The 131,421-nt window shown below is 44.6% G+C and overlaps 4 protein-coding genes across 4 annotated transcripts in view; 2 read left to right on the forward strand and 2 right to left on the reverse strand.

The window, feature by feature from the left end:
- The first annotated feature begins 9,446 nt into the window (after nt 1-9,446).
- AGPAT1 (1-acylglycerol-3-phosphate O-acyltransferase 1) lies at nt 9,447-54,899 on the forward strand. Its single transcript, XM_032211170.1, is given in 8 exon segments — nt 9,447-9,791; nt 39,974-40,163; nt 43,400-43,533; nt 45,538-45,713; nt 50,199-50,295; nt 51,946-52,017; nt 53,913-53,959; nt 53,961-54,899. Coding segments are annotated over 7 exon segments (840 nt in total). The 5' UTR covers nt 9,447-9,791; nt 39,974-39,978; the 3' UTR covers nt 54,090-54,899.
- Nucleotides 54,900-60,291: 5,392 nt separating this feature from the next.
- EGFL8 (EGF like domain multiple 8) lies at nt 60,292-77,463 on the reverse strand. The gene is made up of 9 exons (XM_032208311.1): nt 77,460-77,463; nt 76,240-76,379; nt 74,417-74,532; nt 72,490-72,602; nt 71,342-71,437; nt 69,723-69,887; nt 66,278-66,354; nt 62,789-62,928; nt 60,292-60,820 (listed from the first exon to the last, which is right to left on the reverse strand). The coding sequence occupies exons 1-9, from the start codon at nt 77,461-77,463 to the stop codon at nt 60,772-60,774; spliced, it is 900 nt and encodes a 299-aa protein (XP_032064202.1). The 3' UTR covers nt 60,292-60,771.
- Nucleotides 77,464-119,505: 42,042 nt separating this feature from the next.
- Nucleotides 119,506-125,899, forward strand: LOC116504256 (vesicle-trafficking protein SEC22b-B-like). Its single transcript, XM_032211181.1, has 5 exons — nt 119,506-119,715; nt 120,808-120,917; nt 121,436-121,596; nt 124,527-124,673; nt 125,428-125,899. The coding sequence occupies exons 1-5, from the start codon at nt 119,641-119,643 to the stop codon at nt 125,583-125,585; spliced, it is 651 nt and encodes a 216-aa protein (XP_032067072.1). The 5' UTR covers nt 119,506-119,640; the 3' UTR covers nt 125,586-125,899.
- A 2,086-nt stretch (nt 125,900-127,985) lies between these two features.
- Nucleotides 127,986-131,421, reverse strand: part of NOTCH4 (notch receptor 4) — a 72,351-nt gene continuing 68,915 nt past the window's right edge. The window contains exons 25-26 of the mRNA XM_032211125.1: nt 131,385-131,421; nt 127,986-129,093 (exon numbers count right to left, since the gene is read on the reverse strand). The exon at nt 131,385-131,421 is cut by the window's right edge and continues 61 nt beyond it. Of these exons, the coding sequence (XP_032067016.1) occupies nt 128,746-129,093; nt 131,385-131,421 (385 nt within the window). The 3' untranslated portion in view covers nt 127,986-128,745. The remainder of the gene's footprint in view (nt 129,094-131,384) is intronic.

Here is a 131,421-nt window from a genome sequence, read left to right on the forward strand (position 1 = left end):
TCTGGATTGAGTGCCAACATGTTTGCTCCCATCCAGACCCTAACAGCCTCCAGGCACTGGCACATCACTTCTACTGCTTCGCTGAGTTGGCACGGGGCAGACAGATACAACTGCGTATCGTCTGCTCATTGATGGTACTTAATCCCGTGCCGGCGTATGATCTCACCCAGCAGCTTCATGTAGATGTTAAATAGGAGGGGGACTGAACCCTGCAGCACCCCGTAATTGAGGGGCCTTGGAGTCGATCTCTGCCCTCCGACCAACACAGACTGCGACCTGTCCGAGAGGTAGGAGGAGAACCACCAAAGAACGGTGCCTCCCACTCCCACCTCTCACAACCATCACAGAAGGATACCATGGTCGATGGTATCGAAGGCCACTGAGAGGTCAAGGAACACAAGGATAGAGGGGTGGCCCCTATTCCTGGCCCGCCAGAGATCATCGATCAGCGCGACCAAAGCAGTTTCTGTGCTGTAGCCAGGCCTGAAGCCCGACTGAAAGGAGTCTAGATAATCGGCTTCATCCAAGGACCGTCAGAGTTGAGAGGCCACCACTTTCTCAACAACCTTCCCTACAAAGGGAAGGTTGTAGACTGGGTGATAGTTGCTCAAAATGGCTGGGTCCAGAGACGGTTTCTTCAGGAGGGGTCTCACCACCGCATCCTTTAGGAGGGGCGGGAAGATTCCTTCCTGGAGAGAAGTGTTAACAATTGTCTGGATCCAGCCGCGTGTCACTTTCCTGCTGGTCGAGACCAGCTAGGAGGGACACAGGTCCAGTATACAAGTGGAGGCACTCGCCACTCCCATGGCCTTGTCCACTTCCTCAGGAGAAGCACGTTGAAACTCAATCCATAAAGTATGCTCAAGACCTTCCCCCGGTACCTCGGCTGGTATCGTGCAATTGGAGTCCAGCTCTGTCCGAATCCGAGCGACTTTATCCGTTAAATACTGAACAAATTCCTCAGCTCTTCCTTGTAAAAGGTCATCCGCATCCCTCCCTTTCAAGAGGGAGCGGGTTATTCTAAACAAGGCGGCTGGGCGCGATTCAGCGGATGCAATAAGGACGACAAATGCGAACATTTCGCCACCCGTATTGCCATGAGATAGGCTCTAATAAAGGCTCTCATCAGTGCTCGGTCTGACTCAGATTTACTGGCCCTCCAGTGGCGCTCTAGGCGTCTCTTTTGGCGCTTCATCTCCCGGAGTTCCTCGGTAAACCAAGGGGCCCTCCTGGATCCGCTGCCTCGGAGAGGTCGCAAAGGCGCAATCCGGTTTAGAGCCCCCGCTGCCGCTGTATTCCAAGCAGCGACTAAGGACTCCACCGGATTGTGGACGATAGTGTCAGGTATTTCTCCAAGCGCCATCTGAAATCCCATAGGGTCCATCAGGCACCTGGGGCGGAACCACCTAATCGGTTCCCCTTCCCTACAGTGGGGGATTGGCTTCCGAAAGTCAAGCCTCAGTAGGAAGTGATCAGACCATGAAAAGGGCAAGGTTTTAATGCCCTTCAACTCTAGATCACATCTCCACTGCTCCGAAAGAAATACGAGGTCAAGTGTGTGGCCAGCTGAATGAGTTGAACCCTGTATTACTTGGGTCAAGTCCATGGCTGTCATGGAAGCCATGAACTCCTGCGCCCCATCAGAGCGTTCACCAAGTGTAGGCAGGTTGAAATTCCCCTGAACCATAAGCCTGGGGAACTCTACCGCCAACTCGGCTACTGACTCGAGGAGCGAGGGGAGGGCTGTTGCAACGCTGTTGGGAGGTAGGTACGTTAGCAACAAACCCACTTGACCACCAAGGTCCAACTTCATCAACAGGGACTCACACCCAACAAGCTCCTGAGCAGGGATCCTACGAGGAACTAAAGACCTTCGGACGATGGCAGCCACTCCCCCACCCCTTTTCTGGGGTCGTGGCTGATGAAGCACCTGAAATCCCTCTGGGCACATTTCGGTGAGGGGAACTCCTCCCTCTGGGCCCAGCCAGGTTTCAGTAATACATGCCAGGTCTGCCCCCTCGTCTAAAATTAGGTCCCGGACAAGGGGAGCTTTGTGAACCACAGACTTGGCATTTAGCAACAACAGCCTGAGACCAGGGCCCTGACAGTTCTCACCACCAGGCCCTGGAGTGGAACTAACAGGGCCAGAAGGAGGGATCTCTGTGATGTAGCGAACCCTCCTTCCCCGGTAATGGCTAGCCCTGAAGTTCCCATCGTACCTGCCCCTCCCCATAGTGACCGTAATGCTCCGGCCCACCCCTGCTACCATAGACCCCATAACCCTTCCCACAGCCTCCGCACCATCCAGCAGGCAATTCTTATCACTCATTCTAGGACGGGAGATAGGTCCCTTCCAACTCTGTTACTCGCTTACTCTTCCAATTGTCAAGGTTGGGAAATATTGTTCTAATATCAAAATGGACATAACTTTCCAAAGCTGCTAGAAACAATACTGTGGGTAACCAGCATTGATTGATGGATTACGATTGATAATTATGTCCTGTCAAATTGGTGTCCTCTCTTAGCAATCACATTAAAATATTTTTTTCCCAGGAGGGTCTATCTCCGTCCTGGGCTTCCAAGTTTTTCAATGGGCACTGTCTATAGAGATTCTCAGTCAACAAGGTCATGGTTAAAATTTTGCTTATTATTATTTTAGGTATTATCATTTTATTTTACTTTATTGGGATACTGGATCATTAGCATGGAGAATCCCAAAGGGATTATCCCAGTTTTAACCATTTATATCAGCAGGTATTCAGCAGGTTCTGACCAGTTTTGGAGAACCAGTAGGGGAAATTTTGAGTAGTTCGGAGAACCAGTAAATATCACCTCTGACTGGTCCCACTCCCATCTATTCTCTGCCTCCCGAGTCCCAGATGATCGGAAGGAAATGGGGATTTTGCAGTATCTTTCCCCTGCCATGCCCATTGAGCCACACCCACCGAGCCACACCCACCAAGCCACGCCATGCCTACCAAGCCATGCCCACAGAACCCATAGTAAAAATGTTTGAATCCCACCATTGATTTATATACATGGAAATTAGGACATTAGGTCACATCAGGTCATGCTTCCTATAGTGTGTGCCTCAAGGGAATAATTTGGTGGGTGGCTGAAGAATTCTGGAACTTGAAGTCGACACATCTTCAAGTAGCTAAGGTTGAGAAATCTTGGATAAAATCATGCGATAACTTCTTGGCATCAAGGATTTAATGTGTGCGGCGGCAGCCTAAAAAGCCAATGCAATCCTACATTGCATGAACAGAGGGATACAATCAGGACCATGTGAAGTAATAGTAATGCTTTATAAATCCCAAGTAAGACCACACCTTTTGAACCTAAACCGTCCTGAAGAGATGGCGACAGGGAAGAATACATCTTGCTGATCTCAGGGACACCGCAAAGTCCCTGATTGATCCAAGAGAATCTCTTCTTGCCAGTGACAGAAGTGCAGCCAAAAGCTGCTGAAGGTGGGACAGCTCCAGAATGGGAGGAAAGCAGAAAGAGAAAGTTTCTATCTAGTGAGGAAATCTTATTGTTATAAAAGAGACTGCCCCCCAAAAAATTAAAGCTAAATTAAAATTGAAAACAAAAGAAAATAAGCGAAGAAATTAAGTTACATTGAACAGTGTGTTATCTTTTTTAAAATTTTCTTTTATGGGTGGAATTTTTGCAAATATTTCCTATTTTTTAAAATGAATGGATTAGTTTTCCTCTTCTACTTCTTTTTTTTACCTATTGATAAAAATATTTTTCTTTATTTTTATAATACTGGTTTGGATGGCTTTTTTTTTTTAATTTTGTTTCACTTAAGAATTTTGTTTCTTTTAAGCCTGGAATATAAAGAAGATATAAAAGGAATACAAAGAGGGTTATAATATCAGAGGGAAAGGATGTAACACTACCACTTGGAGGCTAGAAGCTTGAGTCCTGGAAACATTGCCCTTTCTTTTTTCTCTTTGATCATTTTGACTTTGCACTTCAAGGTTCTTCAGCTTGTTTATAGAGAGTGATAAGGAGAAGAGTATGGTGTTCTTTGGGAGCTTCATTGGCAGCTGGAGGGAAGTGAAACCAACGCCTTGTTTTGAAAGATTATAAATGAACTTGCGTCAAATCTAATAAAAAGTTTTGAATGCTAGAGTGGCAGTGTTTACCAGTTGGAAGAATGGCACAACATCAAAAAGAAATCTTAATATTGCAAAAGATTATGTTTGAAATTCAAAAATTATTAGAAGTAACAGAGAAAATAGAGAAGAGATTGGAAAACATAGATTATAAAACAATAAAATTTGATGGAAATTTGAAGGTGTTCATAAAATGGAAAAAGTGGAGGTTAGAGTCCTAAAAACTGAAGGGAAAAATGAACAAAGAGACAAGATAATTGTTGATACTACAGTGAACTGAGCGTGGTTGGAAATGGAAAGAGTGGAATATGGAAAGGGGAGATAGATGGACAGGAGCTCTACCCAGATTTCAAGGTATAGAAGAAGAAGAAGAAGAAGAAGAAGAAGAAGAAGAAGAAGAAGAAGAAGAAGAAGAAGAAGAAGAAGAAGAAGAAGAAGAAGAAGAAGAAGAAAGAGAAGAATTGATGGATCTAAGAAAGAAATTTTGACAAAAGCACTAGTGATAACTAGTGAAATTTTGACAAAAGCACTAGTGATAACCAAAAATAAGCTGATTAAAGAAGCAGATGGAGGGTTTCGAGATTATATAAGGTATGCATAAGGTGACCAGACGTCCCGATTTCAGCAGGACAGTCACGATTTCTAACAATTTGTCCCGTGTCTCGTGGCGTTTTTAAAAAGTCCCGATTTTCTGGTTTCATGTTGAAAGCCCAGTGGATTTGCTTAAGAAATCCTAACCGGGGCAAGACAAAAGACACTCTGTCTAACCCTCTCTTTGTCTCAGTACTTTCATTGAAGATATTAAAACGTTAAAGCAAGAAAACGGACCCCCCCCGCCCCTTTTACTTACTTTTATAAGAAAAGATGACCCAGTACCATAGAGCTCCAGGAAATACTTTGGCTAGAGAAGTAAGGACTGTTTCTTCCTGGATTTCCTGGAGGGGAGGGGCACAGAGGTTGGAGGTTGGCTCGTGTGGAAAAAATGGTGGCAAAGTTTCTTTGAAAAATATTTCCCTGGGACTAATAATTTCACCATTTTAATTTGCTCATTCTTTGTATTAACATCTACATCATTCTGGATTGACTTGGAATGCCTGCCTGCTGGTAAGTGAGCCGGGGTTTTTTCTTTTTTAAATGTATTTTAAAATAATATTTTATTTATTGTGCATAGGATTTTTTAAAATAGTTTTATTCTGTGTGGATTCTTTTTTTAAATTGTCTTAGACTATTAAAAAAAAGATTATATCCAAAATAAATTGAAGTGAAACCATTTTTAAAAAATTTATGCACAATACTTTGAAATATATTGTGCATAGAATTTTTAAAAATAGTTTTACTTAAATTTATTCTGTGTGGAATAGTTTAAATGTTTTACTTCAATTTATTCTGTGTGGATTCTTTTTTTAAATTGTCTTAGACTATTTAAAAAAAGATTCTATCCAAAATACAAAATACCAGCTGCAGTTATTCACTTAGGAACTATGGCAAGAAAGGTGGTATAATGCATTTAGTGACCAAAGTTTCAATGGCATTGAAAAAAGTGACTGATGACCATTTTTCACACTTAGCGGCCATTTTCACACTTAGCGACCGTTGCAGCATCCTCATGGTCACGTGATCAAAATTTTGATGTTTGGCAACAGATTCGTATTTATGATGGTTTCAGTGTCCTGGGGTCATTTTAATTGCCTTTTGTGACCTTTTGACAAAGTCAAATGGGGAAACCAGATTCACTTATGTTACTAACTTATCAGCTGCAGTTATTCACTTAAGTTTTTGATGTTTGGCAACAGTTACAATTTATATTTGTAAATTGTAGTTATGTTGAAATAAAAAAATATTACAATACTATTTTTGCATTGTATGAAAATTTTTGTTGCTCTGTATAAAATTTTTAATCAAACCCCCCCCCCCCCCGCCCGGTCAAAGGTGTCCCTCTTTACCAATCTGAAAATCTGGTCACCTTAGACTAAAACATATGAAGAACAGTTACAGGAAGTGGGCATGGCAAGTCTAGTAAAGAGAAGGACCAGGAAGGACCATGATAGTTATGATTCAATATTTGAGAGGCTGCCATTGAGAGGAAGGGGTCAAGTTACTTCCCAAGGCACCCGAAGGCCAGACAAGGAATAATGGATGGAAACTGAACCTAGAAATAAGGAGAAATTTTCTGACAGCAAGAATGATCAACATGGAACAGAAGTTGCCTTCAGAAGTTGTGGGAGCTTCATCACTGGAAGCTTTCAAGAGACTGGACTGCCATCTGTCAAAAAGGATGTAGGGTCTCCTGTTTGGGTGGGGGATTGGACCAGATGACCTACAAGGTCCCTTCCAACTCTGTTAATCCTTTAAATCTGTTATGGTTATAAATCAAGGATCCCCTGTATACTCTCTCCTCCTTTATACACTACAACCTTTCCCCCAAATATATATCGAAGGAAACTAGATTGGAACCAGATTGGCGTGGCACGGAGGAAACACCAATAAGCTGCATTATGCCGATAACATAACTCCAATAGCTGAACATGCAAACCATTTGTGAACTCAGGTAACAAGAGTTTAGGAACCAAGAGAAACTAAGATTAAATATAAAGAAGGCCAAACTAGTGACAAAGGCATAGCAACCACTTTTAGAATTGACAATGAAGACTCTGAAGAGATGGAGAAATTCTATCTTTGGGATTGATGGCTGGGTGGGGAATTCTGGGAGCTGAAGTTCATACCTCTTAAAGTGGCCAAGGTTGAGAAACACTTAGGCATATAGTTTTTCTCTACATCACAGTGATGTTTATTTATTCTAGTGCTTTTCAAGTTTTTATTTCCAATTTGTGAATACAGAGGGCTTACTTTAATAAATTCTACTGATTTTTTCACATATTTTGGTAAGGAGCTTTTTATAGTTTCTTAAACTGTCTCCCTCTATCTCTTTGCAAACCTGCTTTGCAAATAATGAGAAGATAAGGTTTATATCTTGAAAAATTCAGATTCATTAGTTGCTTTTTCTGGTCAAAGAATAATTTTCAAGGAGAGAAAGGTATGGGGAGATTCAGTAACTGGTGTTGGTATATAGTAGGTTTACATTTGTTTTCACAGTGTTTTTCACATCTCAATATTCTATTTGCCTTCTCATTTCATGTATCTCATTTCATTATCCCCATTTATGGATGGGCATGTACTGGTAAATAATCTCAAAACAAGGGATAGAATAGTAAAACCACAAGTTTTCTAAAAAGTAAGCACAAAGGAAGAAAAAGATGGAAAGGGAAGGAAAAGAATACAAAGCGGTATATTTCCATCCATGAATTTAGAGCTGAATTATAATGTTATTCGTTCATTCAATTTGTAGCCCCCCTCCAAACAAGTAACTCAACAAGAATTTAATTATTTATGGTGTTTGGTATAAAATGATTTCTTTTCCCTTGAATGATGAGTGTCTATAGTTTCTTGCGACCTAATGTTGGAATGATTTATAATACAGATAGTCCTCAACTTACAACGGTCCTCTTAGTGACCGCTTGAAGTTATAGCACTAAAAAAACGACCTATGACCGTTTTTCACACTTACAACTGTTGTAGCATCCCCATGGTCACATGATCAAAATTCTTGGGAACTGACTCATATTTATGACCGTTGCAGTATCCTGGGGTCACGGGGTCACCCTTTTGCGACCTTCTGACAAGCAAAGTCCATGGGGAAATCAGAGTCCCTGCCTCAACAACCTTGTTACTAATTTAACAACTGCTGTGATTCGCTTAACAATTCACTTAACCACAGTGGTGCAGTGGTTAGAATGCAGTACTGCAAGCTACTTCTGCTGACTGCCATCTGCCTGCAATTTGGCAGTTTGAATCTCACCAGGCTCAAGGTTGACTCAGCCCTCCATCCTTCCGAGGTGGGTAAAATGAGGACCCAGATTGTTCGGGAATATGCTGACTCTATAAACCGCTTAGAGAGGGCTGTAAAAGCACTGTGAAGCGGTATATAAGTCTAAATGCTATTGCTATTAAAAATCGAGTTAGGCTGGATTGTAAATCCAGCAATTCCCTCAACAGCAGCAATTAACAACTGTGGCAAGAAAAGGGGCCAAATTCATTTAACCAATGTTTCACTTCGTAAGAAAAATGCTGGGCTCCATTGTGGTTGTGAAGGTGAGGACTACCCACAAGGAGGGGGGGAATCAATGGGCCCTCTTGCCTGTTGCTAAACTACAACTCCGAGCATTACTCGTTGCCTCATAATTTCAGCCTAATTTGGAAGTCCGCTGCTTTCAGTCTCTTCCTTTCCCTACCCCAATTTTGGGGCAACTTCTTAATCATGGTTAGGGATTTTTCATCAATTTTCCAAGGTGGAAAAAAAAATCACACACACCCTAGCCCGGCAAGGATATTTCACAATTCTCCCTGGAAAAAGCCAGGCTTTAAGGCACTTTGCAAATAATATTTTTTTTTAAAAGCTGCCTTTGGATCTTGCAGCAAGGATGGCGCTTGAGAGAGAGAGAGAGAGAGATACAGTCACACAGAGAGAGACAGAGAGAGTGAGAGAGATACAGAGAGAGAGAGAGAGAGACAGAGAGAGACAGAGAGAACGAGTCAGACAGAGTGAGAGAGCGCGATTCAGAGAATGAGAGAGATAGAGAACGAGAGAGTCAGAGAGAGACAGAGAGTGAGAAAGATACACACACACACATACAGAGATACAGAAATATAGAGTGAATGAGAGAGATACAGATAGAGTGAATGAGTGAATGAGTCAGTGAGACAGAGTGTGTGAGAGAGATACAGACACATAGACAGAGTGAGTGAATGAGAGAGATATACATAGAGATAGATAGATAGATAGATAGATAGATAGATAGAGAGAGAGAGAGAGAGAGAGAGAGAGAGAGAGAGAGAGAGAGAGAGAGAGAGAGAGAGAGAGAGAGAAGGAGGGGGGGGGATTTAGCCAAGGATTGCGATTCAGCCGGGTAGCGATCCTCGGCGACGGAAGAGAGTCTCGGGCGTGTCACACCGCCTGAAAACGTCGAGCTCCCCAGCATCCCCGCGTGTCTCTCCCTCCCTCCTCTTGTTTTTCGGGACCGATGAGTGAACCGCTGGAACGGAGCTGGCCTGCCGGGGGGAGGGTGGGTGTAAAGCAAACAGCCCGGCATGAATGAATGAATGAATGAAGTAGAACCCGGAGGTGGCGGGGGGAGGAGCGCGCCATCCGCAGGAACAGCCGCGGGCGGGCGGGGGGGGGGGAAGAGAGAGTCAGAGAGAGAGGCGAGAGAGACGCTGGTCACGGGGTGGGGACAAGCGACGAGGAGGAAGGACCCGCCGTCGCCATTGGCGCCCATCGCTGCCCGTCAGAGCGCCCCCCCCCCCCACTTCGACATTCCATTTCCTGCCGCTCGGCGGAGCCCCCGAGGAAGTGGCCCACGCCGGGCTGAGGCCACCGCCGCCCAAGAGCTGGAGCAGCATCTAAGCCCGCCTCCCCCCCTCCCTCGGCTCTGCGCTCCCGGCTTCTCCTTCTCCTCCGCCGTCTCCTTCTCCAGCGCATCTCTGAAGCCGGCGGCTCCGCCATGGCCTGGCTGTGGAAGCGCGGGGGGTGAACGGAGAAGGGGTCTCCAGGAGCCCCGACGCCGGCTTCCCACCCGCCCGCCCCCCGAAAGCGGGGCACGCAGCCAGGTATGTAAAAGCCGGGCGGGGGTGGGTGGGGGGGTGCGTGGAGTTTGGACTTCAACTCCCATCATTCCCTAAGAATAGGGGTGGGGGGGGCTAGGGGGGGTGTAATCAGAAGGGACTTAGGCTGGATTGCCACATTCCGGCCATTGGATGTTTCTAGACTCCGGAATTGATCGCCATATGACTCCCCCTCCCTCCCCGCCTTGGATCTTAGCCGGACGTTGCTTGGCATACATGCTCTCTGCCTGTATCCAGGGATAATAAGTCAGCTGTGCTCTCTTCTCCCTCCAGGTCCACCCAGTTGTGTATTTTTGGGGTTCCAAGGCCTGCTGCTGCTCCCCCTCTCCCCTTTTTCAGGGTAGGGATCTAGGTCAGTAGTTGAGAAAAGCAGAAGAGGGTGGGAGGGAAGGTTGCAGTGGGGTTCCTGGAGGTTTATTGGGGGGGGAGATCTGGAAGGAGGAATCGTGGGGCGACTTATGGGGGGGGGTTGCCGGTGATGGAAGCAGCAAAACCCCAGTTCCAGTGGGGGCTTCTCTTTAAGGTGGGCAGGCAGCCGAGAAGAAGTCTTAGGAGGGAGGGAGGTCTTGGAAGTCACAAGGAGTAGAAAGTTAAAAATAAATTAAAATAGGGAAATTTGAGAAGGGGGGGGTTGTGAAACAGTAATGAGATGGAATTGGGAGGCGAGAAAAGAGGTTGAAGTGACCGGGGGGGGGGGTTTGTTCTGGAAAACTAGGTTGGTATAATGCAGCTCAAGAGCTGGAAAATAATATTTGCATCATGTTCAAGTGAGTTTCTTGCAGTTTGTGGCATAGAAGGAGCTGAGTGGATTGATTACGAAAAAGATAAACATCCCGTGAGTGTGTTTGGGATGGGCGAGTTATTGTGGTTCTGGGCTGGCTTTTGGGCAAGGCTTTGCGAATGGCCTCTGGTTTTCTTCAGTGGTTTCTCTTTTCCTTTAATGGTGATCCTGAGCAACCAAGGGCCCTGAATTCTTGCAAAAGCCTTAACTGGGATGGCATTGATCAACCCCATTTTATCGACTGAAAAATCCTATTTGGAAGACCAATTTGCCTTGGCTTACCTGGGATTTTAAACCTAAGGCTCTTGAATTTTGACAGACGTGTCTAATGAGGAAGTTTTTGGAGCCGTGTTGTGTAGTAGCTAGATATTTCTAGATGGAGTTGTTGTGCAATGCTAAAATTAAAGCAATGTGTATGGGCTTTGCTGTGCTACTTTGGAGTCTCTTGCAACATCCAGCATTAGAAGGGGTAATTGGTTTTTAAAAAAAAACGTGCTAATAAAAATATCCATAGCAATCATGAGGGAGCAATAAGAATACTCTTCTAATAATGGGAAAGTAATAAGTACCCTCATTATTACTTACATGCCGCTTTGGGGGGAATTTGAAGTATTTTGTGTGTTTCAGCCACCCTTACAAGATCCTTACTAGATAAAAAGCCCCCCAGTGCAGGGAAATCTAAGGCTCCTAGCTGAAGGATTGCTCAAGACTGCCTCTGAGTAGGAATGTAAGATCTTTACATGTGAGTAAAAGTGTTGCAAGAGTTGAATTAAGGCCCTCCTGGATTTTCCGGTGACTTAATGGACTGGATGCCTTTCAGAGAGGACAAATAAGGAAGGTAGCTGGAGAATCAATTTGGTAGGAGACACCAGGCTACAAACTGGGAGTCCATGAGTTCTAGTCTTATCTTAGGCACAAGGGCTTAGGCACATGAGTTCTAGTCTTATCTTAGGCACAAGAGTTTAGCTCAAGACGTTGGGCTAAACTCGTTCTTTCTCAGCCACCAGGAAGAAAGAAAGCGGCAGTTGCAAAGCTACTGGGACTTCCGAAAGCATTGGCAAGAAAACTGCAGGGACTTGTCCAGACAGTTCTCAGGAGTCAACAGTGACTCAAAGGCATTGGAAAAAAAATAGAGAGAGATGGGTGATACAGAAGAGAAAGCATGTCTAGACCACTGTTGCTCAACCATGGCTGGCTGAGGAATTCTGGGAGTTGAAGTCCACATATCTTAAGGCCACCGAGTTCATTTATGTAGGAGAGGAGCATAGGTAAGTCCTTGACTTACGACTACAATTGAGCCCAAATTTTCTGTTGCTTAATGAGATATGTGTTAAGTGGGTTTTGCCCCATTTTACAACCTTTCTTGCCAGGGTTGTTAAGTGAATCCCTGCAGTTAACAACATGGTTGTTAAGTGAATTTGGCTGCCCTATTGATTTTGCTTGTCAGAAGGCTGCAAAAGGTGACTCTGGGACACTTCAACTTTCATAAATATGAACCAGTGGCCAAGCCTCTGAATTTTGACTATGGAGATGGTGCAATGGTCGTAAGTATGAAAAACGGTCATACGTCAATTTTTCCAGTGCCATTGTAACTTTGAATGGTCGCTAAAAGTACTCTTGTAAGTCGAGGACTACCTCTCTACTTCCCACTATTTGCAATATAAAAGTTTTAAATGAGGACATGGAGTCCTCCACTTAACAACCATTTGTTTAGTGACAGACAGTTCCTCACACTTACAACCGGGTCACGGGATCAAAATTCAAGAACATGGCAACCAGCATGCATTTAACCATAGTTGAAGCACCCTGGGGTTACGTGATCATCATTTGAGACCTAACAACCGCAGTGATTTGCCTAACCATCATGGTAAAGAAAACGGTCATAAAATTGAGCCAAGACTCATTTAACAATCGTTTAGCAGTCGAAATTCCGTTCCCGATCGTAGTCGCAAGTCGAGGATTATAATGGCCTTATCATTGCTCTTAGGTAGACACAATTAAATTCACTTTTCCTTTTGCGGTTGCAGTGGAAGGCCAGTAGAATATGGCATCTGTTGCACAGCGATGGGGCAAGACCCCACCCCTTTGGCAAGTTTACAAGATTGTAATTTAAATTTGTGCAGCTGACTATGCCAAATTGCTCTAAATGCTATTCTCGATTAGACAACTTGATTATATTCGTGCATTGTGATCCGTCATTTTTAATTAAGTTCTGATGAATAAACCATAATAGACTGGCTTCTCACAGCATGCAGTACTTAATATAACTTTTAAACCATAATGGGGTTTGCTTGGATATGGCTGAGTACGTGATGTATAAACCATTTTAATGTAGTCTGTTAGCTGAGCCAAACATGGGTTTTTAAATTACAATTGAGCAAACTGTAGGTCAGTATATTGTTCCTTTATCAAAACTTAGTTATTAATTGAGATGGTGGCCTATGACGCTATCCTTGCCATTTCTATTCCTCTTAGTAACCTACAAGAGAGGATGAAATGCTTCTGAACCTTACCAGATGATCTGTAATCTGGAATGAGATCAGAATGTTATCTAAATGACTGGTTCAGAATCAATAGATGGAGATACAATTAACAAATAAAAGCAGTATTCCAAACAGTGTAGTAGGGTCATGTCCTTATTGAGCATGTTAAGCAAACATTCACTGTGTTTGGAAAAAGGATAGGTAACCAGGTCACACAATGATCCCAACACACACAAATAGACCAGTAGAATGACCGAAGTAGGAGGACATTTTACATTTTGGAACCTCAATTATTACAGTTTAAGTGAAGCGCGCCATCACAGGACTATGGATCATGGTTAGTTGTAAAAAGTTCACAACAAAGTTTTATCCCTGTAATGGTGAGAACTGGGTTTTGCTTCTGGTAGTTTTCTGAAAGAGTAGTGTTGTTGTTAGTTGCGAAGTCATGTCCGACCCATTGTGACCCCATGGACAATGTTCATCCAGGCCTTCCTGTCCTCTATCATCCTCTTTAAGTTTATTTAAGCTCACGTCTACTGCTTCAGTGACTCCATCCAGCCACCTCATTCTCTGTCATCCTGTTCTTCTTTTGCCCTCCATCTTTCCCAGCATTAGGCTCTTCTCCAGTGAGTCCTTCCTTCTCATTAGGTGGCCAAAGTATTTGAGTTTCATCTTCAGGATCTGGCCTAAAATTTTTTGGAAAAGGATCAAAAATTGGCTGGAGGTAATAACGGGGGTTAAAATAGAATAGAAACCTGAAGGTTTTTTTTAATTAGGAATAATGCCTGTGAAATACAAAAAAAAAATCCAGTATTTAATACTACATATAATTACGGTGGCAAGGATTGCCTTTGCCCAGAAATGGAAAAACAAATTAACTCCAAGCGAAGATGAAATAATAAGAAAGGTTATGGATTGTGCTGAAATGGAGAAACTAACTAAAGAAATCCATGGAAAAAAAGAATCAGAATTCTACCAGATATGGGATAAATGATATAGGTGGATGGAGGAAAGAAACAAGAATCAATGAAGGAATATAACAAAACTCAAAAAATAATAGTTATGAGCTTGTAGGACTACTTGTATATCCTTTGTTTTTCTACTTAGTAATTTAAAATCCTGGGTTGGAAGGGCATACTAGGTGACGCTGATATCACACAAGCCCTTTAAATGGTATGGGTGTAACCTCCAGAATTTCTCCAGGACTTATTGTCTTGTTTTAATTGTTAATGTGACCAAAGGGTATAATTTATCCCATATGTAGGGAGTCCTATTAATATTTCGTTAACGTAAATGACATTTACATGAAATGACTGGCTGTCCTTTCTCACTCCCTTTTCTGTTAATCACCGAGATGAAATCTCTTTCTGATTTCTCGGTCCCTCTGGAGAGAATTGATGACTTCATTGAATAACTTCCATACCTCTCCTGGAGCTAATTGGCAAGTTGACAGTGGATCAGGGATAAACGTTACTGGTTCAGTGGACCACAGTTCCAGGTTGGTGGCCTGGAGTCGGGGAAGGGGGAAAGAGCAGATGGTTTTGTGGGAGGGGCAGGTGAGCATCCGTTACTCGCACCACGAGCAAATGCGACACACGAGCGAAACTCGGTTACGAATAAGCAATGGCCCAGTAGTGGACTGTGGCCCACAGGTTGGGGACCCCTGCAATTGACATGTTTGATGAGGTTCTTGCTTCTTCTTCCCAATATAGCTATGGTGTTTAAAGTAGAGCAGAATAGAATAGAATAGAATTCTTTATTGGCCAAGTGTGATTGGACACACAAGGAATTTGTCTTTGGTGCATAGGCTCTCAGTGTACATAAAGGAAAAGATACATTCATCAAGAATCATAAGGTACAACACTTAATGATAATCATAGGGTACAAATAAGCAATCAGGAAACAATCAATATCAATATAAATCGTAAAGATACAAGCAACAAAGTTACAGTCATAAGTGGGAGGAGATGGGTGATAGGAACGATGAGGAGCTTAATAGTAATAGCAATGCAGCCTTAGTGAATAGTTTGACAGTGGTGAGGGAATTATTTGTTTAGCAGAGTGATGGCGTTCAGGAAAAAACTCTTCTTGTGTCCAGTTGTCTTGGTGTGCAGTGCTCTATAGAGTCGTTTTGAGGGTAGGAGTTGAAACAATTTATATCCAGAATGTGAGGAGTGTGTAAATATTTTCACGGCCCTCTTTTTGACTCATGCAATGTACAGGTCCTCAATGGAAGGCAGGTTGATAGTAATTGTTTTTTCTGCAGTTCTAATTATCCTCTGAAGTCTGTGTCTCTCTTGTTGGATTGCAGAACCACCAAGTGGAGTAGAAGAGTTAAGTTTCTCAATCTTGGCCACTTTAAGCTGCATGGACTTCAACTCCCAGAAAATCTGGAAGTTGAAGTCCCCACAGCTTAAAGTTGTTGGGAAACACTGGAGTAGAGGAGAACAGAAGAGAAGGCAACAGAATAGAGTTGGAATGGATGTTGGAGGTCTTCTAGCCCAACCCCCTGTTCTAGCAGGAGACCTTATACCATTTCTGATAAATGGCTGTCCTATCTCTTCTTAAAAACCTCCAGTGATGGACCTCCCACAACTTCTGAAGGCAAGCAGTTCCATTGGTTGATTGTTCTCACTGTTAGGAAGTTTCTCCTTACTTCTAGGTTGTATCTCTTCTTCATTGGTTTCTAACCATTGTTTCTTGTCTTGCCTCCAAGTGCTTTGGAGAATAGGTTGACACCTTCTTCTTTGTGGCAGCTCCTGTCCATATTGGGACATTCTTTATTCTTTTCATGTCATATCATGTAATATTATGTCAACCTAGGCCTTAACCTGAAGGCAAGTGGCTGAGGTTTCTCTCTGTCACCCCATCTTTTGCCCCTCAAGATGATAGCCTCTTTCCCCGAAAATAAGACCTCCCCAGATAATAAGCCCAATCGGGCTTTTGAGCGCATGCACTAAAGTAAACTGTCCCCCAAAATAAGCCCTTCCTGAAAATATTGCAACACAGCAGCAGCCATGAGGTGGCTCGCCACCTCCTGCACCTCAAAAATAATAAGACCTCCCTGAAAATAATGCCAAGTGCTTATTTCGAAGGGGGGGAGGTGTTGTCAAAAGAAAGTAAGACCCTGCCTAATTTTGGGGGAAACACGGTACCAAGGGATATCCAAGAGGTTTTCTGCCGGAAGGGCTGGTTGACTTATCTTCCTAATTTGAGTAGAGATGTTGCAGATATACATGTCTCTAGCTTCCTCAGCGCAATTCTTTCCCACATAAAATTACCTGTCAGCTTCGGTATGCTTTTATCTCTCTAATCCATTTCCTGAGCGTGAACTATGTAATGTCATGCTAATGAATGTGGGACTGGTAAAGCCACACCTAGAATACTGCATCCCTTTTTGGTCACCACATAATAATAATAATAATAATAATAATAATAATAATAATAATGTGAATGTATATTTGTAACTATATATAAGAGAATAAAAAATTTTTTTAAAAAAAAAACTCTAATAAAATGTTTAAAATTTTGAAATTCCCAGCTCCGAGAATCAAAAGTCATGGCCAACTTGTAGCATTTTCTATATAGTATTTATTTGTGAACCAATTAAGTTTAGCGCTGATCAGGGAGGGGAGGGGGGAGTGTCTGTGAGAATATTGACTTCAATATCTGAGCTTGTTCAGTGCAGAGCAATAGTATGTCGGCTTAAAAATAATGTCCCCTTATCTGCAACGAGACCAGCACTCTGGCAAGCCTTCCTACCCACCTACCCCTGTGACTTTCGTGAGGATTACAAATCCCATCTTTTCCAGCTGAGAATGCTGGAAAAGGATACCATTCCAATACAGGTAGTTCTCAGCTTTTAATGACCACAACTGTGCTCAACATTTCTTGTCGTTAAGCGAGACATTTGTCGAGTGAGTTTCCCCGCCATTTTATGACCTTTCTCTCACCACCGTTGTTAAATATATCTGGTTCTGGGATTTCTTGTGTGTGTGCGTGTGTGTGTGTGTGTCTGTGTGTTGTTAAAAAATTGTTGTTAAAAATATCTGGTTCTAGGATTTCTTTTGTGTGTGTGTGTGTGTGTGTGTGCAGATAGTCCTGGACTTACGATCACAATTGAGCCCAACATTTATATTGCTAAGCGACAGTGAGTTTTGCCCCATTTTACAACCTTTCTTGCCACAATTGTTAAGGGAATCACTGCAGTTGTTAAGCTAGACACCTGCTTGTTAAGTGAATCTGGCTTCCCCATTGTCTTTGCTGGTCAGAAGATCACAATAGGGGATCAGAGGGCACGCACACACACACACACTCACACTCATAAATTCGAACCAGTTGATTCTGATCCCCTGACCCTGAGGATGCTGTTCATCAGTATAAAAAAAGGGCACCTTTTTCAGTACCGCTGTAACTTTGAACGGTCATTAAATGAACTGTTGTAAGTCGAGGACTGCCTGCATTCGGAAGGACTGCGTTTTTGTTCTAATCCAAGGGGTAAAAGGGGAAAACGGTTATGCTGCCCCAGGCTAGGCTGCAGTTGGAATATCCAGAACCCCAGAAATAAATTTCCTGCTGTTTGCAACTGGAAGCTCAACATGACTTGGCACTAAAATAGCCTGAAATCCACTTCCTGTGCTTTTATTTTCGACCCACCAAATTTGAATCTGCCAAGAGATGCCTTTGTATCCTTCACACGAGATGAAGGACGTGGAGGCCTGGCAAATGATGTTTTCCCTGTGATGCGACCAATAGTACAGGTAGTCCTCGACTTACGGCCGCCCCAAATTTATGTGGTTGATTGATCTGTTCGCTGACCCTTGCCCCGTTTTACGATTTTTCTTGCCACATTTTTGTGAAGTGGATCACTGGGATTGTTCAATCAGTCACACAGTTGTTAAGTGAATCTGATTTCCCCCTTGGCATTGCTGGTCAGAAGGTCGCAGAAGGGGATCACATGAACACCCCCCCTCCCTCGGACACTGCAACAGTCGTAAATGCGAATGGGTTGTCAGACATCCAAATTTAAATTGTGATCGTGGGGATGCTGCAATGGTCGTAAGTGTGAAAAATGGTCGTAAGTCACTTTTTAGGCACTGTTGTAACTTGAAACGATTACTAAGTGAGCCGTTATAAGTCGAGGACTATCTGTATAGATCTCCCGGCTCCACCGAATCTTTTTAATTCTTATATTATTACGTTTCAGGAGAGAAGAATTGAGAGGTCCTTTGATTTAGCTTTAGGCACTTAGGATGTGAGGCAATGCAAGGAGTCCTCAACTTCCGACCATCTTGAGCCCCAAAATTTCTGCTGTTAAGTGAAGCACTTGCTAAGTGAGTTTTGGCCCCTGTTTAGAACTTTTCTTGCCACAGTTGTTAAGTGGATCACTGTTATTGTGAGGTTAGTAATGGTTGTTAAGTGAATCTCCCTTCCACATTAATTTTGCTTCTCAGACAGTCACAAACGTGTCATGTGACCTTGGGACACAGCAACCATCATGAGTCAGTTGATAAGTGTCTGAATTTTGATTCCATGACCATGGGCAATGGTCGTAAGTGTGAAAAATGGTCATAAGTCACTTTTAGTGAACAGTCACTAAAAAACTGTTGTAAGTCGAGGACTACCCATATGTTCCTCCTTAGTACAGATAGTCCTCATTTAACAACCACGATTGGGACTGGCAAATCGGTCATTAAGCAAAGCATTGCGTCAGTGAAACGGCCACGGTGCTTACGATCTTTCCTTTGCTTTATGGTCCTGGAAAGTTGTAAATGTGAGAGTCGGTTGTACGGCAGTTAGTTTTTCGTCGTCATCCCTGCAAACCGTTGCTAAGTAAAGACAGTTGCCAAACGAGGACTATTGGTTAACAATAGGGGGAGCATGTGGGGATGACAGGGCTGAGTCGTAACTTTGGAGAACTTAATCCATCTGTTCTGACCTGGGCTTCCCCAGCAGCACGAAGCCGAGTCCTCGTCCCGATAAACCTCTTTTATTTAATTTGCAGTGAATTCCTCTCCAGCAAAGTCTGTCCTCTCCCACAGTCTTTCAAGATGGTTCACAATCAACGACTTTTATCAGGCTTGGAGAGTGGCCAGGCCGACATTTTTCAGATGCCACAATACTTGGCAAGAATGCAGGAATGAACTCATTGTCTCCTGCAAACTCCACTCCCCTTTCGCTCCTCTATTACTCCCCATTCACCATCCACCTGTGGCTTTACTCCGAAGTTGACCCTTTTTCCTTAACTGTTTCCTTCTCCTGGCAGCTCTGTGCATGTGCATATTGGGAACAGGCTCCAGCTGTTGTTCTGCCCCACTGATAATGGTACTCAGAAGGCAGCTAATAACTGGCATACATCTCCACCCCGCCTCTCTACCTCCGACACAGAGCCCTCATCAGAGCCTTCTCCAGACTCAGGACTGGCCCCTGTTCCTCCCCAATCTCCTCACTGTCCGAATGTGCTGGCAGCTCCGCTGGCAGGCCACAACACCACCTGAGGCAAATACGTCCATCCTTGGTCACTCAGCCGCTGCAGAAGTCATCCAAGTGACGTGAGTGGCAGGAAGGAAATAGGTGTAGACTTAGACTTTCACTAACTTTATTTCCACTTCAACTGGCATACATTAAAATGAAATTTCATTGCACACAGCTCTCAAAGGGTGTCCACCTCCAATATACGCTGCATAAACATGACAGAAATATGAATAAATAAATAATCACTAAATGTCTACGGAGGTTCTCAGTCATCCAGGTCATGGTTGTCCCACAGGTGCTTTTGTTCAGGGGGCAACTGGACTTTCTGGTTTTTCTTTGAAGACGTTTTGCTTCTCATCCAAGAAGCTTCTTCTTCACCCATTCATTCTTCGGAGCTTGAAGAAACTTCTTGGATGAGGAGCGAAACATCTTCGAAGGAATTTAAAAAAAACCCTCAGATAATCCAATTGCCTCTTGAAAAAAACCAAACCACACTTAATGGCCATTGCAGCATCCCCCACGATCACATGATTTACTTTTGGATGGTTGACAGCTGATTTATATTTATGACAGTGGCAGTGTCCCAGGGTCATGTGATCATCTGTTGCAGTGGTGGGATATGACAGGTATGCCCTGGTTTGCCCAGCGTACTGGTGACTACTGGGAGCAGCAGGTACTGTTCTGGTACGGTGCTTCGGAGGGCCCGCCTGCTCTCCTTATCGTTATTTGAACCGAACAGGGCATTTGCACACACACACGGAGCGTATGACTCCTGTGCGACGCTCCGCCGAGCAGCTGGAGTGTCGCGGGCGGTGGGCACGCATACGCCCGTGCTGCACGCATGCACATGGTGGGCACCTGGCCCCGTTGCAGTGTACCGGTTGAAACGGGATCCGGAACCCACCGCTGTGCTGGATTCACTTAATCAATGTGATAAGTTGTAAAATGGGACAAAACCCTTTGAATAGATTTTTAGGTCATAGCTGAAGAAGCTTCTTGGATACGAAGCGAAACATCTTCAAAGAAAAAAACAGAAAGTCCAGTTGCCTCCTGAAAAAGCACCTTTGGGACTTAGAATAACTTTAAGTGCATGACGTGTTTCTTTTTTAATCTGCTTCTTTTCCCTATTTTTAATTTTTATCCTTTTTAGAGTTGTATTCTGTAAGCCGCCCGGAGTCCTTCGTGATTGGGCGGCATATAAATTCATTAAATTTGAATTTGAATTTATTGTTATTTTAAATTACCCTAATCTGTATACATTAAAATCTGCATACAAAATGAATGAAGAAATGAATACAAAAATTTTGCACATACCTACATATATTATATGACACAGAGAAACAACACAATCTGGTCCGGGTGTCCTCCAGAAGGCTGTGAATTCAAAACTCTGCTCCTTCAGCACATTTTTCCAAGCCACCCCCTCTACCTGGGCCTTGCACCTGCTGGCTGATACTGCCGCATCTTGCAGGTATTCAAGAAACCAACAATCTAATGCTGGATTCCAAAGTGAGCTTGTTATGTTAATTCAGCCTCTCCCAACCAGGTGTCTTTACTTATGTGTAAGATTAGAACTCCCACAATCCCTCCCTCCTCTCTGCTGAGCGTTAGGGGAATTGAAGGTTTCATTTTCCTTCCCATTGTATTATAAATCATGCTGTCACTCATCTTAAGGCAACCTGGTTGCATGAATTTAAATGAATTGGAATCCTTAAATGAAAAATGTCTCCCTTCACTGGCTTGGTTCCCCATGCTGTAGCGTCATTCTGCTGTAACCTGGTTTGCTGCAACATAGCTTATTCAAGAGACAGTCCTCGACTTACAACAGTTCATTTAGTGATTGTTCAAAGTCGCAACTGTTCATTTAGTGACCCCTCAAAGTTACAGGGAGAATTGCCAGAAGAAATATCAACAACCTCAGATATGCAGAGTGTAGGTAAGCGTTGGGAGAGTGAGTGCGGTGGGAGAGTGTTATTGGAGAACACACAAACCAGCGTACAGAGACACTGCAGTTTAAATAGGCTTTTACTTTCGTGGAAATAGAGGTATCAGAGTCCATCAAACAGTCCAAGTCATACACGAATAAGACAGTCAGACATCAATGTCTTTCAGTTAAGGGTACTCAAAGTTTGCTAGCAGTTGCAAAACTTACAATAGCTCATTGTACTTTCTAACAGCCAGCTTCCAAAACACTCAGATCAGATCAGCCCAGCATTTAATAAACAGAGAGCTAACAGTCATTCTGGCTCCCTCTTATGGCCGATTGAGGAAAATAGCAACCAATCACATTTTACAATATGATTTAAAGAAACAGGTACAGCATTGCTATATGATTTATATATTGCCAACCCAACCGTTAGACTATATTCCTAACACAGATGATACCACTCTAATGGCAGAAATTGAAGAGGAACTAAAGAGGAAGGAGAGTGCAAAAGTTGGCTTGAAACTCAACAGTAAGAAAACTAAGATCATGGCATCCAGCTCTCTCAATTCCAGGCAGATAGATGGGGAAGAAATGAAGGTAGTGGTAGATTTTATTTTCCTGGGCTCCAACATCACCGCAGATGATGCAGTCAAGTAATTAAAAGACGCTTGCTCCTGGGGAGGAAAACTATGGCAAATCTAAACAGCATACTAAAAGGCAGAGACATCACCCTGCCAACAAACGTGCGTACAATCAAGGCTATGATTTTCCCAGTTGCAATGTATGGCTGTGAAAGTTGGACCATAAGGAAGGCTGAGCGCCAAAGAATTGAGGCCTTTGAATTATGGTACTGGAGAAGACTCCTGCGAGTCCCTTGAACTGCAAGGAGATCCAACTGGTCAGTCCTAGGGGAAATCAACCCTGACTGCTCTTTAGAAAGACAGATCCTGAAGATGAAACTCAAATACTTTGGCCACCTAATGAGAAGGAAGGACTCACTGGAGAAGAGCCTAATTCTGGGAACTATGGAGGGCAAAAGAAGAAGGGGACGACAGAGAATGAGGTGGCTGGATGGAGTCACGGAAGCAGTAGACGTGAGCTTAAATGGACTCCAGAGGATGGTAGAGGACAGGAAGGCCTGGGGGAACGTTGTCTATGGGGTCGCGATGGGTTGGACACAACTTCGCAACTAACAAAAACAACGAAGTTACAGTGAAAAAAGTGAAGAATTCAGATGTTTGGCAACGGGTTCATGTTTATGGCCATTGCTGTGTCCCAAGATCACGTGATCCCCTTTTGCAACCTTCTGACAAGCAAAGGCAATGGGGGAAGCCAGGTTCATTTCAAAACCGGGGTACTAATTTATCCACTGTGGTGATTCGCTTTAACAGCTGTGGCCAGAAAGGTCATAAAACGGGGGCAAAACTCACTTAACAAATGTGCCACCGAACAAATGTTGGGCCCAATTGTAAATCGAGGACTACCTGTTTTGTCCTGTTTGTAACCAGGTTTGCTGCCACATGGCAGCTTATTTGAGAGATGGCGGCTTGGTCCACATATCAAGCTTAAGTCCTAAACCAGTGATGGCTAACCTTTTCTGGACTGAGTGCTTGTGTGCGTGTGAACCCCCAAAATGCAATGTGTGTGCATCTCTCCTACATGTGCCCAGCCCCCCCATGCATGTGTGTCCCACCACGCGCATGCTCACCCCCCCATGTGGACGCACTCCTAACATGAGTCCTGCCTCCCGTGCATGAATGGCAAATATCCAATGACTAGCTAGTCAGCGAGAGGTGTGCGCGCATGTGCAGTAGAGCTGAACTAGGGAGGCAGCTCGCATGCCCTCAGAGAAGGGGTTCTGCGTTCCACCTGTGGCACGCGCCCCATAGGTTTGCCATCATGGTCCTAAACCCTGCTTTACAGTTAATGCAATACAATAGCAGAGTTGGAAGGAACCATGGAGGTCTTCTAGTCCAACCCCCTGCCTAGGCAGGAAACCTTATACCGTTCCAGACAAGTGGCTATCCAACATCTTCTTAAAGACTTCCAGTGTTGGGGCATTCACAACTTCTGGAGGGAAGCTGTTCCACTGTTTAATTGTTCTCACTGTCAGGAAATTTCTCCTCAGTTCTAAGTTGCTTCTCTCCTTGATTAGTTTCCACCCATTGCTTCTTGTCCTGCCCTCAGGTGCTTTGGAGAATAGTTTGACTCCCTCTTCTTTGTGGCAACCCCTGAGATATTGAAAGACTGATATCATGTCTCTCCTAGTCCTTCTTTTCATTAAACTAGACATAGCCAGTTCCTTCATATGTTTTAGTCTCCAGTCCCCTAATCATCCTTGTTGCTCTTCTCTGCACTCTTTCCAGAGTCTCCACATCTTTTCTACATCGTGGCGACCAAAACTGAATGCAGTTTCTAATGCCTGGCTCCACCATCTTGCTAAATGAAAAACAAGCACGCACGCCACACAATGGTTAATGAACCCAGCTGTTAATGTTAACATTTGCCACTGGGCAATGTTGTGTGTCCTTCTATTTCAGAAGTTATCGATCCTTTAGGTCATGTTGGCCAGAGATGGATGGCTGAAGTGTAAAGCAGGCTCCCCCTTCCCCCCGCCTTCCAGCCAAATCTAAGAGAAAACATCAGTTGTCGTAACACACACACACCGCCTTGTTCTCTCTTTAACCTCTCGGAAAGGATCTGCTGAGACAAGTTTGATTTACACAACAGGGATCAGTAATCCGCAGATCCCTCTCCCTGCAAGATCAAACAAGTCTGTCACATCAAGAGTACACAGTGACCTTCCTGTTGTGGTGAACTCCTGCAGCCTTTTTGCAATCAAAGCGTCTTTGTTGACCTTCCCTCGTCTGTCTGTCTGTCTCTCTCTCTCTTTCGCTCTCTGATCGATTTGAGCCACTGTCATTTCTCTTTGCGGCTAGGCCAATTTTGCAGGTCTTACATTTTTTATGCTTGCCTGAAAGAACGGGGGAGGGGGAGGACTTAAGTCATTTCTTCCGGGCAAAGAACGAGACATAATATCCAGGGATGCGCTGAGGAGCAACTTCTCCTTGCCGGATGAAATATTTGTCGCCTTTTCTGCATGCTTGATCTTATATCCTCACACCGTCTTGACTGGCAGAAAGTCTGCCAGGAATTCTCACTTTGAGGCTGCTAAGGAAATCAGACTCACCCTGTCTCTTTTTGGGTGACCTAAATTGATTGCACGAAAAGATGAGACGTTGGACATTAGTTGGGAGGTTCATCTCTTGAATTGCCTACATTACAGAAAGGGACAATTCACCGTGGCCAAGTCAATCAGTCAGAATAGATCTCAAGCAGGTGACCTTATACCATAACTGATAAATAGAATAGAATAGAATTCTTTATTGTGTGATTGGACACACAAGGAATTTGTCTTTGGTGCAGATGCTCTCAGTGTACATAAAAGAAAAGATACATTCGTCAAGAATCATAAAGTACAACAATGAATGATAATCATAGGGTACAAATAAGCAATCAGGAAACTATCAATATCAACATAAATAGTAAAAATGCAAGCAACAAAGTTGCAGTCATGAGTGGAAGGAGATGGATGATAGGAACGATGAGGAGACTAATAGCAATGCAGCCTTAGTGAATAGTTTGACAGTGGTGAGGGAATTATTTGTTTAGCAGAGTGATGGCGTTCAGGAAAAAACTCTTCTTGTGTCCAGTTGTCTTGGTGTGCAGTGCTCTATAGAGTCGTTTTGAGGGTAGGAGTTGAAACAATTTATGTCCAGGATGCGAGGGGTCTGTAACTATTTTCACAGCCCACTTTTTGACTCGTGCAGTGTACAGGTCCTCAATGGAAGGCAGGTTAGTAGTAATTGTTTTTTCTGCAATTCTAATTATCCTCTGAAGTCGTCTCTCTTGTTGGGTTGCAGAACCACCAAATAGAGTAGAAAAGTTAAGTTTCTCAATCTTGGCCACTTTAAGCTGCGTGGACTTCAACTCCCAAAAAACCTGGAAGTTGAAGTCCCCACAGCTTAAAGTTGTTGGGAAACACTGGAGTAGAGGAGAACAGAAGGCAACAGAATAGAGTTGGAATGGATGTTGGAGGTCTTCTAGCCCAACCCCCTGTTCTAGCAGGAGACCTTATACCATTTCTGATAAATGGCTGTCCGGTGTCTTCTTAAAGACCTCCAGTGATGGACCACCCATCTGAAGGCAAGCAGTTCCATTGGTTGATTGTTCTCGCTGTTAGGAAGTTTCTCCTTACTTCTAGGTTGTATCTCTCCTTCATCGGTTTCTAACCATTGTTTCTTGTCTTGCCTCCAAGTGCTTTGGAGAATAGGTTGACACCCTCTTCTTTGTGGCAGCTCCTGTCCATATTGGGACATTGTTTTCATGTCATATCATGTAATATTATGTCAACCTGCACCATTTCTGACCTTGCACCATTTCAGACGAGTGGCTGTCCAGTCTCCTCTTAAAAACCTCCAGTGATGGAGCACCCAAAGCTTCTGAAGGCAAAGCTGTTCCACTGGTTAATTGCCCTCACTCTTAGGAAGTTTCTCCTAACTTGGCCAATTCACCACGGGATAACTCACCAGGACCAACTCGCCGTGGGACAATTCAACAATTCAATTTAATTATTTAAAATAAATAAAAAAACTATTTCACTTTTTTGTCATCCACATTTCATTTTGTCCCTCCTTTCTTTAATGATTCTATGCCACCATTTCTTTGATATTACAGTAACTTTTGCTCTGCGGCAAATTGTCCTGTGGTGAGTTGGCTGCAGCGAGTTGTCCTATACCCCTACATTAAATAGGAGATTTAATAGGTCACTGATCATCAACTGGTGGTCGGTGAGAAAATTTTAGTAGTCTGCAAAAAAAAAAATTAGCATTTTTTTATATTGCACTAAATACTACTTATCTTTTTTAAAAAAATCATATTAGTGGTCCATGTGAATTGTGAATTTAGTGGTCCCTGAGTTCTGAAAGGTTGGCGAAAGTTTGGACTAGGTGACATAGAAGGGAGATCTCCAACCTTTCTCAGTTGGCAGCCCAGAATGGGAGGCAGGTGCCACAAGCACACGCTTAAATGGGGCCACAAGCGTGTGCGATATTTGCAATAGTGGAAGCACCTGTGTAGTGCACGTGGCAACAGAAGGAGCTGCGTGGCGTTCACGTCAATGGAAGCTTCTGTATAGCGCTCATGGCAATGGTAGCGTCCGCGTGGCGCTCATGGCAAGAGTAGCAGCCACATGGCACGGCCCACAGATTGAGGACCCCTGACATAAAAGACTCTTAACTTGATGATGTATCATCATTGCATCTCTGGTGGGTTTTTTTTGAACTTCAAGAGACCCATGAGATTTATTTAGAATTTATTGGAAATGGTTTTCCTATCAGCATTCCTCAATGTTGCTGATGTCTACAAGGAAAATGCAGGTACAACAGTTCATTTGGTGACCATTTGAAGTTACGATGACGCTGAAAAGAAGTGACTTACCCCCAACCCTCACACTTACCCTGTTTCCCCGAAAATAAGACCTCCCCAGGTAATAAGCCCAAGCGGGCTTTTGAGAGCGTGCGCTAAAATAAGCCCTCCCTGAAAATATTGCAACATAGCATGAGGTGACCATTCTCGCTACCCCTGCACCTCAAAAATAATAAGACCTCCCAGAAAATAAGGCCAAGTGGTTATTTCAGGGGTCAAAAGAAAATCGGACCCTGTCTTGTTTTCGGGGAAACATGGTGCTACTGTCTCAGCTTCCTCACGGTTATTTGATCAAAATTTGAGTGCTTGGCAACCGGAGTATATTTACGACCATTCCAGCATCCTTGGATGATGTGATTCCCCTTTTGCGACCTTCCCAGATGGCTTCCGGTGAGCAAAATCAATGGGGGAAGACGGATTGGCTTAATGACCGCAGGATTCACTTTACAGCTGCAGTGATTTGCTTCGCAACCTGGCGGAAAAAAAAAGATCATAAAATCAGGTGTGACTTGAACTTGCTTAGCCATGGATAAATTCCACTAAACGAACTGTTGTAAGTCGAGGACTACCTGTGTCACCAACCAATTGTCTTCTCAGGAAGGCTCACGCAGAAAAGGTAGAGATGCCGATGTAGCCGTTAATATCTTAATCTCTATTAAGTTATCTAGTTTTCTACCAATGCTCTCCATTGTTTTGGTGAAGGAAACCCTGCTTTGGACTGTCCAGCAGTGGCCCATTTCCTGTTGATTTCGAAAGAAATGTTTACACTTGAGGAAATAGTTGGAATGTTCTTGAAATGTGACTAGAGAGGGGTTTCATTTGGTCCCCTTGAGGATTGAGTCAAAATTGTACTGACTTTTTTAAAAAAAATCCCAGAGTTCTTATTTTCAGGCTGCTCACTTTGTGCTTGGATTTTTTTTAAAAAATGGTTTGTTAGTTTGCTAAGACAGAGGCCCCAAACCACCATCCCACGTCCATGGACTGGCACTGGGCTGCAGAATGCCAGAAACCAAACTGCACAAACAAAGTCTCATCCGTGGGATGCAGGCAATCAATGAAACCAGGCCTCTCTTTATGGAACTGGTCCCTGGTGCCCAAAAGGTTGGGGACCACTGTGCTAAGGTGAAGCTTGGTGAAAACTCACACTAGAATAGAATAGAATTCTTTATTGGCCAAGTGTGATTGGACACACAAGGAATTTGTCTTTGGTGCATAGGCTCTCAGTATACATAAAAGAAAAGATACGTTCGTCAAGAATCATTAGGTACAACATTTAATAATAATCATAGGGTACAAATAAGCAATCAAATCATACTAGGAAACAATATAAATCATAAGGACGCATGCAACAAAGTTACAGTCCTTTTGGATTATATACAAGTTTAATAAGAAAAAAGAATTAAGTTAGATACAGTTAAGTTTTGATTATTAGGGAGGAAATGTTATGATACAGGATATAGTCAAATAAAGGAGGGATAATGATGACAACCTATATATATGTATGAGTATAATATAAGGAAAGTGGATGTAAATTGCCAACAGTGATTTGGAAAGGAGGATTAGAAAAGTTTGTTATTAAATATTATGGATGTTTAGCTAGAATAGGACATAAGGATTCAGTGTTATTGGAGGATTTTAGAAATATTAAATGAAATGCCAGTATGTGGTTATGTATTAAATCTTGGCATATTTTATGATGAAGGACGTTTAAATAATTATAGTCAAATAAAAATGGAGGTATAAGGGTAACATGTATAAATATTTGAGTTAAAATACTTGAGTTAATATGAATTATGCTTGATGACTGTGGAAGAGATGCACGAAAACCTTTTGTAACCAACTGATACGATTTCTACAGTATGTAAAGAAGGAAGATTTTATGTGTTGTGTTTGTTTTGAAAATAAAAATAAATTCTATTTTTTAAAAAAGTTACAGTCGTGAGTGGGAGGGGATGGGTGATAGGAAGGATGAGAAGACTAATAGTAATACCAATGCAGCCTTAGTGAATAGTTTGATAGTGGTGAGGGAATTATTTGTTTAGCAGAGTGATGGCGTTCAGGAAAAAACTGTCCTTGTGTCCAGTTGTCTTGGTGTGCAGTGCTCTATAGAGTCGTTTTGAGGGTAGGAGTTGAAACAATTTGTGTCCGGGATGGGAGGGAGTCTGTAAATATTTTCACGGCCCTCTTTATGACTCATGCAGTCTACAGGACCTGAATGGAAGGCAGATTGGCCGTAATTGTTTTTTCTGCAGTTCTGATTATCCTCTGAAGTCTGTGTCTCTCTTGTTGGGTTGCCAACAAGACCAGTCAGTTATAGAGGTGCAGATGGCAGACTCAATAATTCCTCTGTAGAACTGTATCAGCAGCTCCCTGGGCAGTTTGAGCTTCCTGAGTTGGCGCAGAAAGAACATTCTTTGTTGTGCTTTTTTGATGAAGCTTTTGAAGTTAGGTGTCCATTTTAGTTCTTTAGGTCTCACATATAAGAGAACATAACCTTAGACCTTCTTCAACTGGACAAACACATCACCAATGTGCGGGAGAGCACCAGAGAAAGGGGATTGGCAATCCACCACCTGCTTCAATTGTGTCACTGGGCGCACGTTGTTGTCTTGGAAAACAATTACTTATAATCCTGGTTGTGCCAGTGTGACATCCCTCAGCTCATTGGCAGACAATCTGAAGTCTGAATTCTTCTCCCGGTCATCAGCTCGTGACTCAGTCTCTCTCATCTCAGTGTGACATGTCTTTTGTTGCTACAGTACGGAGAAGCAACAATGGACGTGAGCCAATTTAATCTCAGACGCTCCGTGTGGGTGCCAAGAAGACACACAGATGAGATTCATGCATTCCTGAACCATTTCCCCCTCCCCCTTTCATCTGGTTTGGGTTCATTCATCCCTCAAATACGATGGACCGATCGGAATTTCTGAATATGCCCAACATTCTTGGTGAAACAATGTGCTTTACAACTTACCATGTTTTCCCAAAAATAAGACAGGGTCCTATTTTCTTTTGACCCCCGAAATAAGCGCTTGGCCTTATTTTCGGTGAGGTCTTATCATTTTTGAGGTGCAGGTGGCGGTGAGTGTGGTCACCTCATGGCTGCTGCTGTGTCGCAATATTTTCAGGGAGGGCTTATATTAGCGCATGCGCTCAAGAGCCTGATTGGGCTTATTATCCAGGGAGGTCTTATTTTTGGGGAAACAGGATAGCATAAATTGATTTTATAGGATTGCTTGCCAGGGTTAGAGCCTTGTTCCTTTGCACAATTCTTCTAAAGTTGCCAATTGCTACCTTGGTTGTTAGGAATAGATTTAGGTAGGTAGGTAGGTAGGTAGATAGATAGGTAGGTAGTTATAAAATGTATATGCCACCCACCTCTCTGTGAAGTAACTCTTGGGCAGCTTACAAAATCATAAAAGCAAGAATCCTGAAGCTGGAGAATTTTGGGAGTTGAAGTCTGCACCTCTTCAAGCTGCCAAGGTTGAGATAACACCGCTTTAAAGAATGCTAGATTCTCATTTTTCAACATTAAAAGAATTTAAAATAATAATAATAATAAAACTATTGGAAATAAGGAGCCCGGTGGATAACAAGATAACTGTTTGCTGGCTGGTTGTTTTCTGGGGCTGCTGCTCTAAAGATTCAAGGTTTTTCATCTTGAATGAAACTAGCCAGCTATGGCATACTCTATAAATCACAGTTAAATATATCATAACTTTGATAAGGTTCATAAATCACATAATCTCCCAGTACAATCAAGGAATGCCTTAAAGGAGTTTAGACAATTTTTATAGGTTTCTTGAGATGTGTAACAACAACCTGAAAAGGGGAAATAGAAGGTAAAACAATACTATTACACAAGCTGGTAAAAAAAAGCCAATACAGTTCTAGGCTGCATAAACAGAGATAGAATCATGTGAAGTGTTCATACCACTTCATAATGCCTTGGTAAGGTCACACTTGGAATAATGCATCCAGTTTTGGTTGCTACGAAATAAAAAAAATGTTGAGACTCTGGAAAGAGTGCAGAAAAAAGAAACGATGATTAGGGGACTGGAGGCTAAAACATACAAAGAACGGTTGCTGGAACTGGGTATGTCTAGTTTAATGAAGAGAAGGACTAGGGGAGACATGATAGCAGTGTTCCAATATCTCAGGGGTTGCCACAGAGAAGAGGGAGTCAAACTATTCTCCAGGGGACCTGAGGGCAGGACAAGAAGCAGTGGGTGGAAACTAATCAAGGAGAGAAGCAACTTAGAACTGAGGAGAAATTTCCTGACAGAACAATTAATCAGTGGAACAGCTTGCCTCCAGAAGTTGTGAATGCGCCAACACTGGAAGTCTTTAAGAAGATGTTGGATAGCCATTTGTCTGAAATGGTATAGGGTTTCTTGCCTGAGCAGGGGGTTGGGCTAGAAGACCTCCAAGTCCATTCAAACTGTGTTCTGTTCTAATTATTTCTTTCCCAATATTTATGACCTTGTCAAGATGAAGAGTGATTGATAGTGGATGTGGATTTTCCTTTTAAAAAGGGGGGGGGGGAGTCATCAGGAGAAATGTGACATTTCTTGAGCCTGGTGGACCAGGGGTGTATACCAAAAGCTTATCTGACTCAGTCCAATCAACGAGAGGATAAGGTTAACCCATGCTGGATACTCCTCCCCTCACTATGGAGAATAGAACCTGCCTCTTATGGTCATAAATTGTGATGGTTATAAAATGGGTCATCCATATGACCAACCTGATTTTATGAACTTTTTTCATGGCAGTCGATGAAGCAATTGCCAAAAACTAAAAGAAAAAACTGGTTTCCAGCAAAATATGTAAAGAATGATCAAGTGACCACAGGATGCTGCCAGTTGCTGAATGGTCGAACTGTGGTCACATAATCATGGGCGGGCAGCCATTGGGATTCAGAACCCAGTTGTTAGCACCTCCGAGGATGTCTGTTGTAACTTTGAATCATCACAAGTCAAGTATTACATGTAAATGTTATGTCTAAATTTCTGGAACATTTCTCTCTCTCTCTCAGTGACATGGGGCAGGCCAATTGCACTACTGGAAACCCTCAACCACAAACCATGAGCCACAGGGAGTCCTCGACTTACAACAGTCCATTTAGCGACTGTTCGACAGCCCCGAAAAAGTGACTTAGGACCAGGGGTGGGTTTCTGCCAGTTCTAATCTCTTCTATAGAAGAGGTTCCACAAATCTACAGTGCCCTTTAGAACTGGTTCCAGCTCCCTCCCCCCGCCCGTCCGCACATCATCAAGATGAAGAGCGAGAGGAGGAATTCTGGGAGTTGAAATCCGCAAGTCTTAAAGCTTTCAAGTTTGAACACTCCTGGGTTTTTTTTTTTCTAAAGGGTTAGGGGTGCAAGGGTCTTGTAACTTGACAGCTTTAAGACTTGCGTGTTGCAAATGCCAGAGTTTCTGAGCCAACATTTTGGTTGCTAAACAAGAGCTTTGTTAAGTGAGATTCACCACATTTTACAAGTTGGCCATGCTCACCCAGTCACATGGCTGGCAAGCCACTCCCACAAAGCAGGACACACCTACAGAAGAGGTTCTAAAAAAGTTTGAAACCCATCACTGCTTAGGACCGTTTTTCACACTTAACGACCGCTGCAGGGCGGCCTCCCGGTCATGTGACCAAAATTCAGATGCTCGGCAAGTGACTTCTATTTATGACAGTTTGCAATGCCCTAGGTTTACGTGATCACCTTTTGCGATCCTCAACAGGGATACCAGACTCACTTAACAACCGTGTTAATCACTTAACAACCGTGTTAATCACTTAACAAGTCCAGTGATTCACTGAACTGCCGTGGCAAGAAAAGTCGTAAAATGGAGCAAAATTCATTTAACAACTGTCTTGTGTAGCTCAGTCAAGACAGGCTTAAGATACAGAAGAATCTTGACAAACTTGAACATTGGGCACTATCTAATCAAATGAAATTCAATGGTGAAAAGATTCTAATGGTGAAAAGGTTCTACATTTAGGCAAGAAAAACGAAATGCACAGGTACAGTATAGGTGGTACCTTACTCAACAGTAGTAACTGTGAAAGGGATCTTGGAGTCCTAGTGGACAACCATTTAAATATGAGCCATCCGTGTACAGCAGCTGCCAAAAAAGCCAACATAATTCTAGGCTGCATAAACAGAGGAATAGAATCAAGATCACGTGAAGTGTTAATACCACTTTATAAGGCCTTGGTAAGGCCACACTTGGAATACTGCATTCAGTTTTGGTCACCACGATGTAGAAAAGATGCAGAGACTCTAGAAAGAGTGCAGAGAGGAGCAACAAAGATGATTAGGGGACTGGAGGCTAAAACACATGAAGAACGGTTGCAGGAACTGGGTAGGTCTAGTTTAATTAAAAGAAGGACTAGGGGAGACATGATAGCAGTCTTCCAATATCTCAGCGGCTGCCAGAAAGAAGAGGGAGTCAAACTATTTTCCAAGGCACCTGAGGGTAGAACAAGAAGCAATGGGTGGAAACTAACCAAGGAGAGAAGCAACTTAGAACTGAGGAGAAATTTCTTGACAGTTAGAACAATTAATCAGTGGAATAATTTGCCTCCAGATGTTGTGAATGCCACTGGAAGTCTTTAAGATGTTGGATAGCCATTTGTCTGAACTGTATAGTTTCCTGCTTAGGCAGCGGGTTGGAGTAGAAGACCTCCAAGGTCCCTTCCAACTCTGCTATTGTATTATTGTATTGTATTGTATATTGTAGTCACAGGGGACTACCTGTATTAAGTTCTTGGCTAAGAGCTCAGGGACTGTTAGGCCCAACCCAAGTCTGGCATAAAACAATCCAACCGAAGGTCACTCCTTTATTTGCACATACCGCACAGGCGGAATCTTGCCAACTAAAGTTATACTACTGTAACCCTAAGCGATAAACCCAGAGAGATTCTAGGGAGTGGTTCTTTTTCTGAGCCAACTCTGGGCTTTTCTCCATCTTTGGGATGTGCTCCCTCTCCTTGGGAAACCGCCATCACACTACCTCCTCCTTCATACTCACTTCACAGGGTGTCCTGAATCCGCCTCCGGACATGAGTTCAGAGGAGGACGGTGAGTTTGAGTTGGCAAAGGAAAAGTGTAGAGCCGAATATTGGTCAGGATCAAGGCTTGAAGGATGCTAGCCAGGCAGAGCAGCCTCAGCTAAATCGATCAGATGAGCAATAGACTGAGGCCGAGGTAGCTGAGCCACAGCTGCGGCAAGTTGGCCAGAAGGCTCCAAACTAGTACCTGGAGCAGCTGCTGCCCCTTAACAGTGAGGAGGAGATGGAGTCCGCATCTCCTCCCGATCCAAGGACATGTAGAGCAGAGAGGAGACAGGCACAACGCCAGAGTATTCGCAAGGAGGCAGTTTCACCTCTTGTGAAGGCCTGTACCGGTGTTGCCTACTTAACTCCGCCGTGAGGACTTGGGTGTTGCAGTGGCAACATGCCCCGTTCCGTGCCTTGTATGATTGTGTTGTGTATCCTGGCCTGTTTGACATCGGGTGTGTCCATTGGACTCGACTATCCAGTGACTCTCTTGCAGTATTTAGCTTGCAATTCGGACCCGTGCAATGGGGGAACTTGTATAAACACCTATAGAACTCTTCCGTGTGTGTATGGGGAGTGGGGCAGCACACATGGGCCCTGCATGTATGGAAATGCTATGGTTTGCATGTAGAAAGCTTGCTTTCCATCCGGGCATTTTTTTAAAATAAATGTTTATTTTTATTACACAGACAACACATACAGACAACAATTTTTTTTAAAAAGCATCATCACATACAGCATGTCGTTTGGTTACAGGTGTTTTAACATCCATATTCTCAAATAACATTTACCATCACAGATTTTTCATCTAGTATAACTAAATACCTCACTTTCATTGTGTAGTATATGTTCAATTACGATTAGTATTATTTTTTCCCCAATAAATCATAGTTCCCTTACATTCTTGATTATCTATTTGATAACAGTATATCTTTATATAATCCCCATGTGAAAGAAAAAATTTTTTTTTTCCAACCATTTATTTTTATATATCATTATTTTCCATTATACATAATTCCACCAATCAACTATCAGGTATGCTTATGTTCATTGTTATCCTTGTACCTCATACCTTCAAACAGAAATCTTATTCCTTCATTTTTCAACAAAATATTCTAAATAATCACTCGTGACCCGACAAAAGGGCGAACGTCAAAACCATGCCCGACTAAACCGCGTCGCTGACGTCATCAACGCGGCGACAACAGCCAGTGCAGAGAAAGAAGGGCGCTTTAAATAGCGCGGAGAAAGAAAGCCGATTTAACTTAAGGTAAGGGTTAGGGTTAGGGTTAGGTTTAGGTTAAGGTTTAGGGTTAGGGTTAGGGTTAGGGTTAGGGGTTAAGGAGCCGAGGTGGCGCAGGTTAAGGAGCCGAGGTGGCGCAGTGGTTAGGGTGCAGTACTGCAGGCCACTTCAGCTGACTGCTATCTGCAGTTCAGCGGTTCTAATCTCACCGGCTCAGGGTTGACTCAGCCTTCCATCCTTCCGAGGTGGGTGAAATGAGGACCCAGACTGTGGGGGGCGATATGCTGACTCTGTAAACCGCTTAGAGAGGGCTGAAAGCCCTATGAAGCGGTATATAAGTCTAACTGCTATTAAGTTTAGGTTTAGGGTTTACAGCATGCTTCTGTCTCCACGCTGTTGTCGCCCTGTTGATGACGTCAGTGACGCGGTTTAGTCGGGCGCGGTTTTGTCGTTCGCCCTTTTGTCGGTGAACCATAATCACTACATATATATACTAATTTTTAATTATTCCCTTATTAAAATTATTTATCAACAACAAGATATCATTGTAATATATGTTCTTAAGGTTGTACATTATATCACCAATCCTCTATCATCCATCTGGGCATTTTTATCTCTTGGGTTCCCCTTCTATTATATTTCATTTGCATTTCACCATTCTTAACCCTCTTATTCTACTCCTCTGTCTGCTATATTGGCTGATTACATCTAGTAAATTTAAATGCTGGGGTTCTTGTAGAGGGCGTTCTTGGCTTACGGCCACAATTGAGCCCCAAAATTTCTGGTGTTATGTGAAGAACATTGGTTAAATTGAGTTTTGCCCCATTTTGTGACCTTTCTGGCCACAGTTATTAAGTGAATCACCACAGTTGTTAGTCCTGAAGTTGTTAAGTGTACTTGGCTTCGCCGTTGACTTTGCTCGTCAGAAAGTCACAAAAGGGGATCGCGTGACTGCTGCAACTGTCATAAATATGAACCAGTTGCCAAACATCTGAATTGTGAAAGATGATGATGTCACATTTTTCTGACTTTGAATGGTGACTAAACAAACTGTTGTAAGTCGAGGACTACCTGTAATCCCACCCTGTTCATCTCAATGAATTTATCTAAAACAGTGTTTCTCAATCTTGGCGACTTTAAGTCCTGTGGACTTCAACTCCCAGAATCCCCCAGCCAGCTTTAAGTCCACAGGACTTAAAGTCGCCAAGGTTGTGAAACACTGATCTAAAAGAATTCTGTAAAGAAAAAAATAAATATTTCAGGAATATTCCCGTTCAGACAGCTGCCAGTGGGCCCGAGAGAAAAACCCTGTTTACTTGTCATTCTGGGCAGAGACAAGGCAGTGGGTCTTATTACAGAGGTCCTGTGTGCTGCAGAAGGTTCTAGAACAGAAATTGTGCTTATGAGCTGCATGGGTCAGCAGTAGGCCTCTTGGCATGGATTTAGATTCACGCATTGAAAAAGTCAATAATGGCAGAGAATCATCAGATCAAAGGCAAAGGTTTGATGTTTACCAAATGTTTTCAACTGTCTGAGGGATTGTACTGTTATAGTGCTTTCTTGTTTTAAAAAAAAAATGCCTTTGAGCAAGATTTTTAGATTAATTCCTGGAAAGGTTTCAGCCATAGAATGGATAAGTGACCGGTTTCCCTGCTGTCTAACCTTAAAAATGGAGTCTAACCTTGCATATATTTAAGTTATTGGAGAATACATGTTGGCTGAACGTCAAAGTGCGAACTATGAAGGTAGTTCCCTAGAGAATTGGGTTTCTCAACTTTGGCAACTTTAGGATGTCTGGATTTCAACTTCCAGAATTCCTCAGCCAGCATGCTAAGGGAACTGAATTCTAGGAACCTACAACTCAAAGTTGCCAAAGTTGAACAAAACTGCCCTGGGGTAAGGAGTTGTAAACCAGATGCTTCAAGGCTCCTGAAAGCATTCAGTGAATCTCTATGGAGATTCTCAGCCATCCACGTCATGGGTGTCCCAAAGGTGCTTTCTTTCGAAAGGTAATTGGGCTTTCTTGTTTCGCTTGAAGACAGTTTTGCTTTTCATTCAAGAAGCTAATCTCCAAAATACCTAAGGGCAGGACAAGAAGCAATGGGTGAAAACTAATCAAGGAGAGAAGGAACTTAGATGGGAGGAGAGGTGATACAAATAGTAAATAATTTTTAGTTAACTACAATAATAACAAGGAAATGTTAATGGTAATGTGTGTGTGTGTATGTATGTATGTATGTATGTATGTGTATATATATGTATGTGTATATTAAGATTTAATTTATTTGTATGCTGCCCTTCTCCGGGAGGGACTCAGGGCGGCGAACAACTCAAAAGGGGAAAGGGATACAAACACAATACACGTAATTAAAATACACAAGAGTCATACAGCCATACAGGTCGAGAGGGGAGGGGAACTCATCAACCCCAGGCCTGCCGGCACAGCCAGGTTTTGACGGCTTTCCGGAAGGCCTGGAGAAGGGTGAGGGTCCGAATCTCCGCGGGGAGTTCATTCCAAAGGGCCGGAGCTGCAACAGAGAAGGCCCTCCCCCGGGTGGTAGCCAGATGGCATTGGCTGGTAGACGGAACCTGGAGGAGGCCGACCCTGTGCGATCTAACAGGTCTGTGGGAGGTAATTGGCAGCAGGCGGTCTCTCAAGTACCCAGGTCCAATACCATGAAGGGCTTTATAAGTTACGACTAGCACTTTGAAGCGTATCCGGAGACCGATCGGTAACCATTGCAGCTCGCGGAGGATAGGTGTAACGTGGGTGTACCGAGGTGCACCCACAATCGCTCGCGTGGCTGCATTCTGGACGAGTTGTAGTCTCCGAATACTCTTCAAAGGCTGCCCCATGTAGAGCGCATTGCAGTAGTCCAGTCTTGAGGTCACGAGGGCATGAGTGACTGTCGCGAGTGCCTCCCGGTTCAGGTAGGGGCGCAACTGGTGCACCAGGCGAACCTGGGCAAATGCCCCCCTGGTCACAGCCAACAGGTGATGTTCTAAGGTCAGCTGTGGGTCCAGGAGGACTCCCAAGTTGCGCGTCCTGTCTATGTGTGTGTGTGTATGTGTGTGTGTGTTTGTGTGTGTGTGTGTGTGTATATATGTGTGTGTGTGTGTGTGTATGTATGTATGTATGTATGTGTGTATATATATGGGAGGAAGCATACTGCTTCCTTTCTCTGTCTATCGGCTCATCACAAGAAACCATCCAGACAGAAAGCCATTATTTTTAATGTTGCCTTTTTGTTGCATTTGTGCTGAATTATTTATTTATTTATCAGCACGAATGCAACACATATTTGTGTGTGTTTGTGTGTTGTACTAGTAAAAGCAAATTGGATATAAGTTCTAAATTGTGAGTTGGGGGGAAGGGGGGGAATGCTTAGATATCTCATTAACTGACTTTGTTTCAGAATATGTTATAAAGGTGTAATGTTATTGGAGGTTTATTGAAATTGCGAACGAATGCCAGTAGATGGTGGTGTCTTTAAATACAAATGATTTTAGATAAAAGCACGTTTAAATAATTGTAATTAAATGAGAATTGTGGTACATGGATAGTAAAATACATATTTTTTTTAATTTAAAATGTACAATTCAATTTGAATGAAGTATATGTAATGATTGTGGAAGAAACGCATGAAATGTATTTGTAACCAATCGACACGTTTTCTACAAGATGTAACGAAAGATTATTCTTTTTTTGTGTTTTTTTTAATTAAAATAATATTTTTTTTAAAAAATATCAGAGAAGCAACCTAGAACCAAGGAGAAATTTCCTGACAGTTAATCAGTGGAACAGAAGTTGCCTCCAGAAGTTGTGAATGCTCTAACACTGGAAGTCTTTAAGAAGATGTTGGATAGCCATTTGTCTGAAGTGGTATAGGGTTTCCTGCCTAGGCAGGGGGTTGGACTAGAAGACCTCCAAGGTCCCTTCCAACTCTGCTATTGTATTATTCCTGACAAAACAATTAATCAGTGGAACTGCTTGCTTTCAGAAGTTGTGGGTGCTCCATCACCAGAGGCTTTTAAAAAGAGACTGGACAGCCACTTGTCTGGAATGGTATATACTAGGGTCTGCTGCTTGAGCAGGGGGGATGGACTAGAAGACCTCTAAGATCCCTCCCAACTCCGTTATTCTATTCTAAACTTCTTCAGTTCTGACGAAATGGTGGAGAAGGGAAAGATTTATATTCCTTGCAGTCAATCTGGCAGGTAATTCTCTTTCTGAGAGTCGTTGAGGCCCTTTGGAGATTTACCTGTGCCCTCAGGGTCACCTGCATCCGTAGTCTGCCATTTCCCTGGAAATCCGTTCATACCCCTGCACCATTCGACCAGGCGAATGCAAGGAATATAAAACCTTCCATTCTCCACCATTCAGTCAGAACTGAAGAAGCTTCTTGGGTAAGAAGTGAAATGCCTTCAAACAAAACAAGAAAGTCCAGTTGCCTTTTGAAAGAATCAGTGAATCCCTTGGTGGTCTTCCAGAAGCTATCGCAAGTATAGCTTTTCCAGTCAGGTGACCTCCATGTGTATTAAGAGCTACAGCTATCAGTTGTCTCCAGCCAAAGTGGCTTCCCGGCACCTCTGAACAGCACAAGATTAGGGGGAGAATCAACAAAATTGTTTGCAAGGCTCTATTTACTCCTGGTTTCTAGGAAAGCATCAGAAGTAAACTCAGCTTCTTCCTGTTCCTTTCTTCAGAGAAAATGGAGATCTCGCCGGGCCAGTGGCTCCTTATCCTCTTCCTGGTGGCCATCCCGCTTCTGTACGAATGGAGTGCTACCTTCAAATATTTCTGTAAGATGGCGTTCTACAACAGCTACATCCTCTTCTTGGCTATCATTGCCATCCCGATCTGTGCCGTCCGTGGGCGCGACGTGGAGAATATGAGGTGAGTCTGTTTTAGGTGTGGGCTATTGGGTCCATCCCTCTTGGGCCAGGAGAAAGCCTTCATCGGAAGTAGGCCTATATCTGATAACAGCTGGCCTTTCTGTGTATCCACCTTTTTGCTGCATTGGGTTACAGCATCCATCTTCAGCTAACGTAGCTGGTGTAAAACGGGAAACGCAGTTTAACTCCCCTCATCCTATGTGGGAAAACCGGGGGTTGTCCATCACTTTGAACATGTGCGGACTTGCTGGGGAATACTGGGAGTTGAAGTCCACACATCTTAAAAGTGGTCCTGGTTGAGGAACCTTTGCTGTACGCTTGCTGTTGACAGGGCAGGACCAAAAAAATAAATAAACCGGGCTTTGCTGGTTTATAACCCATCTTGTCTACTGCTGTCATGGATTGCAAATGGCTGGTTTGGATGGGATCCTGACCCATACAGGATGCTCCATGAGAGTGGAATCCAAAGGGGAAGGAAGAGACTGTATCTGGCCTTGCAGCCTCTTTATAGCTGGGGATCTGTTTTAAGAGGAGACGTCCAATGTCTCCTGGTAATGGAAAAAGGAGGAAAAGAACAGGCTTGAAAGGGAAAGAGAGATTCTGCTTTGCCCTGTTTCAGAAAGACTACTGTATTTTTCGGAATATAACATGCACTTTTCCCCCCTCCTAAAAGAGGCTGAAAATTTGGGTGTGGCTTATACTCCAAATGTAGCCCCACCCACCCGCCGGCCCGTACCCTTCAGCCTCTGCGCGTCCTCTTCCTGGCTGCAGAGATTGCCACTGAGAATCACTTGTGTTTTTGGCCTCCGCGCGTTGCGTTTTCAGCCTCCAAATCAGAGATGGATTGCTACCGGTTCGCACTGGTTCGGATGAACCCGTAGTGAAAATTGCGACAGGGTCGCCAAACTGGTAGGGATAGCCGGCTGGCGACGCCCCGAACCGGTTCCACGGTCGCCCATGTTTTTTGCTCCTTTTTTAATGTTCTGCGCATGCGCAGAACAAGTTTTTGGCACCTGTGCATGTAAAATGGCGTGCGCAGTGAACTGGCAGTAACGATGGGAGCAACCCACCGCTGCTCCAAATGCTCGATGCGTGGCGCCCAAAATGGCTATCTAGAAGAAGCTGCTGCCTTCTTTTACCCCTTCCCTTCTTTTCCTGTTTTAGTCATGGAGCTCCCTCGGAGGATCAGCTGTGCTTTTAGAGCTGTTTTTCAGCTCAGGCACGAGCTAAGCGATCTTCCGTGCTTTTCTAACTGCTGCTCCCTCCAACAATCAGCTGTGCTTTAGAAGCACAATCCCCACCATCCCCAATCTCAAAACCAGGCTAAGGACTAGCCAGATGTAAACCTGGTAGGCAGAATTCCCCTCCCTCTCTTTTATTTTCCTCCCAAAAAACTAAGGTGAGTCTTATACTCTGGTGCGTCTTACACTCCGAAAAATATAGTATTTTATGCGTTGGAGCGTCTGGTTTAGATTTTTTACATTCCTGGCTTCTGATTTCTTGAATAAATAACTGTTGGGATGAGTTCATGCCACTGCCAGCTGCAAAGCTTATTTTACATGTTATACTTGTAAATAGTATCATGGTAAGCCACAAACCAACCAACCAACCACATTATATCTTATTATTTTCTTTAAAACATTTCTGCCCCATTGCGATCAAAATGACTCTTGGTGACCTAACTAGAATAAAAGTAGAACTATGTTGAATATCCATTGTCGTGTGTGTGTGTGTGTGTGTGTGTGTGTATGGAGATTCTCAGTCATCCAGGTCATGGTTGTCCCAAAGATGCTTTTTCAGGAGGCAACTGAACTTTCTTGTATTTTCTTCGAAGACGTTTCGCTTCTCATCCAAGAAGCTTCTTCAGCTCTTGACTGGATGGTGGGGAATGGAATTATTAAACTCCTTGCAGGCAGCTGGTCATTTGCATCCTTTCAGCGAGTTGTTGAGACTATCTGGAGGCTTATCTGTGTACAAATGGGTGTGGCGCCTTTTTGGAACTGGTGAAAGAACTGTGTTATAGACTGGAAATAGATAATGCCGTATCCCCTCTCCCCCATCCTCTGTTGAGAGAGGGCTGTTCAGTTTTGGCATATGTCCTCTCTCAACAGAGGGGGGGGGGGCGCTTTTTCAAAAGGCAATTGGACTTTCTTGGCTTTTTCCATGAAAAGAAAGAAGCTTGAACTGAACTTGAACTGTAAAAGCTTCTTGGATGAGAAGTGAAACGTCTTCAAGGAAAAGCAAAAACAAAAGTCCAGTTGCCTTTTGAAACAGCACCTTTGAAACAGCACAAAAAAAAAAAAAAAAAAAAAAAAAACCATCCCATGACAAAATTGCCGTATTTTTCAGATTATAAGACACACCATGATTTTGAAGAGGTAAATTTAAAAAAATTTTTTTGCATGTTTTAGGCCTCCCAAACCCTCTGCATGCATCCTTTTTTGCCCCCCAAAAAGGGAGGGGCATGCAGAAGCTTTGGGAGGCTTGTAGAGTGCTCCTGGAGGCTGGATGGGGGCAAAAACAGCCTGGTTTTTTTCTCTTTTTTGCCCTCCCCAACCCCCAGGAGCACTTTGCAAGCCTCCCAAATCCTCTGCACATCCATTTTTGCAAAGGGGGCGGGGTTTCGTGAGGCCAAAAATGCTGTATTCAGCGTATAGGACACACCCAGATTTTCACCCTCTTTTTTGAGAGAAGAAGGTGCGTCTTATATTCTGAAAAATACGGTAAGCAATAAAAAATGGGGGGAAAGACGATCACATCTAAATTCAGGCAACAGCCCTTTGAAACAATTGTGTCTTCCGGTCAAATCTTTTCCCAGGCCAGCTTTTCCTGGCCTAATAATCTTGGTGAAGCTCGGTGTGGGAACATCTGGGAGCAACTATTACGTCTTTGGGGGATGCATGATTTCCCCCCTCCTTTTGGAAAAACATTGAGGCTTGCTTTCCGCAAGGTGTTCCAGCTCAGGGGTCTCCGAACTTGGCAGCTTTACGGCTTGTGGACTTCAACCCCCAGAATTCCCCTTCCAGCTTCCACAAACTTAAAGCTAAAGTTTGGAGATCCCTCTTCTAACACGCATATGGTGAAGTTGCTGTTCTCCAAATGTTGGTGGTGAAAGGCAGCCTCCGAGCCTTTGGAGGGACCACCATGTTCCCAAAAGTTGATGTATCCGCAGGCATTCACACTTAAATGTTGTCCAGTTCCAATTTGATATGCTTTCTCTCTTCCTTGCCCTTCCAGGGTATTACGATTCATGTTGCTCCACATAAAATACCTCTATGGGATCAAGATTGAAGTGCGGGGGACGGAGAACTTCAACATCAAGGAGCCCTACGTGGTGGTGTCCAACCACCAGAGCTCCCTTGACTTGCTTGGTAGGACTGGAGGAAGGTGGGGAGGATGGGAAGGAGCTAAGAATTTGATCTGGGCTCTATTAGTTCATTTGTTGTTGTTAGTGGGTTTTTTTTAATAGATGTTGCCATGTAGTTTGCAAGTGGAAGTTGCCCAGAGTTGTTGCATTAAAAGATGGGCAGCAAATAAATTGGATGGATGGATATGAGAAAGAGGGGGATGGGGGGAGAGAGGATACATGGTAGATGATAGAGAGAACTAAAGAATAAGAGATAAATAGTAGGTAGGTAGATAGGTAGAATTACTGTAGATAGATAGATAATTATGATAGATAGATAGACAGACAGACAGACAGATGGATAGAATGAATTACTGTAGATAGATAGTTACGATAGATGATAGATAGATAGATAGATAAATAGATAGATAGATATAGACAGACAGACAGATAGAATGAATTACTGTAGATAGATAATTATGATAGATAGATAGATAGATAGATAGATAGATAGATAGATAGATAGATAGATAGAGTGAGTTACTGTAGATAGATAGTTACCATAGGTGGGTGGGTGGGTGGGTGGGTGGATGGATGGAGAGAGAGAGAGAGAGAGAGAGAGAGAGAGAGAGAGATGATAGATAGATAGATAGATAGATAGATAGATAGATAGATAGATAGATATAGACAGACAGATAGAATGAATTACTGTAGATAGATAATTATGATAGATAGATAGATAGATAGATAGATAGATAGATAGATAGATAGATAGCAATAGCAGTAATAGCAATAGCAGTAGACTTATATACCGCTTCATAGGGCTTTCAGCCCTCTCTAAGCGGTTTACAGAGAGTCAGCATATTGCCCCCAACAATCTGGGTCCTCATTTTACCCACCTTGGAAGGATGGAAGGCTGAGTCAACCCTGAGCCGGTGAGATTTGAACCGCTGAACTGCTGATCTAGCAGTAGCCTGCAGTGCTGCATTTAACCACTGCGCCACCTCGGCTCTAGATAGATAGATAGATAGAGTGAGTTACTGTAGATAGATAGTTACCATAGGTGGGTGGGTGGTGGGTGGATGGATGGAGAGAGAGAGAGAGAGAGAGAGAGAGATGATAGATAGATAGATGATAGATAGATAGATAGATAGATAGATAGATAGATAGATAGATAGATAGATAGATAGATAGATGATAGATAGAGTTACTGTAGATGGATAGTTACTGTAGATGGATGGATGGATGGACAGACTGATAGATAGATAGTCTGGCATTTTTCCTACTGTCTCTTTTGCTCATCACTCCTCTAATAAACCTTAGTTAATGAAAAATTTATTTCCTACCACTTCTTCAGTTGAAAACTGAATTGAAATTAATCTAGGTAATAAAAAAAAAGATATGCAGGTAGTCCTCGACTTACGATCACAATTGAGCCCACAATTCATTCTGTTAAATGAGACATTTGTTAAGTCACTTTTGCCCCATCTTACGACTTTTCTCATTCACATTTGTTAAGTGAATCACTGAAGTTGATAAATTAGTTTACCCAGTTGTTAATTGAATCCGGCTTCCCCGTCCACTTTGCTTGCCAGAACGTCGCACAAGGCGATCGATCATATGATCCCGGGACATGTCATAAAGATGAACCAGTTGCCAAGCATCCAAATTTTGGTCACATGATCGTAGGGATGCTAAAAATAAGTAGGGAAAAAGAGTCATAAATCACATCTTTATCAGGGCCGTTGTAACTTTGAATGGTTGAGAAATAATTTGTTGTAAGTCGAGGACTACATATATTCTGTCTCCCTTAGTGGTTCCTTCACTTGAAGCCATGGCCGTCTGGTTCAAGGCAAATATTTTTTTATCTACGACAGGGATGAGCAACTATGGCCTCTCTATGAACGTGTGCTGGCTGGGGAATTCTGGGAGTTGAAGTCCACAGCTCGTAAAGGGGCCATGTTTGCCTACCCCGGTCTATGACTTCAAGCGCAGCATAGCTAATCCTTATGTTTTTTTGTCTCTACAGGTTTAATGGAGGTGTTGCCATCTCGGTGTGTGCCAATTGCCAAGAAGGAGCTGATGTATATGGGCACGGTGGGGTTGGCCTGCTGGCTGGGGGGCATCATTTTTATCAACCGCAAGAAAACCAACGATGCCATCAGCGTTATGTCTGAGGCTGCCCAAACTATGCTGAGCCAAGATGTGAGGGTTGTTGTTGTTGTTATTTGAAAGTGGGTTGCGGAACTGTGATGAAATTTGGAGCAGCGAGACGGGTGGGACGGAATTGCGTCTGCGCTAGGGTGATGCTCTATGCAGATCAGTGGTGGGTTTCAAAAATTTTTAGAACCTCTTCTGTAGGTGTGGCCTGCTTTGTGGGAGTGGCTTGCCAGCCATGTGACCGGATGGGAGTGGTTTGGCAGTCATGTGACTGGATGGGCGTGACCAACTTGTAAAATGTGGTGAAACTCACTTAACAACGCTCTTGCTTAGCAACCAAAATGTTGGCTCAGAAACATTTTGAAACACCCAAGTCGTAAAGCTGTCAAATTACAAGACCCTTGCACCCCTAACCCTTTAGAAAAAAAAAACCCCAGGAGTGTTCAAACTTGACAGCTTTAAGACTTGTGGACTTCAACTCCCAGAAATCCTCCTCTGGCTCTTCATCTTGATGATTTGCGAACGGGCGGGGGGAGGGAGCTGGAACCTGTTCTAAATGGCACTGTAGATTTGTGGAACGTCTTCTATAGAAGAGGTTAGAACTGGCAGGAACCCACCCCTGGTGCAGATGACAGTGAACATGGGGAATCGGGATTGCGAGATTGAGGAATGGGGAATTAGGGATTGGAAAAAGCAGCAAAGAAGAGCAGCTAAAATGATTAAAGGCCTGGAGACTAAAACATATGAAGAACGGTTGCAGGAACTGGATAGGGCCATTCCAGAAGAAATACTAGAGGGACATGATAGCGGTATTCCAGTATTTGAGAGGCTGCCGCCAAAAAGAGGGGGTCAACATTTGCAGAACAAGAAACAATGGATGGAAACTAATCAAGGAAGGAAGCAACCTGGAATTAAGTGAGGACAATTTAACCAGTGGAACAGCTTTGCCTTCAGATGTTGTAGGTGCTTCATCACTGGAAGTTTTTAAGAAGAGACTGGACAGTCACTTGTCTGAAATGGTATAGGGCAGGGGTATCAAACTCAAGGCCCGAGGGCCGGATCACGAGGCTCTTAGATATGGCCCGCAGGGCTGCTCTGGAAACAGTGAACAATCAGCCTGTGGTGCCTCTGCCAGCAAAAATGGCACTCAAGGGAGGCGCACATGCCCCTCCCGGCCTCTGTTTTCACTGGCAGAGGGCTGGAGGAGGCCGTTGTAACCAAAAACAGATCCCGGGAGGACAATTGATTCTCCCCCCCCAGCCCCACCCAGGCCACCACAGGCAGCATTCCATGGTCACATGACACAATGTGGACACTTGACAGCTGGTTCATGTTTATGACGGTTACAGCGTCCCAGAGTAGTGTGATCACCTTTTTTGTGACCTTCTGATCAGCAAAGTCAATACGGCAGCCAGGTTCACTTTCCAAGTGCTACCACCTTAATAACTGTAGTGATTCACTTACCAACTGTGGCAACAATCAAGACCGTAGTTGCTAAATTGTTGTAAGTCGAGGACTACATACATTCTGTCTCTTAGTGGTTCCTTCACTTGAAGCCATGGCCGTCTGGTTCAAGGCAAATATTTTTTATCTATGACAGGGATGAGCAACTATGGCCATGGGACACTGGAACTGTCATAAATAGGCGTCAGTGGCCAAGCCTCTGAATTTTGGTCCCATGATCAAGGAGGTGCTGCAAATAGTCGTAAGTGTGAAAACCGGTCAAAAGTCACTTTTTTCAGTGCTGTTGTAACACTGAAGAGTTATTAAACAAGTGGTTTAGATTTACTTGATCACGTGAAGTGTTAATACCACTTTATAATGCCTTGGTAAGGCCACACTTAGAATACTGTATTCAGTTTTGGTCGCCACGATGTAGAAAAGATGCAGAGACTCTGAAAAGAGTGCAGAGAAGAGCAACAAAGATGATTAGGGGACTGGAGGCTAAAACATATGAAGAACGGTTGCAGGAACTGGGTATGTCTAGTTTAATAGAAAGAAGAACTAGGGGAGACATGATAGCAGTGTTCCAATATCTCAGGGGTTGCCACAAAGAAGAGGGAGTCAAACTATTCTCCAAGGCACCTGAGGGTAGAACAAGAAGCAATGGGTGGAAACTAATCAAGGAGAGAAGCAACTTAGAACTGAGGAGAAATTTCCTAACAGAACAATTAATCAGTGGAACAGCTTGCCTCCAGAAGTTGTGAATGTGCCAACACTGGAAGTCTTTAAGAAGATGTTGGATAGCCATTTGTCTGGAACGGTATAGGGTTTCCTGCCTAGGCAGAGGGTTGGACTAGAAGACCTCCAAGGTCCCTTCCAACTCTGCTATTGTATTGTATTGTGCTTTGCAGCTGCGCTGCTAAGTTAACAAGTGCAGTGATCCAGCTAAATGTGGCAAGAGAGGTCGTAAAATGGGGCCCAAGAGTTATTTGACAACTGTCTCACTTAGCAATGTCAATGTTGGGCTCAATTGTGGTTGTAAGTCGAGGACTACCTGTAGGTGTAATGGTCTGTGAGAATAACCTTGGGAGAAAAGAAAAAAAAAGCTGTGGCCTAGTTCATCAGCCCCCAGCCTTTTGAGCACCAGGGACCGGCACCATGCAAACGTTTTTCCGTGGACCGGAGAGGGCATGGTTTCGTGTGCTGCCTGCATCCCATGGATGGGTCTTTGCTTGTTTGCGCAGACCAGTTGTTAGTATTCTTCAGACTGGTGCCGGTCACAGACCGGGGTTTGGGGACCCCTGGCCTAGTCGATGATCTGATAAATGAAACCTGAACAATGATGGAGAAAGTATCTCAGGAGTCCTCCCTACCATGTTTTCCCAAAAATAAGACAGGGTCTTATTTTCTTTTGACCCCCGAAATAAGCACTTGGCCTTATTTTCGGGGAGGTCTTATTATTTTTGAGGTGCAGGAGGCTTGCAAGCTTGGTCACCTCATGGCTGCTGCTGTGTTGCAGTATTTTCAGGGGGGGGCTTATTTTAGCACATTCTGACAGGGTTCCAAATAGCATCCATAGTTACCGTATTTTTCAGAGTATAAGACCCACCTTTTTTCCTCAAAAAAGGCTGAAAATCTGGGTGCGTCTTATACATAGAAATACAGCATTTTTTGCCTCCCGATGCCCCACCCCCTTCATCAAAATGGCCGTGCCTAGCTTATGGAGAGCTCCTGGGGGCTGGGGAGGGCAGAAAATGAGAAAAAAATGGGCCGTTTTTTGCCACCCCAGTCCCAGCAGCACTCTATAAGCCTCCATAAGGCTATGCATGCATTTTTTGACAAAAAAACGTTTTTTGCAAAAAACTGGCCAATTTTTTGCTCCCCAGCCCAAGCACTCTGCAAGCCCCCCCCCCACCCCCCCCCCCCCCCCCCCCCCCCCGCAAGTCTATTCCATGCCTTTTATTTGAAAAAAAAAAAACCAACGGGCCCGTTTTTGCAGAAAACAGGCCCGTTTGGGGAAGTTTGCAAAGTGCAAAACCTTTTTTTTTTCCCCTTTCAGAAAGCTCTTTAGTTAGAGTGATTGATGAGAATTACATTGATCAAGTGCTGTGCCAGCAGAAATAAGTCTTAGGTGCTGCAGGTTGTCAGCGATTTCCTTTTCCAGCATATGGATAAATACACCTGGAAACATCTACCTACCTACCTACCTCCTCTCTCTCTCCCCCTCCCTATCTATTATATTTCTCTCTCCCCCCCTCTACCTATCTACCTAACCTCTTTCTCTCTGTCCCTACCTACCTACCTACTGTTCTCTCTCTCTCTCTTCTCTCTCTCTCTCTCTCTCTCTCTCTCTCTCTCTCTCCTCTCTCTCCTCTCTCTCTCTCTCTCTCTCCCTCTCCCTACCTACTCTCTCTCCTTGCCTACCTACCGTATTTCTCTCTCTCTCCCTCTATCTACCTACCTACTTTTTAAAAAATTTGCCTCTTCCAAACCTTGGTGCGTCTTATACTCCAAAAAATACGGTAAATCAGAGTCCAAGACCAAGTATTGCTCAAAGGTCCAATTTATTAAGAGAACCATGTTGGCACAATCTGGTAAAACCCGAATCTGAAAGCTTCCCGGTTTTCTCCCCTAATTGAAAGTTCAAGCTCTTGCCCACCCACCCACAAGCCCATCACATGGTCCTACCTTTCACTGCCATGCTGGCAGTTCCGCCATTCAATTCCAGTCAGGTGCAGAGGTGCCAAGACAAAGGATGACCTTAGCTTTCTAGAAGGAATGTTGTTATATCATCTATGTAAGCCCGATAAGGCTTACTATCCGGGGAGGTCTTATTTTCAGGGAAATGGGGTAGTTTTCGCAAAAGTAAAAGGGAGGAAGGGGAAAGAGTTTGCAAGATGTGTTACTGTAACTTTACAATAAAGGTAGTGTTAGAAGTCATGGCTGGCGTTTCTTGTCTGGGCTGCCTCGAGGGGCTGATGGGACCCACTCACAAAACACCCATTTCTCAATGGATTCTTTGCTCAATTTTTTGTGCCTCTTCACGAAAGGGACTTAATTCTTCCTTTCCTTGGGCTCCCTTTGCAGGGTCGAGTCTGGGTGTTTCCCGAGGGTACCAGGAATCACAATGGCTCCATGCTGCCCTTCAAACGGGGCGCCTTCCATTTGGCGGTGCAAAACCCAGGTAAGGGGCGCCCTGTTGACTCACTTCTTCCACCGAGGGACAGCTGGCAGCTCTTTGCCAAAAATACCCAAGTAGAAATATTGAGGAGTTTGGGGTTCAGGGTTATTTGAGCCTTGATATGAACCAGACTATCCCACAGAACTTTGGATTGTTGCATATTATGTCAACATAACAATTGTATTTGATGGATTACATTGTATTTGGTTAACTGGGTTAAACCTGTTCTCTGGCCTGACAATTGCATTGGTTATCTGGTTAGTCAGACTTGGCAAGCTCAGAGCAAGAACTGAGGATATAGGTAGCCACAATTCTGTGTGTGTCTTGTGTGTGTGTCTGTGTGTGTGTTTTCAATGAGTTGGAAATCTGTCCTCATTCATTCCCCAAGTTGCTTTTTCATAAGACAACTGGACTTTCTGGTTTTTTCTTTTTGAAGACATTTCACTTCTCATCCAAGAAGCTTCTTCAGCTCTGATCTCTGAGCTGAAGAAGCTTCTTGGATGAGAAGCAAAATGACTTCAAAGAAAAAACCAGAAAGTTTAGTTGCCATTTGAAACAGCATCTTTGGGACAACCATGGCCTGGATGACTGAGAATCTCCATAGACATCTGTCCTCATTCAGGGCGGTCCTATAGAGAAGGATGTTCCTGTCATTAGAAGCCAACTAGGAAATGGTCTTTGAAATTCTTAGCGTGGGGAGAATTTTAATCGTCATTCTTCTTTAAAAAAAAAGTCAGTTTTACCCTGAGTGCAAACTGAAGTCCTTCAGAATCCATCAGAATCTGGAATTCCCAGATGAACTGAAAAGAGAATAGATGTTTCATAAAAGACAGTGGCAGACAGTGGCAGATGACACCATAGAGTAAAATAGCATTACTGTGACTGAGGAAAGGAGGGTTTTCGCACCCTACATTCTTCCCGTTTTTATCAGAGCTAAAATAAACTGGACAGAGCAGATTCGCGAAGTGTTTGACACCCCTAAGCTGTACTGACAGTGGAGAATATTTGTAGCTCATATTTGTGGATGTGAGAGATGTGAGAACATCTGTGGATTCCTTGGTGCTCTCTGAGCTTGGTGATTTGCTCAGCGACCATTTCATTACTTAGCTACATATCAAGGACTCCAAAGCAGATTTGCTTGATCTGATACTCTCGTTTAAAAAACAAACTGCGCATCATATAAAAGAGAGTTTTGCCCCTAATTTAGATTTGGAATGGAGGAAAAAAAACCCTATCTGCATTGTCTTCCTTTAAAAAAAAAAAATACAGGAACGTAAGCTCCTAGAAATTACATTGTGTGTGTTTGTGTGTGTGGTTTTTTTTTTAATAGTTGCATCACAACCCTGAGTTCTATTGAAATGAGTTGCGTTATAAAAGTGTTTCCAATTGACCAATAAAATAAGCGCCTTCAACCCTGTGCAAAATAGGCCAGCAAAGACAAGATCTTAGAAATGTTTGAACGTTGTGCATTAAAAATACAAAGTGATTTGGAGGTGGTTTTCCCACCATTAATGGTGGCCAGTGGTTGCTAGGTACAAAATGGTGGCCAGTGGTTGCTAGGCACAGCTTTCTCTATTTCAGGGGCCAAATGGCCAGCATGTTGAGCAATTTCCAGCTGCCGCCCTTTATTTACTTTCTTTCTCTTCTTACAAGGTTCCTCTCATCCTGTTGTAATCTCATCGTATCGAGATTTCTACAGTAAGAAGGATAGGCGCTTCACCACAGGTGACTCCATGTCTGATTTCTTGTTCATTTGTGAGGAGCAGAAAGACACACGCACATACACGGACAGCAAGGCTTTTTTTCCCTGGTACTTTCCATCAAGGCCCACCCCAAGGTTTTGCCCACAAGCATAATGAGGTCTCTTTTTACAGTTTTATTAGTTATACTATAAAATACAACAGCAAATAGTAGAAAAAAAGGGAAAGGAAAAGTGAGGGAAAGAAAAGAGGGAAAAGGAAAAAAAAAAGGCCTTGACTTCTGACTCCCTTTGGTGCAGTAGAATAAGACAGTAACATCAAACCTCAACTTTTTTACTTTTATATAATAGTATAAACTGGCCATTCCTTATAATACAACCTATCTAATCGGTAAAACCCAAAATCACAGTTTCATTCCACCCGCCCCACCTCGAGCACAAAGTCCAGGAGTGATTTCCAAGTAGGAATAAAAGTATTTGTATCTTTTTCTTTCGCTCAAGGCAGTCAATTTAGCCATCTCTGCTAACGACATCAACTTTTGCAGTTATGTGTTCATTGTGGGGCTCGAAATGTCCTTCCATTTTTTGCACAAGGACAGTCTTGCGCTGTTTGATGTAACATCAAAGTTTCCAAAAAGGTTTTTCCAAGTCTTTCCCATTAAACCTGAAGAAAAGTTTCTGGTTTTATCTTTACATTCACTTTAAGAAATTTCTGCATTAGATTATGAATCCCACTCCAACATTTCTTTGCTTCATCCACATGTCCACCATAACTGGTGAAAGGTCCCTTCTTTACATTGGCGTTTCCCATTTCTATTCCACAAGCATCATGGGGACTATGCAGAGAGTCCTCGAGTTATGACCGCAATGGACCCCAAAATTTTGTAAGAAAGAGAAGCCAACACTGTGAAGGTTTTTTTTTTTTAATGAGTATTTATTTGGGTTGTATGTGACCTTTCTAATCTAGCTGCTTCTCAAGGATTCCGGGAAAAGTTTAAACACAATCCAAATGCGACAAATAAAAACAAAACTTAATGTGGAAACATCAGTTAACAATCCACTCTGTCAAAAGAATGTGCAGTCTCAAAGAGATAGGTGGCCCTCGATTTACAACCACAACCGAGCCCCAAATTTCTGTTGCTACCGTTGTTAAGTGAATGTTGCCCATTTTACAACCTTTCTGACACAACTGTTAGATAAACCATTGCAGTAACACGGTGTTAGGTGTGAAGAGAAATGACATACTGAATCAGAATTTTGATGGGCGAACAGAAATCAACAAGTGACACTTGTGAGGTGGGCAGCTATCCAAATTTAATAATAAATGAGGTAATACAGGCAGAACTCAATTTAGGACCACAATTGAGCCCAAAGTTTGGTGCTGCCGTAGGAGTTTTGCCTCATTTACATCGTTTCTTGCCACAGTTAAGTGAATCGCTGCAGTGAGTTAGCAACACAGTCGTTAAGTTGAATCTGGCTTCCCCATTCACTTTGCTCGTCGAAGGTCGTAAAAGGTGATCACATGATCCAGGACACTGCACCCGTCAAAAATACGAGTCGGATCATGTCCAAATTTTGGTCATGTGACCATGAGGGTGCGTGGTGGTCATAAGCGCTTTTTTCAGTGCTGTTGTAACCTCGCACGGTGATAAATGGATGTTGTAAGTCAAGGGCTACACGACAAATGGAGCGCTATGGTCCCTTTATCACTTGTGAGCTTTGAACCCCCAGCATGCTGGCTCAGGATTTCTGGGAATTGAAGTCCACAAGTCATAAGAGCCAACGTTCCCCATCCCTGGACTGCAATGTACCTCTTGACAGATTTGCTGGGGGGGGGGGGGGAATCCTTTGCTTGCACTCTGGTGGGGCCTTTTGTTGGTCTTGCCTTTTTCAAAAGCCGCGTCTTTCTCTCCGAATGCAGGGCGCTGCATTGTCCAGATCTTGTCCTCCGTGCCCACGAAGGGGCTGAGAGCCGACCGATGTGCCGGCTCTGACGGATCGAGTGCGCCAAGCCATGTTGGTTGCTTTCGAGGGGCCTTTCCGCGGATCTGGGTCCCCCCGCAGTGACTTCCGCCACCACTTCCCCCCCAACGTCTGACCCGGGAGCACGGCGGGCTGTGACTGGGAGCAGCTGGCACCCAAAGGCAGACAGATAACGGGACCAAGACAGAAGAGGGCAGCGCTTGGGAGGGGAGGGAAAAGGAATCGGAACCGGTTCTGGCAGAGGAGTGATGGGCACAGCATCTTGCAGCAAAGAAGGGGGGGTTGAAACGGGTGGGGAGGGGGTTGGACTCAGCCACATGTGCTAGGAGACCTGGGAGTGGAGTGGATCCCAAGCCACCCTCGTTGCCCTCTTCACTTCTGGATCAGAGTTCTGACTCCCCCCAGTAGATGGTACAGCCCGGTCCCTGCCTCCATCTCCTCCTTGCTCCCCATTTTGTTCATGTGGACTGTTCCATTCAGTTTCTTGGACTTGGCCGTTTGTGCTTCCCGTTCCGGGAAGTTTTTTTCCAGGCTGAACCACGGATCCCTGGGAGCCTGCAGAGGGAGCCATGGACCTGGTGTACCCTGACTTGCTTCAAGGACCAGGGGGATCTTGGTGACTTCAGACTCAGAGCAATGCCGTGGGGATGCCCCAACTGCTTACAGAGCCCCTGTGTGTGAGAACTCTGGACCCACTTCGCCTGTGGAAGGAGGAAGGGCAGAGGGTAGCCATGCCGGGGGACGAAATGCTGGCCATCCATCAGAACATGCAATAGCAGAGAGCCCAGCCAGGCTGCTCAGCCTGAGCTCAGCTCCAATCATGGACCAAACTGCTTCCTTCCAGGGAGAGGCCTGCAGAAAGGGGAAAGGAAGGAGATCTGCCTCCCTCTGACGCTTCCAAAGGGAACCCAAAGGGGTCTCTAGCCAGACATAAGCAGAGAGAGAGAGAGATCGCTTTGCATTGCCTTCAACGGAGGTTGTTTGTGGCTTTGGGTGGAAGGAGAAGGGGAGGCAAAAGGGGATTTGGGTGGGGAAACTTGCACAGAGAGGAGGATTTGGGGGTTCCGGTTGCTTGTCGGCCTTGCCTGGAACTGCTCTTCCTCCCACCCACCCACCCACCTCCATTCAGTGTTGGGAGATTACGTTAAGCTCCCTTCCCCGAGGCGAGGATGGGAGCCAGGCCACTTTGCCAGATGAAAAGATGCAGGGAAGGGCTGGCATCGGTCACTTCTCTCCAGCTGTGGATCAGGAAGCCCCAAAGAAAAGGGACAGAAGCCTTGAGAGGGGAGGGGGAGGGCAGGGTGAGCAGCCAGGCCCAATTAAGCATGAGGGTTGCAAAAAAGCAGGAAGCTGTGGCCTTTGAACCAGGTGTTAACGGGACAGGGGATGGAAAGGAACCCAGGGTGGGGTGGGGGGGTTGAGGAGGCTCCTGCATATCGGATAAAGGAGGGAAGTGGGACCATTGGCCTCTGGAGAGCAACTGGGGAGGGTGTTTGCGGCAGGGTCTTTCGGGGAGAAGAGGAAATCAGGAAGAAGAGGAAACCATTGCCCCTTGCAGGACGAGAGTGTTTGAGAGCTACGATGGGGTGCTGATTCATGGAGGCCCATACTGATTCGTGGGGTGACGAAGCCTTGCGGTTCCTTGAATCTGTGTACCTCTCTTCTGCCTTTGGATTTTCCCTGAAGGTTTCTGCCGTTCTCCCCACCTCCCCGGTTGGTGGATGACCGGGGGCGGGGGGGAGGGGGGGCTGGGCTTTCTTTCCTCTTTCCAGATGTTCCTTCTTGGGGGGAGGAGAAAAGAGATGTTTTCCATCTGGGGAGGGAGGAGGAGGGAAGAGACATTATCCAATCCGTGTTCCCAAGACCTTCCTGCTTTTAATAAAAACCCTCGAAAATTCATCCCCCCATCACACGTGGTGCCTTTTCCTCAGTCTTTGTAGCAGATTGGCAAAAGTGTTTGTGTGTTTGTGTGGGTCTCCACTGTCACGTCTGCCCTTTCAGGAGCTCTTTAAAACAACGTTTCAAACTTGGCAACTTTCAACTCCCAGAATTCCCCAGCCAGTATGGGGAATTCTGGGAGTTGAAGTCCACATGACTTATATTTACAATGGGTTCCCCTTCCCCCCAAAACCAACTGGTGCATACTTCCAGTTTCTGGCAAATAATATTTATATCCTCCAATGGATTTGCTTAACATCCACAGTGTTTGCTTTATGACTGCTGCATTCGTTCAATTGTGAAAAATGAAGAGTCATGAAATTGGGTGTGTGGTCACATGATAACCTCCTCAACGACCATCACAAGTTACGACCGCAATTGCAGGTTCAATTGCAGTTGTAGGTCGAGGACTTATTTATACAGTCGGACACAATAGAGTGCAATAAATTAATTTAGTATTGGGAACAAATAGCAGACTACAATAAATCAAATGTGGGTGTGCTTTTTCTTGGGACAATCTAATGATACACAGGCACTCTTAGTTTGTCAAGCCGTAACTTAGAATATTCCAAATAATACTGTATTTATTTTGAAGAAAGGAATGATTCGGATTCAACAGAACTAACATGGCTACTGAGATTTTGCCCTAATTGAAGGTGATCTTTTTCAGCCAGATTCCTTTTGTTGCAGTAGAAAGAACTTCTGTTTTTTCCTGTTCAGGAGCAGTAGAGCCTGTGGTCAGACGTAGGAACTAAATCTGTGACCTGAGGACCATTGATTATCCATGAAAGACATTGCCAATGGTCCTAGGGTGGGCCCCAAAATAAAAAGATGAATGAAAGAGGCCAAAATCTCACAACCTTAATACAAACCTTAATACAATAGCAGAGTTGGAAGGGACCTTGGAGGTCTTCTAGTCCAACCCCTGCCTAGGCAGGAAACCCTATACCTTTCCAGACAAATGGCTATCCAAAATCTTCTTAAAGACTTCCAGTGGGGCATTCACAACTTCTAGAGGCAAGCTGTTCCACTGATTGATTGTTCTACCTGTCAGGAAATTTCTCCTTAGTTCTAGGTTGCTTCTCTCCTTGATTAGTTTCAACCCATTGCTTCTTGTCCTGCCCTCAGGTGCTTTGGAGAATAGCTTGACTCCTCTTCTTTGTGGCAAACCCTGAGATATTGGAAGACTGCTATCATGTCTCCCCTAGTCCTTTTCATTAAAGTAGACATACCCAGTTGCTGTGACCGTTCTTCATATGTTTTAGTCTCCAGTTCCCTAATCATCTTTGTTGCTCTTCTCTGCACTCTTTCTAGTCTCCACATCTTTTCTACATCGTGGTGACCAAAACTGGATGCAGTATTCCAAGTATGGCCTTACCAAGGCATTACAAAGTGGTATTAACCCTTCACGTGGTCTTGATTCTACTTCTCTGTTTATGTAGCCTAGAACTGTGTGACTTTTTTGGCAGCTGCTGCACACGGATGGCTCATATTTAAATGGTTGTCCACTAGGACTCCAAGATCCCTCTCACAGTTACTACTGTTGAGCAAGGTACCACCTATACTGTACCTGTGCATTTCGTTTTTCTTGTCTTAAATGTAGAACCTTACTTTTTTCACCATTGAATTTCATTTTGTTAGATAGTGCCCAATGTTCAAGTCTGTCAAGATCCTTCTGTATCTTAATCCTATCTTCTGGAGTGTAGGCTATTCCTGCCAGCTTGGTGTCATCTGCAAATTTATTTATTTATTCCCTCATCCAAGCCATTGATGAAGATGTTGAAGAGTACTGGGCCTAAAACAGAGCCTTGGGGTACTCCACTGCATACTTCCCTCCATGTAGATGCAGTTCCATTGAGGACTACATGTTGAGTGCAGTTGGTCAGCCAGTTATGAATCCTTCTGGTGGTGATGCTCTCCAACCCACATTCTTCTACTTTATCTAGTAGTAGGTTATGGTCTACCTTATCAAATGCCTTACTGAAGTCCAAGTAAACTATATCGATGGCATTCCTCTGGTTCACTAATTTTGTCACTTTGTCAAAGAATGCAATAAGATTAGTCTGGCGTGATCTGTTTTTGACAAACCCATGTTGGCTTTTGGCTATTACTTTGTTTAGCCAAAGTCTATAGTTTCCTGGATCTTTTTTTCCCCTTTTTTGAAGATGGGAACCACATCAGCTCTTTTCCAGTCCTCTGGCAGTTCCCCAGTGCTCCAGGATCTCTGAAAGATATAGTTCAGTGGTTCTGAGATCTCGTCTGCCAGTTCCTTCAGAACCCTGGGGTGTAATCCATCCAGTCCTGGTGATTTGAACTCGTCTAGGGTAGACAGGTGCTCACTTACCATTTTCTTCTCTATTTCAACTTGTGTTCCTAATCTGATTTTTGTGGTGCTGTTTTTGATAGGTTGGACTGTTTTATCCCTTTGTGTAAAGACAGATGCAAAACAAGAGTTAAATAGTTGTGCTTTCTCCCTGTTGCTTGTCACCTTCTTGCCACTTTCTCCCACCAATGGATCAATTGTTTCCTTAACCTTTTTCTTGTTTTTAACATGTGGGAAGAAGCTTTTTTTGTTCTTTTTTACTTTTGTGGCAAGCCTTTCTTCATTGTGAGTCTTAACTTTTCTCACTTCATCTTTACAGGCTCGGGCTATTTGCTGATATTTTGCCTTAGTTATGTCCCCCTCTTTCCACTTTTATACTTTACTTTTTTGTCTTTCAATTTTTCAGAGAGTTCTTTATGCAGCCATCCTGGTTTCTTTGGGAGCTGTTATTTTTATTCTTCATTGGTATTGTGCTAACTGTCTTCTTATCCAAAATTGTGAGAGATTTTGGTTGCAACGCTAAAACCTCTTGAGATTTTATGATCCTGCAAGATTCAGTCATAACGTTTAGAAAAAAGATTTAAGTAATTGTAGATTCCTGTTTGGTGTTCCTCAGAACACCACGTAGACTTATATACGCTTCATAGTGCTTTACAGCCTCCATTAAACAGTTTACAGAGTCAACATATTGCTTCCAACAATCTGGGTCCTTTTTATGAAAACCAGAAGGATGGAAAGCTGAGTCAACCTTGAGCCGGTTAGGGTTGAACTCTTGGCAGTGGGCAGAGTTAGCCTGCCATACTGCACTCTTAACAACTATACCACCTTACTAATGTGGTAAATGTAGAAAATTTGGAAACTGCTTAAGTACATCATAACTCATAGTTTACAAACTATAGTGAAAAAGCCCAAATCAAGTAAATTTCATTAGATTTTAACATAACCACCACATTATGCACTTGATTTGACTTAACACATACCGTAACATAAATGCAGTTATTGTGGTTTGTTAACTGGTTTGTGGTTTAATGTATTGTGTGAATACGACCTCTATTCTTAGGCTGTTTATGTGCTATATGTGACTAATGGTTGCGCTGGGTGCAGCATTAGCCAAGACATCCTGTTGGATTATGGGAGTTGAAGTCTTACACACCAAAAATGTACATCTCGAGAATAATAATATAGAAGACAATTGCTTGCAGTTGAAGAGAACAGTTGCAAGTCACTATCTAAAATGGGCTTTAATCTGGTGATTTAAATATTAGGACTACAACTTCAAGAATTCTCAGCAAATCCAACAAAAACAGTTCTGTGGTTAATAATAATGAATTATGCAATCTTATGTTGTTAAATCCAGCAAATTTATTTATTTATTTGTATTTCTTATTTTCCATTTTTATGGCCACTCACTCACACTTGGCTTTAGGCAGTTTAAAAGAGTTAAAAACAATGTTAAAATAGTACAAAAACAGTCCACCAAGGTAACAGGCCTGTCACAACTCAAAGTGTTTGCCTTCATAGGCATAAATTGACTTCTTGGTCTCTCTCTCTTTAAAAAAAAAATGATTTAGTAAGTCTAAAAAACTAGTAACATGACTTCTAGTGACTGGGAAAAACAGGACGGGGAAACTTCCTGATTTAAAATTCAATGTCAATAACCAAATAAAAAATATGCATAAAAGATAGATCTTGCGAAAGATTGCGTCTTTCAAACCCAAAGAAGGAATTTTAGCCACACAAGCAATTCCTTTAGCATAATCTTCTGCAGGCTGGCTGGGATTGTTGTGATTGTAATTGTAATCCCCCATCAGAGGTGGGTGCCGGATCGGCCAAACTGGTGGTAGCGGCAGTGGGAGGCTCTGCCCACCCGCTGGACATTTCTGCGCATGTGCACGCCCGAACCAGTAGTAAAAAAATTAGCAACCCACCTCCGCCACCCAGGCAGAGGAAGGTACTAGAAGGAGGCCAGAGGTTTGCCTCTTAGCACAACATAGTTATACAACACCAGGAAAGTACTTGAAAAGATGCGAAGGCATGGATTCCTCGCGAACAGCATGTACATTTCAGCAAGGAAATGAATTGGGAGAAATTAAAAGAGCTATCAAAACTCGTTGGCTTAACCTGATCCTTGAATCAATTTTGGAGCTCCATCAAGAACCAAAGGGGCCAAATGTGCAGAATATACCAAATCACCAATTCCCCATCCCTCCCATGATTAAACTCTCCAAAAGTCTCTAAAACAATGTTTCTCTCATCCCACTAAAGCAGCTATAAAAAGGCTTAACTCTGGACGGATGCCACTGGGCTGTCAGGAGTGCATCTGGAAGTTTCAGTGGGATGTGAAGGCAGCCTTTGTCCTTAATTAATCCAGCAGAATTGCAACCTGCTATGTTTGTTTTCAATTAATAAAGCTGTGCCCGCTAGCATAAATAAAGGGAATTAATTTCAGCTTCTAACGACAAGACCCACCAGCGTAGAGGTAGGAAAAAGATAGCTGGTTTTCTGCTGATCCAGTTTGAGTCCCAAGATTCGGGCATCACCGGGTGAGGTCGTAGCCAAAGCCATTCTTATCTTTTGACAGGCACCTGGGTAAGGACACCAAAGGAAAGAATGAGGCTGGGAATTGAAAAAGCATCCTAGAAATAAAATCAAACCAAGTTTTATTTTGGAGAGGGATTTGATCTACTCCCAGGCTGTCCATCCACCAGAACTAATATCAACAAAGTACTGTAGTAAAATGATCCCAAATGTTTAATTAAGCCACTCAAAGCTGTGGCTTCTAAAAGGCAAGTAATCTTTTGATGAATCAGAATGAATTTCACCAGGCAGGTAAAATGTTTGGAGTTGGAAGGGACCTTGTAGGTCATCTAGTCCAACCTCCCGCCCAAGCAGGAGACCCACGCTATTTCTGATGGGTGGCAGTCCAGTCTCTGAAAACTTCCAGGGATGAAGCTCCCACAAACTCTGAAGCAACTTGTGTTCTATTGGTTGATTTCTCACGGTCAGAAAATTTCTCCTTATTTCTAAGTTGAATCTTCCTTGGTCAGTTTCCATCCATTACTCCTTGTTGGCCTCAGGTGCTTTGGAAAATAGCTGACCCCTCCTCTCTGTGGCAGCCCTCAAATGTTGGAACACTGCTATCATTTGTCCCCTGATCCTTCTCTTCACTAGACCAGCCATGCCCAGTTCCTGCAAATATTCTTCATATGTTTAGCCTCCAGGCTCCTAATCATAGGTGCTCTGCTTTGCATTATTTGGCATACTTTTTCTAGAGCAGGAGTTGGCAACCTTAACATTCAAAGGGCCATTTGGACTTGTTTCCCACAGAAAAGAAAACACCGGGAGGCACAAAGTTCCTAACCGGAAGCCCCCCATTCAATTCTGGAGCAACGGAAGTCTGGTTCCCCCACCATAGAGTATTCCTCTAGCACAGCATCCTTTTCCGGCCTGTCCTAACTGAAGCCCTATCATTATGGAGCCGACTGGAAAAGCCGCCCTTGCCATAGAGTCCCCTCCTGGTTGCCAGATTACCCCCCACCCGAAACTGGAAGCTCCTCTCAAAATTGTGATGCCGACCGGGCAGGGAGCGCAAGCAGAGGGTGAAAGAGCCACATGCGGCTACAGAGCCACAGGTTCCCAACCCCTGTTCTAGTCTCTCTAGAACTTTTTTGTAGTGTGACCAAAACTGGATTGCAGTAATCTAGGTGTGGCCTCACTAACTTTACTAACTAAAGACTTACTAAGGCTTTGCAAAGTGGTCTTAGTACCTCATGTGATATTGATTGAATCCCTCTGTTAAGGCAACTTAGGGTTGCATTGGCTTTTTTGGCTGTCACTTCACACTACTGGCTCATATTTAATTGGTTGTCCACTAAGACTCCAAGATCCCTCACAATTGTGCTATTAAGCCTGATTTCACCCAATCTATATGTGTACTTTTGGTTTTCTTACGTAAGTGTAAGACTGTTTAAAAATATGTTGAGACTCTAGAAAGAGTGAAGATAAGAACAACAAAGATGATAGGGATTGGAGGCTAAAACATATGAAGAATGGTTGCAGGAACTGGGTATGTCTAGTTTATGAAAAGAAGGACTAGGGAGACATGATAGCAGTGTTGTCCAATATCTCAGGGGTTGCCACAGAGAAGAGGGAGCAAGCTATTCTCCAAGGCACCTGAGGGTAGAACAAGAAGCAATGGGGGGGAAACTAATCAAGGAGAGAAGCAAATTAGAAACTGAGGAGAAATTTCTTGACAGTGGAACAGCTTGCCTCCAGAAGTTATAAATCCTGTCTCCTGCACCTCAAAAATAATAAGACCTCCATGAAAATAAGGCCAAGTGCTATTTCGGGGGTCAGGGAAACACGGTACATGCTGGTTGCCAAGCGCCCTTAATTTTACTGTAGTCAGGTAGCCATGGGGACACTGCAATAGTCCTCAAATCCAAAGCCCGGTGGTCACTTTTTCCAGTGCGTAACTTGGAACGGTCACTGAACGGATCGTGGTCGTCAAGGAACCGTCTGTTGTTAATTGTGGCAGGATTTATGATACTCACAGTCTCCCAGTTTCTCTTCCAGAAAAGGAGCTGCGCGCTGAGGGATTCCACGTGGTCAAGTAACGAAGGCGGTTCCACATCTCCTTCATTTGGCTGGGCTCCACGGAGGTGGGCAAAATAGAGATGGCTTGCTCCAGGCGCTGAGGGAAAGGGAAGGGCCCAAATCGCTGATTAAGAATCTCTTCTTGGACTTCCGAGCGAGGCGCTTCCCACTTTGTCTCCTCTCCCTGTGGAGAAACCCTGAATCCCTCTCGTTTCCAAACCCATTTTAACCCTCTCTCCCAGGGGGTGGCTTCAAAGATTTCAGCAACGGGTTCTCCACCCAGTTGCTGAGTGGGCGTGGCCACTGTGGGCGTGGCCTAGTCAGCCTCCTGCACCACGACGGGTATGGGCGTGTGTGGTGTTTTCAGCTTCCCCAGGCTTCGGAGGCTTTCCTCAAGCCTCTGGGAGGGCAAACACTGCCTCCCCCAGGCTCCAGAGGCCTTCTGGGAGGCCCGTTTTTGCCCCTCCCGAGCCCTCCGTGTGGGCCCTGCACTTACCGTGAATCCAAAATGGGCTGCTTTGACACTCGGGGCGGGGGGCAGGGCGGGGCCAGCCAGAGGTGGGATTTGGAGCAGTGGTGAAATTAATTTTTTTTACTACTCGTTCTATGGGCGTGGCTTGGTGGGGTGTGGCGTGGCTTTGTGGGCGTAGTGGGGGAAGGATATTGCAAAATCTCCATTCCCACCCCACTCTGGGACCAGCCAGAGGTAGCATTTGCCAGTTCTCCAAACTACTACTAAATTTCCACTACTGGTTGGTCTCCAGAACCTGTCAGAACCTGCTGGATTTCACCCCTGATTTGGAGGTTCTCCGAACTGGCCATAACGTTAGCTACGAGTTCTCCCGAATCCGGATGAACCTGTAGCACCCCACCCCTGCTCCCTCCCCAAAATAAAATAAACCAAGCTAGAGCCCTATTTGCCCCAGGAGATTGGATTCCTGTCATTTAATTGAGAAGACTTTTGTGGGTCTGTTCATATTTATCTATTGTTGGAAGAAATATCTATCTTGTTCAGTTCCAAGCCAGGAGAAAGGCACTGGAGACAAAATGGAGGCTGGAGGGAGGCTGATTGGAAAGATGGTTTAATGGTGAAGCAGAACCACCAGGCACATGGTTCTCTGGTGCAGCTGACCATATGGAGTGGAGAGTGGGGTGGTGTATTTATACCTTCTCTTGGGCTTTGCACTTGAACTTCCTGTTCCTGCGTAAGAGCATTATATTCCATTGGCTGTTGTCAGACTCCCATGAGGCCATGTACAAATCCTAGGGGTTTGTCTGAGCTATGTTTGGTTGAAGTTTGGTCTGCTGATGAGATGAAGGGGCTTGTTGGGAAATTTCTATAGTGGCTGAGGGCTAATCCTACCTTTGCTCAGACCTTGCTGCAGAGAATTTTTGTCTATGAATAGAACTAGTTTGTGGTAGTGACAGATTTTATTTCCCTGGGCTACAGGATTACTGCAGATGGTGACTGCAGCCAAGAAATTTAAAGATGCTTGCTCCTAGGGAGGAAAGCTATGGCAAATCTAGACAGAATACTAAAAAGCAGAGACATCACCCTGCCAAAAAAAGTGCATATAGTCAAGGCTATGGTTTCCCCAGTTGCAATGTATGGCTGTGAAAGTTGGACCATAAGGAAGGCTGAGCACCAAAGAATGGAGGCCTTTAAATTATGGTGCTGGAGAAGACTCCTGCGAGTCCCTTGGACTGCAAGGCAATCAAAGCGGTCCTAAAGCAGATCAACACTGACTGCTCTTTAGAAGGCCAGATCCTGAAGAGGAAACTCAAATACTTTGGCCATCTAATGAGAAGGAAGGACTCACTGGAGAAGAGCCTGATGCTGGGAACGATTGAGGGCAAAAGATGAAGGGGACGACAGAGAATGAGGTGGCTGGATGGAATCACCGAAGCAATAGGCCTGAGCTTAAATAGACCCTGGGGGATGGTAAAGAACAGGAAGGCCTGGAGGAACGTTGTCTATGGGGTCGCGATGGGTTGGACACGACTTCACAACTAAGAAGAGCTAGCTATCTCTTTATCTCCGGAGTGACTCAGCAATTCTGGGAGTTGCAGTCCAGGGGTCATAAAAGGGCCATAGTGCCCCACCCCTGGTCTAGAATCTGCATCTTCCTACTTCTAGCCCCAATCCCTTCACTACTTCACCATAGTGAAAGAAGAATGAGAGGACTGCTGCAAAGTCCCTCAGAGTCACTTTGGATAGGGAGATGGACTGCATATAAATGTAACAAAAAAATAATAAATAAGAGAGACTAGAACAGTGATGGCAAACCTTTTCTTACGGTGTGCCAAAATTGCACGCGCATGTGTGCCCACACCAATTCAATCCTCCCTGCCCACCTGTGCAGGACCACGCAATCCCCCCGCATGCGCGCACGACTCAGGGATGGGTTCCTGCCAATTCTAAGCTCTTCTATAGAAGAGGTTCCACAAATCTACAGCGCCGTTTAGAACCGGTTCCAGTTCCCTCCCCACCACCCATCCACACATCATCAAGATGAAGAGTGAGAGGAGGAATTCTGGGAGTTGAAGTCCACAAGTCTTAAAGCTGTCAAGTTTGAACCCCTGAGGGGTTTTTGTTCTAAAGGGTTAGGGGGTGCAAGGGTCTTGTAACTTGAGAGCTTTAAGACTTGCACACTTCAATGCCAGATTTCCTGAGCCAACATGACTGGAGGAGAAATTCTGGGAGTTGAAGTCCACAAGTCTTAAAACTGTCAAGTTTGAACACCTCTGGGGGTTTTGTTCTAAAGGATTAGGGGTGCAAGGGTCTTGTAATTTGAGAGCTTTAAGACTTACACACTTCAATGCCAGAGTTCCTGAGCCAACATTTTGGTTGCTAAGCAAGAACGTTGTTAAGTGAGTTTCCCCACATTTTACAAGTTGGCCATGCCCACCCAGTCACATGGCTGGCAAGCCACTCCCACCCAGTCACATGGCTGGCAAGCCACTCCCACCCAGTCACATGGCCAGCAAGCCACTCCCACCCAGTCACATGGCCAACAAGCCACTCTCACAAAGCAGGCCACACCTACAGAAGAGGTTCTAAAAAATTTTGAAACCCACCACTGGGCCACTACTCCTCCCCAGTCTCCGGAGGCTTTCCAGAAGCCTGGGGAGGGCGAAAAACGGCCCCAACGGGCCAACAGGAAGTTTGTTCCTGAACTTCCGGTTGGCCCATTGTGCCTGTTTTTTGCCCTCCCCAACCTCCAAAGGCTTTCTGAAGCCTGGGGTTGGTGAAAATGGCCTCCCGCAGCCCTCCAGAAGGGCGAAAATCAGCTGGCTGGCACGCACATGCATGCCGCAGCTGATGCTTGGTGTGCTTGGAAACATGGCTCCGTGTGCCACATGTGGCACGTATGCCATAGGTTCGCCATTCACAGGTCTAGAACCTTGCTTCAAGAGTGTTATCTTTCAAAAGAGTAGAGCCTCACCTCTTCCAGCTGTTCCACTTTTGCTTGAAGCTCCTGGATCTCATTGGGGATTGTCTCCTGAATCCCTAAAGTTTGTACTGCAAGAGAAAAAAGGAAGAAAACGTTAGTAGAGCTGTACCAAAACGGGTACAGGTTAGACCTCGAGTTGCATTTATAATTGAGCCCCCAAATTTCTGTTGTTAAGCGAGACGTTTGTTTAAGTGTGTTGGCCCCGTTTTACGACTCCCCCCCCCCCAAACAGCTTTTTTTAAGTGAACCATGGCCATTGATAAAGTTAGCAATTGGTTGTTAAGTGGATCTGGCTTCCCCCGTGGACTCTGCTTGCTAGAAGATTGCAAAAGGGGGTCGCGTGATGTCGGGACACAGCAATGGTCATAAGTATCAACCAATTTCGTTGTATTTAAGTACAATGACAATAAAGATTCTACTTATCAGTTGCCAAGCCTTTGAATTTTGATCACCTGATCACGGGGATGTTGCAAAGGTGGCACTGTGAAAAATTGGCTTATTCAGTGCCGTCGTAACTTTGAACGGTCACTAAGCAAACTGTTGTAAGTACCTGTACCTGGCCCTTTTTATCTGTGGATGGTTGACAGATTAACCTGTGGGACCCTACAGTAATCCCATGCATGTTTTATCAAACCTCAGATTTGCTGATCTAGGATGTTCCATTTTCTTACAAATATATATAGAATTGTTTCAATTTTTTTTTACCAAGCAGTTTGATTCAGGTACAGTATAGGTGGTACCTTGCTCAACAGTAGTAACTGTGAGAGGGATCTTGGAGTCCTAGTGGACAACCATTTAAATATGAGCCAGCAGTGTGCAGCAGCTGCCAAAAAAGCCAACACAGTTCTAGGCTGCATAAACAGAGGGATAGAATAAAGATCATGTGAAGTGTTAATACCACTTTATAATGCCTTGGAAAGGCCACACTTGGAATTCTGCATTCAATTTTGGGCCATGATGTGGAAAAGATGCAAAGACTAGAAAGAGTGCAGAGAAGAGCAACAAAGATGATTAGGGGACTGGAGGCTAAAACATGAAGAACGGTTGCAGCAACTGGGTATGTCCAGTTTAATGAAAAGAAGGACTAGGGGAGACATGATAGCAGTGTTCCAATATCTCAGGGGTTGCCACAAAGAAGAGGGAGTCAAACTATTCTCCGGGGACCTGAGGCCAGGACAAGAAGCAATGGGTGGAAACTAATCAAGGAGAGAAGCAACTTAGAACAGAGGAGAAATTTCCTGACAGTTAGAACAATTGATCAGTGGAACAGAAGTTGCCTCCAGAAGTTGTGAATGCCCCAACACTGGAAGTCTTTAAGAAGATGTTGGATAGCCATTTGTCTGAAACGGTATAGCGTTTCCTGCCTAGGCAAGAGGTTGGACTAGAAGACCTCCAAGGTCCCTTCCAACTCTGCTATTGTTTTGTATTGTATTGATTCCTATCTCATTTTTTATGCCCAAGGCTGCACTTCACTTCCTTCTGAGAATTCAAAAACTTTGTGAGGTCTTAGGGGCTAGAAGCTTGTTTCTGCAAAAGAAAAGAGGTTCATCAAGTGCAACGCTCAGCACCCAGTCAACCTTATTTATGGAGGAGTTGCAAATTACACAAGCTGAAAAATTTATCCAGCTGTAACGAGAAAGCCACAACACTGTTGCTGCCAGGCCTGGAAGCCATCTTTTACATTTGGCTGCCACAATTTCTACTGTGGGAAAATGGGGGGGGGATTATATGGTGTATGGGAGATATATAGTCAAAATAACGTTCTTTTCTCAGAGAATCAAGGACACCTTGCCCGGCAGCTGTGATGGTGTGACTGGGAGGCATCTCCAGTTTTGGATGGTGCCTGATTGGACCATGTGATGGACATGTGGGTGTTGGGCAGGGACTTGAGCTTTCACTTGGGGGTGGGAGGAAACCTGGAAGCTTTCAGATTCGGGTTTTCCCAGATGTGCCAATATGACATCTCTAATAAAGTGGAACTTTGAGGAACCTCAAGCTTCTTTCGTTGGGGGTGTTACTCGGAGCCCTGACAGTTGCTGGTGAAGAGCATTTCCTCTTGCAGCAAAGAAATTGTGAAACAGAATGCATCACCTTCTCACCGCGTTTCGGCCCTCATGATCTGCACCTCGGCGCAACCAAATCAGAAGCATCAGATGCAAACCGGGCTGTGTGCTTGTTGTGCAGCTAAATAACCACAGACCGGAGTGTTTAAAACAAGAACGAGGTGATACATTCAGTGTCCTTTGAGATACTCTCTTTTTTTAAAAAATTTATTTTTTGTTAACAAACATGTAAAATACACACACAAAATTTAGACGTACACCACATTTACACAATACAATACGAACAGGAGCCTGTTCTTTCTAATAGCAATTATCAATCGATACTGCTCACCTTATATTATTTCCCCTTCTATTGTATTTCATTTGGATTTCACCATTCTCAACCCTCTTATTTTACTCATAACTATTTTTTTGAGTTTTGTTATATTCCTTCATTGATTCTTGTTTATCTTATCTTTGCTTAATAGTCATTTGTCTGAAACCGTATAGGGTTTCCTGCCTAGGCAGGGGGTTGGACTAGAAGACCTCCAAGGTCCCTTCCAACCTGCTATTGCATTGTATTATTGTATTGTATGAAGAACGGTTGCAGGATTTGGGTTTGGCTAGTCTAGAGAAAAGAAGGACGGGGGGACGGGACATGATAGTAGCATGCCAGTAATTGAGGAGCTGCCACAAAGAAGAGGGAGTCAACTTGTTTTCCAAAGTACCAGGAGGCAGGACAGGAAACAATGGATGGAAACTAACCAAGGAGAGAAGCAACCTGGAACAAAGGAGAAACTTCCTAGCAGTGAGGACAATTAACCAGTGGAACAGCTTTGCCTTCAGAAGTTGTGGATGCTTCAACATCACTGGAGGTTTTGAGAAGACATTGGACAGCCAATGAATAGCAATAGCAGTTAGACTTATATACCGCTTCATAGGGCTTTCAGCCCTCTCTAAGCGGTTTACAGAGTCAGCATATTGCCCCCAACAATCCAGGTCCTCATTTACCCACCTCGGAAGGATGGAAGGCTGAGTCAACCCTGAGCCGGTGAGATTTGAACCACCGAACTGCAGTCAGCAGTCAGCTGAAGTGGCTGCAGTACTGCACTCTAACCACTGCGCCACCTCGGCTCTGAAATGGTACAGGGTCTCCTGCTTGAGCAGGGGCTGGAATGGAAGATTTCCAAAGTGCCTTCCAGCTCTATCCTATAATAACTAGAATAAAAAACCTTCAATATTGGAGCACCCACAACTTCTAGAGGCAAGGCATTCCACTGGTGAATTGTCCTCACTGTCAACAAATTTCTCTTTAGTTCTAGGTTGCTTCTTCCCATTGCTTCTCTACGCCCAGCCTTTCCACACTTCAAGCTCTCGGTCATCGTAACACCCACCTTTGGTGCCAAGCAGAGGGACGGCCTGGCCGGTGGGAAGCAGGCGACAGCTCTTGCCATCTGGCTCAAGGGCGTAACCAGCCCGACACTGGCACTTGTAGCTTCCCGCAGTGTTAAGGCAGTCTTGCGTGCAGCGAGCAAGCGGCGTGTCACACTCGTCCACATCTAAACAAACCAGAAGCACAAATGAAAGAGTGATCAGAATGGCTTTAACTGGGATATCCTCCTCTGGTCAAATCTTTTCCTCTGGAACGGTATTCATCCTGATAAATGTATCACCACCCTGACCAAGAATGGTAAACCATTGTGTTTGGCTAGGGCAGGGTATCAAATTCAAGAGTTGTGGGCCTTCTGGACTCCATTTTTGCTGGCAGTGGGTTGCAGGAGGCTATCGCAGCCTCCTGCGCTCCATTTAGCTGGCGGAATGCTTGGGCCGCCATGGGCACCCCTGACGCACACACACAAGTGACATCGAGCTGGCCACGCCCATCCTGGCCACACCCACCCACCCCACAAGGTCCAACACAACCCTGATGCGGCCCTCAATGAAATCAAGTTTGACACTCCTGGATTAGGGCATTAAGGGGGCATTCACCAGATAACCCCCATGCCCTTTTTTAACAGCTGTACTGTTTCAAACTCTTGTTTTACAGGTAGTCCTCGACTTACCACCATTCATTTAAGGACCGTTCGAAGTGACGATGGCACTGGCGGGGAAAAAAGTGACCTACCACTCTTTTTCACAGTTGGGACCATTGCAGCATCCCACGTGATCAAAATTTGGGCAACTGACTCCTATTTACGACGGTTGCAGTGTCCCGGGGTCCCGTGATTTTGAGACCTTCCGACAAGCAAAGTCAATGGGGAAGCCAGATTCACGTCACAGCCGGGTTACTAACTTGGCTTAGTGATTCGCTTAACAACCGTGGCGGGAACCGTCGTAAAAAATGGGGCAAACCCATTTAACAGGTGCCTTACTTAGTAACAGAAATTTTGGGGCTCAGTTGCGGTCGTAAGTCGAGGACTATCTATAGTTATCCAGAAACATACACAAGTAGTGGCTGGATATATTTAACTGATTGGGGGGGGGAAAAAAACCCTCCGTAATATCTATTTGACTGTAGGGAAAACTCGTTGTGATGAGTAAAGCTTTTGTATGTCAATGCTCAAAACAAAAATTGCCCAATTTATCCTGGTTGGGGAAGCACAGCATTAAGGACCATAATCTTGTGAGAGCCATTTGACCCCGTCTATACAACTGGTAGTATTTTTAAAACAGATTAACAGAGTTTGAAGGGATCTTGTAGGTCATCAAGTCTGACCCCCCCACACACACAGTTGGCAGTCCAATCGCTTCTTGAAAGCTTCCAGGGATGAAGCTCCCACAACTTCTGAAGGCAAGCTACATACATTTTCTACATATCCTCAATAATCATAAGGACTAGAACCCCACCCTTTTTTAAAAAAAAATCCACTGCTCACTTGTCAAATTTGGCCCACATGAAAGAGAAACCTGCCTACCGGCCTGATGGGAGAAGTAAGAGACCCAGAAAATCTGAGCAAAGGGAGAAGACGCAGGACCAGGAACCAAATCCCCGAGACTCCTGCCTTCCACTCACCAATCTGGCAATACCGTCCGCCCCAGCCAGGCGGACACTGGCACTTATTTGGTTGGATGCAGCTGCCTCCATTCTGGCATGACTTGTGACAAATGGCTGGGGGGGAGAAAGGAGAGGGGAAGGCTCACCACATGTCTCCACACTTAGGGCACCAAGCATATTCATTAGTCCCAAGAGAGGTTGTGTTGTGTTCCTATCTCCGTGTCATAGAATACATATAGGTACATGCATAATTTTGTATGTATGCATGTATGTATGTATGTATGTATATTTATTATTTATTTATCTTGTCATGTTTATGCTTATGCTTTATTAGAGGTGAAAAAAGAAAAAAAAACAATAAATTGTCCTCCCTTTTACGATAGATAGATAGATAGATAGATAGATAGATAGATAGATAGATAGATAGATAGATAGATAGATAGATAGATAGATAGATAGACAGACAGACAGACAGACAGACAGACAGACAGACAGAGAGAGAGAGAGAGAGAGAGAGAGATAGATAGATAGATAGATAGATAGATAGATAGATAGAGGCAGGAAGGCAGGCAAGCAAATAGAGGCAGGCAGGCAGGCAGGCAGAGAGAGAGAGAGAGAGAGAGAAAGAGATAGATAGATAGATAGATAGATAGATAGATAGATAGATAGATAGATAGATAGATAGATAGATAGATAGATAGAGGCAGGCAGGCAGCAGGCAGGCAGGCAGGCAGGCAGGCAGGCAAATAGAGGCAGGCAGGCAGGCAGGCAGACAGACAGATAGAGGCAAGCAGGCAGGAAGGCAAATAGAGCCAGGCAGGCAGGCAGATATACAGACAGAGGCAGGCAGGCAAATAGAGCAGGCAGGTAGGCAGATAGACAGATAGAGGCAGGCAGGCAGATAGACAGATGGAGGCAGGCAGGCAGATAGATAGACAGATAGATACAGGTAGGCAGGCAGACAGACAGATAGATAGATAGATTATACAGAGAGAGAGAGAGAGAGAGAGAGAGAGAGAGACCGAGAGAGAGAGAGACCGAGAGAACAGTCAATAGGTTAAACTAAACATTCCACTAATCTTCAAATCCCTCTGTTAACTATCGGTTATTGTATTTAGTGCACAGAAAGTCCATCGGAAATTGTTCTACGGGATTTGATCGCTCACCTTCCTCGCACTTAGTGTCCCCCAGGTGACGTTTCTTCCATCCTGGGCAGCAAATGATGTGGGCCTGTAAGATCTCTTTCCGCACCTGCCGCGTGGCTAGCCGGTAGGTCGTCCTACAGAAGAGAAGCCATGTTCATTCTCCTGAGCGGGGTGGAGAGAACCTCAAATAGCCCCATCTATTTTTCTGTACATTTATTCTACTTTCCGGCACAGTGGTACTTACAACAAAGGAAGGTCATTAGCTGTTAATTACAGGCATCCCTCAACTTATGGCCATCATTTGGACTGGAATGTCCATCCCTAAATGATGCATCATTAAGTCACATCTTATTTTATAACAATAGCTCTTAGATTTATATACCGCTCCATATCCTCCGCGAGCTGCACTGGCTGCCTGTTGATCTCCGGGTACGCTTCAAGGTGCTAGTTGTCACCTACAAAGCCCTTCATGGTATTGGATCTGGGTACTTGAGAGACCGCCTACTGCCAATTACCTCCACTAGACCAATTAGATCCCACAGACTAGGCCTCCTCCGAATTCCATCAGCCGGCCAGTGTCGACTGGCGACTACCCGGAGGAGGGCCTTCTCTGTGGCTGCTCCGACCCTCTGGAACGAACTCCCCGTGGAGATTCGTACCCTCACCACCCTCCAGGCCTTCCGCATAGCCCTTAAAACCTGGCTGTTCCGACAGGCCTGGGGCTAAAGACTCGCTGCCCCACTTCGAATGGTATGACTGTTGTGCTTTTTAATTATGCATGGTTTTTATGTTTTTTGTAACTTTGTTTGTTTTTCCCCTCCCTTTGAGTTGTGAGCCGCCCTGAGTCCCTTTCAGGGAAAAGGGCGGCATACAAATAAATTAAAATGATAAATGAAATGAATAATAATGCTTTACAGCACTCTCTAAGGGGTTACAAGGTCAGCATATTTCTCCCAACAATCTGGGTCCTCATTTTACCGACTTCGGAAAGATGGAAGGATGAGACAACCTTGAGCCCTTCAGGATCAAACTGCTGGCAGTTGGCAGAGTTAGCCTGCAATACTGTAGTCTAACCACTGCGCCACCAGGACTCCTAAGGTCATTTTATGACTTTTCTACCACAATTGTTAGGCAAATCCAGTTTTCCCCCAATGATTTTGTTTGACAGAAACAAGCTGGGAAGGTTACAAATGGATCCTACAACCATCATAAATGCATGCCGATCGCCAAGGGCTCAGGTAGAAGTCCCTCTGTATAAAGTGGTAAGGACAGTGGGAGGAAAATGTACTTTTCTTAGGTGACACAGAAAACACAGGCGCTGCTGTGCCCGCTTCACCAGTGTCTCACTTTTGAGCCACCAAATTAGCCTGTTGTAGTTCTCCCTCTCCTCTGCCACAAATATAGGACCCACAGATCGGGGTGGCTTCCTGCCAGTTCTAACCTCTTCTATAGAAGAGGTTCCAGAAATCTACAGTGCCGTTTAGAACCGGTTCCAGCTCCCTCCCCCCGCCCGTCCACACATCATCAAGATGAAGAGCAAGAGGAGGAATTCTGGGAGTTGAAGTCCACAAGTCTTAAAGCTGTCAAGTTTGAACACCCCTGGGGTTTTTTTCTAAACGGTTAGGGGTGCAAAGGTAACTTGATAGCTTTAAGACTTGCGTGCTTCAAATGCCAGAGTTTCTGAGCCAACATTTTGGTTGCTAAGCAAGAGCGTTGTTAAGTAAGTTTCACCACATTTTACAAGTTGGCCACGCCCACCCAGTCGCATGACTGCCAAGCCACTCCCACTTGGTCACACGGCCAGCAAGCCACTCCCACCCAATCATATGGTTGGCAAGCCACTCCCACAAACCAGGCCACACCTACAGAAGAGATTCTAAAAAAAATTGAAGCCCACCACTGCCACAGATCCTTCTGAATCCTCGTCTGATCCAAATTTTGATCATACCTGTAAGAACTGCACACGCGAGGTCCTGGGCACAGCGTCAAATATGGCTGGTGTTGGGGCTTGGCGTACGTCTCATTGTAGGCTAAGGGATCTCCATATTTCGGGCACACACTTGGCTGTGGGTAGAAATGGGAGGACACTGAAGAAGCAAATTTGTCTCTTCTAATCCATACAAATTGGGTCAGAGAAAAAACCTAGAACAGCAGGAGAACGTTTTACCCTTGGCTGAATTGTCTGATGGAGCCAGTCTGATGTAGTGGTGAAAGTTCCAGGCTGGAAACCAGGAGGAGTTGAGTTCTAATCCTGCCTCAACAAGAAGCAATGGGTGGAAACTAATCAAGGTGAGAACCAGAACTTAGAACTGGGGAGAAATTTCCTGACAGAACAATTAATCAGTGGAACAACTTGACTCCGGAACTTGTGAATGGTCCAACACTGGAAGTCTGTAAGGAGATGTTGGATAACCATTTGTCTGAAGTAGTGTAGGGTTTCCTATTTAGACAGGGGGTTGGACTAGAAGACCTCCAAGGTCCCTTCCAACTCTGTATTCTATCTATTCTATTCTATTCTTAGTCCTAATGTCAGCTGGGTGATCTTGGGCCAGTCAGTCCTAGGAAAGAGGAGGAATGGACCTCCTACTTGTGAAACCTGGCCAAGAAAACTGCAGGGAACTGGTGCACACAGCCTCCAGGACTCAATCCTGACTTGAGGAAAACAAACAGAGAAACACCAAACCCCTCATCCTCTCCTCTGAATTCTCTCCCTCTAGCAATTCATCCTCTTTCACACACCACCTTGGAAAGTGACTTAGGGCCAATCATCTCCAGCTCTAGGAAGAAGGCAAGGATAATCCACTTTCAAAAAAACTCGCTAAGAAAACCATCAATGGATTGCAACCTTAACAATTATCACTACTACAAGGAGTTCTCGAGTTATGACCAGAATGGAGTCTATACCTATCAAGGTCGTAACTCATGACAATTGTAAAGCGGTCAAATAACTGACTTCATTTTAGGATCTTTTTTGGGGTGGTCGCTAAGAGAATCACCGCAGTGTGTTAAGCAAACAACACGGTCATTAAGCAAACTAACGGTTTGCCCCAGGTGCGTTTTTGCCCAAATCAGAAGTAAAAACCAGTTTTTATCAAAACCGTCATAAAATGTGATTGCGTGGTTGCAGGACACTGCACACAGCCGCAAATGGAGGCTGGTTGCATGTATCCTAAGTGTGGGCACATGACCGCAGGGGGTTGGCCATCAGAACTTCAAATCTGGGTTGTAAGTCACCCCTAGATAGGTCCGTCAGAACTTCAAATGTTCGCTAACTGACCGGTCATAATTCAAAGACAACCTCTATTCAAAAAGCAGCAGAATTTAGCAAGAGCTCTGCCACGAGGAGAAGAAAAGAACAATAAAGGATTATCCATCCTTCTCCTATTTTGATGAATCTTTTTTTTTTAAATAAAGTGTTGCAATCCTCAGGATATTCTTGTGTCAGTGAGTTCCACAGACACTAGTTTCCTGTCCAAAAAAAGGGACCTCCTTTTATTTTTATTTTGCATCGTGGCTTTCATCTGCTGAGTTGTTGGCCCAGCGCACTAAGTCCAACAGTAGCCAACACAGCCGAAGAAGTGGTTAACTCACGCCAGGGTTGTGTGTTTTTACGCAAACGTGTCTCTCGAATTGTTTTCAAGGCGTAACTAAATTTTTCAGATGCTTCCCAAGAACAAGAAAGAGGAATTGCTTAGTGCTTGAACCTCCTGGCTGCTGTATGAGCTCTGTATTACTTCACCGCTTAGTTCCCTTCTTTCTAAATCGCCTTACCCCTCTCGTTGCTTGCTCTGGCCCAGCGTTTCCCTTAGAAGGAATATTACAAGGAATTTCCCACAAAGCAGGACAATGGGAACGGTGGCTGCTGGCCTCCCCATTTCCCAGAGCGCTGGAAAGCCTTTGGAGCCCAGGACCTGTAGGAGCGGGAAAAAAAGGCTAAGCAAGAAAACAGCAAAATAAAATAAAGCCAACACAGAGGGAGAGGGGGGGGGGAGGAAATCTGTATTTCCTGTCTCTTTGGCCCCCCTAATGCTTAGCCAGCAGAAAAGGGTTCCCTGGACCCCCCCCCCATTCAGAAGGGCCTCTCGGTCATCCCTTGGCTTCTCCAGAAACCACAGCTCTGCAGTGGAGTGTGTGCATGTGTGTCACAATTTGCAAAACACACCCAGGAAATTTGATGACAACAACAGAGCATCAAGTTCCTCTATAGAATCTTACTCAAATTTACATGATACAACCGGCTGAGATTTCCCCTCTGCTACTTTATAGACAAAAATTTTAACATCCTGATTTATGACCCAAATGTTGACAACATGTATGCACGCTCCCAGAGAGAGAGACAGATAAACAGAGAGAGAGACCCAAAGAAAGACACACAGAGAGAGAAACAGAGAGAAAGACATGAGAGAGAGAGAGAGAGAGAGAGAGAGAGAGAGAGAGAGAGAGAGACCAAAAGAAAGACACACAGAGAGAGACAAACAGAAAGAGAGAGACCGAAAGAAAGAGAGAGAGTGACAGAGAGAACACACAGAGAGAGAGAGAGAGAGAGAGAAAACACACACAGAGAGACACAGAGAGAGCAGAGAGAGAGAGACCGTGAGAAACGTACAGAGAGAGAGAGACAGAGAGAAAGACAGAGAGAGAGGACACAGAGAGAGAGAGACAGATTCAGTGCAAAGCGTCTTCCTTCTGCAGCTCAGACAAAGCCCCAATTTCAAGCTCTCAAGCTCCCATTAAAGGCAGAAGAGTGGAGAGGGCAAAAAAAAACCCCAACCAGTTAGGGCTGAACCGCAAGGCTCTGGATGGCCCCTAGAGGGCACCACAGCAGAGCACCAAAGGTTGCTGCCCCTTCTGGTGATCCAGAGATTTGCAACCTCAGATCCCTAAAACAGGAGCAGCTCCTGCATATTTACATTTTTTTTCTGCCCACTTTGCCATGCGGTATCACATGCGTGATCGGGATCTGTGTCCTGAAAAGCTGCCCAGCCGCTCACGCATGCTCCCAGACCCTCTTGCTCCGGATACCTTTTCTCCGGCTCTCCGTATCCTCACAGCCAGCCTGGAGACTCCAGAGCAGAAGCTGCTGACTGCAGTGAAGTTGTCGGCTCGGGCTGGCTTGGATGGTGCGGTGTGTGTGTGTCTGAACTGGAGCTGCCAAGTCCCCACCTCTCTTGGATGGCTTCCACACTCCCCTGCAGCATGGCAAAGCCCCCGTGCCCCCTGGCATTTCATCCCCTGGCATGAGTCATGGCCCTCCGACCCTGGTCCCGCCGAGGAGGCGAGTGGCCCAGACAGGGCCCCATTGTCCCCTCCGCCCCCTTTGAATTCCTCACCCCCCCACGGAAACACATGGGCCCATTGTCACGCTCGGGGGATTGGGGAGGGGGTGGCACAGCGTTCTGTGGGGTGGAGGGAGAGAGAGACCCCCCCCAAGCTGAGATATTTGGGGTGTGAAGGAGAGGAGGTGCGAAATGGCAGGGCAGGGCGTCACCGGCGAGAGACGGAGCACCGTGAAGGCCTTTGCGAACCGCTTTTCACAATAGGACAAAGGCAGGAACCAATTTCAGCCCCTGACGGAAAATATCACCCACAGATGTCGGCTTTTCAAATAAAAAAAGGAACCAGCGGATCTCCAGCCAGAAGCTTTGACTCCCACAAGCCCTCCTAACGCAAGAGCTGGGTGGGCCAGGCCGCTAAGCCTCTGCATGCCTTCTTCATCAGCCCTCCTCCACTATCGCCTGAGGTTGCCCTCACGTCAACCCCAGATCTGGCAGGCCCCCAAAACTGGACCATTCTGAACCTTCAAGAAAGTCTCCAGGAGGCTGCTCGAATCCTGTCCATCCTTTGGCTTCCACTCTCTCCTGCCAACTCTACGGGGGATTTTGAAAATTTTGCACGGGCTAAAAGAAAAAAGATTGCAAAGAGTTTTGGGTCTGAAGGAACTTCGCATCTGTTCCTTCAGGGGAAAAGGACAAGAGGGCCACCAAGAGAGAAAGGGAAAGGGGACACCTGGCCTGCGTTTGACCCTACCACCCCCTGTCCCATGTCAGATTATTTTCTGTAGAAGCCAAAATTCAGATTTTTCTGCCTACGCATCATCCCGCTTAAGGGTCAAGCTTTTGGGCTCTGCCCCGGGGCATTGTTTCTTTCACACCCAGTGGTGGTGTGTTTTGAGAGGAACATATGTGAAGCCTTTCTCCAGTTGTTTCCACACCCCCGCACACGATGGTGGGCAGAACAACACAACAGCTGATTTGGATGCTACGCTACATACACATGTGTGTGGTGGCTGGCCAGCCTCATCTGTGTGACCCTATTGTTTCCTTTCTGGAGATCAGGAGATGGAAAATCGATCTGAGAATCACCCTCTGGGGAACGCAGAAAGGCAGGTGGATCTTCAGAGACCGTTGAGCTGGGTTACTTTGCTTCATTGCCCCAAGAGCTGCTCAAAGGCAGAAAGTCCTTTCGGTAGTTTCAGTGGTTGGTTGGCATCTAAGTTAATAGACAGGTGGGCAGCTTTATCTGTTGTTGGTCACATTGTCATGAGCTTCATCAGCCTTATTGTTTGTTTCTTCCTTTTCCTCCTTCTCCTCTTCCTCTTTTCCATCGTCTCAACAGTGACAGTCCCGGGCTGATACTGTGTATACCAGGGGTGGGTCCCTACCAGTTCTAACCTCTTCTATAGAAGAGGTTCCACAAATCTATAGTGCCATTTAGAACCGGTTCCAGCTCCCTCCCCCCCCCCGCCCGTCCACATATCATCAAGATGAAGAGCCAGAGGAGGATTTCTGGGAGTTGAAGTCCACAAGTCTTAAAGCTGTCAAGTATGAACACTCTGGGTTTTTTTTCTAAAGTGTTAGGGGTGCAAGGGTCTTACCTTAGGGGTGCAAGGTTTCCTACCGAGGCAGGGGGTTGGACTAGAAGACCTCCAAGGTCCCTTCCAACTCTGTTATTGTATTAACTGTAAACCAAGGTTTAGGACCATGATGGTGAATCTATGGGGCGTGTGCCACAGGTGGCACACAGAGCCCCCTCTCTGAGGGCATGCGAGCCGCTGCCCTAGTTCAGCTCTATTGCACATGCACACACACCTCTCGCCGACCAGCTGGTCATCAGATATCTGCCATTCATGCATGAGAGGCAGGACTCATGTTAGGGGTGCGTGCACATGGGGGGGGGGGGTGAGCATGCGCAGGGCAGTGTGCGCGTGGTGGTACACACATGCATGGGGGGGGGGCACATGTAGGAGATATGCACACGCATTGCATTTTGGGGGTTCACCACACGCACAAGCACTCAATCCAGAAAAGGTTAGCCATCACTGGTTTAGGACTTAAGATTGATATGTGGACCAAGCCGCCATCTCTCAAATAAGCTGCCATGTTGCAGCAAAGAAGAGGGAGTCAAGCTATTCTCCAAAGTGCCTGAGGGAAGAACAAGAAACAATGGGTGGAAACTAATCAAGGAGAGAAGCAACCTAGAACTAAGGAGAAATTCCCTGACAGTTAGAACAGTGGAACAGAAGTTGCCTCCAGAAGTTGTGAATGCTCCAACACTGGAAGTTTTTAAGAAGAGCTTGGACAACCATTTGTCTGAAGTGCTGTAGGGTTCCTGCCTCGGCAGGGGGTTGGACTAGAAGACCTCCAGGGTCCCTTCCAACTCTGTTATTCTATTCTACTCCATTCCATTCTATTCTATTCTATTCTATTCTAAATAACTAAAATTAGTTATTTAAGTTAAAAACTCCATGTCATGTGCCCCTCAGAAGGTCGCAAAAGGTAATCCCCGAGACATTCTGACTGTCATAAATGAGTCATTTGCCAAGTGTCTGAATTTTGATCATGCGATCATGGGGATGCTGCAACGGTCGTTAAGTGTGAACAATGGGCGCGAGTCTCTTTTCTCAGTGCTGGTGTAAACTTTGAACAGTTTCTAAACGAATGGAACCTCTAGAGCCTTTTAATGTCTATAAGCTGCCTAGACTTCTAGAGTTACCTTTAGTGAGTTGGGCAGGGCATACAAGTTTAATAAGCAAAAAATCAAGTCACGGCACTGATTTGTATGACTGATATCAATGGAGCAGCTTCGCATTGAAGAGCAATGGCAGAGAATCAGAGTAAACATCTATTTTTGTTTTACTTCCTGAAATAACTAGAAATAGTAGAGATATCACCCTGGAGGATAATCTCATGAGCAGCCCACCATGGAAAGAGTTTAGCAACAGAAGTGACGAAGATTTCCTCTTTGACTGTTTCCCTCTTTTTGCTGTTTTCTCTTCTGACACACTTCTGTGTTTACCTTGGCTGTTTTCTCTCCTGATCCTATATCTTTGGCTGAAAGGTTTTACCTTAGGATCAGACTTCCTCAGCCTTGGCAAACTTAGGATGGGTTAGACTTTAACTCCCAGAATTCCCCAGCTGTCAGGCTTGTAAGTTGAGCGCTACCTATAGCAGTGATGGCTAACCTTTTTGCCATTGCGTGCCAAACGCACAAGCACGCATGCGCACCCATAATCCAATATGTGTGTGACCTCCCCCCACTGGGTGTGCCCCGCCCCTGTGCATGCACGTGCTCCCCCTGTGCTCCCCCATGTAAGTGTGCCCCCCACATGTGCCCCACTCCTGCGCATGCACACGTGACCCCACACACATATATATGCGGAACCCCCCATGCACGGCAGAGACCCAAAAAGCTGGTCGGCGGGAGGCATGCGCACATGCGCAGCAGAGCTGAGTTGGGGCGAAGACTCACGTGCCCGCCGACAGGGCTCTGCGTGCCACCTTTAGCATGTATGCCATAGGTTCACCATCACAGCCCTATAGCGATTCTCAATTATGAAAGCTGGTACAGGAGTCCCCAACTCCTGGTCCACGGATTGGCACCGGGCCATGCCAGCAACCGGGTCAGGGAAACAAGCGAAGTCCCATCCACAGAATTCAGGCAGCCCACGAAACCACACTCTCTGGTCCGTTGAAAAATCTCTCCACAGAACCGGTCCATGGTGTCCAAAATATGGGGGCTAGAATAATAGAATAAGGGAGTTGGAAGGGTACTTGAGAGACGCCTACTGCCAATCACCTCCATTCGACCAATTAGATCTCACCGATTAGGCCTCCTCCGAGTTCCATCCGCCGGTCAATGTCGACTGGCAACCACGCGGAGGAGAGCCTTCTCGGTGGCAGCTCCGACCCTATGGAACGATCTCCCCGTGGAGATTCGTACCCTCACCCTCCAGACCTTCCGCACAGCCCTTAAAAACTGGCTCTCCTGTCAGGCCTGGGGCTAAAGATTGCAACCCGCCCGAATGGTATGAATGTTGTGTTTTAATGATGTTTGTTCTATATGTTAAAAGTTTGTCCCCCCCCTTTTTTTTAAGTTGTAAGCCGCCCTGAGTCCCCCCAGGGAAAAGGGCGGCATATAAATAAACTTAAATACAAATACAAATACCTTGGAAATCTTCTAGTCCAACTCTCTGCTTAGGCAGGAAATCCTATACCATTTCAGACAAATGGTTATTCAACCTCTTCTTTAAAAACTTACAGTGTTGGAGCATTCACAACTTCTAGAGGCAAGTTATTCCACTGGTTAATTGTTGTAACTGTCAGGAAATTTCTCCTAGGTTGTTTCTCTCCTTGACTAGTTTCCACCCGTTGTTTCTCATCCTGCCCTCAGGTGCTTTGGGGAGTAGGTTGATCCATTCTTCTTAGTGGCAGCCCCTTACATATTGGAACTCTGCCATCATATCAATGACAGGAAGTCCGCAGGTGGGTAGGAGGGGCTGACTATGCATCAGATCTGTAAAAGGAGGGATGGAAACTGTACTAGGAGAGATTCAACCTGGAAATGAGGAGAAATTTTCTGACAGTGAGAGCAATCAACCAATGGAACAACTTTTCAGAAGTTGTGCGAACTTCATCACTGGAGGCGTTCAAGAAGAGATGGAGCAGTGGTGGGATTCATTTTTTTTTTAAATTAGCGGTTCTGTGGGCGTGGCATGGCTTGGTGGGCGTGGCAGGGGAAAGATACTGTAAAATCTCCATTCCCTCCCCACTCCAGGGGAAGGATACTGCAAAATCCCCATTTCCTCCCGATCAACTGGACCTCGGGAGGGAGAGAATACATTGGGGGCGGGGCCAGCCAGAGGTGATATTTACTAGTTCTCCAAACTACTCAAATTTCCTCTACCGTTTCTCCAGACTGGTCAGAACCTGCTGAACACCACCTCTGGATTGGACAGCCATCTTACAGAAATGGTGTAGGGTCTGCTTGGGCGGGAGGTTGGACTAGGTGACCTCCAAGATCACTTCCAACTCTGCTGACCTGTTATCTGTTAAAAGTGAGCTATGTATTAAAAGGGAGCGGGCTGAAGAAAGGAGAAACAAAGCTCCAAGTGAACCTAGCGTGTTGCAAAAGTGCCATGGGAAGGATGCAGACTCTCGCTAACCATCTTCTTCCCCCAAGTGTCTGCGACAGGGGAAGTGGTTGTAGAAACTGAAGGTTGAGCAAGTCGAAGGACGAAAACCATCCATGCACCTGTCTGTTTCCTTTGCTGCTCTGGCCAGCTGGGGGGGGGTTGTGGGTTGTCGGGGGGGGGGGAGGTGTGAACGGAGAGGCGCGAGAGATGATCTGGTGGCTGCCTGAAGCCGAGCAGCAAGCCAGAACAGGAAGCCTGTGGTTCCCGTGTAGAAATCGAGGCGTAGCCAGGCAGGGCTGAGAGAGAGGCAGCGGAAGCCGCCACAGGAGAAGCCTCTCACGGCAACCCTCCGAATGAGCTGAGATGGAGGAAGCCAGACGCCAGCCAAGCCAGAGGGAGAACGAAGGGGATGAGGAATGGGGAGCTGCCGGAAACTGCCCGCGGCGTGAAGACAAGGGGACCAGAAAGGTGAGGGGTGGGGAAGGACTTGTTTCGTGAAGTTGATTTTGTTTAGAGGCAAGGTAGTCTTCTGCGTAGGAGGTGGCTTTCCAACTCAGAGGTTCTCAATAGGCCTCCTGGTCTGGGGCCTTAAACCACGAGATCTTCAATCTTGGCAGCTGACTGGGGAATTCTGGGAGTTGAAGTCCACCCGTCTTCAAGCTGCCGACATTGAGAAAGACGTAGCTGCAACCCTGCCGTCTTCCAGATACTTCCATAATTCGAAGTCAAGACCCAAGCCATTCCAAAGCTGTGAATATCTGGGTGTTCCTGGGTAGGATAGAGGATGGGCTGTAAGGATATTTCATTTGGGGCCTGGGGGTTGTTTCTAAGAATGGTGCTCCTAACCATGTTTTAAAGATTGTGGTGAGCCGCGTCGTGTGAGATAAGCAGCCATATACATCCGGTAAATAGATAATAAATAGACAAAACAAAGACAGTGGCTGAAAGAGGGTTTTCTGTATAAGGTGGCCTATGACTCCCAGCATTCCTAAGCAGTATAGTGACTGGGAATTCTGGGAGTTGTGCCCCAATAGGATCAGACTGGGGGAAAGTTGGCATTGTTGTTATTGTTAGTTGCGAAGTCATATCCGACCCATTGTGACCCAAGGACAACGTTCCTCCAGGCTTTCCTGTCCTCTATCATCCTCTGGAGTCCATTTAAGCTCACGCCGACTGCTTTGGTGACTCCATCCAGCCACTTCATTCTCTGTCATCCCCTTCTTCTTTGCCTTCCATCTTTCCCAGCATTAGGCTCTTCTCCAATGAGTCCTTCCTTCTCGTTAGGTGGCCAAAGTGCTTGAGTTACTTTGGCGTAGTCAATCATAATGTATTGGAGGTTTTACTGCAAATGGTCACAGAGAGAGTCAAAGAGGACAATGTTGTGAGTTTGGGCTGTTGATAACCATGGATCTTTATTACCCAGGTTGCTAATATGAGGAAGGAGAAACTGGGCCGAACTGGAAACAGGGTATGGATATAGGAACTGGAAATCTTTGCCACAACGTGGCTTCCTCAAATCTAGACTGTTTGTGTCTTTAATATCTAAAGGAGAAAAAATATCAGAGTATTGTAACATGCTACTGGGAGGAAGACTCGATTTGATAAAGTTTAGGGCAGAGGAAATGCAGAAATAACCTCCCTTTCCCCCAGATTTGGCCAAAAGAGGAGCTTAATTATCATTATATTGCAACAAGGCCAAACAAGCCATTAGCATGTCCCCATTAAAATATACTGTACATCTGTGCAAATGTCATGGCATAACCTACTAAGTGACAGGGAGCTCTGATCTATCTTATATTGAGAATGAAGCAAAGGAAAACCGAAACCTGAATTTTAGGGTTCAAAACTCTGACAATTTAACGCTGAATACCCTTCGGGCGAGATCACTTATGGATTTCCCTCCAAAGGAGTTGTTTTTGGCTGTTGTTAAGATCTGATCACATTCAAAAAATACTTCCCTTTCATAAAAAAATAAGGCAGTAAAAATGCAAATATTTCGGTCATTATTTGTGTCTGTTTGCAGTATTTTAAAGAGAATGCAAGCTTTGGAACCTTGTTACTACATACACACCTTGGTTTACAAGGAGAGAAGCAACTCGGAACTAATGACACATTTCCTAACTGTGAGAACAGTTAACAGCAACAGTTGGAAATGACCTTGGAGGACATCTAGTCCAACCCCCTGCTCACGCTGGAGACTTGTACTAGGGATTCAAACCGCCAAACTGTTGACCTTTCTGATCAACAAGCTCAGTGTCCAATCAACTAGTGGAATTGCTTGCCTTCAGAAGCTGTGAGTGCTCCATCACTGGAGGTTTTTAAGAAGAGACTGGACAGCCACTTGTCTGGAATGGTATATAGGGTCACCTGTTGAGCAGGGGGTTGAACTAGAAGACCTCCAAGGTCCCTTCCTGTTTGTTTTTCTGTTACGGTGCCCATGAACAAAGCCCACATAGGCATTTGAGTGGATATCACTGATGTTGTAGGCCAGCAGAGCCAGACAGAATTAGATTGAGGAAGTTTGCCTTAACAGGGAACTAATTTGAGTGTGACACCCTAATGTGGGGAAAACAATTCTAGTTAGGCCACAAGGTGAACCAACAGCTGCTTTGGAGAAGAACTGAAGCTTTGCAGGACTAATTATCCATCTATAAAAGGGGAGGCGAGAGAATTTAACCAGAGTAAAATCGTTTTAAAATCTTGTACTATTAAAACTAGTCTAAAACTAGCAGGAGGAAAAAAAAAGAGAATTGAACATTTTTTTTGTGGATGGAGATTTTTTTCTGCAAAATTGGTCACTTGCAGAATATCTCATACTGCAGGATCCATTCTAAGTTGGTTACCGGTACCAGAGGTTTAGTCTTCTGACTTTTGGATATTTTATACGGCAACATTTTGTTGCAGTTCCCTTTTTTACGATATATTTCCATCCTTGCCCCTGTCTCTATTGCATACGGCAATTTCTGTCTAGAAACGGGGTTAAAGAGAAGAAAGCAGGCATTTGCAGAGAATCATGCGTGAAATGTGTTCAGAATACAGGTACTATAGACCTTGCTTAATAATGCTCATTGGGACCAGAAACTTCATCATTAAGTAACGCAATCATAAAAACTACATGGCTGCACATAGACGCACATACGTACATCATATGTAATAATTTTTCAACTTTCAATTTCTAAACATTAGGATGCTCAAAGCTGTGACGCGCCTTGGGGATTGTAAAGATATTTTGGTTACTTTAATATAATTTAGATGTGCTTGGTAAAGTAAATACATACATATAACTTTTAAATATTTTGTTTCATTTGCCGTGCATATACACAGCAGGGGTGGGTTCCTGCCAGTTCTAACCTCTTCTATGGAAGAGGTTCCACAAATCTACAGTGCCATTTAGAACCGGTTCCAGCTCCCTCCCCCCGCCCGTCCGCACATCATCAAGTTGAAGAACGAGAAGAGGAATTCTGGGAGTTGAAGTCCACAAGTCTTAAAGCTGTCAAGTTTGAACAGCCTTGGGGTTTTAAAGGATTAGGGGTGCAAAGGGTCTTGCAACTTGACAGCTTTAAGATTTCTGTGCTTCAAATGCCAGAGTTCCTAAGCCAACATGACTGGAGGAGGAATTCTGGGAGTTGAAGTCCACAAGTCTTAAAGCTGTCAAGTTTGAACACCTGGGTTTTTTTTCTAAAGGGTTAAGGGTGCAAGGGTATTGTAACATGACAGCTTTAAGACTTGCGTGTTTCAAATGCCAGAGTTCCTGAGCCAACATTTTGGTTGAAACAAGAGCGTTGTTAAGTGAGTTTCACCACATTTTACAAGTTGGCCATGCCCACTCAGTCACATGACTGACAAGCCACTCCCACTCAAGTCACATGGCTGGCAAGCCACTCCCACCCAGTTACATGGCCAGCAAGCCACTCTCACAAAGCAGGCCATACCTACAGAAGAGGTTCTAAAATTTTTGAAACCCACCACTGATACACAGACATATCTCCATTAAAACACACACACAGATGCACACACAGTGTTGTGACACAACCTACACTTACACATGAAACTAAAACTCTTTGTGGTGCATATTTAGCTCTTAACTAGAGAGAAGTGGCATAACAGGAATCAGGCTGCAAAATTGTAGTGGCAGCTAGGCAAACAGAATAACAAGAGTGGGAAGGGACCTTGGAGGTCTTCTAGTCCAATCCCCCTGCTCAAGCAGCAGACCCTAGTATATACCATTCCAGACAAGTGGCTGTCCAGTCTCTTTTTAAAAGCCTCTGTTGATGGAGGACTCACAACTTCTGAAAGCAAGCAGTTCCACTGATTAATTGTTCTGTCAGGAATAATACAATAGCAGAGTTGGAAGGGACCTTGGAGGTCTTCTAGTCCAACCCCTTGCCTAGGCAGGAAACCTTATACCGTTTCAGACAAATGGCTATCCAACATCATCTTAAAGACTTCCAGTGTTGGATCATTCACAACTTCTGGAGGCAAGCTGTTCCACTGATTAATTGTTCTAACTGTCAGGAAATTTCTCTCAGTTCTAAGTTGCTTCTCTCCTTGATTAGTTTCCACCCATTGCTTCTTGTTCTGCCCTCAGGTGTTTGAGAATAGTTTGATGCCCTTCTTTGTGGCAGCCCTGAGATATTGGAACACTGTTATCATGTCTCCCCTAGTCCTTCTGTTCATTAGGTCCAGGTTGCTTCTCCCTTGATTAGTTTCCATTCATTGCTTCTTGTCTTGCCTTCTGGTGCTTTAGGAAATAAGTTGAGCTCCTCCTCTTTGTGGCAGGCCCTGAGATATTGGAACACTGCTATCATGTCTCCCCTAGTCCTTCTTTTCATTAAACTAGACATACCCAGTTCCTGCAACCTTTCTTCATATTTTAGCCTCCAGTCCCTAATCATCTTTGTTGCTCCTCCCTGCACGCTTTCCAGAGTCTCAACATCTTTTTTATAATAGGGTGACCAAAACTGGATGCAATATTCTTGAGTGTGGTCTAATCTGAAGCCATAGTCTGGAATGCTTTAAATCAGGGGTGTCAAACTCCCAGCGTCACATTGTTGTCATGTGACATATCACGACTTCCCCCCTCCCTTCTCAAAACCGGGGGTGGGTGTGGCCAGTGGGTGATACATTCACAAGTTCGACACCCCTGCTTTACAGTATAGATGTGGAAAAACAGTCATACATCACTTTTTTTCAGAGCCGTTGTTAGTCACCAAACAAACGGTTGTAAGTGGAGGACTACCTGTAGCAGTGGTGGGTTCCAAAATTTTTAGAATCTCTTCTGTAGGTGTGGCCTGCTTTGTGGGAGTGGCTTGCCAGCCATGTGACTGGGTGGGAGTGGCTTGCCAGCCATGTGACTGGGTGGGGGTGGCTTGCCAGCCATGTGACCGAGTGGGACTGGCTTGGCAGCCATGTGACTGGGTGGCCATGGCCAACTTGTAAAATGTGATGAAACTCACTTAACAACGCTCTTGCTTAGCAACCAAAATGTTGGCTCAGAAACTCTGGCATTTGAAGCACGCAAGTCTTAAAGCTGTCAAGTTACAAGACCCTTGCACTTCTAACTCTTTAGAACAAAAACCCCTCAGGGGTGTTCAAACTTGACAGCTTTAAGACTTGTGGACTTCAACTCCCAGAATTCCTCCTCTCACTCTTCATCTTGATGATGTGTGGATGGGTGGTGGGGAGGGAGCTGGAACCGGTTCTAAACGGCACTGTAGATTTGTGGAACCTCTTCTATAGAAGAGGTTAGAACTGGCAGTAACCAACCTCTGACCTGTAGCAACTTAGAGAGGCAGCTTTAACAGACAGTACTTCCCCCCCCCCCACATCTTTCAAATAATAATAAATAATAAAGACTTGGCCACTGCTGCTTTTCTCCCAAGTGAATCACTATTAAAAGTCCCAGGAGCAGGAAATGACTTTTTCCCTTGGTAAATTGGCAACGCAAATTCCATTTCTTTGTAGTCTTGCCTCGCCCTTCCATTAATTGTCTTCCTAATCGTTCCACTGGTAAATTTACAAGACAAGAAGACAATCTCTTCGTGTATATTTCTCTACCCCACCCGCAAACAAGGAATATGATTTATGTTTATGTTTAAATGCCTAAGTGCTGATGGTAATATATGTCTGAATTAAATGCACTTAAAAACAGTCCTGATTTATTCACACTTTATCTTTTTTTGTGTGTGTGTGTTTATAACCCGCCTTTATGTAATATGCACGCACGCACGCACGCGCGCGCGTGCACACACACACAGGTAAGCAGTATGCTTCCTCCCATATTTGGGCATACCAGGTGCTTTGACAAAAGAAAAAAAACAATCATTCCCCTGGCTCAGCTGATAAGGGAGGAGATCTTGTGGCTTAGAGGTTAATATAACTGCCTAATATGTAAAAACCATCCCAAGTTTGAATCCCAGTAAGGGTAGGGCTAGCTGATGACAGCTAAATAGCTTGAAATAGATCTATACTAGTCCAAATTGTTTTAATAAAAAATAATTTTAACCATATAATTATTGATGATGGTGGTGAAGTTACCATTCAGTCGTGAACGGAGATTCGATGGGCCGAGTGTCTCCACATCTAAGAGACATGGTGGCACAGTGGTTAGAGTGCAGTACTGCAGTCTACTTCTGCTGACTGCTGATTGGCAGTTCAAGTCCACGGGCACAAGGTTGACTCATCCTTCCATCCTTCCGAAGTGGGTAAAATGAGGAGCCGGATTGTTGGGGGATAATATGCTGACTCTATAACCAGCTTAGAGAGGGCTGTAAAGCACTGTGAAGTGGTATATAAATTTATTGCTATTCTTCTGATCTTGAACTTTTTGATTTTTTTTCTATGCTGGTGTCAGCTTTGATGGTGTCCAGCCATTGTGTTCTTTGATGGCCTAGTTTCCTTTTACTGCTAACTCTCCCATGCACGATTGTTTTCTCCAGTGAATTCTTCCACATGATACGGTCAAAACTAATGAGATGCAGTTTCTTGATTTTGCCTTCCAGTGACATGTCTGGTATTATGTGTCCAAGTACTTGGGGTCCTTGGTGCTCCCAGAGCTTGGTTGTTTTCTTACAGATGTTTCACTAACATTGATGATGTTACCTAGTTAGGGTAATGAAACGTCTGCAAGAAAACAAGCTCAGACAGCACCAAGGACCCTTTATTTCAACCCCGAGCTACAAATATTATCCTTTATTGGTTCAAGTACTTGCTTCTTGGACACCTTTAGAATAGAATAACAGAGTTGGAAGGGACCTTGGAGGTCTTCTAGTCCAACCCCCTGCCTAGGTAGGAAACCCTACACCACTTCAGACAAATGGTCATCCAACATCTTCTTTAAAACTTGTGTTGGAGCATTCACAACTTCTGGAGGCAAGCTGTTCCACTGATTAATTGTTCTCACTGTCAGGAAATTTCTCCTCAGTTCTAGGTTGCATCTCTCCTTGATTAGTTTCCACCCATTGCTTCTTGCTCTACCCTCAGGTGCCTTGGAAAATAGTTTGACTCCCTTTTCTTTGTGGCAACCCCTGAGATATTGGAAGACTTCTATCATGTCTCCCTTAGTCCTTCTTTTCATTAAACTAGACATACCCAGTTCTATTTTAGTGAAAAGAAGGACTGGGGCAGAGATGGGTTGCTCCTAGTTTGGCCTGGTTCAGCTGAACCAGTAGTGGTGATCTGGCCTGGGTTGCACAACCAGCAGCAATCCAGGCTGGCCACACCCCGGTCTCCATTGCGTTGCTGGCATTTTTTAAATTAGCTTTTACCATATTTTTTGGCGTATAAGATGCACCACCACCCCCTAAAAGAGGGTGAACATTTGAGTGAATCTTATACACTGAATGTAGCCCCACCTACCCACCGGCCCCAACCCTTCAGCCTCTGCCTCCCAGCATTTTACCTCGTTGCAACAAACGGGGGCTTGTGGAGGTTTCAATAAGCTATAGCGATCCCTGCAGCCTGGGAGAAATTGAAAGTGAAACTTGCTGTTTGCTTCACGAGGCAAATTGCTGGGAGGCAGATTTTTATTTTCTTGTGCTAATCAGGCTGTTTGCTGCAAGGAGGTAAGTCAACAACTATAAATGCCTATAGAATGTTCAAATTATTAGACTTATTTTAAAAGTCTGCTTTATTATTATCTAGACAACTTAACAAAATGAAGAAGCTTTTTAAAATAAATGCTTGATCTGAAGAGGCCTAGTGTTATTGTTTTTTAAAGTGCTATTCTTTTAAATAGCAGAGAATAACTATACTTCCAGAAAGCGCATCAATTTTAACAGCATCTGTACAAGTATAGTCTGAAATATAACACTACAAACCGTGTATATTGTCTGTACTGTTTGTTGCAAGGAGGCAAATTGCTGAGGCAGATATTTTTCCCTTGTTTTCCTCCCCAAAATCTAGGTGTGTCTTATACTTCGGAACATCTTATACTCTGAAAATACGGTAATGGTCTTTGCGCATGTGCAGAACTATTTACAGCGAACTGCGCATGCACGAGCGATGTGCGGCCACAAAGTGCATGCAAAGCAAACCTGTACTGGTTTGCGTAGGAACCCACCAGTGGTGGGTTCCAGATCCCGTTGGAACTCCTCTACTTGAAATTTTCAAATAGAACTGAATCTCTTTCTTTTTTCTTCTAACAAAGCAGAAAATCCTTCCACATAGAAGAGTCGTTCATTTGGAGCAAGTAAAAAAAATGGAGCATGAAATGAATGCAATAGGAGAAGAACAGACGCAGAAGAGTGATGCTTCGGATGCAGGAATGCCAGGAACAGCAGAAAACCAGGTAAGGGGCCCATCTGTCAGGCAAAGGCATTTTAGGCAAACATTATCAGTCCCTATCACCGTGGGGGAAGCTGTAGCATAGAATCAACCCCCAGGATGCAAAAGTACAAGTTAAAAGCATAGAAAGAGGCAACTCTTCTTTGAATAGTGGTTGGGAATGAGCTTAATGGGAGAGATGGAATGCAGCTGGAAAAGCAGGAAGAGGAGAATGAATTGGCCCTTTAAGAAAAAACCATAGAGCAGCCTTCCTCGGTGTCCTGCCTTCCAGATGTGGCCGGATTTTAATTCCTGTAATTCTAGTCATCTGGTGACAGCTGCCCTTGAATATCTGTAGCTGTGTTTGCAATGTTAAGATGCAGGACTTTAATTCCCAGAATTCCTCAGCCAGCATGCTCCTGGGGGAGCCTGGAAAAAGATGCAGCTGCTTTAAAGGGACTCATCAAACTCGATTTCCTTGAGGGCCACATCAGTGTTGTGTTTGACCTCGGGGAGCTGGGGTGGGCATGGCCAGTTCAACATCACTCATGTTGGGGCGTCTGTGGTGGCCCGTGCACTCTGCCAGCGAAAATGGGCTTCCAAGTTCCGTTTTCAACTGCAATGGCCTCCTGCAACCTTCTGCCAGCGAAAACAGAGCTCTGGAGGACCACCTGCGACCGTCCCAAGCTCCATTTTCTCTGGCAGACCTACCACAGGCTGGGCCTTCACTGTTTCCACGGCGGCGCTACTGGCCAGATCTAAGCACTCCATGGGCTGGATCCAGCCTCCAGGCTTTGCGTTTGATGCCCCTGCATTAAAGCATCTGTGACTTCTTAGCATCACCAACCCATCCTTCAGCAAGGGCCTACATGCCTTTTTATTTTAGGTTTTTGAAATGTGCATCCTGCCTTTCCAAACTAGGTTTCCCAAGCAATAAGCCATGCTAGAACAGAGATAAAGTCTTTCGGTAACATTCTAAAGCAGTTTGAATATGCAACAATATTTTTACAGGTATTTGATGTACAGACACAACTGAGCTCAGAATTTCCATTCCTAAGCAAGAGAGTTAAGGGACTTTTTGCCCCATTTTACAATTGTTCCTGCCACAGTTCTTAAGTGAATCGCTGCAGCTGTTAAATTAGTGACACGGATGTTAAGTGAATTTGGCTTCCCGGTGACTTTTCTTATCAAAAGGTGACCAAATGACCCTGGGACACTACCTGTCATAAATACATGCCAGTTACCAAGTGTCTGGATTTTATAATAGGACCATGGGGATGCTGAAATGGTTTTAAGACCACACAAGTCACTGTTTTCAATGCCGTTGTAACTTAAAACGGTCACTATAAAGCAATGGTTATAAGTCAAGGATTACCTGTAATCCTTCAGTAAGATTCTAAAACAGTTAAAACGTACAACAATATTCTAATTAGAACGCAACCAGTTAAAGCAGCGTTTCTGAACTTTGGAAACTTGAAGGTGGGTGGACTTCAGCTCCCAGAATTCCCCAGCCATGCTGGCTGGGAATTCTGGGAGCTGAAGTCCACCCACCTTCAAGTTTCCAAGGGTGAGAGACACTGTGCTAGACTTGATTCAGATAAGCACCCACTTCTGCCTTTTCTTTCCCTTGTTTAGTTTACTTTACTGCCATTGCACATCGTACAATGAAATTAAATGCGATCTTCAGCATACAATGACAGTTCAGGTTGTGGTTGTTAAGGAATCACGTGCAGTCATTAAGCACAACATCAGGGGGTGGCTGGTTTCCTCTCATTGACTTGAACTTATTGGAAGCTGGCAGTGAAGATCGTAAGTGGTGATGATGTGACTATGGGAGGCTGTGACCATTGTAACTGTGTGCATTGTTTTCCCAATCCAGAGTGTCCCTTCTGAAGTTGAATTCAGCGCTCTGCCAAGCCAGGGCCCAGTTCTGCGCTCAAAGCCACGAACTCAGAAACACGCCCTTGTCCGTCCCTGGAAATCGCTGCCTCCCACTCCTTCAGGATTACTGGAAAAGACCAGAAAGGTAAGAAGAGATCTGCATATTTGCCCTCTCTCGTTTCCTAATACAGGTAGTCCTCGACTAATACCCCTCTATTTTTTTTTATTTTTCATTTCATAACATACAATCACATGTATACTGTTACATAGCCAGTATCCTATTGTATAAGTGGCAATTACATTAATTTTCTTGTCATCAACACCCAAAAAGATAAAAACCCATTATTAGCTCTTCTGCTCTCCATACACCTCTTTCTTCTACCTCTCTCCTACATCCTTTCTTCCCTCCGGTATCCTTTCCTACTCTACTTCCCCTTCCTTTCTCCTTCTCCTCTCTCTACATTCCACACCTCCTTATCCTCCTCATCTTCCCCCCTTACCCTCTCCTATCCCTCTCTTCCCATCTTTCTTCTCCCTTCGTTTCCCACTCTTCCTCTCCTTGGTGTATTTCTGCTTCTGAGCAAACTCCAATCTATGTTGATGGTATTTATACTTCCATAACAATATACACTTAACATATCCTAGTTCTAAAGAAAAAATAAGAGAAGACAGTATACATGTGCAATCATATTATATTAAAATCTAACACCCTCGTCAAACCTCCCTCCCTCCCACCCTTCCCCCCAACCCCCGCCCCAACCTTCCCTCCCCCGACTTCCCAGAACCTATACACGGTATAAATCTTTAACAAAACAGTCTAAAATATATTGGAAAAAAAAGAATAGAAAATTGATAACATCTTTACATTGTGCTTAGCTCCTCCTTGCTAAGCTAACTTTAAACTAATACTAATACCACTCTATAAAGCCTTAGTAAGACCACATCTAGAGTACTACATCCAGTTTTGGTCACCACACTATAAAAAAGATATTGAGACTCTAGAAAAAGAGCAAGCAGAATAATTAGGGGACTGGAGGCTAAAACATATGAAGAATGATTACAGGAACTGGGCATGGCTGGTCTAGTGAAGAGAAGGACTAGGGGAGACATGACAGCATTTTCCAATATTTGAAGGGCTGCCACAGAGAGGAGGGGTCAAGCTATTTTCCAAAAGCACCTGAAGGCCAGACAAGGAATAATGGATGGAAACTGACCAAGGAGAGATTCAACCTGGAAATAAGGAGAACTTTCTGACTGTGAGAACAATCAACCAATGGAACAGCTTCCCTTCGGAAGTTGTGGGAGCTCATCACTTGAGACTTTCAAGAGAGATTTGATTGTCAGAAATGGTGTTTGAGCGGAGGTTGGACTAGATGACCTTCAAGGTACCTTCCAACTCTTAATCTGTAAATCAGTTCATTTAGTGAACGTACAACAGCAAGTTTGAAATTTTTCTGTCTTGTTTATAATCCAATGTGTTTCACTAATTTAGAAAATTGTAGGGATCCAGGAATCAAGTTTACAAAGTGAAGATCCATTCAGGGTATTTTCCACTTATTTTATTTCTTTTTTCCCCTCTGGTAGCAGGGAAAAGAATTAGGACACCCCTTCGTTTAATTCAGTAATGTATGCTATTTATGAGTAAAGAGGTTTGACGCCACTTTAACAATCATGAAACGAAATGGCTGGGGTGGTAAATAGTGCTGGGTTTCAAAAGGCAGATATATTTGCCCTTCTTCACCAATTGGACCTGATCTGTGTCACATCAGGAGAAAGGTTGTGTACTTAGGTTGTATAAGTACACTATAAGCACGCTTTCTACAGTAGAAAATCGATTGTGGTTCAATGACTTAGCTGAGAAAATTGGATGTCTGCTCAGCACTGCCCCCCTGTGGCAAGAACAAGACCTCCGCCAAAGTTCAATTTTAACCCAAAGATAGTAGAACACCCAAGGAGTCAAAAAAGCAAGATGGTGGTCGTAACTACGGTATATTGTAGAAGCCTTTTTATGTGTGCGATGGATATCCTTTTCCTTCTATTTTTTGCATTTGGTATCTGACAGAAGCCGAAAGCCAACTGCCTGACAAAATAAGCTGCCGTTATTTTCTTACTTCCTAATTATAACATAAGCTCAGTTTTACTTAAAAACAAAAAACAAGAACTTTGGGGAACTCTCTTCAATTGTGCAACAGACACTTCCAACACTTGGTATGAAATGTGGACTAAACCAATTTAGTTAGAAGGGAGAGTGATTAGAATTTCCACAAGATGCAACTTTGACGCTAGTTTCAGCACTTTCTTTGCACAATTGTTTTTCTCAAAAGAGTGTGTTCATGCGCAACAAAGTGTTGGAAGAAATATCCATCTGGTTCAGTTCCAAGCTGAGAAAGGCACTGGAGACAAATGGAGGCTGGAGGTTGATTGGAAAGAGGTTGGTTCCATATTGATGAACAGACCACGTTTGTGGTTCTGGTGAAACTGACCACATGGAGTTGAGAGTGGGGCAGTATTTATACTTCTCTTGGGTTTTGCACTTGAACTCCCTGTTCCTATGCAAGAATATGTATTCTATTGGCTGTTGTCAACTCCCACGGGGCTCTGTACAAATCCTAGGAGTTTGTCTGCTAGGTTTGGTTGGAGACTAAACATATGAAGAACGGTTGCAGGAATTGGGTATGTCTATTTTAATGAAAAGAAGACTAGGGGATAGCAGTCTTCCAATATCTCAGGGTTGCCACAAAGAAGAGGGAGTCAACCTATTCTCTATGGCACCTGTGTGTAGAACAAGACGCAGTGGGTGGGGGGAGGCAGTGCTGATGTCGCGACGATACAATGTGCGATCTTGAAGCTCCAAGATCGCCGTCGGTATCTCTGCCACTGCACGGTCCTTTTGAACCTAAACCGTCCCACAGAGACGGTGATAGAGAAGGACACATCCTGCTGATCCCAGGGACATCGCAAAGTCCCTGTTAGATCCAGGAGAAGCCCTTTTTTCCGGCGACAGAGAAGCAGCCATTAAAGTTGCTGAAAGTTGGGACAGATCCAGAACGAAGGAAAGGGGAGAGAAAGTGCATCGAATTGATGAGATAAATTTTATTATTAAAGAAAAGATACCCAAAAGATCAAAAGTAAAGTTAAAATTGAAGACAGAAGAGTTTAAGTGGTGAGATTAAGCCTGAATCAAACTTATTTTCTTTATCTTTTTATTGATGAATTTTTTACAAACGCTTCTTATTTTTTAAACTACTGATTTTTTTCTGCTATTTTCTTTTTCAATATTTATTAAGACTTCTTCTTTTTTTTTTTCAACACTCTATTGCATTTTCTTTTTAAGAATTTTTCTTTTTCTCCTTAAGTTTGGAATATAAATAGGGAAGTAAAAGTAGAGGAAAAGAAGTAACACTGCCACTTAGAGGCTTGGAAACATTATTTTTTTTTTTCCCTTTGAGCATTTGATCTACATTTCAAGATCTCTAAGCTTTATTTATTGAAAATGATAGGGATGAGCACGGATTGTTTATACAGGTGCTCCTCCGGGGTACTATCAGTAGCTGGACTGGAGTGAAAAGAAAGCTGACTTGAAAGAGAGAAGATTGCAGTGAATTTGTTTGGAACTTAATAAAAAAGCCTTGGATTTTATATAGTGGCAGTGTTTACTATCTGGAGGAAAACACCAATACAGATGATGTTGCAACACGAAAAAGAAAAGGAAGTGACTTTGCAGATGATTATGCAAGAAATTCAAAAATACAAGAACAGAGATCATTGAAAAGAAAATGGAGAATATTAAACAAAGAACAGGAAAAATAGATGGAAAAATTGAGAATATTTACCAAATGATGAAATACGAAGACAGATTTCAAAAAATTTAAGAAAAAGATGAACAAAGAGATAAGAAAATTGGAGATATTGACAGCAGATTGAGTGTGGTTGAAAAAGACAAGAGTGGAATATTGGGATGGGAGAGCGACAGATCAGAATTTTATCTCAGATTCCAGAATATAGAAGAAAAGGGAGAAAATTTGACAGAAGTAATGATAGAAATTCTGGCAGAAGCATCGGTGATAACCAAAGCGAAGTTAATGGAAGGAATAGATGAGGGGTTTGAATCTTTACAAGATATGCAGTGAAAAACAAGTTGCCAAGAGAAGTCCATATAAGATCTACTAAGAAAACAATTAGAACACAAATACTACAAATGGCAAGAGATATAAGATCGTACTACTATTGGATGGATACAGGATGATGTAATGAAATGCTATAATGCTATAATAAAAATTAATTTAAATTTAGTTAAACTTAGAATATTACGCATAAAATGAATTAATAATAGTTATAGTCATAAATGATTAACAATAATAATATATACACACACCACATACTAGATTGATAATATGAAATTTTATACATTGTAAGTGAGGATTATGGAGAGGATACATAAAAGTTTTGTAACCAAAGATAAACAACTTTATACAGAATACAATATAAAGATGTAATATTACTGGATGGTTTTGAGATGATGTAATGAAATGCCATAACGTAAATTTATTCTAAACTTAGAATATCTCAATAAGAGGAAGTAATAATGGTTGTAATCAAATAAATGTTTAATAATGATAATAATTGTATGCATATATATTAGATTGATAATATGAGATTCTATATAAATTGTAAGCGAAGACTGGGAGGGAGCACAAAGATTTTGTAACAATCAACACACTGTATGTAACTGGAGGATGGTTTTTATGCAACTTAGAACTGAGGAGAAATTTCCTGACAGTTAGAACAATTAATCAGTAGAATAACTTGCCTCCAGAATTTGTGAATGCCCCAACACTGGAAGTCTTTAAGAAGATGTTGGATAGTCATTTGTTTGAAACGGTAGAGGGTTTCCTACCTACGCAGGGGTTGGACTAGAAGACCTCCAAGGTCCCTTCCAATTCTGCTATTATATTGTATTGCAGCCTTCTTGTTCTGGTGTCCACATTTTCATCTGTGCCATGTGGCTGGGAGTTTCTCCTCCATTCCCTGACTCTGACCTCCACTCCCAGCCTGGAGAGATTATCCTGCAATGCAATGAAGGCTCTGAAGTTTGAACTGTTGGGGTGGTGCAGCTGAGATGATGCAATGGAGGGCTTTGGGCATTTCCTATTGTGGCTGAGGGCTAATCCTACCTTCGTTAGATCTTGGGTGAGGGCATTTGCTTATGAATAGAGCTAGCTATCTCTTAAGTGCTGACATTTGCTGAGGGCTATTATGAAAGCAGGAGCTGCTTTCCAAGAGCATGTTTTTTTTTTCCATTTCTCATCCAGGGAAACATAATATTCTGCCTTTTTAATATTTCTTAAAATATTTCATTCTTCTAGGAGAGGGGTGGGTGCTAACTTTCTACAAAAGTAAGAGGGTTTTGTGTGTCTGAGGATTGTATTTAACAGCTTTGCGGGTAGAGTTATCTCAGAGGTATCTGGAGCTGGGATTGTAATTTTCAGTCCCCTCCCCCCCCGGGATTCTGGGAGTTGAAGTCCACTTGTCATATAGATCAGGAGTTCCCAACCCCCGGTTCCTTGGATCAGCATCGGGTTGTGACATGCCAAAAACCGGGCCACAGAAGTGAAGCCCAATCTGCAGGATGCAGGCAGCATCCAAAATTACGTCCCCTCTGGTCCGGGGAAAAACCTCTCTCTACGGAACCGGTTCCTGGGGCACCAAAAGTTGTGGGCCACTGCTGTAGAGAGTAAGGAAGATGATCTTAATGGAAGTCGGTAATAACAATGGCCTAGGTCAATAGTTCGCAATCTATGGTCTACGGATTCCCTGCGGGGTGGGGGGGAGATGATGTTACAGGGGCTCCGCGAAGCCTTGTAGAAATGTTATGATTTAAATGTTGAGCTAAATCTTGGGGGTCCGTAGCAGTGGTGGGATTCAAATAATTTAACAACCGGTTCTCTGCCCTAATGACCGTCTGGGTAGGCGGGGCTTGGTGGTCATGTGGCTAGGTGGGCGTGGCCAACTCAACGTCACTCAGGTCAATGGACGCTTCGCCTTAGCTGTTACAATGTCATAAGGGTTAACCGGAGAGGCAGTTTCTGTAAGCAGGTCAATAAAGATTAGGCTAGAAACAACACCAGAATGTTTCCTTCCTGCCTTCCTTCCAGGATTAACCCTGTAAAGTGGAAAAAAACAAAAGGAGATTCTTCCAACAACCCGTTCTCTGAACTACTTAGAAAGTTACCAACTGGTTCTCCTGAATAGGTGCGAATTGGCTGAATCCCACCACTGGTCCGTAGCCATAGTCTGTCATCACAAGGATATTTAAACCAGTCTGTGGTGAAGAAAAGGTTGTGAACCACTGACTTAGGTAAAAGGGGCCAAAACATTTTTGAAGTCCAGAGCAACAAGATGTCATTCAGAAGTGCTCTACATGGGGCAGCCCTTGAAGAGTATTTGGCGACTTCAGCTTGTCCAGAATAATAGCAGTAGACTTATATACCGCTTCATAGGCCTTTCAGGCCTCTCTAAGCGGTTTACAGAGAGTCAGCATATTGCCCCCAACAATCTGGGCCTCATTTTACCCACTCGGAAGGATGGAAGGCTGAGTCAACCCTGAGCCGGTGAGATTTTGAACCGCTGACCTGCTGATCTAGCAGTAGCCTGCAGGTGCTGCATTTAACCACTGCGCCACCTTGGCTCAAATGCAGCCGCGCGAGCGATTGTGGGTGCACCTCGGTTCACCCACGTAACACTTATCCTCCGTGAGCTGCACTGGCTGCCTATGGTCTCCGGATACGCTTCAAGGCGCTAGTCGTCACTTATAAAGCCCTTCATGGTATTGGACCTGGGTACTTGAGAGACCGCCTTCTGCCAATACCTCACTAGACAATTAGATCCCCAAGACTAGGCTCCTCCGAATTCCATCTGCCGGCCAGGGGCGACTGGCGACTCCCGGAGGAGAGCCTTCTCTGTGGCTGCTCCGACCCTCTGGAACGAACTCCCCGTGGAGATTCGTACCCTCACCACCCTCCAGGCCTTCCGCAAAGCCCTCAAAACCTGGCTGTTCCGACAGGCCTGGGGCTAAAGATTCGCTGCCCCTAGTTCGAATGGTTGATGTGCTTTTTAATTATGTATTGTTTTGTGTTTTACTAAACTGTCTGTATCCCCCCTTCCCTTTTTGAGCTGTGAGCCGCCCTGAGTCCCCTTAGGGAAAAGGGCGGCATACAAATGAAATAAAACTCAAACTCAAACTCAACTCAGGCAGACACCTTCCTGATTCACTGGTATACAAGAGAGAGAGGAGGGATGGGCCAGATTCACTGTTATAGCCCATCTCAATAAAAAGTAGCCTTAGCCTTCTTAGGAAGTTGATTTCCTGATCTGGTTTACTTAGCAGGGATTAGCAGTTTGGTACCCCAAAATGTAAAAAGCCAAGTGTGTGAGTTTTGACAATAGAATAGGATGGGTGGGTTAGGTTGGATGGGGTAGAGTAGAATGGAGTGGAATGGAATGGAATAGGAATAGGAATAGGATAACTTTATTTGGTCAAGTGTGATAAGACACACAAGGAATTGTGTACAGGTAGCCCCCTACTTACAACAGTTCATTTAGTGACTGTTCAAACGGTAGTGAAAAAGATAACTTGCAACCATTTTTCACACTTACCATTTTTGCAGCATCCCCATGATCATGAGATCAAAATTCAGATTTTTGGCAACCGGTTCACACTTATGACCGTTGCTGCGTCCCAAGCTCATATGATCGATCACCTTCTGCAACTTTTTCACAAGCAAAATCAATGGGGAAGCCAGATTCATTTAACAACATGTACTTACCGTATCAGCTGCAGTGATTCCCTTAACAACTGTGTCAAGAAAGGACGTAAAATGGGGCAAAAGTCATTTAACAAATGTCTCATTTAACAATAGAAATTTTGGGCTCAATTGTGGTCATAAGTCGAGGACTACATGTGGTCCATAGTAATCCACAATAGTCCGCAGAAGGTGTCCAGGACCACAGAAAAAGGATTCAGATGGTACATCCCCCCCCCCCCCGGTTATATTAGTAGGAATTTCTGAAATTAAAAGGAGAGGCTGTTTTTATTTCTAGTGAGAAGCCATCTATGAGTTACAGATGGTCTTCGACTGACCACATTGGAGCCAGGATTTTTGTTGCTAAGCAAGGCAGTTGTTAAGTTTTATTATCTTTTTTTGCCACAGTCAAGTGAATCACTACAGTTGTTAAGTGAAACATGCAGTCATTAAATGAATCTGGCTTCCCTCATTAACTTTGCTTGTAGAAACCAGCTGGAAAGGTCATAAATGGTGAACACATAATCTCAGGATGCTATAATCATCAAAAATACATGCTAGTGCGAAACACCCAAATTATGATCACGTGATCATGGGGATGCTGAGATGGATGTAAGCTTGAAGACTGGCCATAGATCACATTTTTCAGTGCCATTGTAACTCAAATGATTGCTAAATGAATGGTGGTTTTAATCTCTTTGAATAAACTGTGTTAATCTGAAAACCGCTCCTGAGGAACACCATAGAGGAACACAACTACCATAGCGGAACACAACAAATGTCTTCATTTTAATGCCAGTTGTTATTGTGAATGATCTTCACCGTAAATATCAACCTGGGCTCTGCAACAATCTCCAAGGACACAATTATGGTCACAATGAAGAGACAGAGAAATGTTAAAAACTCAGAAATGTCCAACTCGCCCTTCTATATTTCTTTCCAGAAATCACGCCGAGAAAGGTCATCTCCTTTAAAATGTCCAACTTTTAGGAAGCCCAGAAACAGAGGGGACTCCCATTTTTCAAGGAAACGCTTTACACACACACACACACACACACACAACACACACACCACACACATGTTGCAGTTGTGTTGAAGAGGCTTCTTTGGAAGGAGGTGTGAAATCCTTATCTAGCGCCAGTTTGTCTTGAAGATCAAATTCTTGTGGAGTGTGGTAGCATATAATAATTTTTAAAAATGTTTTTGAACTCTGCTCCTCTTCCTGGTTGACTTGCACCCAAGACATTCTCTCTCCAAGCTCCCAGGAAGGTGGAAATGGCCAAACCACTTCTGAAAAATCTTGCCAAGGTCTCTGGGTCGGCTCCACCGGTGGCCTTTCTGGCAAAACCTTCGCACATTGCTGGCCAGGCCAGTGGGCCTTGCTGTGGCTGGCTTCGTTTTTGTAGGCCCTGTTAAGTGGCCAACAACTCGCTCAAAATTTGGATAATTTTTTCCCCGCAGGTGGTTGTGGTGTGCAGAGGAAGCCAACAAAATCAGGGGGGCTGCTGGAGGTCCGCACCCCTTCCTTGCAAGGGACAGGAGGGAGGGGGGCTGGAGGAGAGAAAGGCAGGGGAGAATCGCAGCTGGTCTGGTCTCGGTGTTGTCGGAAAGCTCATCTTCGTGCATGGCTGTTCAGGAATGTGGCTCTGATTCCTAATCCAGGATTCCCTCAGGGGCAGTTTCGGCTGTGAGTCGTCGGATGCCTTGTCTCAGTTCTTACTATATGCTTATCCAAATCGACACAGGGCTTCGTGGTGGTAGCATTTCCTACCACGAACAAATCTAGTTAAGTTTTAACGTGGCTTGTTGTTTTGTTTTGTCGTAATGCGTAGGTTCAACCTCCTGGAGAAACGATGGTTGAAGTGGATTGCGCAAAATCAGAAAAAGGGAGCTTGATAATTGTGGGGCATGAATTCATCCGATGTTTTTGTTTTCTCCTCTTTCTCTTCCTCCTCCTCATCTTCCTGCTCTTCCTCCTCCTCCCCTCTCACCATCTTCCTCCTGCTCCTCCACTTTCCTCCTGCTCCTCCTCTTCCTCCTGCTCCTCCTCTTCCTCCTGCTCCTCCACTTCCTCCTCCTGCCTCCCCCTCTTCCTCCTGCCTCCACTTCCTCCTCCTGCTCCTCCTTTCCTGCTCCTGCTCCTACACTTCCTCCTCCCCTTCCTCCCCTCCTCCCCTTCCTCCCCTCCTCCCCTTCCTCCTCCTTTCCTCTTCTTCTCCTTCTTCTCCTCCTGCTTCTTCTCCTCCTGCTTCTCCTCCTCCTCCTCCTCCTGCTCCTCCTCCTCCTCCTCCTCCTCCTGCTTCTCCTCCTGCTCCTCCTCCTCCTCCTGTTCCTCTCCCTCCCGCTCCTCCTCTTCCTCCTCCTCCTGTTCCTCCGTCTTCTCCTCTCTTCCTCCTCCTCCTCCTCCTGTTCTTCTCCCTCCCGCTCTTCCTCCTCTCCTCCTTCTCCGTCTTCTTCTCCTTCCTCTTCTCCTCCTTCTTCCTTTTGCACAGTCTTTTTCTCCTCTCTGACTTCCCTCCAGGCTGAAGAGTTTTTGACATGGTGGCCACAATCCAGGCCCGGAGGCTCAACGACCAGCGGGCGGATTTTGCAGAGGCTGAAGTTGCAAGCGAAGAGAATCCTGGGATATCGGAGGACCAACTCTATGACACTATTCTAGCTCACCAGGTATGTTTATTCCCCCAACCTCTGGTCCTCCTGGCTGGAGGACTCTTTTTTCCAGGGTCATCCTCCTCCCAAACACTCAAATTGTAGAATTTAGGATTTAAGTTGTTGTGATGAGATGGTTTTACAGTTTCATTAAACCCTACTTTTATGGTTGCAATCCCCTTGTTGGTCTCTACTTTGGAATTACCATGGTGCAGAGGAAAAATAGGTACTGTCATATATGCAAAAATAATAAAATAAATGAATAGTAATTCCAGGGTGAAAGTTTTTTATTTAATCTATTTCTAAGGCTTCCCCCTCACCAGAAACTCTGGCCAGTATATGAAAAGATAAATCAACTGACTGTAACAATGCAAGACCTCCACGCTGGGAAGGAAAAGCGAAATCAATATAGCAGTGTTTTTCAACCACTGTGCCGTGGCACACTAGTGTGCCGTGACATAGTGTAAGGTGTGCCGTGGGAGAATTACTTTATTATAGTCAATATAGGCACAGAGTTAAATTTTTTAAACATTTTCTAATGGTGGTGTGCCTCGTGATTTTTTTCATGAAAAAAGTGTGCCTTTGCACAAAAAAGGTTGAAAAACACTGCAATATAGAACAGTTAACAATGACAATTACATCACCCTTACAATTACATCACCCTTACACAACCACCTAGCTTATTCAGGATGGAAATGCCATTGTTTATTTAAACAAAATTGGTATGAGCAGGATCCATCAGGAGTAAGGTTTCTGGAGATTTGATGGAACTTAAAGTTTTGCAGAAAAACTAAGCATTTTTTGAGAAAAACAAAAAGCCAAAACGAGCCCAAATGCCCAAATGAGGAGTATCTACTCAGCATTTTAAAGCATTCCTTAGATTTTCATTTATTGCAATTTGCTTTTTTTTTAACATCAGGAATATGTTTCAGAGAGGTTAGTAATGCAAATTAGGAGAAAAAATATTGTCCTCTTCAAGGACTCCAATCATGATTGGAGGATTAAAAGAGGATTTCTTTTTCATAAAGATTCATTATTATTAATCCACAAGTATCCGGTCACGCAGTCAGTCAGTTTTTAGGTATCAATCGTCTGATGTTTTTATTGCATGGCATAAGGCAGGGGTTTTCCAACTTTTTCAGGTCATAGAAACTTAGTTTTTTGGTTTTTTTTAAAGCAGAACCAATAGGCAAAGCCAACATGTGCCATAGGGGGCGCGCGGAGCCCTTTCTGAAGGCACATGAGCTGTCACCCAGCTCAGCTTCACCATGCATGCCTGCGCGCCTCCTGCCCGCCAGCTGATTTTCAGGTCTCTGCAGTGCATGTGGGAGACGCAAATGCATGCTTGTGTGTGGGTCATATGCATGGGGGGGAGGCACCATTTTTGGTCCCAGGAGGCTTCAAGGAGGCCTGGGAGGCCCAAAATGGGGCACGCGGGGAGGCGGGGTGTTGTACGCGCATTGCATTATGGGTGTGGGCACGTGCGTGCAAGCTGTCGCACATGCACGAACGCTTTTGGCACACAAGGACCAAAAGGTTAGTCATCACTGCTATAGAACAACTAGAATGATTCTTTCTTGAGATACAAGCAGTCTTCAACTTGCAACCATAATGGACCCTTCCCATTCCGGTCAAACTCATGGTGCATCACCCACAGGACCAACCGAATTTTCCAACCTTTTTTGTGGTGGCCGTTCAGCGAGCCCACTGTTTTTGCTGAAAATACAATACAATACAATACAATACAATACAATACAATGGCAGAGTTGGAAGGGACCTTGGAGGTTTTCTATTCCAACCCCCTGCCTAGGCAGGAAATCCTATACCATTTCAGACAGATGGCTATCCCAAATCTTCTTAAAGACTTCCAGTGTTGGGGCATTCACAACTTCTGGAGGCAAGCTGTTCCACTGATGAATTGTTCTGTCAGGAAATTTCTCCTCAGTTCTAGATTGCTTCTCTCCTTGATTAGTTTCCACCCATTGCTTCTTGTTCTACCCTCAGGTGCCTTGGAGAATAGTTTGACTCCCTCTTCTTGTGGCAACCCCTGAGATATTGGAACACTGCTATCACATCTCCCCTAGTCCTTCTTTCTATTAAACTAGACATACCCAGAAAACCTGAGGTAAAAACCAGTTTTCTGCAAAAATGTCATAAATTACAGTCACGTGACTGCAGAACATTTGCAAATGGCCATAAGTGCTGGCCTCTTGCCATGTGCCCAAAGTGCCATCATATGATTGGGGGAATAAACGTCAGAACTTGGGAACAAGGTGGTATCTTTTGGGGGGATGTCCATTGTAACTTTGAATGTTTGCTAAACAACTGATCCTAAGTTGAGGACTTCTTGTAGGCTATAATAAGAAAATCTCGCAAGTCTAGCCATATCCCAAAGGTGCTTTTTTTCAAGAGGCAACTGGACTTTCTGGTTTTTCTTTGAAGATGTTTCGCTTCTCATCCAAGAAGCTTCATCAACTCTGAGAAGCTCCGAGAAGAGCTAAAGAAGTTGCTTGGATGAGAAGCAAAACATCTTCAAAGAGAAAACCAGAAAGTCCAGTTGCCTCCTGAAAAAATTTCACCTTTGGGTGATAACCATGACCTGGATGACTGAGAATCTCCATAGACAGTGTGCCCATATTCTCTTCCCCTTCTTATACAGGTAGTCCTTGATTTAGAATCGCAGTTCAGCCCAAAATTTTTGTTGCTAAGCAAGACACTTGTGAATTTTGAAACCTTTCTTGCCAGAGTTGTTAAGTGAATCGCCGCAGTTGTTAATTTAGCAACATGGTTGTTAAGTGAATCTGACTTTCCCATCAACTTTTCTGGTCAGAAAGTCGCCAAAGTTGATCACATGACCTCGGGACACTGCAACCGTCGTAAATATGAACCAGTTACCAAGCATCCAAATTTGGATCAGGTGACCCTAGGAACAGTCATGTGGTAAATGGTCATGTTATTTTTCAATGCTGTTGTAACTTTGAATCATCACTAAACGAATGGTTGTAAGTTGCGGATTACCTGTACCGCAATGGGTTTTTATGAGTCTCTGGAATATTCTCCCACCTCTCTGGATTCCAATTTTTGGTTAAGTGATTTCTCCCCCCAAAAGCTTCTAGATTATTTCTCTGAAGTCATCCCCTTGGCTCCCTACACACAGTTTGAGTAACCCAATATAAACTATGTATGTCTGAAGGTGGCAAATAAATTAAACTTATCTCACACACATTTCTTCTTTGGAAAGGATTTGTTAACCCATAAAATGAGTCAGGTGTGGGTTTTATTGGGTGCATTCAAAGGCTCTGCAAACGTTTAGTTTTACGATTCATGGGCCTGAGCTGGAAACAATTTCAGAGTCGTTGTCTTCAGCAGTGAATTTTATGAAACAAAAGAATAAACTAAATGTAACTAAGTGTAAAATAAAAATAGCTATATAACTGTTCGAACAATTTACTGCTTCTTGGAGATTTCTACACTATATTGCCAAAAGTATTCGCTCAACCATCCATATACTCAGACTCAGTTGTGAGCGAATACTTTTGGCAATATAGTGAATCTCACATGCATACATCCATCGCTATTAAAAAAACCTTTAAAACTACACAAATTGCTCTTTTGGGACACGTGTGTGTGTGTGTGTGTGTGTACACATAAACATTCACACATTCACTCCTGCCTTTCCCCAACCCCTTCTTTTCATCTGCTGAGGGCAGCCAGTGAGGGCTATGAAAAAAAAAAACACCACAAGAAGATGGAGAAAATACAGTTGAGATGTCTTCATTTAAATTTCCAGAGGTGCTTTTTTCAAAAGGCAACTGGACTTTCTGTTTTTTCTTTGAAGCTTCTTCAGCTCTGTCCAGTTGTCTCTTGAAAAAAGCACCTTTCGGACAATCAGATCTGGATGACTGAGAATCTCCATAGACTTTCATTTAAAGCAGATTCTCATATGTGTGTGTGTGTGTGTGTGTGTGTGTGTATGTATATATGTTGTATTTGTGCTGATAAATTTCTGCCTGGATGGTCTCTTGTGACGAGCCGAAGGACAGAGAATGGAAGTAGTGATCTTCATCCCATATTTGGGCATACCGGGAGCTGTAAAAAAAAATCCAATATATATGTGTGTGTGTGTGTGTATGCGTGTGTTATATTTGTCCTGATAAATAAATAAAGGGAGACTAGTATAGATCTATTTCAAGCTATTTAGCTCTCATCAGCTAGCCATACCCTTACTGGGATTAGCTGATGAGAGCTAAATAGCTTGAAATAGATCTATACTAGTCTCCCTTTATTATTTATCAGCACAAATATAACACAAAATGTGTAACAAAGGCAACAGTAAAAATTTGGGTTTCTGTCGTGATGGACTCTTGTCACGAGCCGATTGACAGATAATGGAAGCTGTTAGCTTCCTCCCATAATTGGGGCTTACCAGGGGTTGTGACACTAAAAATAAATAAAATATATATATAATAAGATAGATATATGATAAGAGCCTGTGGCCTAATGGCTAAGAAGTCTGCCTAGTATGTAATATAGCCCAGGTTCAAATCCCAGTAAGGGTATGGCTAGCTGATGAGAGCTAAATAGCTTGAAATAGATCTATACTAGTCTCCCTTTATTTATTTATCAGCACAAATTAAAAAAAACACAAATATAACAAAGGCAACAGTAAAAATATTGGGTTTCTGTCGTGATGGACTCTTGTGACGAGCCGATTGACAGATGATGGAAGCAGTTAGCTTCCTCCCATAATTGGGGCTTACCAGGGGTTGTAAAAATCTAATATATATATATACACATACACACACCACACACACTGATTAATTGCAGCAACAGCGTTGTGGCTTTCTTGTTACAGCTGGATAAATTTTTCGGCTTGTGTAATTTGTAACTCCTCCCTAAATAAGGTTGACTGGGTGCTGAGCGTTGCACTTGATGACCCTCTTTTCTTTTGCGGAACTAAGACCTCACAAAGTTTATATATATATATATATATATATATATGTATGTATGTGTGTGTGTGTGTGTGTGTGTGTGTCTGTCTGTGTCTGTGTGTCTGTGTGTCTGTGTGTTATATTTGTGCTGATAAATAAATAAAGGGAGACTAGTATAGATCTATTTCAAGCTATTTAGCTCTCATCAGCTAGCCATACCCTTACTGGGATTCGAACCTGTGCTGTATTACATCTTAGGCAAACGTCTTAACCATTAAGCCACAGGTCCTTCTCCTTATCATCTGAGTCCAGGGGTAGGTATATATTTAGTGTCACAACCCCTGGTATGCCCCAATTATGGGAGGAAGCTAATTGCTTCCATTCTCTGTCCATCGGCTCATCACAAGAGACCATCCAGATAGAAAGCCCAATATTTTACTGTTGCCATTGTTACATTTTGTGTTGTATTTGTGCTGATAAATAAATAAAGGGAGACTAGTATAGATCTATTTCAAGCTATTTAGCTCTCATCAGCTAGCCATACCCTTACTGGGATTTGAATCTGGGCTATATTACATATAGGCAGACGTCTTAGCCATTAGGCCACAGGCTCTGACCCGTTATCAGCCAAGCCAGGGTGAAAGGTATCTATTAGATTTTACAACCCCCGGTACTTCCATTCTCTGTCCTTCGGCTCGTCACAAGAGACGATAGATAGATAGATAGATAGATAGATAGATAGATAGATAGATAGATAGATAGATAGATAGATAGATAGATAGTAGATAGATGATAGATAGTTAGTTAGTTAGTTAGTTAGTTTCTCCTCCGGGGAGCGTTTGATTCTCAGAAGGAAGTGAAGTGCAGTCTTGGGCATAAAAAATGAGATAGGAATCAATACAATACAATACAATAGCAGAGTTGGAAGGAACCTTGGAGGTCTTCTAGTCCAATCTCCTGCCTAGGCAGGAAATGCTATACCGTTTCAGACAAATGGCTATCCAACATCTTCTTAAAGACTTCCAGTGTTGGGGCATTCACAACTTCTGGAGGGAAGCTGTTCCACTGATTAATTGTTCTAACTGTCAGGAAATTTCTCCTCAGTTCTAGGTTGCTTTTCTCCTTGATTAGTTTCCACCATTGCTTCTTGTTCTGCCCTCAGGTGCTTTGGAGAATAGTTTGACTCCTCTTCTTTGTGGCAGCTCCTGAGATATTGGAAGACTGCTATCATGTCTTCCCTAGTCCTTCTTTCTCTTAAACTAGACATACCCAGTTGCTGCAACCGTTCTTCATATGTTTTAGTCTCCAGTCCCCTAATCATCTTTGTTGCTCTTCTCTCCACTCTGTTCTAGAGTCCACATCTTTTCTACATTGTGGTAACCAAAACTGAATGCTGTATTCCAAGTGTGGCCTTACCAGGGGATTATAAAGTGGTATTAACACTTCACATGATCTTGATTCTATCCCTCTGTTTATGCAGCCTAGAATAGTGTTGACTTTTTGGCAGCTGCTGCACACAGATGGCTCATATTTAAAGGTTGTCCACTAGGACTCCAAGATCCCTCTCACAGTTACTACTATTGAGGAAGGTACCACCTATACTATACTTGTGCATTCGTTTTTGTTGCCTAAATGTAGAACCTTACTCTTTTCACCATTGAATTTTCACCATTTTATTAGATAGTGCCCAATGTTCAAGTTTGTCAAGATCCTTCTGTATCTTAAGCCTGTCTTCTGGAGTGTTGGCTATTCCTGCCAGCTTGGTGTCATCTGCATTTGATGAGTTCCCCAGCTGAACAACTGCAGTTGAAGAAAGGTTGTAAAATGGAGCAAAACCCATGTAGCAAATGTCTCGCTTAGCGACAGGATGTTTGGCCTCAATTGTGTTCATAAGTCGAGGTCTACCTGTAACCTCTAACTCAACGTTGGTGAATCTTTTTGGCACAGAGTGCTGAAATGGGAACACGCACACATGCACGGAGCACCAGAAACAGGAAGAACAGCTCACCAGCACGCACACGCAGGAGCACCGGGAACTGGAAGAGCAGTTCCCGGTGTGCACTGAACTTCCGGTTTCCAGTGTGCGCATGCACACCTGCCACCTGGACTTTTGGTTTCTGGTGGGCATGCGCCCGTGAAGAAAAGCTGGCCAGTGCGCATGTGCGTGCTGGAAACAGGGAAGCTCAGCTTCCTGTCATGTGCATGCACACCAGGGAGCTGATCTTCGGTTTCCGGCACTCCCGCAAGCGCAAAGACCAGCTGGCGGAACCCGGAAGAGCAACAGGTAATAGTTGGTGTAGATGGACTCTGCGTGCCACTTCCGGCAAGTGTGCCATAGGTTTCGCCATCAGGGCTCTAACTCCTTCTCCTTCTTCTGCAGAGCCAGCGTCTTGAGGATCAGCGCACGGAGCGCCTATCCCCGGTGGGAATTCAAGGGCTGCTGGATTTACTGCTCTCAGCTCAAGGGGCCCGAATGGAAGACCAGCGTTCTACCCTGCCCCCGGGCCTTGCTGGCCCATCCTTGCTAGGAAGGCAGCCTTCCTTTCTACACGGAGTATGAAACTCCTCCTTCCTTCATCGTTTGGGTGTTCAAATGACGTTTGACCTGATCAGAAGCTGGAACTGAAGTTGACCTCAACATGGGGGAACTGAGAAATCAAACAGCGTCGGAAGACTTTGTGGAGGGAAGGTACCACGCTGTGCAAGGAAAGGATGAGAAAAACTCACGTTCCAGCACAACACAGCTTTGCAAATGGCTCATTTTTATACTATCTATGACATGTATGTTTTTCCTCGCAGATGTTTCATTACCAAATAGGTAACGTCATCAACGCTGGAAGGGAGTGGGGTTGCGTCTATCCTTTCTAACGCTCGATGGAGACCCCGCCCATCCCTCTCTGCCTCCTCCCTGCCAAAAGCCAATAGTGACAGTACCGGTACTTCTCAACTCACATCCACCATCAGTACTGAAACTTCTGCCGCTAAGTGAGATGGTCATTAAGGGAGTCGTGCCTGATTTCACCTTTTTGCCGGAGTCATGAAGCAAATCACATGGTCATTAAGCTAATTCGGCTTTCTCCACTGACTTTGCCTGTCGGACGTCCCCGGGAAGGCAATCATGTGACACCCCCTCCCCCCCCCCCCCCGGACTCTACAACTGTTGTAAATCTGTTGATTGCGGCGGGGGTGAAATTCAGCAGGTTCCGACCAGAGCCAGTAGTGGAAATATTGAGTAGTTCGGAGAACTGTCAAATACCACCTCTGGCTGACCCCAGAGTGGGGAGGGAAGGGGGCTTTTGCAGTATCCTTCCCCTGCCACGCCCACCAAGCCATGCCCACGGATCCGGTAGTTTAAAAAAAAAATTGAATTTCACCACTGGCTGGTTCCCAAGCGCCCAAACTTTGATCACATGACCACAGGGATACTGCAATGGTCATCGGTTCAAGGACCAGTTGTAAAACACTTTTGTAACTTTGAATGGTCACTCTCTAAATCAGGGGTAGTCAACCTTTTTATACCTACCGCCCACTTTTGTATCTCGGTTAGTAGCAAAATTTTCTAACCGCCCACCGGTTCCAGAGTAATGGAGATTTATAAATTAGGGAAGTCAATTAAATTAAAAAAGGAAAGTGCTTCAGTATCGGACAAAACCCCCTACCCCGCACCATGAAAGCTGGAACGCCCATAAGTGGACGATAGGACCAGGTTGACTACCCACTGCTTTAAATGGTGAGTTGAAGACCACTGTTATATAGAGGGCCAATGAAAAGGTACAGCGGTGCCATGATTTTAACAGTTTCGGGGCGGCATGAAAAGGAATGTACCGTTGACTAAGAGCATGGGAAAAATCTCCATTTGCACTAGACGCCGGTCTTAAGATGCTACAAGATTCTGGATTTAAGCTTAGCATGTTTATCCCCAAAGCCCTATGCCAGTGGGTCTCCACCTTCCTAATGCCGCGCACCCTTTTAATACAGTCCTCATGTTGTGGTGACCCCCAACCCTAAAATTATTTTATGTTTTCCTTATTTTTTTAAAAATATGTTTTTTCTAAAGGTCTTAGGCGACCCCCTGTGAGAATCATTCGACACCCAAAGGGTCCCGACCCACAGGCTGAGAACCGCTGCACTACGCCATAAGGTCTCAGCTAATGCCTCCCTGCAGTTGAAAGAGGCTCTTCAGTTAGCCCTTTTCCTAAATCATTGGATGTTTAGTGCAATGTTTCTGAGTATGGAGCCCCCCCAATTGTCCTGAGCAAAGACATCCTGGGGCCGTGATGGCAAACCTTTGGCACGTATGCCCAAAGTGCAGTGGTAGGTTTCAAAAAATGTTCGAACCTACTCTGTGGGTGGGGCCTCCTTTGTGGGAGTGGCTTGCTGGCCATGTGACCTGGTGGGAGTGGCTTGGCGGCCATGTGTTTTCTTCTCTCTCTCTCCTTCCTTTGTCTCTCTCCCTTTTTCCTTTTTTTCTTTCATCTCTTACTTTTTCTTTTATTTCTTTCTTTCCTTTCTCTTTTTCTTTCTCTCTCTGTGTGAGTCTGTGTGTGTGTGTGTGTCAGTGGTGGGTTTCAAAAAATTTGGAACCTCTTCTGTAGGTGTGGCTGCTTTCGGGTCCACTGGCGGAACCGCTTCTAACCGCTTTGGTAGATTGACGAATTGGTTCTACTGAACTGGTGCGAACTGGTAGGACCCACCTCTGCCAAAGTGGCACGTGAAGCCATGTTGCCCGGCACACGCAGCCTTGCCCGTTTGTCTCCCGGGTTTCTGGCATGCACGCACAATCAGCTGTCCTTTGCATGCGGGGCAGTGCCGGAATCAGTTGTGCGCATGCGCACCGGCTTTTCTGGAACGTGGCCCCGATGAGCACACGCAACATTTCTGCGTGACCTTTTCAGCACTTAGTTCGCCATCACTGTCCTAGGCAGGCCTAGTAAATTAGACCTAGAATTTATTTGAAAATGACGAAATAGATGTAGCTGCTTTCATTTGCCTGAGAAGAAAAGAGACAGGGTTGATGTGGTCTTCTTATTCTTAAACATATTATGGATCCTGTTTTATTAAGAATTGTTGGGTCTGGCCGTCAACCCATGCAAACCAGCATTCTGAGTCACACTGTGGCCTATTGGCTGTGTTGGGGAAGGCTCACAAGCCTAGATTGGAGAACAAGCGCCTTCTCCTCCTCTTTCTCCCAAGTCACAGGACTTTTTCAGATCTTGGGCCCCCTGGCAGTCTCTCACACAATGTCTAGGTACGAAGTCTCTGCTGTGAGATAGATAGCCATGTCAATTCCTTTCATAATTAAACTATATGTAGGTACATCTCCTTCCAAATATTTTTAAAAGAGTAGTTGAAATGACATAGTAGTCCTGTTTGGGGGAAATACGGTGTTCGTGCACAAGAGAAAGTTTTGGAATTTATAAAATTTGAAGGGAAGGCATTAAAACAGAGTTGATCAGCCTTGACAGATGTAAGATTTGTAGACTTTAACTCCCAGAATTCCCCAGCCAATATGGCTGGCTGGGGAATTCTGGGAGTTGAAGTCCACGCATCTTAAGTTTGCCGCAGTTTGAAAAACTCTAATTCAGTGCAATGTATTACGTGCAATTCACTTTTTTTCTTTCTAGCAGTGTTTCTCAACTTTAAGATCTGTACACTTAAACTCCCAGCTGGGGAATTCTGGGAGTTGAAGTCCACAGATCTTAAAGTCACCAAGATTGAGACATCCTCCCTTAGAATCCACCCTTGGAAGGTATGATGGCTAAATCAGCACCCACAGATGCTGTGTGGCCAAATCTGATTTGACAGGCTGATCTTTACTGTCAATATGTTGAAAGTATAATTCCCCAAATTCAATTCAATACAATACAATAGCAGAGTTGGAAGGGGACCTTGGAGGTCTTCTAGTCCAACCCCTTGCCTAGGTAGGAAACCCTATACCATTTCAGACAAGTGGCTATCCAACATCTTCTTAAAGATTTCCGGTGTTGGGGCATTCACAACTTCTGGAGGGAAGCTGTTCCACTGATTAATTTTTCTGTCAGGAAATGTCTCCTTTAGTTCTAAGTTGCTTCTCTCCTTGATTAGTTTCCACCCATTGCTTCTTGTTCTACCCTCAGGTGCCTTGGGAAATAGTTTGACTCCTCTTCTTTGTGGCAATCCCTGAGATATTGGAACATTGCTATCATGTCTCCTCTAGTCCTTCTTTCATTAAACTAGACATGCCCAATTCCTGCAACCGTTCTTCATGTTTTAGTCTCCAGTTCCCTTATCATCTTGGTTGCTTCTTCTCTGCACTCTTTCTAGAGTCTCCACATCTTTTCTACATCGTGGCAACCAAAACTGGATGCAGTATTCCAAGTGTGGCCTTACCAAGGGATTATAAAGTGGTATTAACACTTCACATGATCTTGATTCTATCCCTCTGTTTATGCAGCCTAGGGAGTTGGTGTTATCCTGATTTATCTAGATTTAAAGGCTATGCGGTGGCCACTCTTCCACATTTGTGTGTGCACATTTGTGCTTGCCTAGAAGTGGAACCGTAATTGCATTTTCTCACCAATTAAACTACTTCTCCCCCTGACATATTTAGCACATAAAAGCTAACAAAACCTGCAGCTGTTGACTGCTTCTCATTCTTCATGCACAATTGCGCTTTAATGCGGTCGTAATAAATTTTGTTGTGAAGCTATGGTGTTGTGTTCTGTGCAAGAGAGAGTTCAAACACAGGTGAGCATGTGGCAGGAAAGTGAATCAGGAATGAACAAATGGGGTGATGCTTACCACTAAAAATTCCCGTAACTTTAAGCTGGGTTAAAATGGTACCTCGTAGGGCAACAATTTTTTTTAACCAAGGTATCTCGAATGGGCTAACTTGCAAGATGCATCCAAATGACTCCTCTGGGTTTGAAAATTGGAAATGTTTATTAAATATTTCATGACATAAACATGATCATAGAAGTTTAGGCCATAATACAAAATGTCATAAAACATTTCCTCTGTTAATATTGACTGCTGTATAATTCAATACGGTCTACTTTCAAGGCAGATGCATCTCTGAAGGTCTCCCTGGATTTTTAAAGAATTTTTTAAAGTACATTAGAAGCTGTGCCATTGAGAGATCTGGTCAAGAAATATGTCTGAAAAATAACAATATCATTATATTTTTCTTTTAGACAATCATAGTGTCGCAGGTTGTCTAACAGGAAATAATAATGAATAGCGTGCCTATGTTTGCTTAGAATTTGCTTAGCCCCGATTCCTGATTTATTTAGACTGAGTGATGTATGGGTGTAAGCAAACTATTTATTCTTGTTTTGTTCCAGATAAACTAGGGATGGCTTGCTTAGAATTCTATCTGAACCTGGATTCCTCTTTTTTAAGCAGAAGCTGGGATTATGAATAGAATTAATTTAGATATCACAAACCAAAGTGACACGTTTATCACAAATTTAAATTATTTCTAGTTTCTTCATCTACTATTTGAATGAATGACATATGTAAAACAAGAATGTACACCACTATACTTTATACAAGGGCACCTGGAATAATTTAGGTTTATTCTATCTGAATGTGGCCAGTTAACACACATTTTAAAACAGGCAGTATTTCAATCATATTGTTGTGGTTGTCATTTTGACTTTTTGACCATATCTCACATCAGCCCTTTATAGATGTGTAACGAAGATAGGCACTTGCCACATATTAGAATTGCTTGTGGATTATTGCTGGCTATAAACAGTCCTCGATTTGCAGCCATAATTGAGCCTGTGATTACGGTTGTAAATCAGGGAGTGCCATGACTGCACTCGATTTTATGAACTTTTTTGCAGTGGTGATTAAATGAACTCCATTATGCCATTATCATCTGTCATAATCCCAAACCGTCACTAAGCAACTGGTCATAAGGTGAGGGCTACCTGTTCTTGACCAATCCACTTCTTCGGAGGTGAAAATTAATGGGGGAAAACAATTAAAACAGATTGTGAAAAGCAGAATAAATGGGGTGGTAGAGTTGACTCCTCAATCTGCCCCCATTGAGTTGCAGAACACAAACCCACTGTTTTCTGAGTGACTTTAATTCTTCGCATCTGAGAACTGGATTTAAATGTAATTTTGGGAAATAAAGTGCATTTAATACACACATGCAAATTGTACCCCCAAGACCTTAACTACAGGTAGTCCTCAACATACGGCCACAATTGAACCATCTAGATCAGGTGTGCAAAATCGTGTCGTCAAGGTGATGTCACCCGATGTATTGGGACTTTTTCCCCCTTAGCTAAACCGGGCAGGGCCAGGATGTGATACATCCAATCCTGGGGCTGTGAGTTTGACACCCCTGATCTAGATAGTTGTCTTCCTCTTTCAATAAGCTCTTTATCTCTGGTGGAAGAAATGTCCTTCTGAGTTCAGTTCCAAGTGGGGGAAAAGACACTGGAACATGAGGGCTGCTTGGAAAGATGGTTTAATGGTGGACAGGACCACGTGGCTTGAGCTCCTGAACAGAAAAGAGGGATCTCATGCTTCCAGATGTTGGGTGAAGAAGAAAAAGGGGGGGGGGAGGGCTTGTTGAGAGTTCTTGAGTTTTTTATACTCTCTGTTCGGTCCCACCTCTTGTTTCCTGTTCCTGTATAAGAAATGTATTCTGATTGGTTGTCAGACTCCTAGGGTGAGGGGGAATGTCTTACCTAACTTCTGTTGGTTGTGTGTTTTTTGAGTCCCAAGCTTGGTTGAGTTCCCAGATGCGATGTGGTGAGTTTCTGTTGCAGATGGGTCTGCCTAAAGGAGGTAGATCTTTGTTATGTAGAATAGACTGGCTCAGCCTTTTAATGGCCCATTGACAAAGGTGGGGGGAGCTACTAAGAGTGAGTCTGTTTCCTGCCTAAAAACATGTTTCTCTGGCTCCTCATTAACAAAGGTGGGGGGAATGAGTTTCTGCCTCCCTTTTAGGGGGAAATATTCTGCCCTTTTAATATTTCCTAAAATATTTCATTTTCTAGCAGAAGTGGGTGCTAACTTCCTATATCTCCTTAAGTGCTGGCATCTGCTATGGGCTATTAAAACTAGGGGCTGCTTTCTGCCTTTAAGAGCATGTTTCTCCATTTCTCCCTTTGGGGAAATATAATATTCTGCCTTTTTAAATATTTCACCAAAAAAATTCATTCTTCTGCGGGTGGGTGGGGGCTTCCCACAGCATCAAGCCTTAATTTCTTGATGATATTCTTGATACACAATCAGAAAGGTTAACATTTATGGATCTTTGCCTTGTTTTGAAAAGCTGTAGGAAGTTATCACCCAGCCCTCTCCCAGAAAAATGAAATATCCTAGGAAATATTGAAAAGGCAGAATATTTCTCTGGATGTGAAAAGAAAGAAACATGTTTTAAAAGACAGAATAGCTGCCTGTAGCTTCCTGCCCATCCCCACTTTGTCAATGGGCCATTAAGAAGGCCAAGCCAGTCCCTTTATATAATAAAGAGTTCTCCCCTTCAGCTCCAGAGTGATGGGATTAAGGCATGATATTGACCTTTTGCTCAACTGACCACATGGCATCTGAGAACTCAACCAAACCTGGATTCAAAACGCAGCCTAGAAGTTGTCCCTGCATGGCCCCATGGGAGTCTTACAACCAATCAGAATACAAGCTCAAGATCAAAGGCCAGAGAGGGCATAAAACCAGGGACTCAGCATCTCAGTCCTTCCTTCTTTTTTTCTCTACCAACATTGAAGCATGTGATCACCTTTTCTGTTCAGGACTCAAGCCGTGTGGTCCTTTCCACCATTAAAACCATCTTTCCAAGCAGCCTCAATGTCTCCAGTGTCTTTTTTTCCCCACTTGGAGCCGAACCCAGAAGGACATTTCTTCCAACAAAGCTAAAAAAGCTTTTGAGGCAGCAGAGCGTATACATTTATTTACCAAACGATCCAGGTCTGGTGTGTGTGTGTGTGTGTGCGCGTGTGCACTTTGAGATCTTATCTTGGGGTGGATTACCACGTGGCTCTCCCTCTGACCTCTTTGCAAGGCGGGGGGGGGGGGGGAGAATGTTCGACAAGTGGGATTGTGACGTCACAAATGGAACGTTCCTTTCTTTTTTAAACGTTCCATTCTACCGCGAAACCGGCTCGAGTTCTAACGAGCGACGTACAAATGGTTGCGCGATTAAATCGCGGCTCTTTCGCCCCCCCCCCAACCGCACCCCAGCCCCCCCAAGACCCACGAGCAAAACTTCCACGCGCGATTAAAAAAGAAAAAAAGAATGCCACCCCATCGCGCAAAGCGCAAGAGCCGTAATATTTTCCGCAGTTCTCGTTCCCCACGGCATCCTCCAGTCCAAAGACAACCCCCCCCCCCCCTCCACAAAGGCGCTCGGCCGAAGCGGAGAGGGGACGATCGGGGAAGGGAAAACTTTTTGCGGTTCCGCTTTTCCGACACACACCAAAACACACACACACACACACAAGTACGCACCGCCCCGGCAACTTCGCAAAAGTAAACTTCTCGCCTGTCTCGCTCCACCCCCCCCCTTTTTTTCCCCCAACCACACCCGCCCCCGCCCCGGATCAGCCACGTCAGCGGGAGACTCAAGTCCCGCAAGCAAGACTTCGCGGAGGCGAGGAAGAGGAGGTGGCGGGGGGGTGACGACCCGGGACACTGCCCCCTGCCCTGCCCTGGGCAGAAGATCCTTTTTCCACCCCCACCCCCTTCTCGCCCTCTTTCCCTCCCCCCTCCCGCCAGCATGGTTCTGCTCACGATGATCAGCCGGGTTCAAGACGGGCTGCTTTTGGCTGCCTCCATGCAAGAAACGGAGCAGGTAAATGGGGAGTGGGGGAAGTGGGGGGCGGGAGAAGAGGGGCGTCCTGCACCCCACCCCGGCTCTAACACCCCCTCCGATTGCTCAGCCGCCTCGGTTGTTCCAGAGCGCACCTGCGATTTGCTTAAGAAAACTCACAGTTTTCAGAAAGGCAGGTGACCGTTTTTATTGGAAAGAGAATGGATGGGTTTTCTCCCGCGGCTTTATTTGGTTTTTAAATAAATTTGGTTTTTCATTCTGAAGCCAGTAAAAGGCGGCTTTACCAGCCTTCGGGAAACAACGTGCTTGGTTTTATTTAGACGTATCTGTGTGTTTGCCCCCCCCCCTTGCTATTTTATTTGCTGGCAATTTGGGGGTTACCGTTTGCCCCTCCGTTAGGCAGAGTTGCGGGGAATGCAGGAGAACAGCAAAAGGTGTTTTATTCCTGGTTTTCTTGGCTTAGATTTCTGTTAGGACCCAGCAAAGTGGGCCCTTGCTCTTCCTCGCTAAATGCAGGAAGTCCTCGACTTATGACCAGGGTAGTCTAAATTCAGTTAGTCCTCAACTTACAACCACAATTGAGCCGTAATATTTTCTGTGGTTCAGTCAGATAACGGTGAAGTGAAGTCTGCTCCCATTTTACGAGCTTTCTTGACTGTTAAGTGAATCACTGCAGTTGTTAAGTCGATGACAGGGTTGTTAAGCAAATCTGGCTTCCCTTTTGACTTTGTTTGTCAGGAGGTCGTTAAAAGGGGATCGCGTGACCCCGGGGCACTCCCACCCATCCTAAATATGAGTCAGTTGCCAAGCAGCTGAATTTTGATCACATGACTACGGGGATTCTGCAGTGGTTGCAAAAGGATGAAAGACGGTCATAAGAAGTCACATTTTTCAGTGCCGTTGTAACTTCGAACGGTCACTAAGCAAACTGTCATAAGTCGAGGACTGCCTGTCCTGCAAAAGTAGAGTGTGTCATTTTCCCTCCATCACTTAGATTAGGGGAAATTACGGTAGGATTCTCCGGCCTGCTGCTGTTCACCGTTGTGAGGGATTATAATTTCTACTCTGGCTTTTTGAATGACAAACTTTTCCCCCACTCTCCTGTATCCGAAGTCAAATAGGAACTTCCAAGAATACCACAATCAAGCCAAGCAGCTTTTCCGAAAACTTGGGGATCATTCGCCAAATCGGTGTTCTCTGCAGGCTGGAACGATGACTTTTCAGTAAGTTTTTCCGATTCATAGTGAGATGGAGAAGAAAATTAGGGATTCAATTTACCGTGTTTTTCAGAATACAAGACACACCTTTTATCCCTCTACTGCTGCAGCTCCCTCCACAATTCATTTCATTTCATTTATTGAATTTCTATGCCGCCCATTCCCGGAGGACTCTGGGCGGCTTATAGAAATGAAAAAAAATAAAAAGAATTATCAATTGGCTCCACAATTGATAGGGCTTTCGGTTAGAACAGGTAGAGGAAAAAGAACGCTGTGCTAGGAGGAGACTCTATGGTGGGGGAACCGGACTTCCGGTTGGCTTCAGAATTAAAGGGTGGGAGGTGGGGGCTTCTGGTTAGGACCTTTGTGGCTCTTTGAGTGTTTAAGATTGCCGACCCCTGTCCTGCATGGTTGAGAATCTCCATGGACATTACTGTTTCCAAACCTACATACAGGTTTACTACTCAAATCACAGCCTTTCTCTTCTCGTTTCCCTTAATTTCTGCTGCATCTTTTCCCTACAGTTACCTGATCAGCCAGGGGATTTGTTACCTGACACTCTGTGAAGCTAACTATTCAAAGAAGTTGGCCTTCTCCTTTCTGGAGGAGCTGCAAACGGAGTTCTGGGAACTTTACGGGAAGAAAATCTCATCGGTATCGCGGCCTTACGCCTTCATTGAGTTTGGTGAGTGTAAAGGTGAATAGATTTCTGACAAGGAATCCCATCATATAGAGGTCTGCCACATGGCATCCCTGGACCCCAAATTGTCTGTCCCCATCTTTCAAAGTCATCTGAAGTCTCAAAACGATCCTGCCTTGATTTTCTTGTATGTAAACAGGAGCAAAGACGTTACGCCATGGGTTTTCATGGTCCTGATGTTCTACTCTTCTGCAATATAGATAGTCCTCGACTTACAACCTTTCATTTAGTAACCGCACTGAAAAAAGTGACTTATGGCAGGTTTTCACACTTATGACCATTGCAGTATCCTCGTAGTCACTTGATCCAAATTCAAATGCTTGGTAATTAGCTCAGGTTTATGATAGCTGCAGTGTCCTGGCATCATGTGATTGTTATGGCTGGCTACTGGAGCTGGCAGGAGATTCGGACAGTGAGGAGGTTGGGGAGGATCAGGGGCTAGTCCTGGAGTCTGGGGAAGGCTCTGATGAGGGCTCTGTGTTGGAGGCAGAGAGGGGGCCAGAGCCGTCTGACAGTTATCAGCTGCCTTCAGAGTCATGCATCAGTGAGGCAGATGAACAATTGGAGCCTGTTCCCAGTGTGTGTGTGCACAGAGTTGCCAGACGAAGGGAACAGCTAAAGAACAGGGGTCGACTTGGGAGTAAGGCCACAGGTGGATGATGAATGGCCCCTCCCAGAGGAAATAAAAGAGGAGCGAAAGGGGAGTGGAGTTTGCAAGAGAAAATTAGTTCGCTTAATTGGTTCGTGACTCTCAGAGACTCCTTGCCAAGTTTTAAAGATATCTCCCCGGCCAGATAAGGTCTCTGACTGTAAATTAAATAAAAGAGGTTTATCGGGACGAGGCCTCGGCTTCGTGCTGCTGGGAAGCCTAGGTCAGAACAGTGATCACCCTCTGACAAGCAGAGTCAATGGGGAAGCCAGATTCACTTAACAACTTCGTTACTAACTTTACTGCAGTGATTCGGTTAACAACTGGCGCGAAAAGTTGTAAAGTGGGGCAGCATTCACTTCACAAATGTTTCACCTAGCAAATGTTGGCCTCAAAAGTGGTCGTAAGTTGAGGACTACCATGTAAACAGCATTCCTAGAATTCTTCCCATGTCTGGTTTTTGACTTGGGCAACCCCCTAAGAGATGATCTTTCCTCAGTTCCCACAATTTCACTGTGTTGGATCAGAATTTCTCAATCTGGTAGTTTAAGATGTGCAAACTTCAACTCCCAGAATTCCTCAGGGTGGGGCCCAGAGATGCCACATTGCAGACCTCTTTATGATGGGATTCATTGCCAGAAACATTTCTTAAAGTTGCCAAGATTGAGAAGCACTTGTGTTGACTATTTCTCCTCACTTTCTCCGTGGGGTGCAAAATTTTATCTGGAACAATCATCTCCCAGGTTCCCTTAGATTAGAAGAAGTAAAATAACACACTGCCATCCAATGTGGTTTTCATAAAGCTGTGCTCTAGGCCCAGAATACCCTGGGATGAGCCTTTCCTGTATATTTCTGTTTCTGAATTCCAGTCGTTGGCGGCAGTGGTGAAATTCAATTTTTTTTTTTACTACCGGTTCTGTGGGCGTGGCTTGGTGGGCGTGGCAGGGGACAGATACTGCAAAATCCCCATTCCCTCCCCACTCTGGGGCCAGCCAGAGGTGGTATTGGCCAGTTCTCCGAACTACTCAAAATTTCCACTACTAGTTCTCCAGAACCTGTCAGAACCTGCTGAATTTCACCCCTGGTTGGCAGGGCAGACGAGCAGGGAAGCAGTGTGTAGAGTTATGAAAGTTGGATAGACAGGATCTTGGTCAGACCACCAATTGCCTAGATCAGGGGTCCCCAACCTCCTGTCCATGGACTGGCACCGATCTGCTGCATGCCAATAATTGGGCCGCGCAAACAAGCAAAGCCCCATCTGTGGGATGCAGGCTGCACATGAAACCACACCTCTTCCGGTCCATAGAAAAACCTCTTTAGTGCCCAAAAGGTTTGGGGGGGGGGGGGGGGCTCTGGCCTAGATAGCTGAAAGAGTGAAGGCTGCCTACAGTGACAGGCTGCAGATTGATTGAGTTTTCTGGAAAAGGGGTGTGGGTTAGCAGGTAAATTCACCGAGTCGGTCCCAGTCATTATTTCTCATCTTTATCGACCTGTTGGGATTGTGTGAGGATAAAAGGAGGGGGGTTGAGGTGGGAAAAAAACTTTACCAATGGAGGAATTTTCATCCAGGGGTCAATTTCTCCATCGATCTCTGGAGGAATATCAGGACCATGGATTACTGCAGAAATCAACAAATCCATGTTTAAGCGTGGGTTGCTTTGACATGCTAAAAGACCAGGGTTAGAACCAAGTTGCTTGCACTGTGTTTCCCTTGCAATCAATGGGATTGATGTTGTAATTTGCCCATTGATTTCAGTGGGACATTCAAATGTAAACACAACTGTATCTAACACAGATTTTGCCCACTGTTGAGATCTTGCTCAAGGGTACTCAAAGTCTTCCCAACTCAGATGCCCTATGGTTGGCTATGCTGTTTGGGGAGGATTCTGGGAGTTGAAATCCAGACCTCTGCCATGAATGCAGGGCATGACAAGGTTGTGGGATGCCAGGTTGTGGAAGGTTGATCTAGCAATAGCAATAGCAGACTTATATACCGCTTCATAGGGCTTTCAGCCCTCTCTAAGCGGTTTACAGAGTCAGCATATTGCCCCCAACAACAATCCGGGTCCTTATTTTACCCATCTCGGAAGGATGGAAGGCTGAGTCAACCCTGAGCCGGTGAGATTTGAACAGCTGAACTGCAGAACTGCAGTCAGCTGAAGTAGCCTGCAGTGCTGCATTTAACCACTGTGCCACCTCGGCTGATCTAGATGGAACAAAATACTTGGAATGCAAAGATATGAATTTTCTTACTTTTCCTTATCAGACATTTACATCCAGAAGCTGAAGAAATCTTACCTAGACACTTGGTCAAAACGCCATCTAAGCAGCATCAATACGGAGCTCCAGGACGTTCAGAAGATCATGGTGACCAACATTGAAGAAGTCCTCCAAAGAGGGGAGACCTTATCAGGTACAGGAAGGAGACCTACAGGAAGAGTATCTTATCTATCTTGAGAAGTGTGATTCTTGGATAAAAGTTTCTTGATCTTGAAGGAGTAGAAATGGAAACAGTGATTGGGTGGTGAAGAGCATTGGGATACAAACTGCACACACACACGGACACACACACACACGGACACACATGTATGTGTATAGAGTAGTGCGGTAACCTAGAAGTGAATCTCTCACTTCACAATAAGGCTGTGAGTTTGATACTAGAGAGAGAGGCAGATATTTCTCTCTCTAGACACAATGGGAATATACAGTATCTACTGTGGATTCCGCATTGGCAACAGGAAGGGCATTGGGCCAGTAAACACTCGGCTTCATTCAGTTTTCCCAACTCCACCTCAATGCAAGGGTCATTAAAAGAATATATGTGTGTGGGTGCACGTGTGTGTGTAGAGAGAGGGAGGGAAGGAAGGAGAGAGAGATGGAGAGAGAGAGAGAACACTAGCTTTGCTGGTTGAGGAATTCTGGGAGTTAAAGTCCACAAGTCTTAAAGTGGCCAAAGTTGGAGACCCCTGATCTAATCTGTCTGGGGAGGCCATTCAAAATGGCTGATGCTGCTCTTGAGCAGCCCCCTTTCCAAACCTTGCCCTCCTTCCTCCTCCTCCTCGAACCCTCAGAAGTGGGGAACCACAAGCAGCTTTTCCTGGCAAGGCTGAATAGGAGGAACGATGACTGAGGCCATTGTGTTTTCTTTGTCTTCTCTCCTTCTTCAGCTCTGGACTCCAAAGCCAGCAACCTGTCCACCCTCTCCAAGAAATACCGCCATGATGCCAAGCTCCTCAACAGCCGCTCCGCTTACGCCAAAGCTGCCGCCACCGGCCTCATCTTCATGGTCCTCCTGCTCTACGTCCGCTTCTGGTGGCTGGTGTGACCCAGTCTCCCCCTTTTGTTTCCAAGGCCCGGTGTGACTTGGGCTTTTCCTTTGAGGAGAAACATGGAAATACCCCCAAAGTTCACCACTCGGGACGATGTTCTTGTTTTTGGCATCACCTCCATTCACGTGGTTGGCCGTTGAATGGCAGTGCAAGATGCCAAGTGGATCTATGACTATTTATAATGGGGGGGGGGGGGGAGAGAGGCTGTCCAGCCTGCCTTTCGAAAACAAGGAGAAATTTGTGGCTTTCCATAGATCAGCTTTTTTTTCAAACACAGCCCTACAGCGTTGTCAACGGCTAGCAGGTTGATAGTGTCATAGGCCCCTGCCGCAATAAATCTGTAGTTTTGTATGTTTTTTTTAATCATACTACAAGTCTCCCAGTCTGTGTTGCTAGCAGCATACTGAGCTGTTCTGACACCCCTGCGCCCCCCCCGCCCCCCCGCCCTGTGAATAAACCAGACCACAGGCTTGGCCTCAGTTCAATTACTGAGATAACGAATCCTTTGGCTGAGGGCCCAGGCAACTCATGTTCAATAGAGTAGCTCTGCAGCAACCCAGATAGTCCAAATGAACAGACATGGCTAGAATACACAGATAGATTTTCTTAACTACTAATTCAAACGGTTGTTTCCTGCAAATGTCCCTTCCCAACGCCTCACCTATAATCTCTCTTGGGAGGGGCCAATCAACAACCACCTGTGCTTAAATCATCTGTGAGTCTGCCTACGTAGTTGCTGCTTCCATTTCTCAGCCCTTCTCAATCTAGCATCAGGGACAAGCTGCCTTTGATCCTCCCCACTGCTCCATGCCTCAGGCGCCTCCTGGTGGCCAACCAGCCTCTCTGGTCCCTGCTCTGAGTCTGAACCCTGCCCAGGGTCCTCCACATCTTCCAGGGCAGACTCATGGTTCCTTGCTATCCGAGGTCAACCAGATCCTGCTGGGCCACAACACCGAGCCTATGTTGGAGTTCCTCCCTTACCAGAGGGAGCCCCCTTGCGGAGTACTGTGAATCCATTACCATGGCAACTCCACAGCACTGTACAGTAGAAGCCATTTTACAGCAGTATGGTAGAAGAAGGTACAACAGGCTGTATCTTAACAGAATGCACACCTCCCCGAGGGGTGTTAGGGGTGTCTTACCCCCACAATATTTTTTTTCCAGAGAGTAACGCATCTCTTGATACGTTTTATCCCTCAGACCTTCCACCATTTTTGTTCTCGGTCTCTGGATTTGCTCAGTCTAATCAATATCTTTTGTTAAGTGAGGCCTCCAGAACTGGACGCTTGAGGTCTGACTAAAACTGTATATAGCAGGAGTATGACCTATTTTTTCTTGCTGGTAATCCCTCTAGTGATGCACCTCAGATATAACATTGCAAATGCATTTGCTAGCTGTCTTGTTTGCTTGCAAGGAAGTTGACATCATGGTTTGCAAGCTGGGAGATGGAGACGGAGTACCGTATTTGTCGGAGTATAAGACACTCTGGAGTATAAGACGCAAGGCAATTTTTTTAAAAAAGTTTTTGCATTCTGCAAACCTCCCAAAAACGGCCTGTTTTTCACAAGAACGGGCCCATTTCTTTTTTTAAAAAAGGGCAGGAATAGTTCTTAGGAAACATGTAGACTATTCGGGGGGGACGAGCAAAAAATGGCCTGTTGTTTGTGAAAACGGGCCCATTTTTCATCAAAAAAGTCATTAGGAATCTTACAGAGTACTCCTGGGGGTTGGGGGGGGGACACATTTGAGCAAATAATGGCCCATTTTTTGTTCATTTCTGCCCTCCCCAGCCACCAGGAGCTCTCTGAGCTCTCCATAAGGGTATGCACGGCCATTTTGGTGAAGGGGCAGTCCTTCAGGAGGCAGAAAATGCTGTATTCGGTGTATAAGACGCACCCAGATTTTCAGCCTCTTTTTTGAGGGAAAAAAGTGCATCTTATACTCTGAAAAATATGGTAATTATTACTGTGAAAACAGGTGAAAATTTTCACCTAAGGCAGTGCACCGAAGCACCAAAACCTGGAAGAGAGCTGGCGGGTGCGCATGTGCACAGGATGGTCAACTGCACTTCTGGGTTCTGTCACACGCATGCACACCCACCAGCTGGTCTTTGCGCATGCACGTGACGGAACCCGGAAGAGAGAGGCTAGCTGCACGCACATGCACGCCGTTGCTAGCTGCACTTCTGGATTCTGTTGCACGCATGCGTGAAGACCAACTGGCCGGCGCACAGAACCCAGAAGAGAGCGGCTGGCCGGTGCATATGTGCGTGACGGAACCCAGAAGTGCAGCTGGCAACGGCGCGTGCGCCCACAGAGCATCCTCTGCAGGCCACCTAGGTTTGCCATCACAGACCTAAGGAATCTTGTATACAAATGAAATCACCAGGAACTGAATTCAGTTTGGGGGAAGTTTTAACTTTTTATTTTGTGCCCGTAGGCTTTTTCACACTGAATGTAATAATCGGTAGCAACATTCCATTCTTTAGAGAAGTCCACCTGGCACGTTCTCAGTGGATGGTGAGCTGAATGGCAAAACACTGGAATGAACAAGTTAGAAAAAATGGGGTGGAAGGTTTGAAGAAACCTTCTAGATTGAGATCATCTATTTCCATCCCACATCTGCTTTTTCTGCCTTCCATATATGTTGGACTTTGACTTCTAGAATTCTCAGCAGCCTAAATTGCCAGGTTATTCAATCCTTCCCTGCGAAGAGAGCAACTCTGGAGGCCGCTGTAGGAAGACAGCTGGGTAGCAAGTCTCAATGAGTTTGAAGAGACGTCCTCTCCGGTCAATGGCCGAATTGTGATCTTTTCCTTTCTCCTCCTTCCCAAATGGGCTGAAATCCTGCTGTCAGGGCCACTGCCCCGAATTCTCAGAATTGAAGTCCAACACATCTGGAAGATGTTCTGGGGAAGATCTAGCAAGGTGGGATGACCTGCCCCTCTTATCTGCTTCAGATTTTGTAAGGTGACCTTAGGAGTCACACATGTGACAGCAGAAACATCTGGAGCTCTTTGAGGTCACTGCTGGAATTTCTTTATCTCTCCACACTGCCCTTGGATATTCCGCCAAGCCAAGCCACCGCCCTGCGAATTTCGCTGGGCCCAAGGCTGTCACCACTGACCCACAGTGTCCTCACACAGAGGGTGAGGATTCACTCCACCGCCTGCCCCGTGGCCTCTTCTGATGGGGTGGCATCCTTACAAGGTCCCTCGTTCTCTGGAACGGGAGTTAGCTGGGAAGGCTTGTGTGGGTACGGCCATCTGTGCAATTTGAAGGAAGGCTGTGGGCGGGGCCTGTGTGGTGAAAGCTGGCCAGTCCCAGGAGGAGGGCGGGATGTGTCCAGGAGAGAGAGGATATCGTGGTGCAGACGCTCAAGTGCAATGTCTTTGGGGAGGCGACCCATATGGTTGCGGAGGTTCTGCTTGGCGCCGTGTTGCAGAAGAAGACTTGCTGCTTGATAGCTTCCCTCCCGGGCAGCCAGGAACAGAGGGGTCTGGGCCTGCAGACAGAATGAAATGGGACAAAGAAGAATTAGGGGTGCCATGAAAGCAGGATTCCAGTACGAGCCGAGGTGGCGCAGTGGTTAGGGTGCAGTACTGCAGGCCACTTTAGCTGACTGTGATCTGCAGTTCAGCGGTTCAAATCTCACCGGCTCAAGGTCGACTCAGCCTTCCATCCTTCCGAGGTGGGTGAAATGAGGACCCGTATTGTTGGAGGCAAGTTGCTGACTCAATTTGCTAAAAAAATTGTAAACCGCCTAGAGAGGGCTGAAAGCCCTATGAAATGGTATGTAAGTCTCATAAATAAATTTGAGAGGTTGCCATGAAGAGGAGGGAGTTAAATTATTCTCCAAAGCACCAGAGGGCAGGGCAAGAAACAATGGATGGAAACTAATCAAGGAGAGAAGCAACTGGGAATTAAAGAGAAACTTAGTAATTAGGACAATTAACCAGTGGAATAGCTTTGCCTTCAGAAGTTGTAGGTGCTTCATCACTGGAGGTTTTTAAGATGGACAGCCACTTGTCTGAAATGGTATAGGGCTGTGATGGCAAACCTATGGCACACGTGCCACAGGTGGCATGCAGAGCCATTTGTCCAGGCACACGAGGCATTGCCCTGTCAGCTGGCCAGCGCGACTTTGGCCTTCTTTTGAGGCCATTTTTCGCCTTCTGGAGCACGAAAAACTGGCCCTACAAGCAAACCGGAAGTTTGGGAACATACTTCAGGTTTGCTCATAGGACCGGTTTTAGCCCTCCGGAGCTGTCAGGAGGTTTCCCTGAAGGCTCTGGAGGGCAAAAAACGATCATACGAGCAAACCGGAAGTCTGTTCCCAAACTTCCGGTTTGCCCATAGGGCCTGTTTTTCGCGCTCCGGAGGCTTCAGGGAAGCTCCTGAAGCCTCCGGAGGGCCTCCGAGGGGGGGACAGAGGAGGCTGTTTTCACCCTCCCCAGGCTCCTATAAAGCCTCTGAAGCCTGGGGAGGGCAAAAAAAGCACACCCAAAATAGGGGGGGAGTGCTTGTAGTGCCCGCATGAGTGCTGGGATCATGCGCATGGCATTATGGGTGTGGCATGCCCTCGCATGACCCCCCGCGCTCCCCCCACTTTTGGCATGCAAGCCACAAAAGGTTCGCCATCACCTGTATACGGTCTCCTGCTTGAGCTGGGTTGGACTAGAAGACCTCCAAGGCCAGCTCCATTCCAATTGATTGATTAATTGATTGAAGCGCTCTATTCACAGGCATGGTTTAGTCAATGATTGCAGTTAGGTGAGGGGACTGCACAACCCACATAAGGCCCCCAATAATGTATTTAATACATTAATACATTTTTAATACATTTTCTCTCTTATAAGGGATTCTTTCAGCCTCGTGGCACGACAAAACCGCGGTCCACTAAAGCGCGCCCGATTAAAGCGCATCGCTGACGTCAGCAGCAGCGCAACAACAACGACCGCGGAGAAAAAAGGGCGCTTTAAAAAGCGCTTTTAAAGCAAGCCGATTCACGTTAGGGTTAGGGTTAGGGTTAGGTTAAGGGTTAGGTTTAGGTTTAGGGTTAGGTTAAGCGTTAGGGTTAGGTTTAGGGTTAGGTTAAGGGTTAGCGTTAGGTTTAGCGTTAGGTTAAGGGTTAGGGTTAGGGTTAGGTTTGGGGGGGTTAGGTTTAGGTTTACGTGTTAATTTTAGCTTGACCGCTCACAGCGTGCTTTTTTTGTCACGCTGTGATGACGTCAGGTACGCGGTTTCGTCGAGCGCGCTTTAGTCGACCGCGGTTTTGTGGTGGAACCTTTCAGCCTAACCATCAGAAGGCAGGTCAAGGAACAATGGTTGGAAACCAAATAAAGAGAGAAGCAATCTGAAATTAAGGAGAAATTTCCTAATAGGACAATTAACCAGTGAAATGGCTTTGCCTTCAGAGATTGTGGGCACTTCATCACTGGAGGTTTTTAAGAAGAGCCTGGACAGTCACTTAGCTGAAATGGTAGTGAGTCCCTTGCTTGAGCGGGGTTGGACTAGAAGACCTCCAAGGTCTCTTCCAGCTCTGTTCTATTCTTCTTCTAAGTAAGAGAGGACCACATCCTTGATTACCAAACCCAACTGCAATAGTCCAGGTTAGGAATAAATGAATTTTTGAATTATGATGCACTCGCTGTCACTCAAGTTCAAGCAATTTTATTGCATGGCGTTTTTGCTTAAACGTCGTCAACACAGGTAGTCCTCGACTTGCGGACACAGTGGAGCTCAAAATGTGTGTTGCTAAGCGAGACAGGTGTTAAGCGAGCAAAGGAACATTACCTGATTATCTAGAATGTCCTTGTCAGCTCCGTTGCTC

This window comes from Thamnophis elegans, chromosome 2 (assembly GCF_009769535.1).
Source record: "Thamnophis elegans isolate rThaEle1 chromosome 2, rThaEle1.pri, whole genome shotgun sequence".
In the NCBI taxonomy this organism is placed as follows: domain Eukaryota; kingdom Metazoa; phylum Chordata; class Lepidosauria; order Squamata; family Colubridae; genus Thamnophis; species Thamnophis elegans.

Bases quoted from the DNA above. Each gene is read 5' to 3' on its own strand.
- EGFL8 (XM_032208311.1), bottom strand. The intron at 72,603-74,416 runs GTATGATCAAAA...TCTCTTCTGTAG, and splicing joins CGCGTGTGCAGTTCTTACAG to GACGACCTACCGGCTAGCCA. The intron at 62,929-66,277 runs GTGAGGCTCTAC...CCTTTCCCTCAG, and splicing joins AAGTGGAACAGCTGGAAGAG to CGCCTGGAGCAAGCCATCTC.
- LOC116504256 (XM_032211181.1), top strand. From the start codon at position 119,641: ATGGTTCTGCTCACGATGATCAGCCGGGTTCAAGACGGGCTGCTTTTG. The intron at 119,716-120,807 runs GTAAATGGGGAG...CTGTATCCGAAG, and splicing joins CCATGCAAGAAACGGAGCAG to TCAAATAGGAACTTCCAAGA. The intron at 124,674-125,427 runs GTACAGGAAGGA...CTCCTTCTTCAG, and splicing joins AAGAGGGGAGACCTTATCAG to CTCTGGACTCCAAAGCCAGC.